Raw genomic sequence first — 144,179 nt, 5'->3', positions numbered from 1 at the left:
TAATTAACAACCCTATATTGCAGTATCAGATATTTCTCTTATAAAAATTTACGAGGGGTAGTTTATTCTTAGAGGTGACTTTTTCTCAACGATTTTCTCAGAAAAGACTCTGGTGAACTTTGTACACACTTCATAAATAAATATTTAACCTTACAACATGGTATAAGTCAATTGACCTGAAAAATATATGATTAGTAGTTTATTCTTGGAGTTGAATTTATTCCCAGTGAGTTTGTCAAACACGACCAGTTGGCAACCCTGTATCTTGACAACGAAGCTGAATTCGAAAACTGCAAGAGGACCATTTGTCTCCTTTTGATATCAGAATCATCACCCGAAGTTTGTGGACATCTTTCAGCTTCACCCTTAATGAAGCTTCTTTTCGAAAAGTTAATTATTAACTTCAGGCATTGTTTATCTTTTTTAAATCACAAACGCCGTTATTTATTTTAAGGCAGAGAACTACTTCTGAGAGAATAGATCTTAGAAAATAATTTAAAACTTAGACTTTTGTTTTCGATACATTCCAGACAAGACGAGACATTTTACAAGCTATCTCGTGTCCAAAACATTTGAATGTCTCGTCTTATCTTGGATGTCACAAAGCGCGTCTCGTCTCTTTCTCGAGACATGTCTTTTCTCGTGCGCATTCGCTAACACTTGGAAAGGATAATCATTCTACTCAAAGCATTGTTTTTATAATGGTTGCATATTTATGATAATTGCTGTCAATATAAATTACAGTCCTTTCAGCTGAATTAATTTTTATTATTATTATTGAACTTAAAATTAAATGCAATATCTAGTTTAACGTTGCACGATTATGCACCTACGCTAAGGGAGAATGATGATGAATGAAATGGCGAAATGAAGAAAGTGGGAGGAAAATGGAAAATCTGAAGCAAACACATACCCATGCACACGGTATTTGTCCACCTCAAATTTCACTTGGCGCGAAGTGGAATCGAGGAACGGTCCCCCTGGACCAAAGGTGAATACTTTATTATTATTATTATTATTATTATTATTATTATTAATAATAATAATAATAATAATAATAATAATAATAATAATAATAATAATAATAATAATAATAATAATAATAATAATAATAATAATAATAATAATAATTGAAGCGAGCTTAACGAGTTTCAACCGTCCGACTCAACCAACGTTTGGGTGCCTGTTCGTTCGTCTGCTCCATGACAATTTCTCATAAAAGACATTTCATTTTAATGAAACTAGTAAGTGCCTTCTTTTAGCTTTTCGAAGTAACTATTGCTTGGAATTTGAATATGCAAAATATAAGAGGTAAAATTAACCAAATGGTGCAAGTTTCCACTCATGTATAAAAAGTAATTTTGCAATATCAACTACGTGAATCTTGTCCCATAAAGAAGCCGAAACCCCTACACGGAAGAGCCCTCCAAGATTTGATCATTGTCCACACGGACTGAAATTGTCATTTGAAGCCAAGACTTTAATATGAAGCCAATAATTTCTTTAAAGTAGACGAAAAATTCGAAAGTTATAAGCATTTTCATATTTTTGCCTTTTCCCATAAGGGAGCTGTAGCCCTCTATACTGAAGAGACCCCTCCCCCCGCCGAGATTTGATCATTGTCCACTCGGACTGAAATTTTCATTTGGAACCAACACTTTAATACGAAGCAAAATATTTCTTTAAAATAGAGGAAAAATTCGAAAGTTATAAACATGTTAATATTTTTGCCTTTTCTCATAAGGGGACCGTATTAGCCTACACTGAAGAGCCCCACGAGATTTAATCATTGACCACTTGGACTGAATTTCGCATTTGAAACCAAAACTTTAATATGAAGCCAAAGTTAAACTTTTACATCAATTTGAACTGACTGGGTTCCGGTTCACCCCACTAATGTTTAGTTTAGTTAAGTGGTAATTTGTGACAGCTTCACATCATCAAAAGAATGTTCCACTTCCCCGCCCCTCCCCCAAGAGTTCGTTCTGGATCCGCCACTGGAATCAATAGACACTTTTGCTATTCTTTTTGTCACCCTTGATTGTGCAGGGGTCCCCTCGTACAAATAAAGATGCGGTAATATTACAATCAAGGGCGCTATATATATTAGGTATTTCTTTAGTTGCCTACCCCTAACCGCACAGGGCCATCTTTGGTAGAATAAAAAATGTTACGTGATATTCCAATCATGAAAGGGGAGAGGATGCTGTAAATATGTTTCTTATTCACTTTGTCTGCCCTGCTTATCAGAAATTACTTTCTGTTAGAAGGGTACTGAAATGAGAGGGGCAAAATAAAACGTCGTACCCCCTCCTACGTGGTTGCTCAAATAATTACTACAGAAAGCATTTTAAACTAAGATATTTAGGATTTAAACTAAGAAACTAAGATATCCTTACATTATGTAAGGATGGCATATTCAGGATTATTATTATTATTATTATTATTATTATTATTATTATTATTATTATTATTATTATTATTATTATTATTTGAATGTTTTTGGAGCACCGAAATTTTGTGAGATGAACAATGGTATGTAGAGGTTTAAGATGGGTGGTCATAGGGGAGGAAAAACCATGATTTTTCTCTGTCTGACTCTCTAACGTAAAGATTATATGCTGAAGGTAAGAAGCATCATGATTCTACAATAGGTTGCTTTTACGTAGAATATCAATTACTTGAGTTCTCTTTTTTCGGGCTACTTACCTTATGTAGTAAATTCAAAACAATTTCAATTCAATACAAATACATTGTAAAACTTTTCCGTAATTAAACATCTAGGTAAAATTAAACATTTAATAGAGACATCTGTTATCAAAATATCCAAACACGTAGATAGAAGACTATCTAGTGAGAAATATTGTGAAACTTCATAAAATTCTGCAAATTAGAATTAACATTTACTGGGAATCATTCGTTATGCGCCAGCGAACATATAGTGAGCAATGAGCACAGGGGAAATAATTACGAAACTGTTTGCAAACAAAATTAGGGACGCTAATGCAAGAACGACAACAACATTTTTTCTTTTTTTTGGTATCGTCATGAGTTTTACACATATGTTACAATTTGATTCTTTCCCACACAAAAAATAAATAAAATAACGATAGTGATAAAAATGACAACGGCACTTCCATGGGGATCGATCCCACTACCTTCGGCATACAGACACGTTGCTTTAACTAACTGAGCTATTTGCTACATATTTACGTTAATACTTAGCAAATATTCATATATTTGGAGTTTGCAGATAATGCACGTAATAAGAAATATTAGAAATATTCGTTAAAATTTTCATTTGTAGATCTAATCCACATTCTCTCAATGACCAAGATGTCGCTGCTTCGTGTTGAACTGCAGAATTCCTCGCGCACTTGAAAATTTCCCACTTTAGCAGAGTTGGTAATTCTTGAGATTTCGGTCGATTTAATGTTTTTTGCTTCTAATTTATTTATTTTAAGCTAATATCTAACACAAATATTAAAAACGGGTTTGTTATTAACCTGTCCTGCTGGGGAAACCTTCCGAAATTTCGAACATATAAAGAAAACGAAGATATTTTCAAAAAACTTCAAAATAAAGAGACGGGTCATTTATTTTGCTTATAGTGGTACAAAGAACAGACCTGCCTGCTCGAACTAAATCAAGTCTGGCAGAAGGATATATGCTGGAAATGTGAATACCAATTGAAGTGCATGACGTCATATGTTATAAAGAGCACGTTGCACTAGTGTTTCATATGTTTATCGACGCTACAGACGTTTATAGAGACGAGGTCATGTTCTGTCAAATGTTTGGGAGATGGTGTGCAATGTTCTACTAGTTAGGCACCGATTTTCCCAAGAGTATTTTCTAGTTTGATTTCACGGTGTGACATATGTGTCAATGTTGATAGCTACTGTGTGCCGAAATAGACAAAATATGGTATTTTGTTATGACATTATATATTTTTGATTGTAAGGAAGGTTTCTTGAGAAAAAGTAACGAAACTTACCCTCGAAATGTATTTTGTGTATGATACAAATGTTTTATTCAGAAAGGCAGTAGAATTTGTTTCCCATTGTCTACTTAAAAATATTACTTAAATGTTCTGACGGATGACTAATAAGTGCGAAGTGCTAAAAAAAACTGCATATTACTATAAATATTCTTGGATTTAGAACCTAATGAAGAAGTTATATTCTAGTAGTTATTCATTGCAAAATATGTTCCTTATCAAAACGATTATGTCAATTAATAATTAAGTAACTGTAAACTTGTTTATTTGGAACATTTATCAATTTGAATTTTTAAGTTCCACATATTAAATATTTTAACTTCAGTTGTTTCAATGATTATTATACTAATAAACTACTAAGCAACTGAAATAACGTCCATGGAAACGACTGTATTTTATTATTATACATATAATTATATTTAAATCTGTTTCCTTTCTGCACGTACAGGCAGAGAATAAACATTTATTGTAGCGTGAACTCTTTCCGTTTCACTATGGTTTCCTTTTATTTTACAGGAGAGTAAGTCACGAACTCACTAAACCCAGACACAAATATAAATCAGAATAAAACATGAAATGATTATTCTTCCCTTACATCTGAGTTATGCTGAAAATGAGTTTTAACTACGATTACTCTAAGATTACCTTTCTTGTAAGAGATGTCATCAAACATTTGTTTAATGTCACTGGGGAAACTAACATTCCTGGACATTGGTCCCCTGTTATAAGTTGAATCGTATTCCAATACTGATTGCAACTCATCTTTAACGAACTGTTCGTCATATTTCCAGTCAGGCTGTACCTATGTGGAACACAAAATGCAATAGAAATCACGTATTAGAAATAATTATAGTTTTCAGAGTGAATTATGTACATTATTAATACATAGTGAGATACTAGTTCATCGTATATTCAACATTCATTATATCTCTATTAAAATATGAAGATGATAATATCAAAACAGTATTTTTTCTTAGTAGTATATGTCTTGTTCAAAGTACATTATATGATCTTGTCTTTAACAAAAGAAGAAGTGTAATGTGTGACTGGCTTTATGAGTGAAACCCAATAGTCGATATATCAGTTACGGGCCTAATATTTGTTCCAGAGCTATAATGATGGTTTGCTTATTATGAAGGCAATGCAATTAGAAGGCCAATTGGAAGTTAGTTATTCTTTTCTGGGTTTATACCTAATTCCCTGTGGTAACGTTTGTTTGCAAGCATTAGAAAATCGAGACATCAAGTTATTTGTTGATTAGAAGCATCTAACGGCTTTTTAAAGATAAAATATGAGCCTTACGAAAGAGCTATTATCTCGTACAGTAGTTAAAAACATATGTACACATACGAATCAAATATTAGTTTGTTGAAGGATTGTTAAGCGGGTATATGTAAGATTTTCAGCATTGTCAACTACAGTTACTTGGAGTTTTATTTCATCCGGTATGTGTTCATGCATGAGAACAAAAATGATGCACTTAATAGGTATCACAAAATGCAACTAAAACTATGTAGCTAATGAAAAGTGTGTAAATAACTAACATTTCAAACATTGAAGGCATCGCGAATAGCCAACAGAAGACAGTATTGTCAGAAATAAGGACTTTAATCCTAGTCGTAACAGGCGCTTGTGAACCATGAGAGACTGAATTAGCACAGCACAAAAAGATGAAGTGTCAAATATAATACGTCGTCACCATATTAGACAGCATTACTATTATTTAGCGGCGTTGAAAAGGGACCACATTATGGGGTTGCATGAAGTAGTCTGGAAGTTTATGTAATTGTCAGACATGTGGTGCAATCCGATCTCATTAAGGCTGAATGTTTGAAGTAGTGCACACGTAAAAGCATCAACTCAGAACATGAAGTTTTCGATCGAACACTACAGACTACAACACAGAAAGATCATTAAATTGTGCATGAAGCATTACGTAACCTATGCATCAATCATCCGGATATAAATAGTGCACTTGCACAAGATCCAGTGCCATTCCGCACCATATCTCGACGACTGGTATCATCTGGATTACTATCATCTGGATTATCATGCACCGTCACCTACATAAGTTGTCATTAACACCAGTGCATGAATGATAGTATGTGCACTGGATCCGCATTCAGGTAGCATGGAATCCTCATGAACGACAAAAGATCATGTTCAGTAAAGAGTCTTGATTCTGTATTATGACAGATAGCCATAGTGTGCGTAGATGGTGGCGCGATATTTTGGAAGGGTATATCGGCATTACTAGTAGCATCATGGAATGAAAGTTATCCCATAACACTATCAGTCACTTCTCGTAGGAATCCATTTACGGCATCGTGATAGCTGAATTAGATTCTGCATTCTCGTATGCTACCCCTTCTACGAGAGGGTGCTGGTACAATCTTTAAACAAAGCAACAGCCAGCTATACACAATATGTGTGTCTATCGACTGTTTATTCGTATTAAGGTTCTATTCTGCCCAGCAAGAGAATTGATCGTTTCCCATTTTAGCACACTTGGGATCTACTCGGTCTCCATTACCAACCAAGCAAGATCTCGAGGCGATAGGGACTAGCTTGTCAGAGTCAACAATACGACGACTATCAGTACATTTGCAACCCGCATTAACACATGTATCCGTGGCTCAAGGTATGCTACAACATGCTTATATGCAACAGATATTACGCTCATACAATCAACCATGACGGATTGATCTTATATTGTACTTATTTCAATAAAGTGGAATGACCTTGAAACCATGAAATTGCATTTCATTGACTCCATTTCTTCTATTTCATTTTTTGTCAGTGGGTATAAAGACAGATATGTAGACACATCAATAGACAGACAGATAAATAAATAAATAAATAAAATTTAAATTCATTTGATTTGCAATTTAACATCTTTTTCAATAACGAGGCTATATGAGACTTGGACCTGCAGCTTAGCATGGAATCCGAAACACATGAGCTCCAGGAAATAAACCTGGTTGTCACATCGCAAAGACGTGTACGCTAAACGTTTTACCACGAGGGAGGCCTAGATAGTGTGTTGCTGACAAAAGTTCAATACGTATAACTTACAACCCTCTGAAGAGAAAAATAAAATACAAAGTGGGATGAGAAAATATCAGAAATCATATAGAATGTAGACTTCTCTTTCTCTCACAAGCCCCCTATCATGAGGTGAAGGACTTACTCAAAACCCACATTTGGCAAAATAAGTAATTTGATACATCGTTAAAAACATCATCAAAAAATTAATAACTTAATCTTCTCTAATAAAATATTTTTTGTGGAACACTGTTTACGAAGATTTGGTTCTCTTATTTTCTAAAGAATGATAAAGACAGGTTGTTTCAAATTTAATACGTGTATCCATTTTCTTAGGTTATTTTGGTGGTGTTATATCTCCTGTCTCAAGGTTCAAGTATTCCTTTCAAGTCAATGAATATTATTTTCGCATATGAAAATTATCAAGTAAAGGAAGACCAAAAATAAAACAGTAGATCTTAAGAGAAAATTGGCCAATTTCAAGAAATTTAAAAATTATTTTTGTACGAATATTTCCTAGTAATTTGTTTATGCAAATGCAAGGTCAATTCCGTCACTTAAAATTTCAAATTTCAACAAATTGTGATACGTGCCAAAATGTCAGAAAATACGGTAGGTAGCCTTTGCTTACTATTCTTGGTCAACAGTGTCTCTGGAATTAAAGCAATTAATTGTAATTCCAATTGCAAATTAGTATGGAAGGGTTAGGGGAAAATTACGAAGCTCATCTTTGCAATTTCCATATATATAATTTACAGTATAAAGTACGTGTGTAATAGAGACATTTGTCGGTAATGATATTTTTTGTCTCCTGTGCATTTATTGTACTATAGTATGTCCAATAATTCAGAACACAAATGCTTTAATGGACCTTTTGCTGACTTGTACTTGATTGCAGACTTGCTTCAATGGTAGTGCTTCATGTCCAATGTCAAAATCCGTCAAAATACTTTATTATTTTCTTATGGACTTTCCTCAACTACCTCAAGAGCGTGGTAGTTGATAACTGAAATTTAGAAGAATATATGTAATGAACACCTACATTATTTCGTGTATTTTTATATCTTTCTGAAACATATGAATATTAAAATATTTTAAATACAAAGTATACACAATTATCAAATCTATTTTTAGAAGATTCCTTTTAGTTTCATCTTCTATTGAGTATACTAAACCATTGTTCTTATAATAACACTGTAATTGTTCTCGTATATTTCTCGATGTAAATACTGGCTGACATTGTTTTCCTTCAGGCTGATGGTTATTTTTTTCTTATTACAAAAGCTAAACCTACAAGAGCAATTCAGAACATTTTATATCTAACAATAATCCAGAAAATTTTACCACATGCCCTTACCCCGTGAACACCGATATGTTGTAAGAAAGCTGCAAATCCTTCATTGAGCCAAGTGTCACTCCACCAATGCGTTGTGACCAAATCGCCAAACCATTGGTGTGCATCCTCATGAGCTATGTCTGCAATTGTAGTTAACTTGCGATCTATCTTATATTCTTTCGGGTTGTAGAATGGTAGTGGATCTCTACAGCGAATTGAAACAGAGAATTAAAACTGTTTGGAAAAATATTCGTTTTGGAAAATATTGACTTTTCAACCTTTTCAGAATGTATGAATGTGAGTTAATTTAATCTGCTGAATATCGCAGTGCTGCGTTTTATACATATACTTTAGAACACAATATTATAATGTTTAAGCTTTGAGATAAAAGAAATAAACATTGAAAGCGTCCAATTTATGAGAACGTGTTCCTAAGTATTTTCTTTGTAAAATAAATGTATTTGACATATTTTAGCAATGTTTATTTATGATTATATAGCTAATCATATTTTTGAAGCACGTGAGAGTAATTATGTTATTTCAATATTGTAATAGTAATTTAATTTTACTAATATCTGGATCAATTTTCACAACAGCAAATTTACCAAGCTTACTATCTTACATAACTAACTAACTAACTCTATGGCCTATGGAACCCGGAGGTTCAGTGCCGCGTTCACAAAAGCTCTCCACTGACTTTTATCCTTAGGTAATTGCATCCAGTTTCTACTTTGTATTCCTATCTCTGCGAGATCCATCTTAATATTGTCCTCCTATCTGCGCCTAGGTCTTCCTAATGGTCGTTTTCCTATGGATCTACCAGTCAAGACTTTGAAAGCGTTTCTACTTTCTTCCATTCTAGCTACATGACCTGCCCACCTAAGCCTCCTAGACTTGACGACCCTAACAATGTTGGGTAAACCGTATAAACTATGTAGTTCCTCGTTATGAAGCTTCCGCCATTCCCCATTACTATCTTACATAGGGTAATTGATTGGTGTTTAACGTCCGATATCTGAATGCAGGTTATGTAAGATGGAATATAGCTTCAAAGTGAAATCTAAGCAACTATTCGGGTTCTATCGACGATTTGTCTGTCTACTGAGTATGAATCCCTTAACTAGATACCTAACAAGCATGTGTTGTTGTCCCTTGTCCACAAAAACATTACACAGTCTACCAAATTTCCGTCTGAACAACTAACACCTATAACCACCTTTATCCGTTTCTTCACACATCGTATATGAACCTAGGGACTCCGACAATACACAAAGTAAACAAATATTTCATAAACTCGTCTTCTTGATTGCCATGTAAATCCTTTCTCAGATCACTTGAGCTCCTTCGTGGGTAAGCGGTTAGCGTACGTTCCTTTAGTGTGGGAGTCCCGGGTTCGATTCCCGGCGGGAGCTCATGTGGATCGGATTCTACGTTAATCAGTGGGTCCCGTCTCATATAGCCTCTCTGCTGAAAGGGACGTTAAACTGAAAATCAACTCAACTCCTTTCTCAGATTCCTTCTTTCTATTGTGTCATGTAATCCAGTTAGGTTTGTAGTCTTCCATTAGTAGTTCATTTTCAGTTTTTTTAATACAAATCTTTTAACTTACGTCGTATTAAGTTATTGTAAATAACAGAATTCTTATTTTCGTGTCCATGTAAACAAGTGACTTTCTATTAAATTTGTTTTGATATGAGTTTTTAAATGTCTTCGAATTTTGCCATCATAATGTAAAATTATGATAGTGCTGTAGTTTAAGATTTATCTTTATTTTGTTTTCAATATTAGATTGTGCAAAGTATAAAACTATGTTGCATGCTAGTTCTCAGAATTACAATACTAATATTACGGGCAGTGTGTTTATATATATTTTAGTAATAAAAGGTCAAACAGCAACACATTAAACGGGATTTATGTTCGCTCCTAGAAAAGGCTTCAGAAGGCTTATTAGAAAAGGCTTCATTCTAATATGAAAAACTCCAGTAAGCCGTCGAACGAAATCTTATTAATGTTCCCTGAATAGAAAGTTTGCATCTCTTTCAGAAGTGAGAGTCTATGAGGCGTGGACTTATAGCTTAATTTCGGGTCAAAATGACATGAGATCCGCCGGGAATCGAACCCTGATTTATCGCCTTGGAGACGCATATACTAATCATATATCCACGTGGGAACTCGAAACTAATGATTAGGTTCAGGTTTAAGTATTTTCAGTTTATAGTTGTCATTGATTAACGTATGTTTTAATAATAATTAGAATACCGATTACAATTAAATATTTACTATTATAGTATATTTAAAATGAAGAATGAATTAATGGTCAATGATTTTATTATCATACTTAAACTGTGCCAAATTGAATAAATAACTTTGCTCCCAAACAATTGCATTTGGCACATCACTTCAAATGTAATTAATTCATATATAATCCACATTAGAGTCATGGTATATTGACGTAATTTGGTTCAATCGTATATTCTCAACAAAGAATCATACTGAAGTTTCAAGTATGATGAAATTATTAGAATTAAATCTTTTAGTGGGAATGAATATTCCATAACCCCTTACTATTAGAAAATGAAAAGCAAAATTGCTTACCGGCAATACTGTTCCATATACAAAAATGTTGATGTGAGATATTTGTAAAGTATATTAAGACTTTTAAAGTAATGAGTTATATGGAAATTTCTATATTTAGTTATATAGAAATTATTATCGTGCAAGTTCTTCTTTATTTTATGAATATTCTCCATTTTCCATTCATTAACTCAATTTTTATAAACTATTTACGTGTACAAGCGTACTGCCTCAAGTTTAATTCGTTCATATGTAACTAATTTTAGTGATAATTTTACTAACAATTTCTAGATGCAAATGCGTAAACTTTGATTTGATAGTATTCTACATAATTAGAATTCAAATAACTCTGATAAACCACTCTATCAATAATCAATTATATTTGTGCCAACATATGCAATACACTTACTTGTAAGTCCCAAGTCCCCAGTTTTCCTCAGCGTCAGGCCAGAAGTTTGGAATGGCAATCAAATCCATTTTTGGGATAGGAAAACTTATGTTCAAATATGATTCAAAGAACTCCAATAACTTTGGAGCTACGTCTAAGGTATAACCAGCTGAATCCATCAAATCTTCATGTCCCCAAACAGAGATCCTTCCATTACTAAGATGTTGGTAGTCCGACACAACAAAAGCCACAATATATGTAGACATAGGAAGCGTTTCTTCGAAATGATCGAGATCATATCCTGGATATTCAGGCCTAAATAAGAACCACGGTATTGAGGTATTAACTGTTTAACATTCATATATATGTTTGTCTACTTACTGAATTTATTTATCAAAAGCTTTCGAAGACACTGTTGTTATTCGTAGCACATACAGAAAATGTTTAACCAGTTTGGAGACACATAATATTAAACTCGCAGCAATAGGTACATTATTCAGTCTCGTTTTCCAGTTCATGTATGATTACAAAAGTCTGTCTTTAAGTCTGTTCCAACTGAATATAACCATTTTATATTAATTTTGACATGTTCTGGATGACTGTATGAAATATTACCCTTATGCGTAACAACTCACTAGCTTAGTACATTTTAAAATATCTTTATTTTTACCCTTATCCATTCTTCTGTCATTATCCTGTAATAAACAGTAGGACCAACATTTTGATTACAACTTGTACTATGATCTGTTTCAGAATGAAAGTTTTCCTTTATCTTTTAGATTCTTTTGTACTAATTTTACTTGTGGTATTATTCTCAATGTCCCAGTTTCTCTCGTATGTATACATATTCATATTTTTTCAAAGTTATTATTTTAATTAATACAAACAACTACGATAATCTTTCGAATAATAATACTGCAAACAATTAGAACGAGGTATGAGATCTTGAATATTTCCTATTAAGAACACAAATCATTCAAAATACCCAAAGTTATATATGTTATGCAACTACATTAGGTTATATATAAAAATGGATATTATTCCTTAAGTACAATTATGTAATAAGTTAACGATATAGTCAACAACTGAATTTGACGTTCGATTAAACGTATCCACTACTACAATAGTTTCAAATTTGGCGAGTTTATTAGAGGAATCTACAGTGCATGAAGTCATGAAATATTTTCTTCACGGAAAATAATTTTGAATAAGATATTTTCAAATATTGTCTATCCTTTGACTCATTGGCGTCAAATTGTAATTATGCAATTGCAATTGCCTTCTAAATCCTTTACTCAAATGGTGTTAGATGCTACTTCTAGGAATATATAAGTAAAGTAACATGGCGTTTTATTCTTGTTTTAGTGTTCGATGTTCGTTAGTTGCAGTTTACCGCCTCTTTCCTGCATCCAAGCTATATGGAAAGTATATCCACCGTTTAAATTTGAATCCAAACAGCTGTAATTCGTTGACATTCCAGGACTCAGTATACCGAAAATTGAACCTGGGGCCGCGTGAACCCAACTTGAGCGAGGCAGCTGCTAGAGGTGACAACATCCCTCTGTTAATTTAAAATATGTCTTGGAAGCGCGCCAAACTAAGTTCTTGCTCACTGAGCTTGATCACATCGTTTAGTTATTTGCACAAGCACATGTCTTTCTAGAAAACATGGATAATTTTCCCCATGAAAATAGTGCAATGAAAATTCACTAATATCCACCAGGATAATGTAAATGTTTGAAAAACATAAGGAGAAGACACTCGGTCAGTGGCTGTCTCACCGGAACCTACATGTTTTGTTAAGAGATGGAAATTTGAACATTGGTACAAATTTAGAAACTATGGTACAAAAAGGAACAAACCCGGAAATTAAAAATATACCTCCTAAAAGGAGCAAGTTTGGGAGAATGTACAAATTTTCGGATAGTTTGGTCATTTTCGACAATGATTCAAAACCTAAAGGTATTTCTTGTAGCCACGCAAACTTGAAATTTCGAAGAAATATAGGATTTATAATAAAACGAAAGAAAAATCCGTAAATGGAAATTTTTGCCTGGAAAGAGTAATATTGGGTGACAAAGATAAATTTACATATAGGTACGTCACTTGATTTGAAAAGCTATATGGCATTTTTTGTAGACGTAGAAATATAAAATTTGGCACAAAGGTACAATTTTTAATACAAATAAAGAAAAATCCGAAAACTTGAAATTTTCCTTTCGAAGATTTAAAATTATTGGACAAAGGACAAAATTGCATATAGTTGCGTAACCTGACTGAAACTATGCAACTTTTCCTGTAGAAATGGAAACTAAAACTTGGTTCAATCGTAGGATCAAGGGTACAAGAAAAGAAAAATCTAAGAACTAAAAATCTCTTCCTCTAACGGCGGAGGGTATAAGAGGCGATGTTGAGAATTACATATTGTTATGTTACTTATGAGAACGATCAAAAACTTACAAGTATTTGATGTAGTCATGAAATTGGAAATTTCACCTAAATGAATTATATATAATACAACTTAAGGAACAATCCCTTAAACTGGAAATTTTCTCCTTAAAGGAGTACAGATAGAGAACAAAGGGTAGATTACATATTGGTAGATCACTTATGACAACGTTTCGAAACCTCTATGGTACATCTTGTAGACAGAAATTTGAAATTTGGCATAAGTATAGTACGAGTATTTGTGATACAAATCCACAAACAAATCCTAAAACCGAAGCTTTTTCAATTCAAGAAAGAAAATTAGGAGCCAAGCGCAAACTTACATATTGTTACTTCATTGGTGACAACATACAGGATAATTCGCTTGAATATAGAAGCTTGGAATTTGCCACAAATGTAAGTGTATATACAAGTAAAGGGGGAAAAAGTCAAAATCCTCGACATTTATACCTTTCTTAGAGGAACTCTAGGGGGTCAGAAACGTAAGTTACCTCTTTTCACATCATTTATGAAAACGAATGAAATCCTCTAGGGTACTTTGTCTAAACGTTCAAACTTATAATTCGGCACATGTGGGGTTAGTAATGCGAGTAAATGAAAGTAAGTTTCGAAAATTCAAAATTTATCCTTTCAGGGAACAGACTTAAGAGAAAAAAGACAGAATCAACAGATTGTCACATCACTTAAGACATCGCTTCAAAATATTTAGGTATGTTCTGTAGACATGTCATTTGGAATTTTGCTATAAATGTACGTTTTGTAAAGAACAAGTAAATAGAGGAGTAAATAGAAGAAATGCAAATTTTAATTATCTTCATGGAGTGAAACTTGGGCAAAGAGACAAAAATTACATTTTTATACTTATGAATAATGATGAGCAAATGCAAGACCAAGACCAAGACCGAGGTGGTCTTGGTCTTGGTCTTGCACATCCAGTCTTGGTCTTGGTCTTGCACTGGAACCCTTGGTCTTGGTCTTGGTCTTGCGCACCCAGTCTTTGTCTTTGTCTTGGTCTTGCATGAAAGAGTCTTGCAAGTCTTGCATTTAAGAAATCTCAAGCTTTTCATAGGTAAATTTTACTATAGATATAAATATTAATAAACTCTACAATGCGCCAATAGTAACGGAAATATAATGCATGTTTCTAAATGTAATATTGTTTAACTTTGTGTATCATGGTAGTGTACAGCATAGGTGAAGACCTTTCCTTTTTTAATGGATGCCCACGCTTCACTACTTCTAAGATATGCTTAAATCACAATGTTTCGTAATCTGTTTATATTTTTTAACAGATCCAACACTCCAGTGGTTCAGAAACTGGGGAGGCTACCCCTGAGACACATGGATGGAAATCAAGACGGCACAGATTATTGAAATACCATGAATTACAAAATTATTTTTACACTCTAAAGGCGTCAGAGTTTTCATTTGAACCACGATTTCCTAATCCTTGTATTAATCAAACTTCCAATTAAATATTGAGATTTTGGTTTACAGATTCCAATATGTACTCTATGGGTCAGAAACATTGACATTACGCAAAAGTGATAAAAAAAATGCAGGCTGTCGATACATGGGCATGGAGAAAAAATGAGAGAATTAGCTGTGTTAAACAGACAACGAATGAGAAGGTGTTAAAAATAACAGTAGGAAAAGAATTTTAGATATTGTTAAGAGGAGGAAGAGGAACTGGTTAGGATATTGGATGACGAGGAACTGTATTGTGAGGGACGCGTTGGAGGTTATTGTGGAAGGAAAGAAAGAGAGGGAGCGAAGGAGACTAGTTGAAGGAAGGTATTAAAACAGAAAATTGTTATGTCAAGACGAAGAGACTAGCTGAGGACCAACAAACGTCGAAGCTACTCAGTTGCAGCAAGTAACTGCCAATAATGGAAGAATAGCTATTGTGAAGATGATGATATATTTAGCAATATTGACCAAAAAAGAGAGAGAGAAATTAAAATAATAATTATTATAATCAAACCTCTTAAAATTTTAGAATAATTTGAGTGAAAACTGAAAACGATTCAACTGTAGGGTAAAGTAAGTTATATTCGTGGTATAAGTAATTTCGTGATAGTATTTTAAGCAACTGTAGCAAAGAAACTTATCCCAGTAAGATTTCCACTTTTTGCCACAAGATCGAGCATGGATCCAGTTTCATGTGTAGGCTGGGTCATGTACACAAATAGATTTGAAGGGAAATAAACAAGACAGATGAAGGAGTATTGTTTACATTGTGCGGAAGATTGTGTCACGTCTGTTAATTTCATGAGGTAATAACGAAAGCAAAAAGAGGCACGTAAATATTAGTGTTTGGTTTCATAACTGATATATTAATTTAATTTTCTGCGGTAGTAGTGTGTCTGTGTGTCGCTTTTTAAACATTTTAGACTCTTAAGAACACATGTGAAATTCTTAATGAACATTTGCACTTATGGACAAGTTGCGAAGTAGGTTAAAATCAGCGCTTCATTTCTGGTAAGAAGGTCAAATTTTCGTAGTTATCGTGTTACAGGATAGTAGTCTAATAAATGAGACGTGTAATTATCAGTGTGATTCTTTTGTAGAGGTTATCACGAAATTACCTTATTGTAACGAAGTTACCTGTGCTTCATGACAATAAAAATACCTCATCCGCAGTTTTCACATATGAAATTGAGTGCGCACGCAATTGAAGACTCCATCAAAGATAATTAATTGCCCAAACCGGCTATAGCCAATACGGCTATAGCCCTATCAACTCACCTCGACTGTGGTCCACTTTCCTTCCAATATGACTATAGCTTAATGTCCTGCGTATCTAGATCTTTTTTGCTCCTAGTAAAAATCCATGATCCCCGTTTTGTTAATGTTATGTTTACATTTATTCATTGTGAATAGCTAGGCCTATTTTGCCTCTTTTGATGCCACCCAAGAAAGGAAAATACCGAGTATATGAGCCGAAAGTCCTTGTGAGGGCAGCTAAAATGGTGAACGAGGTTATTCTGTGTATAGAGCCTCAAAATACATGACAATTCCGTGGAGTATCCTAAACGATTTCCTCAAGAGAGAAGAGACAAGGGCTAGCTGATATCGAAAATGAACCATATGCTGCAGTGCCGAAAATGGGAAGACCTATTGCATTGACATGTGAACTCAAATTAAACGTTTATCACTACATTATCGATAATATACAGGAAGCTGGCTTTGGACTTACGGTAAAGCAAATCAGGACTTTCGCATACAAGATTGCTAAATCAGCAGGGAGAAAAAAATCACTAAAACTGAAAGTGAATGTGCAAATAAATGGTAATGGGGTGAGCTAAAGAAAAGATAGGACTAAACCTGAGAGTTCAGTCCAAAAGACGAAAGCAGAGAGATTCATGCGCAGAATGTCTGAGCGAACTTAGTCCTCCTACTACTGACAGAAAGCAAGTTGGTCGACCGAGAAAGCTCTCGGTTTCTAACCCTACTAACGTGCAAAATAATAACTCTGCTGATCAACCTTAGACTTCACGATCTTCCTATAACAATAAAACTAGGCCTATCGGTTAGAAACAGGCAATCCGTGATGATGATTGGGAATGTGATGTGTATGGTGAAAGCTATGGAGATAATGCGCATGATAAGACAGGGGGTAAGTGGATCCAATGTTCTTTCTGTATAGTGCCATACCATGTGCATTGTCAAAAGCAGGACGACAGGTCGGATGTGTTCATGTGTTTATGTGTGATTCTTGCGCCACAAGTCTTTCAAGTTCTGGTGAGGACTGACTGTTACACGAAATTAGTTTCTTGTTTGTGATGGACCTAATGTGTGTGCTTGTTTCAATGTGTTTTGCTATTAAGAATTGATGAGGCATATTTACATACCCACATCATAGTGGATAGGCCCTAAGTAGTCCTGTCAATTAGAGTTAGCGTATTTTGTGTGTCAAATGCTTTATAACTGCAAGGCGCTTCTTTCCCGCTGATATTTCATTCCTATGTTCAATCAGGGTTATTATATTGTACTAATCACAGTGTTATCACGAATATACCTACCCACTATCACGAACTCTCCTTACCTCTCACGAAATTACCTATGCATGTATTCATTTTATAAACTAACTTAATACACAGTACAGATTGTATGCAGAATAAACAACACAGCGGAACAGTATAATGCAATGTACGCACTAAATATATGCAGCCTTACTTTTCGCTTAGATTTTAACTTGTAGTAGATTTTAACTAGTAGTAATATTAACTTTATAGTGATTTACCACGAATATACCTTACTTTACCCTATATGTGTTTTGTGTAAATTCAATCTATATAAACACTTTTGACCTCTATTTCAAATACAAAATAACGGATCAAACTCCAAGTTATTTGAAGTCTCACTTGTGAATATGGATTACTAGCATCAATTACCCACTTCGTTGGGTTAAACGTAATAATAATAATAATAATAATAATAATAATAATAATAATAATAATAATAATAATAATAATAATAATAATAATAATATATTTCGTTATTCAGTCACTTTTTACTATTAGTAAAGCGCTCTCCGATATCGGTTATTTTCGATTATTTTTATATTTCCCTCCCCTCCCCAAGTTGCGGGGCTGAATTTCAATTTAAACAGCATCAGAAGTGTCACTGTGCGTCTCAGAGACCCCAAAAACTAAGGATTTGGCACTAATATCGGTCATTTTCAATAAACTTATATCACCTTCACCCCCTGTTGCGAGGTACGACATTGTTCATGTCAATGACCTCGAAAACCATGAGTTCGACATTGATAATGGTATCTTGTTCCTCCCCCTAGTTGCGGTGCTGAATTTGCATTTAAAGGGAATCGGAAGTATCACTGTTCACCTTAGCGACGCCGGAAACTATGGATTCAACACTAATATTTGGTCATTTTTGATCATTATTATGTATCTCCGTCTCCCCTAGTTACGAGGCTGAATTTGGTCGTAAACGGTATCGGAAGTGTCAGTATTCAACTCAACAAACTGAAAAACTATGGATTCGACAATAATATTTGTCATTTTCGATCGTTTTTATATATCTTCTCTTCCCTCCGCCAAGCTACGGGGCTGAACTTGGATTTAAATAGCATCGGAAGTGTCATTGTTTATCTCAGCGAACCCTAAAACGAAAGACTCCATTTTAATATCGATCATTTTCGATCATATTTAAATAACTTTCATTCTCCCTTCCCTAAACTGCACCCTCAAAGTGATATGACAGAAACCACCTCAGGTCCGATCCTCATCTATTTTTAAAATGAGATCGAGTTCGGTCGGGTGGTTCAAGAGTTATTAGACTTTATTTATTTTTGTATATTTTCCATCCCCACCTCCTACCCTAAGTTCTACCGTCAAAGTGATTTGATAAAAAAAAACCTCAAGTCAGAATCTCATCTATGTTGAAAATTTCATTTGAAAATTGATTAAGTTTTATTTATTATATATATATATATATATATATATATATATATATATATATATATATATATATATATCCCTCCTTTCCTCCTCCCCTAGGTTCTACCATCAAAGTGAAACAAACTCTAAAAAACTTTCCAGGACCGAACCTCATACATGTTAAAAATTTGATTGAGATCGGTTCAAGAGTTAAGTCACAAACTTAGTCATTTTTATTTTTATTTATATTCATTTTTGTACATCTCCCCCTTCTCCTCCTCGCCTACATTGCTCCGTCAAAGTGAACTGACAGATAACATTCCAGACTTGAACCTTATCTATGTTAAAATTTGATTGTGATTGGTCGATTGGTTCAAGACTTATTAAGTTCTATTATTATTTTATAACTCTGCCTTCCGCTCCCTAAGTTTTACCGTCAAAGTGAAATGATGAAAACATTCCCAGTCCCAAACATCATCTATATCGAAAATTTGATCGACATCGGTCGGCTGGTTCAAGAGATAAGGAGTCACAAAAATAGTCACTTTCAATTTTATAATATAAATTTATTGTTGTAGTATAATGTTATATCGTTCAATCCTCGATGTTCCCTATACCTAAGGAGACTAAATGTTATATTAATAAACAATTATTCAATGTATAAGTATCCGCCCATGAAACCAACTTGCGGTCACATGCACTAAGTTTTTGTCAATGTCATGAAAATGTTATTTCGATGTTGGTTTTAAGAGTACACATTGAAAATTTCCAACGGATGCTTGAGTCCGGAGTCAGGGCCATACCCATTTAGTCTACACCTATGGTGTACGGTATTACCGATGTTCAATACTACATTTCTCTTTAGTTTTGGAAGAAGAACACCACTAATATGCTTTGAAATGAAATGTCGTATCTAGTTTAACGTCCCACGATTGTGCACCAAGGCTAAGGGAGACAGTGAGTATGAAAAATGACTGAAATGGTGGAATGAAGAGAGTAGGAGGAAACGAGAAATACCAAGAAAACCCACGCACACGGTGTTTGTCCACCAAAAAACTCACATGGTTTCAGATGACACCTGTGTGGTTTGAAAACGAGTAATATCTACAGAAAAGAACAACCAATTCAGAAAACGGCATACTGTTGCTATAAGCTACAGAAGCAGATCGACTCACACAGATTGCATAAACTAGTGGGAACACATTCACTCCAGCAGCATTTTTACTGAAGCCAAGAAATCCATCTCCGTCTTTTTTTATACTCTATGTAAAAAAATCAAGTACTATCGGTATTTGTGCAAGACTCTTGCGCAAGAGTCTTGGTCTTGGTCTTGGTCTTGGTCTTGCAGGTATGGTTTTGGTCTTGGTCTTGGTCTTGCACCCCTTGATCTTGGTCTTGGTCTTGCATCGGGATTCCTGGTCTTGGTCTTGGTCTTGGTCTTGGTCTTGGTCTTGCATGCAAGACTCTTGCAAAAACTGCAAGACCAAGACTTTTGCGCTCATCACTACTTATGAATACTATTCAAAACGTACATAGACTTTCCCCAACATGCAAAGATGAGAACTTGAAATTTAACATAAATGAAAGAAATAATCTCCAAGGGAATTAAAAACTGCAAATTTCCCTCTCCAAGTTAGGGAATTAGGGAAACAAGTGTAAAATCATATCTTAACATTAACTTCTGAATATCATTAGAAACATAGTATACATTGTCCTTACTTTAAGCTTGGGAAGCTTTAGTTTGGGTAACTCATAAATACTAGTTCAAACACCCGGTATGATATTTCCTCTAAACAAAAAATGAACTTCCATATCATATAGGAACTTGATATAAGTAAGAATAAGTTAATGGAAAACGATAGGGATGCAAGTACGTTAAATATGTGTATTGGGTCTTTTATTTTCTGGAAATTAATAAAAATTTATAAGGTACTTCCTATAGATGAAGAAATCAGAACTTGACAAGGAAATATAAGGATTGCTATTAATCACTATTTAAGACACAAGAAAACTAATAGTCTATCTGTCGCTTTCTGTACTAAATGTATCATCGTAATTAAATTTTAAAAGGTAGTGGTATTTTCTACCAAAAACATAAACGTGAAAAGCAGTCAATTACTCGTACTTTTGTCAATTAATTCGACCATAAGAGGAATAGGTATTTAAAAGGACAGCAAGTTCCATTAAAATCTGAAACTCGTAATATGATATTTGTTACTACTGTTCTGAGAAAACTCGTAAGCAAAATCCTCTTAAGATGATACTGTAGAGAATTTGTTCCCGGCATTGAATTGCCAAATTTATTTTCCAACTTCCTGATTTCAATATTACTTGGCATCGTTTTACAAGACACATACAGTGGTGTTCAATTCTGGAAATCCGTCTGATTGTGTCTGTATGGAATATATTTTTGTTGATTCATTGATTAGAACAAATTTTGAGATCAAAACGTCTAATACCACATTTCATTTTGTGAAATACATTTTACAAAACATTCATTATAATCTTACTTCATAAATTACTAGATTGCAGTGACTCACAAAATGTCTACAACATTCATTTCTTTCATATCGCATTTATTATTCCAATTAAACGATTAAAGTCAATCAAATCTATGACATAGATTTTACTATTTAACGATGTTAATATTTAGCATATTATTTAATTACGATTTAGAACTTGGGTGTGTTATTGCTATGCTAATATTTGCATCAGATGTAGATTTTGAACTATAGTGCAAACTATTTAAAGGGATTTTTTGTGTTGTAGAAACACTAAACTACATTTTGTTACACAGCCTGCTACTTTCTCGCTTAAATTAAACGAAACAACATGTGAGTGTGTTAGTATGATTTTGTCGTTACATTCCAATCCAACATAACAAGTAGAAAGTCTACAATATTCAAGTATTTATAGGATTTTTATATTATTATTTGTAATAAAATTAAGAAAATCAACGCTTCGTCGAATATCGAATATATTCGTCTTGTGAATATTAGTTTTAAATTAATAACGTATGTAGATGCAACGACTGATAACTTGTTACATCATCGCTAAACTATACAATGCTAAATTATATGACAATTGACCAGGTGCATTAATAAATTTCAGAACTTTGTCTTATCCCTTGAAATATTTTGAAGGAAAATAATACTTATTAATGATAAATTTAGTATAATTGTCAAGATATACAAATTCTGATAATCGGCTGATGTGTTTTTTAAAAAATAAATATACTTTATAATATAAATGATTATTAAAATGGAAAGGAATGTTGATCTCCATAACATGAACATAACAGTTTTTTCAGTAGCTATTTTCAATTATTGGCATACCCCTTAGCAAAAATTAATAGATTGATTTTCAGTGATTTTATTTCCTTAAAATTTTGATCACATAAAATCATAACACGAATGTTATTGAAACTTGTTTTAGGTTCTTTTGTGCATTTAGTTACTACAGTGTAATGCTCAAATAATCTTACGCCCAATATTCACTTATACCTACATGAGTAACACTAGTACAGTCATATATTTTACTTCGGAAAATAATAATAATAATAATAATAATAATAATAATAATAATAATAATAATAATAAATAATTACCCTATATAAAAATAGTAATCTAATTATACAATTAATTAAAAAACACAAGTCACCAGTTAATATGCAAAAAATACTCAAAATATTGTTGTTATAATATTGCTCTTTAGAGAGGTATAAAATGTAGAATTTGCCTATACACGAAATGATCTATTTAGTTCCTTTCTTAGACTAAGAAATATTGATGACTTATGAACATAGACGAGAGATTTATAATATATATTCGAAAACTGTGTTTTATTTTGCATCGTGTTCGGAAGCATTCACAGGGAAAGGAAAATTGTGCTAATGTTTTAGAATAATACCGCAACATATGTATATCAATATGAATTATGTTTAGGTTGTGTTAATACTCACAATTGTTCTGATTTCTCAAGTGGCATATTGCTAATGGTTGCGTAGTTCTGAGGCCGACCGATAGCTATTTTAAATCTAGCCTTAAAAGATGGCTCGTCAAAACAAGGAAACGCTCTTCGTGCACCAGTTGATTCAAATTGAGTTGTTGCAAGCCACCTGGAAGGAGATAATACGTCAAAGAAGTATGTTATATCAAATAAAATATTTGAAAGTTCTCGGAAAAGTTGGACATTGTTCGTTCTAGTGGAAGTTGAAAAATAAAACAACACAGAATATTTTTAAAAACTCATACTAATTATATTTCAAAATTACATCATAAAATTATTCTGTACTTTCGCAAGTCATGTTTGACACCAGTACATATAGTTGCGGAGCAGTTCCATTACTACGCTCCGAGGTTTGAATGTTCATCAGGAAGAAAAATTATAGAAATAATGACTACATTTGCAGAACACGACAGGGAGAGCGAATGGATATCACCGACGGTGTGTGTACCCAAGCGGTCTGACGCGTTAGGCTAACGATCGTGAGATGAAATCCATTAGGGGTTTCCATCCCTTTGTGGTAAAATGGGTAGCGTTTTAACTGTCGTGGATGTTTGTCTTCATATTCTTGTTGAGTTCAGTAGTCCAGAGTGCTGCTAGAAAAACAACAGTCAGGAAGTTGTTTTTAAAGAAAGGCGTGCGTGTTAGAGGTTTCCACTCGTAATCCTGGTGTAGAGCATTTGAATCTTCTTGATTTCTTATGAATGTTTGGTTAATTTATACCAGTTGTTGAGTTACCTCAGCTTCTCTTACACTACAACGTGCGTCGTTTGAAACATGAGTCGTTCACCCCGCCATTTCTTTTCTGTTCTTTCTTTGATTCATTCTTTTCGTCTTCTAAGACCACTTCGATTAACCTGAAACAAGCTTAGTCGGAACTCGGATAATCTAGACTGCTATATTACTCTCTACGATATTACAAATTCTGTCCATTATAGTGACACAGATGTTATCTAGAATTCAGAGTAAACATATATAATAAAATTAAGGTGATTTACTTTAGTCGCTCTATTAATATTGATAATTTATTGGCCATTCATTATCACACATAATGACTCTCATTTGGTGAAATGCTGTAAAATTAGATAAGCATCTAAGTATATACAACTGAAATTGATCCTCTAAGAACAAAACAAAAAAAAAACGACTGAACCGGTTGAACTGGTTTCTGAACATGGTTTGTATGAAAATCAAATTGTTATGTTTGCAATGCCACATTGATTAAAAGCACATCCCAAGGAGAATTAGAGGCTCAAAAATATATAAAAATATAGTATGTCACGTATACTCATGTTAAAGAGTTAATTGAAATAGGGGTTCTTATTAAAAAATTAGAGAACTTGCAAAGCATTTTCTAAACTCCGCTTCTAATGGAGAGGGGAGAAGAGTAAATTTTTAAAATACTATTCTCAATAAATAAAAACAATAACGATATTGTCTCTCTCACTATCACATAATAACTGTTGAACTGTTTTAGCTATATGAGAATAGCACTTGAGTGTAGCTGAGTTGCTATATTTTCATTTTAGTTGACAAACGTATCCTAAACACAGAAAAGGACGGATTCTGCCAGTCTTTCTATATTGATTTGTTTTAGAATGCACATGAGAGAGAATTAATTTTTAAAAAATTACATGTATGTCTAAAAGTATTACATTTTAATCGTAATATATTTTATCATTCATTATAAGTTTTGGTTGTATTATAAAGAATTCTATAAAGAAAAAATTATTTGAGGTAACTGAGAAATATGTCAGTAAAAATATCGTTTTAGCAGAGCAACTTCTTTGATCTCGTGATACCAAGTGGACTCTTCCCCTCACAATTGGCGTTTATTATTTTGATCGTTATGTTGCATCTTCTAAGTATCTACATTCTTTTTACATTTTTAAAGTTTAACTGTTTGCATTTTATATTTTTATTTTCTCCATTTTTTTATTTTTAGTATATGCTCTTTTATTGACGGTATGAATTTCAATGTCTTTTCAACAAAACTGTCAGTTTGTTACTCTACTAATTCGTTGTTTATCGCCACTGCGAATATGTAATATAACAATTATATTTAAAGGCACGTTTTAGAAACAGATGTTACTTGTTAGTAAAATCAAAAATAATTTTATTTCACTGAGAGTCGAACAAATTTTATGACTTTAAAGGAGAGAATTAATAGCTTTACTACTGGAAACAATAAGAGTATTATCAGTAATACTCGTTATGTGTTGGGGTGTGTAAATTAACTTTATTCGAGATTAAACTTTTGTGTAGTACGCATTGATTCTACGACGGTTCTTAGTTGTCTTGGTATAGAGTTAACTAAGCAAACAACATATCGGTGTTCATGCGAACACTTCTCCCCACCCATTTAAGACTAGTGCCCCACAGTTTATCAGCTTTCGTTGGTGAGTTGTCAGGCCAATTTTCCTGTATAGTTATAGTAAATTCTTCCCGTAGATTTTCAATATAGAATTAAATTTTCAATTAGGTGTTCTAGAAACCCAATCGACTAATTCCTTATTTTCTTCTTGTTGAAATCAGACTTGAACCAAATGCAAATCCTGAATTTACCTGTGGTCTTACTAAATTTGTAAAGTGTTTTCTTGGAATGGATCTCCTAGAAATAAGAGCAATCGATATTGTAAAATATCCAGTACTTGTAAATATACTTATCTCCCCTGTATATGGTGTACTTCAGATACTACGTTCTTACATAACTACCCCCAACAATGAACAGTGACATATTGGATACGATTTTTGATGCATGTACTGCGGATCATATAGTTTCTATGCAGGCCTATAAACGAGCCTTGGGGCATAACATACAGACTGAAATATCCTCTCGTATTTGAATATAATGCGATCCCACCTACAATGAATATTTGGCTCTGTAAATCTAGTCGGTCTGTGGATTTATTGTTTTGTATATAAACTAATGTGCGGCTAGTCTTCGCCGCAAGACCACACAGTTAGTAGCAGTACACTTCGCACTTTTCATATCCCTATCATGTCTCTATCATAAGGATTTGTGATAACTGGCGCGTTAATATAATAATTACAAATCCCGCTCTTTGCTTGCCTGCCTTTTTATTCCCTTATATGGAAAATATATTTCAAAACGCTTATACTCATCTTGATAATTTTTAGTGGAATATCAAAATAGCAAATTTTATTTATCTAACCTTAAGAAATCTTGAGAAATGGCCATTTAATTATAAAAATCCGCCCTTGTTTCTTCTTTTCAAGAGCAAATGACAAAAAAGATTAAGCACAGTCTGATTGTTTTAACTAAGACGTCCATATACCGAATTTCATGTTTCTAAACATAAGGGTTTCCAAGATATGGACATTTTTAATAATCTTTTAAATTCCTTCCCTTTTTCCTCCTCGTTCCCCTTATCTTGTTTTCTAAGTCATATATTTCAAAAACCGCCGTAAGATGTACCTAATTATTTTAAAAGTCCGTATAATAATTTCATGTCTCTAACATTTAGAGGTTCGGAGATATGGTCATTTTAAGATAATACGTGTCACTCTCGTCTCATTCTTTTCCCGTGGACTTTCTGAAAATTCAAGAATAGACAATATAGGAAGGATTTCCAGTCGCTTTCAAACATAAGTATATTTTAGAGTTATTAGCTTGAATCAAAAGAATAGGTTTGTTGAGCATTATCAAATGCATGCAGTCAAAATGTAGATAGTTGTAACTCATCAAATGGTTCATAATAGCTTTGCTCTCTTAAATAACATAAGCTAGAAATAAAATTCACTGAACAAAGCAACATTTATTAGAAATAATAATGTGTGATAGTTTTGCCAACTAATTGAAATTTATCTTCTTCAAACACTGTGACAAAGAAGAAGGAGTTTCGTCTTAATATAACATAACACTAGGAATTAGTTCTGAACCTTGATTGGCTGTCTAGGCTGGACTCAGTCAATCATAATAAAAGACAAAAAATTTCAAACTAAACAGCAGAAAAAAAGCTACACATTATGTTTTTTCAATACTTTGCCCTACTGTTCGTCAATTTTATGTCCTGTTGTTCAATTCATAACAGAGTTCTTTTTGTTCTTCAGGAGGAGAAAAGGAGAAACCCGTGAAGCCAGCCAGACGAAAAGAAGCCATGATAGGGAATGCAAAAATGGAGGAAGGCACGGAGATAATAAGAGATTACTAAAGAAAATTAGGAACGTTTCAACGTCAGGAAAGGGAGTACTGGATTTGTTACGCATGAGTAAAAAGAAGAGAGAAGAAAGCCGTGCGGAGCTTGATGGAAAGAAATGGAGTAGTTTACAGAATAAAGTTTAGTGAATGTAATAGTTATTATATAGGTGAAACGTGGGGAAAAAACTAGAGGAACGGTTAAAACAACACAAAGATAATGTAAGCTAGAAAGGGAAACAAATGCCACTTTAAGCAAGTGAGGGATACGGAACATAAGATTAATTGGTGCGAGACTGAAGCGTTAAGTCTGGAGCAAAGGACATTAAAAAGAAAGTGGAGGATGGTCAGTTTTAAATGAAAGAAAAGCTGTAGTATGAATTGGAACAGAGGATTTCAAACTCACGAACAGTGGGACAAGTTATTGGAACAACTTGATTTGTAGTTCCTTTCTCCTGGACCAGGGAGGGAAATGAATTTATAGTGTTTAGTTTCCTTTTGTTGTATTTTATTATGGTTGGATGATTTCGTCCTGACAAGCCAATCAGCGTCCAGGACTAATTTCTAGTATGATATTATATTTAGATGCAACTCTCTCTTGTTTATTAGTGTCTGAAGAAGGCAAATTTCAGTTAGTTGGCGAAATTGTCACACATTATTATTTTTAAAAACGAATATTGCCTTGTTCAGTGAATTTAGTTGTAGCTTAAAATGTAGAGCACGAACATGTAAATAGAGCTGTTAATTCTCACTATATCTTACATGGAATCGTATTATACACAAATGTTTGTAACGAAAATACATCAAATTGAATTTATGGAATTCCATGGTAATATATTGAACTCCGTAAAAAGACTAGAAATAATTAAATTCAGACATTAAGGTTTAAAAGTTGAATGTTGTATTTATCTGGACTTGTAACGTGTGCTAGAAAATAAGAGACGCATGATCGAGATAGTTTTTTTTTTTTAAAATACCTCATTTGCCGACGAAATGTTATCTAATTGTGACAGTAAAAATTAAAATTCTGAAGTTACTTTCAATGTTCATCGAGATTTATTTTATTCAACTACGAAAGGTGTTCAAAAGATGTATCTGTAGATGAAATTGATTTCTGAATTTGCTTTTAGTTATTTCAAGGGCAAGAGAGGCATTTTGAAAAAATGTGATTGGATCAAATGTTTCTTATTTTTAGGAATACTCTAAGAATCCGAAACAATATTTCTACTTTTGTTGAAACAAAAACTTTTGATTCTACTGCCAATACACTCATATAATTTTATACATTTGCGTTTCAGGTCTTTAATTAATATTAATATTAATATGATAGATAGCGTTCCTAGCTATTTTGCTTTAAACATTTAAACTGCCAATTTAATTTAATATAATTTTACTTTGAATACATAAATAAGTCAGTAGCATTAAAATTTCAAAATTCTATCTATGTAGAGACTGAAATTTGCATGCCATAATAAATTATTACTAGGGAATTCATTATTATTATTTACGTTTATAGTACTCTGATTTTAATATTAAAAATATATGTAATTGATAAAGTAAAATTCTTTTGTGAAGGTAGTTAAAATCATACAGCATATTACCTTCGTTCATCATTGATACGGTAGGAACTCCTGTAGAAACCTGTGTAATCATCATGAATCAGTGTTCCGTCAAAGCTGATGTTGATAATGTATGATTCTCCTTGTAGCAAAGATCCGTTCAAATTAATAATAAAAAATTGGTACTCAATTTGATACTCAAAACTGCGAATGGATATCTTCCCTCCATCATCCACGTGTACAATATTTACTGAATTTAAATCAATTGTTAGTTCGTCAATGTGAAGAGTAATCTTGTTCACTTCTGCTGTTGCAGTTATATGAATTGAGATATCTCCGGTGAAAGAGAAGTCATCAAACAGAGGAACTAAGGTCAGGTTATAGTAGAAGGGCAGCACATCTCTTGTGAGACGAACTTCGTCAGAGTCCTTTGGGTCTATTGTAGGAATTGGTTCTCCTGTTTGTTGTAGAGGAATTGCCACTGCATTGCTGATTGCAATAGCAAGATAAACGATGTAGATATGTATTTCTAGTTCTGGAAAGAAAGAAACATAGTAATTATTATGTTTAAAATATAACATCTGAGATAGGTGTTCACAGTATGTCGGTATTATATATGAGAATGTTAAATACAAATTACGAAAATTACTTAATAGCAATAAATAGGTTATATAGTGCATTTATTTACAGCTATTTGTCATATAGAAATTACTTCTCAACATTCATATTACAGCAAGTCATTTATGTTCTTGAAAAGTTATTCGAGGCGTAAAGAGAGGATATAAACAGAGAATCCAAAGTCGGAACGCTCGCAACAAATTCATGAACCCCAAAGGTCACGTAAGCAGACTGGAATTGTCCTTATGAAGCATGCCGCAGCAGAAAGTCTTTACATAGATTTTCAATTCAATAACTAATATATGCATTTGCAATGTGGAAGTGGTGATGCCTTGGGTCGCTCTCTCTCTCTCTCTCTCTCTCTCTCTCTCTCTCTCTCGCTCGCTCGCTCGCTCGCTTGCTTACTCTGTATTTATATATATAAAAGTGTAACTAAAATCGAAATTGCCAGTTACATTATTAGCATTATATGATTGAGGCACCCCGCCTAACATTGGTATATATTACATTTTAGTAATTTCTAGAAAGAAAGAGAAAACTTGTAGTAGAGTCGTTGTTTGGGTAGTCTGCTTTTCACTTTATGCTAGTGATCCGGAAAAGTAAGTTTGTGATGATCAATATACAGTTTGTGGATTTTCATGAGGTACTTGCTTTCCCCCCATGTTCTCATTCCGCATATTTGCCACCATTATTCATTCTAATCAAATATTAATCCAAATAGTTGTAGTCAGTGCTGTAGCTCAAAACCTTTTACACAGTATATGCTGTTTTCTCTACATCTTCGATTAACATAGAAGACATATACCTGTAGAAGGCATTTTCTTAAAACTAACAATGTGAATCTCATTTTTATAATTCCATTAAAATATGAAGGCAACGATACTGGTTTATAGTCTAGAAGCATTTTATGCTATTTTCTTAATGATATTCGTTACATAAATCACTCCATTAATGGTTGGTCCACTGACGAAACCAACCCATTGCGAGAAGGAACAGAGAAAATAACGCCCATTGTACCAGACTGAATTAGGAATGTTTAGCCAGAAGTATGGTAGATATTTTAATTTCGCAATTAAACAGAGCTTTCGTAGTGATATTAACGATCAAAATAACACGAACTTGGTCTGCGACAGTGCTCACGTACACTAATCTTTACATTTTCTTTCTTTCCCTCCGTCATATTTTGTGATTCTCGTAGATATATGGTTAGTTTATGTGTCGTCGGCCCGGGAGACTGGGATTGGATTCCGTGTGGTGCTCGTCTCTTTCAGATTCCACGTTAATTTATAGTTCCATGTCTCATGTAGCCTAGACGCCGAAAGTGACACTAAACTCTATTTTTTATTTAATCTCGTTTTTCATTGCAGGGTACTGATATACATATACATGATCAAATTACTTCAACACAGGCTAAATGTGAAAGAAAAGCGTTAATTTCTCACTCGAGCCATAACCTGATTATAACTAGCTATGATATACTATGAGCCTTGAAGCAGAAGGTATACATTAATGACTAAGATAAAACAGAAGATGTACAGTCACGAAAAAAGTATTTTTCAGTTGACAAAATTTCTTCCCTAATAACTCAACAATAAATTAACATATTAGAGTACCGATTGTGACAAGTTATCAAATTGTCAGTATTCTAAGGATAACAACAAAATGATCCAAATTAATTCACTTGCTCCTGATTTATTGGCAAAGGAAAATTAGTCAACTTTCAAATACTATCTTTTTCGTGCGTATAGCGTACACTGCTGTATACCGTCGTATGTAGCTCTGATTGTAGTATGTCCCATTACTTCATATTTGATGTACATGGCTGATTACGTCTGTCAGTGCTTAACAGTAAGTTGCTATATATTTTCTATTGACTTAATGCCTTCCACAGGCAAATGAAAATAAAATTTTGGAGTCTAGTACAAACAGAATATAATTAAAATTTTATAGTACAAAACTCTCCTTTCTAAGTGTTCGTCTTTCTTTCCCTTAGGGTAGTGACGATTGGCTGTAAGTGTCACAATCTTCATTCGGTTTACGGTTTCCAGACGACGTACATTAATTGAAAGAAATGTGGTCCTCGTTTCAGTTTGCAACGCATTTTATTTAGATTTTGTTTATATAAATTAGTGGTGCAAGTGCAGGTAATAACGCCAGGTCCAGGATACTACTACAGATCTGCAAGTAATCTTGCAATTACTTACTTTCTCTGTATTATACGTACTCAAATGTTACTACACAGAATTGCTGAAGCAAACAATAGAATAACCAAAGCACAAGACGAAGATAAAAAGATAAAATGTAAAAACGATCATCTCCAAAGTTGAAATGATGTTCCAAACTGAAAGTTTTTAGTCCATAAGAAAATAAACATACAGTGTAAAAGTACTGTCACTTAAGAAAAACTACACAGATATTACATGGAACACATGGGACAAATGAAAATATCATTGTCTTCTGTAGTCAGGTTTGCTGGCGTATTTCGCTGCGTTATGCTAGGTATTGATTTAGTAGCCATGAAATGACAAAAATTCTGAGGTTACTCAACATAAAGCGTTCCTAGACGGACATGACATAAGACGTACATTGCTGTGAACAATCGGCAATGTTCTGAGTTAGTACGGTACTAATAACGGATTTTGAACACTATTGAAATAATAATGTCCTTTAACCCTTTCACAGAGTAAGTCGACTTTTGTCGACAGAACCAAATTTCCTTAACATGCGAATATCGACGATAGTCGACGTGTTAAAGTTTGTTTGTCCGTATCTTGGCTTTGTCGAGAGTAGTCGCTAAAGTTGTACCGTTCATTTTTGTTTGTGTTCTATTGTTTTCGATAAACAATAGAAATCACACATAAAACCTTTGGCGACTACAATCGACAAACCCAAGATACAGACAAATTTTAACACGTCGACTATAATCGACATTCGCAGGTTAGGGATTTTTTTCCGTCGCCTTCCACAGTGAAAGGGTTCACGGAACCCTCCCAAAGCAAACAACAATGCATGATGTAGCGATCTCAGTGCTATCTCCCAGTGTATTCGTCAAATCGCACTTGTCCAAGCCCGTGGCACATATTCTAGCGGATTTTGTCGGAAATGCCCCAATACTGAACACTTGGCGTATTCAGCTGCACTGGCGTATATACCTGCAGTTACCTTATTATTAGTATTAATATTATTATAAGCTGTTATAGCTGGATTATAAAGGTATAATACACCAAACAAACTCCGTGACACGAGAAAGTTTCTTAATCAAATTAGAATGCAAGTTTTTCATGTTGAGTTGCGCCATTTTCTCCAGAAATGACAAGGAAAGCTCTATATCAATACGATGTAAAGTATTTGTAGCAAAAAATATTACACTGTGGTCACCTTTCAAAATTTTAGTTGATTCATGTGAAAGATTTTTCAATCAACTTATCTTCGAAGAAGTAAATATTTTGTGCGTTCATGAAATCAGTTTGCAAATGTTACTATACAAATTTGATGTACATATTTATGGTTATTTTGTTTATACAATTGGATATGTAATTGAAGGATAGTATAATACAAACTAATAAAATTGCAGTCGTTTATTACTAATTTTGTTACAAACACAAAATAAGTTTGTGGAAACCTAAATAAGAACCAATAAGAGAGGAGTGTCAACAGAAGAAAGGAAGATTTTAATATTAGCAATGTGTAGTGCTGTGTAGAAACTGTGAGAAGAGATGTATACTATTTTTTAAATAATTTAAACAATTCTCTTTTCCTTGGAACACACAGAAGGAAAAGGTGAACCGCACCTAATAGCGAGAAAGGTAATACAAGCATTGAACCATGAATTTCAAACAATTGCACTACATCACTCATTGATAACATTGTTCGTGTGGTCTAATTAACCCTGCCTGAGAAAATAGGCGCATAACTGAAGAAAAACACTAAGATCCATACAATGGAGACGACAATCTATCTTCATGATGAAGCCAAATTTCAGCCAGAGATGTATCTAAATTGTCAGGTGATCCTACACTTAAAATTCACAAAATACACAAACAATATAGGGAAACAAAACTTGTGACGAGAGCTACTGTTCTGGAAACAGCTGTAGCTTTTAGATATGATGCTGATTTTGCTAGCAGCCAGCAAGAGTGGCATAGTTCATGTCAATAAATAGACAGAACGCGAATTACAATACCTTAAAATTATGTTCACATTTTTACGAAATTTGCTGTATTATCACGAAGTTGGATAGCTTAGGGTTCTCGATATTGAAATGTTTTAATATTTGCTCTTGTTCTACCAAGCAACTTTAATTTCTGCACATATTATGACGTTGTTTTTTTAAGTTATAGCCTTCATTGTCGCAAAATTAGGTAGTTTTACCTCATACATAATATTTTGTAGTATTATTGACTATTAGTATTACTTAACAATATTCAATACTATACCTCTTCTACACTTCATTGTCAGCGAATGTAGTGAATTTTTACTTTCCTTGTATGAGATAAAGAGTGAATTTCAGTAAACAACAACAGATTTTATCAAGTAAATAATCTTGATAAAAAAATGTAATCGTTGGAACACTACATTTGAAACACACTTCATACGTAAATAGATAATTCTATTGTTTTTGATATCTTATTTTTACGTTTCCTTTGAAATGAGCAGTATCCTGTAACTTCTCAACAAGAATATAGATATGATGTTGTAACTATCTTAGATATATTAATAAATTTATAAATTTCCTAGTTTAAATTTATGTCTGCTTAATTTATAGTAATCTTCTTACTAATTTTATTATAAACTCAGTTAACCCCAAATGCCCCAAATATAAGCGATTATATTTATACTTTATACTTAGGTACGTGTAAGTGATACGTAAATATGGGGTCTAGCTAAAAGTAATGGAATACGGTTTATTGTAAAGTACGGTTCATTGTCTCAAATTTACAAATTAAAGATGATCTCCTTTAACATATTCCCCTCCCCCTCTTCATGTATGTTTGCGTAACAAGTCCCCATTGCTGGAACCAGTTGTGGAAATCTACAGGTATCACTGTCTTGTGTACTGCTTCTGTTTTCTTCTTCACCTCTTCCACAATCTGAAAATGAGTTCTCTTGAGGACGAACGACAAAAATGAGAAAGTTGCAAGATGTCCAGTCAGGTGAATAAGGTGGGTGTTCCAGCACTAGTCTTCTTAGCTGCCAGAAACTTCTTAACGGTCAAAGCAGTATGTGAAGAAGTATTGCCGTGTCCCGTGTTGCACAAGCCATGCATACTCCTTCCACAAGAATGTCCTTTTCTTTCTCACACATTTCCGCGACATTACAAAAACCTGCAGGTAGTACTGCCTATTCACTGTCTGACCTGTTGGTACCTATTCATTTAGGAGTAAACTATCGATATCGTAGAAAACAATGAGCATGATATTCATTTTCGATTTGCTCGTTTGTGCTTTTTTCTGTTCACAGTATTGTTTTTTTCAGTGAATGCATGGATTGCCCTTTTCGTTTCAGGATCATACTGAAAGATTCACAATTCTCTATGACGATTCTTGTTAACAAGTATAATTCTGCTTCGAGACGTTCAATTGTGTCATTATACAAGTGCTTCCGAAAGTCGTTTTCTTGCGTGACGTTTTTTTTTTTTTTGGGTACCTTTCTAGCGTTTGCGCATATTCAAATAGTCATGCAGAATTTCCAGATGATTGCATATTGATAAGACAGTGTGTAAGCTTTTTCTTTTATCAAAGTGGGTAAAAGCTATTTGATCATAAAATAAAAATTAAGCACCTGATGTTGCACATCAATAGAAACTAGTAAATATTACACTTCAGCTTGGATGAAATAATGATATTTAAACAGCAAGATTTTGACTTAACCCAAACCAAACCTCTGAAAAATACGTGTTTTTTGTTACATATTTAGCGTACCAGCAGATAAGATTTTTATCCCCGTCCTATCTTCTTAGCTGGCAGATTTATCAGGATGTCAAGAAATATAATGCAAGATTGTACTTAATTACCCATGTATTTACTGGTAAAGAAGTGCAACCAGATGTATCACATTTCTTTTAACATAAAATTTTTCGGCTTTCTATACCTAATCCTAACTATACCTGATTCAGTTCGGAGATTCTCAAAAGTAACCAAAGAACTTACAACTAAGTGTATATTTTGCATTTTCCCTTAATAAGTTTTACCACAGGGGATTCATTCTTAATAATTTTTCATTTCATCTTCCTAATTCCTATACCTGTTGATTGTTCATCACCATTCGGTAATACTATTGCCTTTACAACCACATGCAGAAAGAGAATATCTCCAGTATTCTTCAGTTTTGTTACAAATATCAGTCTTTTGAGTTCTGAGATATTTAATGTGTCATCTTCTGACAGGAGACTTGTATTTTATGTTCATGGTTCTTTACAACTTGTTGAAGAACGTGTTTTCGTTGGTCACAGATATCGTTTGATTTAATTTGATTCTAGTTTAATTTAGTTTAGTTTAGTTTAGCGTCACTTCCAGCAGCGAGGCTAAATGAAATGTAGACCTACAGCTTAACGTGTGACCTAACCAGAGGAGCTTCTGTCGAGAGCTGAATTCGAGTCTCCCGCATCAAATATTTGTACATTATTCACATAACCATAAGGAAACCCAGGAAATCATTCAAGCACAAACTTGTAGTTTCAATTCTTGTCTTGAAAATTTTATGATTAAAAATTAGTCGCCTATGTTTTCCATTCAGCCAATATCCAAATTGTTGTTTGTAATAAGTATGCACAAATATTCTCTGTAAATAATAGCCTGAAAATACGATGAAGGTGTATGGAAACAGCCACTTGAGTTCAGAAATATTAAAATCACTTGTTTTGAGAAACGTATGCTAGACTTCTTAAATTATTGGACGCGAAAACTATAAATTTTGAACAACTATAAACTTGAACCTTAAGCTGAAGAAAACAGATTTATTGATTAAATGAAACAACTGACCACAGAGGAATGATGATTTGACATTTTATGAGTTCACACTATCTTCCAAACACTTCTTTAAAGTTTTATTACCCTTTATTAGAATTTATCGAGCACAGAAAATTGGAAAGTGTACATAGTTTTAATATTCCATTTAGGGAGGTGAACAGGGCAAAAATAAAGGGATTTTTGTTATGTTTCTGACGCTGCATATACACAATTTTGATATATGAGTACATATACAATGACTCAATCACTATATATAGTCACATATAATGAGAAAATCTATTTATGATTGACGTTTAGGAAGTTCATTTTCGAGGAAAGAAATTACGACAAATCTTTCAACGAAGCTAGAACAATCTTCATAATTTAGTGCAAGTAACCAAACAACGTGGTACCAAAGTTGACAAATCTAATTTCAAGGTGCCTCTCCAAATTGATTTGTGAAAGATATATATGATCAAAGGCTTCGTCTAACGCTTTACATGAACTAGGATTTTTATTCAGTATTGGTATTACGTAAAAAAATGAAATGAAATCTTTGAGTTCTACGTCCCACGTTAATGCAGGTGAGGCTAATGGAGACGGTGATCATGTGTAATGAATGAAATGGTGGAATGAAGAAGGTGGGAAGAAACGGGAGAACCACGAGAAAACCCACGCACAAAGTTCACTTGGCGGGGGTTGGGATCGAACCCGGGACCCCAAGCACCAGAGGTAAACGCTCAACCACTGAGCCACCGCGGTCCAGTGACTTATCGAACATGAAACAACAGTTACAGCAATGAATATTTCCAAACCATTGTCTGGTCTCACTTACTCATCATCACCGTCTCCTTTAGCCTAACCGGCATAATCGTGGGGCGCAAAACTCAAAAATTTCACTTCCTTTTTTTCAATAATTCACTCTACTTAGAAGTAATTTATGCAATAAGATGTTAGTTAATTTTCCATAAATTATTTCATTGTCTTTGCTTTCGGTTCAGTTTCCCCCATGCTTCTGTTAGTAAAGTAAATTATAATGGTCGAAGGAATGGTATCTGAATTTTGTTTCATATTTTAATATTTGCTGTTCATGAGAGAAGTCATAAATATCCAACATGACATAAATATAATACTATGCTAGCCATTAAAATGAAGCTCCAAGAAGAAGACTAGATAATAGCCCCAAAGATAACAAACTGACGCCTGATAGTACAATTTGCACATGTTTAAACTATGGCAACACCTGAACAGAACTGGCGACGGTCTATATGTTCACCATAGATGTTTAGAAAGAATGGAACACAGCAAGGCATGTAAAGAATGAGTCGTTGAATATCACCCTGGGTAACGGGAAGTGTTGTGTTTTAACACCATCATACATCTCATCAGCTAGAGCTGATAAAGTATACAGGTGACGGAGGTATTCTGCAACCATAGACTAGATGTATTCAGTCGGAGAGAAATCGTAGAAGTACTTCTCCTGAAAAGTAGAACAATATTGTGTCCAGAAGGGAAGAGTACGACAGCTTATACAACATGAGGAGGCGCATTATTCTGCTGCAAAGTAATCCCAGTACTTTGCACTAAAATCGTGTCAGCGCCTTGTGATTTATGGTTGGCTTTTGTAATATCCATCAATGCGTAGGAAGCACAACGAGGCAGAATCCAATGGTACCTTAAAAAGTAGCAAAACAAGATTTTAATGTTGCTTTCGTAATATATGTTGCTGAGTCAACTAAAATTCTTAGCTCAATTTTAAAACTTTAGAACTTGCATTTAGCATGACTATGCTGATATCTCTTTAAAGGGTAGATTCTGAAGTACAATCCAAATTATTTAAAAGGTATTTATCATATTTTACACAAATATTGCATTGTACTACTACCATCATGTACCCACTTCTATGGGTTAAAATTTAAAAAAAAATAGAAATATCCTCCGTTATTCAGTCACTTTTTACTATTACTGAAGCACTCTCTGATATCGGTCACTTTCGATCATTTATGTATACATCTCACCCCCTTTCTGCACCAAGTTCCGTGGCTGAATTTCGATTTAAACGGCATCGGAAGTTCACTGTTTACAACAAAGACCCTGATAACTATGGATTCGGTACTAATATCGGTCATTTTCGTTCATTTTTATATATCTGCTTTTTCCCATACCCCACGTTGTGGAGATCAATTTGGATTTATCGGAAGTGTTACTGTTTCTTTCAGTGATCCGGAATACTATGGATTCGATACTAATATCAATCATATTCAATCATTTTTAAATATATTCCCCTCCCCTAAGGTGCACCGTCAAAGTGAAATGATAATCGCAGGCTCGAACTTCAATATGTTGAAAATTCGATCGTGGTGGGTCCAGTGGTTCAAGAATTATTAGGTCACTGACATAATCACTTACATTTTCTTTTATATAGATTATATCAAATACTTGAAGGATATTTCTGAATAACCTACATCTTCTCATGTTGTATACTTAAATAAATTGAAGTGAATTACCTTCTGCTCGACCCAAGTGCTAACAATATTCAGAAAAGCATTTCAGACAGTGCACCAGTTATTCTTTATGAATATTTTAAAATCCCTTCCCCTTGGATGCACACTCAATTAAAGAAACCAATAAATTCACAGGTCAAGTCTAGTACTAACTATCTTCAAATGCTTCTTCAAGTCGACCATTTTATATACACAATATTTTAAACTAAAATATTTTACGAATTTCACAATTTCGCAATTTAGATGTAAAATTTACGAAAACGTTTGAAAACGATTGAACCATTATTCACTACAAATTTTGTATATCGATTTACATCTCTTACTCACTTATTCACTCAATATCATCTCTTACTTTCTCATGTTGTTACTTATCAAATTTTGACTGTTAATCTTTGTATTTCGTACCTGAACAACTACTGTACTCTCCCCTTGTACCCTACGAATGGTATTTTGATGATACGTTCTTAAACGGCTAGACTTGATTATCCTTCAATAGAAGTCTAAATTCCTTCATAGTATCGTACGCGCCTTTGGCGTGGGAGACCTGGGTTTGGTTCCCGACAGGAGATCATTTGGTTCGGATTCTACATTGATCAGTATGTCCCGTTTCATATAGCCTAGCTGCTGAAAGGAACGTTAACTCAAACTCAACTCCTTTTATAGTACATTTTCTTAGAGTTGTCAAATTTACTCTAATGAAACAACAGGTTTGAAGAAAACAGTTTGTAATAACATGAAAGATCAGGAAATTGACAGTGCATATTTCAACATTATCATTTTATTTTATTTTGCAAATAAAGGGAAACCTGTCATAGGCTATTGTGTAGTAAATCTTTAGACAAATGTTTATTATACGAAACTGATTTACATAATTGTACTATGTATATTAAATTTGTGAAAAGAGTACTACATGCAACTGCCTTTATTTTATGTTTGATAAATATTATTATTGCTATTGACGAATGTTATTCAGTTTTTGCTTGTGTTTGGTTGCCAGACAGTTCTATCTGGAACTTGGAAGATAAAAATTCTTAATTCAGACCATTACAGAGATTCTTTTTCAAAACACAAAAATTGTCTTAACCTTTCCTGTGTTTATGTCCATTCGAAAGGACGAATCGTGTTACTTCTTAGTCCTAAAATAGAAAAATTTAGATGAGAATATTTGGTCTATTGGACACTAGTACGTATTAATACTGTATTAATACGATAACTTGCCACCTATCGATATCCTTTCTAATTCTCCTATAAACAGAAATATTCTTAATGACGAAAATAAAATAAGATTTAAAGAGATAAATCAAAAAATAAAGTAACACATCAGAAACTATGGGAATCCAGTACTCTGTTTTGTATTCTGATTATAGACTAAAAATTAGTAAGTATAATATCACAATAAAATCATATAAAAATGAAAGCATATGACACACTTGTGTTATTTTGAAGAACAAATCTATCTTCAATGCTTTCCCAGTAGAGGCGTATACATGATAGGAAAAGAGTACGTCCGGATTCGTCTTCCAAACTTGGGAGCCGTTACACAAATTTACAAGACTTTTGAAACATAAGCTTACACAGATCAATAATGAGCTTAAACGTTTCAATTTATTACCTCTTTTTATGTAAGAAAGAAAGATATGGAAGAAACGTACAAAACGTGAGCTTACATCTGTGAGTTTTTCAATTTGTGTAAAATCATATTAGCAAAATTTATGAAATCAGGGTTGTATTTACGTTTCATTGCGTTGAACTCTTAGATAGTACATGTAATCATTTGTTGTGCAACTGATGGATAACGGCAGTTCAAGTCTTGCTCAATCCTTCGTACAAAACTAAATGACACGTGATGCCACATTTTGACGTGCAATCTGAAAATTATGATATCTCAAAAAGACAGGAATTCTTATCAGTTACCTACAATGCAGATTTAGTTAATATATGTTATCAACGATTTCAACATATTGTTTGTGTTTTCTTGTTAGAAAATATAAAACATTTTTGAAAAAAATGAACAATTAGCAACATGTCTTAGTTCAGATCGTTGAAAATACATACCGTATATATTAAAAAAATAAACATGCTTTCGAATCACAATAAGGCTAATTGGGATTTTACTCTGAGAACATTATACGTATATTCAAGTTTATTCGGTTAAGTTATGCTTCAGCTCGCATTGGAAAAAAGTTAAACTCGAATCAGTGAACTAAACGTTACTCTTTTACCTTTCTCTAATGAACAAAATAATAATGTGAGGCACATATGAACGGGTCAGTCGAAGCTAATGGTAGGTAACAATTTCGGTGAAATTGAATTATTGGGTACAATGGATTGTGATCAAACCACGGAAGAGCACGTAGATAGTTTCATTTGGGAATGTACTTGCAAATGATAGGGTAACTTGTTTCATTGAAGCATATGTATCATTGTATTGAATTCCACGTGATCACATTCTTGCGAACTTCTTATTATTCCACGTACGAACGTTGTAATTTTAATTATTTTATTCTTTTTGCTTAACAGAGTTTAAATGAGACAGCACAAAACTCGGAGTTAACGACACAGAAAGTCAAAAAACTAGTGTAAAACTTTTAGATGGAAAACATTTATTTTGTTAAGTGTGGGACAGGGGACAAAGGCCACTATCATAATCGTTGCAAACATACGTTGGAAAAGATGTTATCACTAACTCAGGATCAATGGCACAAAACTACAACAAAATTTTCGCCTCGAGAAAAATTTTCATTTGTAAGGTCGGGGGCTGTAGACATTGTGGTATATCTTGAAACGAGGATAACAAAAGCTCCGAGTTTGTAGTATTAAACTAGAGAATATCTCAGGAAACTAAAAACTTTTAATTTCCAAAATAGTGGAGTTCGGGACATGAGCTCCAGTATATTTGCTAGGGACGTAAACGAGAGCAGTACAAAATTCGAGGTTAGCATTTCAAAACTGCATTTTTTTCATGTAAGGAACTTTCAATTTCTAAAGCATTTCTATACCACATGATATTTGATTAAGGTATATCTTGAATACGGGATAGTGCAAAACGCGGAATTTGCGGTACAAAACTTCGGCATGGAAGAACTTTCAATTTGTAAAGTTGGGGATGCATGTCTACATCTGCCCGCACAGAAATGTCATTTATTGTAGCTAAATACTAACTACGGCACAAAACTTTGGCAAAGAGAAAGCTTCCAATTTTCAGAGTGGAGGTTGAGGACGTGCACTCGCCGCGTCACGCACTCGCTGGACTGGTATAGAGTATCTAAAAACTTTAAGATAATAGTTCGCTGCAATGCTGTTCAGTGCAGGCGTCACATTTGCTTGAATCGATGAAACATCCTGAAAATGATATTATTTAAGTTCACATTTGCGTTTATTGTAGAGGAAGAAGTCTGTTGGGATGAAATCAGATAAATATGAGATTGTTTAAGGACTATGACCCTTTCCTTGACCAAAACTGACATCAAAAGTGACTTTTCTTAAAACCCAAACTACATTCGAAAAATTTGCTTTCACTAAGATAACCTTGATCATATTCGTTCTGCATTATTCTGTGCATTTCAGTCACAGTTTTACCACATTTAAAAGAAACCTTTGTAGCAACACGTTGCTTCATTCTCTCAACGGTAACAACGAATAAGGAAACAAATGAAGAAACACGAACGGCGGCAATGCTTAACAGCATCCCGATGGGCGATTTGTCCTAGAGCATTCGAGAGCGTCTAGCAAGTTGTAAGTCGAGGAGAGATGTATGTAGAAAGTTACCGTGGTAATAAATGCTTCTCGCTTCGTTACGTATTTTATTTTGAGATAGTTCTAGAATATATTAGACACACCGTGTATAATGGAAGATATTCGTACATCAAGAGAATTCTCCAGTTTGCTTATCCTTTCTAATTACAAAGGAAGTGTTTATGATGATGGAATAATTTATAAGATATTTATACGGTATCTGCAGGAATATCATAATGTTGGAAAATCCTGTGTAAATGGTAGACGAAAAACAGCAGGATGAAATGAAGTTCTAATATCATTGTCCTTCTGCGCAGTATCTCACAATTATGTGTGCTACTGCTTTAAAAGTGTTAAAATTAATGAGAAATATTTGGACAGTTTATTTCAATTTGTAAAAGCAAATTACACCAAGTTAATTGATATCTTCAATTCAATCGATACAGGTCATTTAATTCAAATGAACATTCAAGGACAAATTGTCTAAACTCCTATTTTCCTTTTGTCACTCGAAAGCAACCAATAAATGAAAGACCAGTTTCCTTTCTATACTCATCAAATTCTTTTCTATATTGCAACAGCTACCAGGTTGAATCAACACTAACGTCATTGTCAAATAAAAACACAGGAGACAAGTTTCTTCGAGGCAGTAGTGATTAAATTCGACTAGAATTACACATTGGAGAAATCTTCGCTCCACTCAGCTTGAGGATCATAGCATCACATACCATACAGAAAAGTGAATCCGAGAATAATTCAATTGGCGCCTACCATGAATCGTTTCTGGCAGTTCGACGTAATTTCATCTATATCGTGAGTCTCGTTTGAGCTCCTCAATTTCCAGCCAGATATTATTAAGAAGAGGAGGAGGAACTGGTTAGAACCTTGGATATAGAACGGTATCATGAGGGTCGTTTTAGAGGGTATGGTAGCAGGAAAACAGCAAGGGGAGCGAAGGAGACTACAATTAACGGACTTTATCAAAACACAAAAATCATACGTGAAAAAGATAAGGTTACCGGAAGACCGTGATACATGGAAGCTTGCCAGTTGCACAAGTAACCTGCTAATAATGGCAGAATACCTATGATGATGTACACTATTGTCCAATATGATTGCCGCATATCTATAACTGTCTTCTTGTAAGAATATAATTTAATAATGATTTTGCAGGTGTTTTTAATACTGATACTATGTATAGAATCGGAAAGTGTATATTTGTGGTAAATTACATAGGAAAAGAATTATAAATACGAAAAACATAATGAGTAAAATAAAATGTTGGTAAATGGACAAGAACATTTCATTTTCATTTTATTCTTCTTATTTACTGCTCTTTCGACATGAAATTTGCCACATACATGTCTTTGCCGGTAATAAGCATACTAACATTATAAGAAATACCAAGTGAATTCGTTACCAAATTATATTTCTACAACCACATATTTATAGACATGCGACAATAATTTTGGACATGAGTGTACATTCAGATAAAACGTCCAATGGATATAAATCATAAGGACCAGAAAAAAGGACTGCAGAAAAAAATGAAATAATATCTTTCAGTTTAACGTCCCATAATTATGCCCATTTAGGCTAAGGGAGACAGATGATTGAGACAAGTGAATAATGGAAGAATTGGTGGAATGAGAATTTAGTAGGCTACGGGAGTACCCCGAGAAATTCCACCGACACCATATTATCTACCACGAAATTCCTTGGCCGGGGATCAAACCATGAAACTCACGCAGCAAAACTAGCGCTTTATTACTGAGCCACCATGTTCTTCGTATGACACAAAAAGTAAAGTACGAAAATGTGAGATGCTTCTTTCGTGTGGAATTCTCTGGTTATCCACACCTGTCACCTCAACATTTTAATATAGTAATTTGTGTAATTTTTTGCTTCATTGAGAAAAACAGAAAAATTAAAGACACACTTTAGACATGTCACGCCATCTTTATGCCTCCAATCTCAAGATAAATTATGTTAAAGTACTATACAGAATGAATTCATTCATAGAGATACTTTTTTTTAAAAAAAAAATATTTATTACTTTTTTGTGCAAACAAAAATTCTAGTCTCAATCTTGATAAAAGAAACTTAAACAAGAGATGGGACATGTATCGCCCCCATCCGCAGCCTATCGAACAAGGTGGGAAAAAACAAATTGTTTCCTTTTTTCGTATTTCTAAAAGTAACTTTTTATACATTAAAGATTTTGTCTCCTTCTTCAACATATATGTAATTAGATACATCAATATTATTAACAATAATTCCATCTTAGACTTTATTTTATTTTTTCCTGTTGCTTGTAATGGTCACGTTACAAACTCGCCGCCCTAGAGAGAAAAATTCTTATCCCAAGAATTTATCGATATCTTCCTCTTGACTAGCTAGGGAACATAACAGTATCATCAGATACACATTTTAACAAGACATAAAAATAACAATCTTACTTTAAAATAACTTTCAAATGAATAACAATTTACCTATATATATATATTAAACAACGTTAAATATACTAAAATATATTCAATTTAATTTATATTTAATTCAAAGTTCAATCTTTCAAAAAAACTTTAAATATATAAATATATTACACTGTTTTCTACATTTTTATTCCACTATGGCGATAATAAAATTTATATTTGCAATAATATCTAATGATTTAAAATTTAATAAAACTAGCAATCTTAAATTAATAAATTTTCATAATTATTAACTTATTTAGAGAAACAGCAATTTTATTGAACAAAAAATAATTGAATTTTTAAGGATAAAGTAAGAACTTTCCAAGTACTTTGATTTTCGTCATCAACTCTATCTAGGGCTCTTCTAACTTTATAAACTTTTACTTCTGACACATGGGATCAAAAGTAAGATTCTGGTGTGTCATTTTCATCAGAAACAAGTATCGTATTTGGAGCTAGGAAACTCCTTACCACAAACGGACCATACCATTTATCTGCAAAGGACTTCGCAATTTTCTCCTTTAATGAAGACTTCACATGAGGTTTTAATAGCACTCTATCACCAATATTGAAATTTACTGAGTTTCTTCTTTTCAGCACCAACTTCCGCCTTTTAGGGCCTTTGAACAGCGTTTCTGACAAATCGTATTATTTTGGCTGTGTTTAGATTGCGTCATGTTACCGATAAAATTAGGTTCGGTTGCACAAACACTACCACTGATACTGTCACTACTAGGACTAGGTTTGGTTACCTTACCGGTAAAATCAGGTTCAGTTCTCATTCGTTTTAGTGGTGGCAAAATGTCATGTCTCCTAACATACCTGTACCTATTCTTTCAACAATGCTCACGGTACTTTGTCCTACCACGGGTTTTGTTTCTTCTGTGATTAGGTTCAGTTATATCACCGGTACACATGAATTTAACATCATCCTGCACATTGGGATCACACTTCAATCGCACATGGATACATCGAAGTTGGTCTCGATTAATATTAGTTCGATTCAAGCTAGCAATGTATTGCATCACTGATGGATTTTCAAAACTTTGCAACATCACACCTGGATGACTGAAATTAACACACTGCATTTTGGTCTCCGAAGACACCATCAGACCGTTCACCAACATCATTCTGGTCTTTTCGTTGAACACCTATAATTCAGTTGAACAATCACTACAAGCATTGGTGGGAACGCACGCTTTCTTTCTGAATTTCACAAATATTGGAATCAATTTTTTTCCTGCTACCTGAACCATAGGATTAATATCATGGTGGATATACGAGTAACGCAGACAGTTAATAGCGTTCTCAAAATGAGGATGGTCATAACTTTTCGCATACTGATACATATCAGAATCTTCATTATACACAACATCAGTAGGAAAATTAAAAACATTTGAACGAAGAGAAAAGTTTAAACAATCTGATCCAATCAGTACGACAGTATGCTTATACAAACATTCAGCAAATATCATACAAACATTCAAATCAATAATGTCATATTTCTTCGTCGATGCCAACTTTGGATCCGTCCTGTTGACTGACGTTGAGGTTTCTTCGGTAATTGTTTGTTTCAATTCTTGCCTCCGTACTGTTCGTTGATCTATACATTGGTTTAGTTTATCCAGTTGTTGATTCACTTTAGCAAACTGTTCAGTTCGGTCCTGAGGTTGGTTTTTAATCTGTCGAGATAGTTCCTCGATACTTCGAGCTTGGTCTTTGAGTTGCCGTGATATTTCTTTTAAAACTTGCAACATGCTGTCAGATGAATTTATTATTTGATTGGCTCAATCTTGATCGTTTTCTACTATACTTCGAAAACAATTAGTTTTCCTTTCCACTCTCGTGTTTTCGGCACCATATACAACTATAAAAATCAAACTTATTCTACCTTCACTTCCAGGGTTTCAGCACCATATACAACGATAAAAGATCACTCCTGGTTCCTTTGTATTATAATAAGTTCGAGCCATTATATAATACATATTCCATCCCGTAGTTTTATTTCATTTATTTATTTCTGGTTGTCCTGACAACGACGTTCCAAACCGTATTATTTTTAAACATTTGAATATCTTTATACATTGACAATCCTATTATTTTAAACGTTACCTTCTCTTCTTCTGATAGTAAAAATCAGCCAACCTAGTACATATTTGGAATAATTTATGACACAAAATTACAAATATACAATGTACTGTTGTATATTATTAACAATAATTCCATTTTAGAATTTATTTTTTATTTTATTTTTTTCCTGTTACTTCTAACGGGCACGTTACAGACAGCCGTTGTCAGCTGTGTCAGCAGATTGAACTATGCAGTCTATGTATTAAATGATCAACAAGGTTTATTTTCACGTAACTTCAATTCCGCACATATTTATAGTTTCATTGCAATAACTTAACAAAACTTAGCATAAAAACACATAGTTTTAATTTTTTTTCTTTATTTTACAGAATCATTAGCAGCAGTACGGAAGGAATTCCAATTATGTTTTGTGTAAAATAATCACTGAATGTGTGCCAAAGGATAGTGCCGTAACTATGTTCATAAAAGGAAGACTCTTAATATAAAGAAAAGTTTCATAAAAGTATTTTTTTTAGTTTAGTGAAAGAAAACCTGACGAAAAAATGAAGAGTGCAGCATTTATTGCTGAAAATATCTAGTTATTTGTGTGTTAATGGATGAATTACTTTTGTTTTAATACTTCGCAATTTATGAGATGTGAAAATGTGCTGTTGATGTTTTATGAAAGAACTTCTGAGGAAAGTGGAAATTCCCATTTAAAATGTCGGCAATTTCTATATGATATTGTGTGCCTACCTAATTTTTGAATTAATAAAGATGATGTTGATGTAATTCTATAAGTATATAAATCACAGACCAAATACCGACACATTCTGGCTACGCGCTCCGTCGTGAACAAATGGAAGGAATTTTTATTGTCTGTCAGTAAATGTGATTTAACATTTTACGGAAATGTTCTCACGTAAAACTTAATTATGGAAAATATTAGGTATACTTGCATAAGGCGTTGGATAATTTGGTCACAAGTGTAGAGAATATCTTTTATCCGCTTCGATGGAGCATATAATAATAGTGACACATATTATGTACTTAGATAATAGATCAATTTATAAATTTACATACATGCGTGTATACTTACATGCATGCATTTCAGTAAAATTACGAACGAATGCGCTGGCAATCTGTTTGCCAACACTCTACGTAAACCAGTTTACACTTTTGAAGTTGTAAAATAAATTACATGTGTCAGAGTATAAACTTTTATAATGCACGGTGTATTTTCACATCATATAGTGTAAAAATACACTTCAAGTGTAAAATAGTTTACAGCGAGTTGTGTATTCGGTTTTACAACTTTAAGAATGTAAACTAATTTGCATAGAAGCTTGGCAAAACGATTGCCACCATCTTTTTGTAAATTTACCAATGAAATTTTTTACAGTGTGGTAATCATAATTGTTATTTCCTGCAAACATTAAATTACCGTTAGAAGAATTAGAATATTCTCCAGTCACCATTACGAACAGAATACTAGAAACTTTCCTTTTTTATTTTATATATGTCTTTTTTAAACTGTTGCCTTCATTTCGGTATTGGTGCATCACTTTCTTTTCATACATCAAATTATTCATTACAAATTAAATATATATAGTCAAAAAATATGCTTCATTTGAGTTTCAGTTTATTATTATTTTGCTAAGACAGACTTTAAAAGTTATTTAAAAAGTGTTTGTTAAGTATTTACTGAGTCCAATTGGTGATTAAAAACGTTGGTTATGGTTAATTTAGGAAATCCAGATACTTCTCCCAGAAGCCTTAACCGTTGTTAACCAAATTTGACATGTTAATTTGAAAGCACGTGCTAAATATCGTACAGGGCCACATGTCCCGGTCGGACATTCCATTGATTAATAATCACTGAAAAACGGGATGCCTATAGAGTTAACATTGGAAAAGTATTTGGTGCGCAAACTTTCATTGTAAACAGTGAAAAATAGAATTCTCAGCATTAGAAGTAGGGAGAGGGCCTTTTAGTTTTGTTCTGCGAAAACCATTTTCAAACTCATTATGTTTTTCCGTGATAAGAAAAATTCAATTATTTGCATGTCATGCTCGTACACGAAAGCAAGTGATGCACTAAAAATTCTAACATATACCTAATACGTACGTGAAGACGAAGAGGTAAGCGGAAAACCGTTGAAGAAGAAAGCCACAACACAACATTTGACACACTTATTAAGCAGATCAAGGAATACCACGATGGAAAGATTGATTTCGTTCGGTTGAATGTTATTGATATTTTTCTTTCCTTTTTGTTCTCGAAAATGCGACTTAAAATTTTGCTCCTATAACTCTGGAACTGTAAGTCTATATTATATAATATGTCACATTCTTATAATGGACCAAGTTCTACTACCATTTCAAATTTCATTCCAAACAAGTAAGTTAGTTGTATTGTTTTTATAAAATTTAAAGGTTCATAGCTCCAATACTATGGTATCTACCGCAGTCGGGTCAAGATTTCACTTAGGAACTAATATGTACCTTAAACAAAAATACATGTTTCAGAAATCTAAGGTATTCATGAAGCAAATTTTATAGAGGGATTTTTGTCTACGGTTATATAATTTGAAGTCCTCTACAACTGCCTCTATAAAACTTGTTACGGAAGTACCGCAGGATTCTGAAACAAGGATTTTGAGAATTTGACTGCCAGTAACTAGGAAACCAAAACTTAGCACTGTACTATATTTCATACTTTTGTATGGTGGATCAAGATGTAGTACCATGCAAAGTTGATCCTGGCCAAATAAGCTTAGTTATATTTATTATTATTTCTCTCGAAAAGTTGATCCAATATTTAGCCATCTATAACTTAGGAACGAAGAGCCTGGACATAATATTTCGTAGCACTATCCGAAGCACGATTCCGTTTGAACAAGTTCGGTTGAACTCGTGCGGCATATACCTGGTAGCAACTTTAAATTTACACAGAAAAATCAAAAGAAAGGCAAAAGTTTTTGTTTTATAAAATTCTAATATATTACCGTAGATACTGAAAATAAGTTATTCAGGAAAATATGGCGCAATTACCTTTATTTCAAACTTTAACTGCTCATATTTCAAAACTTGCAACGAACAATCCTGTCATGCTTTATTCATTTATAGTGTTACATAGTGTCTTACAAATCAGTAGTTCACTACGCCTTATAAATCATTTCACACTTGTTAATAGTATTTAACATTATTATGTAACCAATCAGAGATTGCTTTGAATTGATCATTAAGCATTGCAATTCTTCTTGTAGCTGAAGTTATATCACCATCTAAACTATTTCCAAAAATATCCTGATTCTCTTCAATAATTGTGATTATCTGGAAAGACATAGGAAAACACATGTTAAAAATGGAAGTAATAGGTGGCATTAAAGGTATGTTAACAGTAAATTCTTTCATAACAGAAACATCTGGTACTATGCAGTGAATTCTACATACATTACTGAATATTTTACGTGTTCGTAGATTGAAACAACATTGTGCCCAACTTTCGTTTTATTTTCTCTGGAATTACTTCCTCACAAACATACTTTTCTTATAAACAAGAGCATTCTTTCTATTTCTACTTAATTGAAAGAATCTTTACAGTATTTGTATTGTCACTTGCTCTATAGAAAATTAATATGCAGTTCTGCTACAACCTAAAGTCTTATAGAAACGATAAATAAATACGTTCATTCGTCTGTCGACTGGTATCAGAACAAAAAAACTAAGAGAGAGTGAATATCGTTTTTCTTTGAAATCGATTCAGTTTTCTTGCAAGGGAAGTACTTGAAGTGGTACTCGGGGATCTGTATTGTTCTATATCGTTGGAAAGATCACGCCGAGTACACCTCATATGTGAAATATCTCGCTTAAATGTGATCTATAAGAGCCGTGGTGATTAGTTGAAGATCAGAAGAATACAAGCTTCGAAACATCAGAAAAAGTGAACAAAATATGAAGCTATGATGTTATTCTTTTGAGACATGGTATATAAAAGTTTAAAAGTTAGCTTAATACGAATCTGACATCAAATGTTTGCAAATAAAAATGGCGTATCAAAGATGGCGGACTCAAATTACAAGAAAACAGCTTCTGTATCTGAAATTGGGTACATAGACATATTCGATGTCGCTATGTATGAATCGGATACCAAAAGTGCAAAATTCAGAATGGTGAATCGAAGATGGCGGACCAAATTTAAAGCCCTGCTACGGAACTGAAAACGGGTAAGTAGATATTTTCGTGCTCGCTGAGTATGAATTCAATGTAAAAAGTGCAAAATGAAATATGACGAATCCAATGTGGCGGACGAAAATTGCAAAAAATATATACAGAAGGAAATATGTGATTTTTAAACATGTAATAAAAAATACCTATAGCACATAACGGGGCAAATAGGGGCAGGTAATATTTTACAATAAACAGGGAGCGTATTTTGCTATACAATCATGCCAAAATTGAGGCATGGAATGTAGGGCAGGTTTTGTGGTACACATGAAAATGTTATGATACGAACAGATTGCAATCATGGAGAATAATAATTTTACTACAAACTCCCTCATCCAGCCTCGAAGAGATACGCAGGGGTTGGCATATGTTGCAAAGCTCGCACCAAATACACTTTACACCTGTAACATCTCGCTTGAATGGTGCCTGTTACGTTGCAATTTTTGCAGATACCATCTCAAGATCCGGAGTAACAGTGAAAAGTGCTCGTCGAAGTTTAAAACATCTTTGTGCTTCCACAACTGTCTTTCCGATTTCACAATTATGCCCTGTACACTTATGCCCCATATGTGTGACAAATGCCCACTCTCATAAAAAGGGACGATACCCACACCGAGATTAGTCTCCATCTCGTCTCTAACTCGATGTGCTTTTCCAAATCGAGACAATCCCAGACGGTGCTCAGGCTCGTCACGATACATACATGTCAATTCTGTGCATTTGCAATTTTGATGCCATATTGGATACGCCATATCGCATTTTTCACTTTTAACATTGGATTCGTACTCCGTGACCATGAAATCCTTTACCTACCCGCTTTCAGTTCCATAGGAGTGTTTGCATTTGGTCCGCCATCTTGAAACCTCCATTTTGAATTTTACATTTTTGGTTGAATATCTCTATATATACCCAATTTCAGAGTCATAGTTTGTTTTTTTTTCTTTTGTAATTTGTGCCTTCCATTTTGATTTTTAAACATTCGGCATCAGAGTAGTATTCAGCTAGCTTTTAAACCTATATATACCAAGTCTCAAAACACTTGCATCATAACTTCCTATTTTGTACATGTTTCCTAATGTTTCGTAGCATGCCTTGTTTTGCCGGTTGTTTATAAGTAGCTTTTTGTTTTTATCGTGTTATATGTGTTATAACTGCTTCCACTTTTAAAGAAAAGTTATATTTTTCAGAAACAAAACTTAATAATTTCCGTTCTAGAGAAAAGAAGGGACAGAAATTAACAGGATGACAAAATTCATGATTTAATTCGATATATGATACTGAGAATGAGCAAGAATATATAATAATAGATTGAGATTATGTAGACAACAACAACGTAGTGGACAGTCCTAAAAGTCAAATGTCGTTTTATGGACGTAATAGACTCAAGTTTTCCTCGAATGAACCTGTACGGAAACTTATAACACCGAGTCACGATATTGTTGTCGAACATCGAGGGCTAAAGAGAAGGGCAAAACTGCTGGATTATTCTTATCCTCCATTGCAAGCTTGGTAGTGTTCATTTACTGACGATATACTTAATGAAATTGTCAAACGAGATAATGAAAACGTTGATATTTACGGAAAAGAATATGCAATTCAAGACACAAGTGAACTAAAGGACCTGATTATAGTAGGTCTGTTTGTTAGCATTGCAGAAGGGTAACGTGTAAAAAAATACTCAGTGGCGTTTGAAAGAAATGTGAAAACAAACAAATAATACTATCTACTAAACAGAAGTGTTATTTTCATTTTTATAAGTTATTTACAATTATATTCTGTTATATTGTGTTTTCTGTGCTAGCTTTATCCTGGACATCAAAACAGAGCCGTGTAGAAGAGGATAAACATAGAGGAAAAGTATTTATTGTAAAATTTATAATGTTAAATATTAAAGGAAGTATTTTAATAGCTATATACTCGAAGGTAAGACATTATAATAATCTTTCCGTAAGTTTCTAGTAAACATAAGCAAAATACTCTAAGTGAAACAGCAGTACATTACAATAATATAATTCTTTGAAATATTATCATGTTTAATTTTGTAAATTCAAAAATGTGTCATAAATGAGAAAATGTTAACGAGGTACTAAGATTAACATTTTCATTAGATATGAAATTAAATATTAAAAGCATTTATAAGACGTAAAGTTTCATTTCAAAACCTGTATAAATGTATTTAATGGTAATGACATAATAGACTTCACATCCCAGTTTATGCACAAATATGCAACAACAGGGTTTGAGGGTTTATATAGAAAACCCACTATTTGAAAACCCTTTACCCAAAAAGCTACGCAAAACATTTAGAAAAATGGACACAATCACATAAAACATAGAAGCTCTAATACTTTCACCATTATTTGAAAGTAAATTGTGTGAAATAAAAAATGAAATAAAATATATTTAAATTACAGTGTAATAAGCGGATTATTCTGGACAGTTGCTAAATTATTTACTCTTATCAAAAGCAAGAGTGGAATAAATATACAAAAGATGTTGGAACAAAACTTTATAAAAATAATGTAGCATAGATTTAAAGATGAGTATACACCATTTATTGTGTTAAGGTCATCTACGTTATCTGAGTTGAGTTGAGTTGATTTTGAGTTTAACGTCTCTTTCAGCAGCGAGGCTATATGAGACGTGGACCTACTGATTAACGTGGAATCCGAACCACATGAGCTCCCGACGAGAATCGAATCCGGTCTCCCGCTACGTTATCTGAATTAAGTTTGTAGATTTAAAAGATAAATTTGTGAGATGTAAAAGAATATCAACACATGTTATCTTATTTAAAAGTATAATACGCATTAGTGTCAGACAATTCTACATAAGAAGTAAACTAGATCTGATTATGATTTGACGAATGAAGATAGTATTAGCAAGTGTATTTGAGATACCTACATATTATATTGATGAATTTTATCCTATATCTCATTTCAAACTACCTGATCGTTTACAAAATCAGTTATCAAAATTTAAACAACAATACAATCTCACTAATTACGAATCACCACTAGATGTTTAATGTAATGATCTGATATAATGATTTTATTGAGAGTTCAATAAAAATCAATACGCCATAAAACTCCTAGAACACTTTCATTTAAACAGCTGACATATACTCCTTTATGAAATATACTTATTATATAAGAACTATTAAATGATCTCTCAAATGGTATCTGAATTATTGAAAAATAACTATACTACGAGATAAAGTTTGTACAGCGTTCTAGAAAAGATAAAATATATTCTCTGTCTCTCCAACCACACACACTCACACACACAGACACAGCCGAGCTTCTGCAAATATATTCGCCGAACTTTACTACAGATACCCACACACTAAACATACATCCGCTATTTGTACTAACAACCACATTCTGAGCAGCTTCTTGTGCATCTTCTCGGGTTAACCGTAATAAGTTCTATTCGTTATGGAATACCATATCATGATCGAGATTTCGCATATGCGCATTTTCAAAATCACTACCAACTACTAATAGCTTCGTTTTGTATACCAATTTTGGATAGGATCTGAAAATTTCTACTGGGATAAAATAATTATATTTCTTAAACGTTTACATCAGTTTATTTTATTTACTATTTTAATTGCAGAAAGTTCCGCTTCTGAGAATTATATTTAGTTCTACTTACGAAATTAATAGTAGAATTTAACGAAAAATAGTGTATCGTGTCCATTATGTATGTTTAATATTGTTTAATATGTGAACTACAATAATCTGAAACATTGAGAGAATGTACTACTCACCTCATTCAATATTTCTTGATTATTTGTTACTGGTAATATTAGTGCTATTAGAATAAAAAGGTAAGCGCTGAAAATAAAATGTAAACATTTAATTAAGTGCAAGATTTGTTAGTGATTCATATGTTTCTTGTATAATAAACCTTGTAACTTATATGACAGAACTTTCACAAATTATAAGTGGAATTCTCTTTATGATTTTAAACTCAGTAATCAACGATTATTGAATGTGCTAGACAGTATATCACACGTAATTTGCATTGTATCTTTTGCGTAGTTGTTCAGCATTTAATTTAATATACTTTTCCAGTATTTTGCTTTACCATTAAAAAGAAAAAGATTCAGTCAAGTTGTGCTGGCAAAGAGCAAATAACTTCCCTCCAGATCGTCTAAAATATATAAAACTACATTATTCAAATTAGAAGAAACATAACAGAAATAAATAAACACGTGTCGCTTTGCTATTTAACGAATTATTAAGGTTCCGTATAGGACGAACAGATCCAACTGAATCTAAATAGACTACGATACTTGATTTAACTTTCCTAGATTTTCATTTGTGGGAACCGTTAAGGAGCAATAGTCACTGGTGGAACTGCACCATGAAACTGAAATAGCTTGTAAAGCAATCCTGTACGTACTCTGAAAGATGTGATCAGGATTTTAAGACATAGTGCTCATAAGTGTTTGAAAGCTTGTGGTTTTCATTTTGGACTGGATGACTTATTGTAACTGGATGAAGAAAATGTGACTGTGTTGTAATTGTTCCCTTTGTATTGTAATAGTGACAGTAGTAGAGCAGCTATTCTCTTTTGATGTGTATATACGCTCTTTGAACAATATTTCTAGGGGTAACACTGAAATGTCTCCAAAATATCAAACATTTCTTCCTATAAATATACTATCATGGGTTTGCATACTTTTACAACCTTTTGAAACCAATTTTTATGAAGCATACATGAAATCTTCAAAATGTATTTATAGATGACACTTTATTGCTGACTTTTCAGTAGGCCTATACACAGAATTTTCGAATTTCATTCGTATGTCCAGTACATTGTTTCCACCAGGGTATATTGCAAGACTTTATGATTTAATGTTTTTACAATGAGGACGTATTTGAGTTATTTGTATTTTTGATTTATTTGGTAAATAAGTAGTTCACGTTCTGTTTCTTCAAGAAGTCACTACGTACAAGTAATACGCTTCAATGTTAAAGTTTCGATAACCCTATTGGGCCGATTGCTAGGTTCGCAAATAGTGGTCAGATAGATGCAAAATTTAATATAAAAACAGTGATCCAATTCCAGTTTCTGTTTTATTTGAATCTGTGATTTTTTGAACCTGTGTTTCAACTTAGACAAATAACGTTTAGCAAGAAGCAATACACGGAGAAAACCAGATTGTAGAGCCAAAAGGCCTACAAGTTGCCTTGTTTCTGCCAATAAAAGATGACGCATGTTATTTGTAGTTGTAATTTAAAGCTAATGACATCTTATTGACACTCGCTATGCATAAATGATACGAAACTAAGCAAGTCTGTAATTTGTCGTATTTATTTTTGTGATCTCTTTAAGAGGAAACCGTAATTTGCACCAGTATGCAAGCTACTATTAATTTTACTGTAATTTCAAGTGATAAAGGCGAACCAATGGATAGTGAGTAAAAGGTAGTTCAACGATGCGAGGTTTGTCTGAAATGCTAAAAATTTATAATATGGTATTTCTTCAAAGGAGGTTCACGGCTTCAGCAAACATTCTTGAGCAGCTGAAACAACTAGCTTGTGAATGTTCACAAACTATTATCTGTTAGCAGGAAATCCATTTTCAGTGCCAAGACCTTAATTTTATCTTCTTACACATTTTACAGAAACAAGCATATTTTGTTGGCTGGCAGGCAACAGCATCGCCCATGGTGTAACTGGGATTTTGTTTCCACCTTTTCATAGCCATCCTACTGCTTGAAATCTGAAATGTTTGGATTCTTAGTGTTCTGGCTTAATATTATTTTTGCAGTACCAAAGGTGTAATTATTTTGTTTCATCTCTCAGTAGTCGATTGTGGTGTTGCTGTCGGGTTTGCTCACAAGATTCTAAACTGGTTGCTTTGAGAGAAAATTAAGTTGCATAGTTTCGAAATGGTACTCCGATCGAGCCATAAGTTGCTTCCTGTACAGCAAAACCGTGTCAAGGAATATTAAGAAATCAGGACTATTTTTTGTCTAATAAAGGTAGAATTTTAAGATATAATCTTGAAAATGTGTTACAAAACAATTTAATGAGCATAAAGCTGAATCTTTCTTACAGATATCTCTGACAAGAAATTCTTTAAGCAGGTCTGTTTCTTAACCAACTACTAATCTAAGTCAAATCATTAATATTCTTGTCAAACTATTCTAAAAATTACAATGTTAAAAAATAATACTTTTACCTCTCACCACCGTTCTCAAAATTGTCTTTAATGTAGTTAAAAGTAGTTGTTATTCCAATTTCTGTCTGCACTGAACCTGATAAAATATACAAAACATTTTGTCCCAATGAAGGTGCCATTGATAGTGTCTTGTTCAGAAGTCTGCAAAAAAAGTATTATTAGAATCTCTTTGTCATAAAAACTATGAATTTTTGTTTTCATAATATACTAGTTGCAGTTATTTAAACGCATACTTATCTCAATTTCTTTACATTTTTTCTGTGAGCTTGATATTAGGCTCTATCGCAAGAGATTTGTCCTTTCATTTGATCTACAATCCCCAGTCAGCAAAAGCTTACTCGCTGTTAACACTAACAACAAAAGTCTCCTGAATGAGTTGACAGTTAGAACAAGAATAATCATAATTGAATATCATTGATATGGCAAGCAGCAAGGGAAATGAGTACTTGCGGATTTTTTGCCAATTGTGCATTTTGACTTTTTTCGCATTCTGCCGATAGCGGCATTCTTCACCAGTGCTGCTGTGGGTGTGATAAGATAATGAGTCACAACTAAAGGAAAGAAACGAGCTTGAGAACCTTGAGTGGACTAACCATTCATGCTATTTTATTTTACTTCACAACAACGAGTTTCCAGTTGACTTTGTGCACAATACACCTTCTATAGTATGATGTCATTCCTTAATATTTTGACCCCCTTCTGCTGAAAAACACAAAACGCGCTGTTGTGTGTTATGGTATACTGAAGAAAGTTTCAGATTTTTTATCCAGATCCATTGGAGATATTGGACAGTGAAATATTCCGAATTTATATATTTAATTTTACGATTTTTAGGCCTTTGGGAGCACTTACATGCTTTTGTGTATAGGCCTTTTGTATAAACTTATGAACCCTATACAACATGCACACACAAACACATACCTCTACTTCAGTTGTTTCGTCTTTCTAAACATTTCTTCAATGTTCAAAAATGTTGCTACTGTAGGGCCTGATTTCACCCCTTTCAAGTGGTGTTAGGCAAAAATGTTAAGAAATGAACGTTTTAGGTTTGTACACGTTAGAGACGCCCAGCAATTGTCAATTTGCTAGTACAAATACGAATATGCTGAGGTATTCGAAACAATGTAAAGGCCTGAAATCGACAAAACGCAAAATAGCGGGAGCAGCTGCGTCGCTACGAGGTGATAGAAAATCCAATGATAGTGGTTTTGAAGTACTCTGATATAATATAAATATTCATGAAAAAATTAAATTCTTTGGACATGGTCGAGGGGCACAGGCTTCATAACTTAGAACGGATTTAATCTTTCTCTCTCTCTCTCTCTCTCTCTCTCTCTCTCTCTCTCTCTCTACAGATGGTGATCAGAAAAATGGAAACACCTGAACGAAATTGCAACTTACCTGATTAATATGGTGTCGGGCCACCTTTCGCCTTCAGAACAGCCTCGATGCGACGTGGGATGGAGGCATAGAGGTCGTGAATGGTAGCAAGTGGAATTGTACACCATTCCTCGTGCAGGGCATCGGCCAATTCTGTGAGAGGGGATGGAGGTGGAAATCGTCGCCGGAGTCTTGTTTCCAAGACGGACCACAGATCTTCAATTATGTTGAGATCTAGGGATTGGGCGGGCCAGGGGAGGTGTTGAACTTCATCCCGATGTGCCTCAAACCACGCTGCAACAATGCCCCTATGTGAATGGGTGCCTTATCATCCTGGAAGATGGCGTCATTGTCTGGCGGATGGCGTACCATAGGATGCAAGTGGTCTCCTAAAATTGCGAAATAATCGTTGGCAGTGATTCGTCCGCTAAGTGTGACCACAGGACCCAATGAAAACCATGATGTGGTGGCCCACAGTATCACCGAGCCGTCGCCATGTTTCACAGTTGGGTGGAGACACTGGAGATCATAAGCTTCTTTGGGCGTTCTCCACACATAAACACGGCCCGTAGTTGGGAATAGGATGAAGGATGATTCATCCGACCATATTACAGGTTTCCAGTCCTCAACGGTCCAAATTGCATGGTCGAGGCACCATTTGTGGCGTGCGAAAGCGTTATGGTCAATGATGAGCGGTTTGGCCCGTGCAACACGACCCCGTAAGTTCATGTCATGTAATTCGCGGCGGACTGTGATTGTCGAAACAGGATGGGGGAGGTGCTGATTGTTGTGTCCGTGTGTTGTGTAGGAAGTCATCACCTTCGACACTGTCCTACGCGACACACCTAACACAGTAGCCACTGCCGTTACACTCACTCCACATAACCGCGCACCAACAATTTGCCCTCTTTGAAAATCTGAGAGGTCTCCCATTTTACACTACCTCCGTCTGCTGCAGCCACTGGACACGGCTGTTCCACTGTGCCTGACGTAGTATGCAGACCGACCTAACACACCACCACCAGCGGTCCGGCGCTGCGGGCGCCACGACAGCACTGCCAACCAATACATCTGACGTGTTTCCAACTACAGGTGTTTCCATTTTTCTGATCACCATCTATTTATGTATATATATATTACATTGGGTGGGAAGGTGAGAACTAGAAAAATTTCACTCTGTCGTTAGCTATTGATTTTAAAACAAATAGTAAAGATGATTATGAACACTCAGAAACATTTGCAGCATAGTACATTAAAATTAATTTCTTTAGCATAGTTTCCTCGGAGCATATTTTTAATCGAAAAAGAAGTATGTACTCTACATCAGGGAAGGTTAATTTACCGTTCATTCCTGTCACTTTTTAATCCTAAACACTAAGAACTGTGGCAAAGCCTCAATGAAAATATTCATATATTTTAAAAAATAAAAGGTACAAAGTTATAGTGGAAGTTAAAAAAAGTGGATTAATTTATTCTTCCCTTTTTCGTAATCGTATTTAAATAAAGAGGATGTTTCTTAAACCACAAAGAAAATATTTGGCATAGGTCAAAACCTACAGCGGTTTTAAATTAAACTTTTTATGGAACAAATTTATTAAAATTTGCGCTGGAGACGGGTGGAGGAAAGAAAAATTGTCATTTCATAATTGGCTGATTTTAACTACAAACTGTGAGGAACATTGGAATCATCTGAGATAATATACTATACGTTTTTAATCGAAATCATATAATGTTTACGTTGATTGTCCTGCAAAATTGTTTTGTATTTAAATGGTCAAAATTTGGAAAATCTGTTTAAATTTACCCAATTTGATTTCTTTATTATTTGTGGATTACAACCTCAAACAACAGGTTTATTTGCATGTTGAAGAAAGGAACTTACCAAGCTACGTTAAAATCGGGTATGATTTACGAAAGTTATCGTGAAACAGACGGACACATACAAAATTGCCAATCTAATCGAGTGGTAGAACCTTCGCCAACACTTCTTTTTGTTGCTTTACTTTCGTCTAACTGTAAGATCATATGAGTAGTTTACAGAATGTAATATTTACTAAACTAGAGGTGTTACAGAGTTACTAAACTAGAAGTGTCAAAACTTACGGGACTGGCTCTCGAGTTCAATCGATATCGAATAGGGCGTCAATTGTGGAGGACAAAGGGCGGGTGAAATTATCCTTGGTTTGAAAACCAATGTTACATTAATTAAAGCCCAAGAGTGTGACTTATCAAGTTTCTAAGTCTTTACATGCGAAGATTGTCTATAAATACATGACATACAATATTCTGCTATTTTACCTCCTCCTTAATCAGCGCTTAATTCTTATTTTCTTCTTTTTCATAGAAGACATCCAAGGACGAGAAATTAAAATGAAAACATATTAAAATATGTGCTAATGAGATTTGACATACCTAAAACTACTAAATTACACATCTTCATTGCTCAATTAACATTAACAATGAAATGTTGCAATAAATGTATTATATATTTATCTGTGACACTTTCTTTCTCAATTTGCAGTAGTTCAGGGTTAAATTGCGCATCTCACGTAATTAAAAGTTTGTCCTCCTCGAACAGAAATGTTGGTGCATGTTAGGCCAAATGAAGATATATATATATATATATATATATATATATATATATATATATATATAGATAGATAGATAGATAGATAGATAGATAGATAGATAGATAGATAGATAGATAGATAGATAGATAGATAGATGTAAAGAGTGAATATAAGTGTCATGTGTGGTTGTTTAAAGACTGTCAGTAATGTGTAAAGTGCCTTAACTATGTTTAAAAGTTGTTTTCGTCAGTATAGGGATTTGACACACGTACATTTGGGTACACTTCATACAATTTATGATATGTAAAACAATTACAAAAGATAGTTTCTAAAAAGTATTCAAAGCATGATGAAACACAGATTTATTTTTGCAGTGTAGGAAATGCAATTAAAGATGATTTATAAAGTGAGATCTCTGGACTTTAGTCTTGTCGTGCATACCTGTTTTGAAGAGAAGTATTCTGCGTATATCCCAAAGCAAGTAAAAGAGGAATTTGGTCTTGTGAATGATATTTTAGATTTTTAATACGTTCAACTATAAACTCCAATTCTTCTTGTCCTCCTTCTCTGACTGCAGTCCTAAATACTGTTGGTCTCAAATTTGGAGATATGCTGAAAAACAAACATGGAATGAAATAACTTGAGTATGTGCGAGTTCTTCTTTCCGCGTCTGATTGTCTTAACGGCAAACATCGATATTAATTAATGGTGTTCTGCTAACCAAATACTTAAATGCATATCAAAATTGTGTATTTGATTCTATAATTCAAGCTTTCCTCTAACAATAGCTCAACTCAGAATCTTTAGGAAATTAGAAACTTCGAAAATTTAAAAATATCGAAAATAATAAAACTTCGTCATTATTAAAATACATATTACTAATATATTATGAGGCACTTTCAGAAAGTAACCTTTCCTATCGCAGTAAACAAAAGAAAATATGCTGACTCTGATACATTTATCGCCACAGATACTCCGCAGATGACATTACTTTCCAACATATTCAACATCGGAATTCAGACGCTTGTCATTCCGCGGGATCAACTTTTGCATTCTGATGTCCTAACAGTCAATTGCCTTGAAGTGGAACTAGTGTATGACAACCACCTGCAATTATTCATCACTATTAAAATGCTTACCAGATGGGAGTTTCTTGAGGGATAGGAAGACAAGAAAATCACCCGGAACAAGATCTTGGCTATGATAATGGCCACCAGCATACAACCTATATCCTGTTAGCCATATAGAACTGTTACACCTCATGAAATTTCTGTCCGATAAGCATTTTGATGGTACAGACAGTTGTCAATCACTGGTCCCACTTTCTGGTGGCTGACTTTTACAACATCACAATACAAATGTTGATCAAACGGAATACAAGTGTCTGAATTTCGACTTTGAATACGTTGGAAAGTAGTGCCATCTGCGGCATATTTGTGGTAATAAGTGTTTCAGGATCTCTGTGTCTTATTGGTGTTGTTAGCTATAGGAATACTTATCTTCAGGATGTACCTTTGTCCAAAGGACACATAGATTCTCAGAATTACAAATAGAAATTAAATTTGCAATTTATATTCATTATTTTTAATGTTACTAGTATATTTATAGATATATTAAAATTTAATATTAATTTGGTGATATGAAAAGTAAGAGTTTCATTAAAATTAAATTATATTTTTTTTAACTTGAAAACATTGTTAAGTAAACTGCAATACATTTCTAAACTCAACTTTATATATAAGGTATTTTTAAAGTGAAAAAAAGATTGTGGTCACATCTAAAGAATAGTTTATTACATATGTTAGAGAATGTGTGAATTAAACACAGATAATTGCCATTGATATTGATGCATATTGATGAGTAGGATCTTAGTTGATATGAGGAGAATGGAGACGTTTACTTGGGACAAGTTGACGAAGCTAATGCAACAGTGTAATTGACACTGCGGAAAGGTTAGACCTTGATTCTAGAAGTAATGTTACTTTAAATTTATGAATAAACAGCTACAGGTAAAGTAAAGATCCTCCTATTCTAGGACCTGCAGCTTCTCATAAGGTTGAGATAAGAATTTCGGTTAACAAAAGTGAACCCGGTCAGGCTACAGTTGAAGATGACGTTTGATCTCTATTGTTTATCGACGAAATACTTGGAATTATTGTCCGAAATATTAGCACTGAAATCCATCGTCTAAAGCTAAAGTAATAAGTAATTGCATTGACTACATTAGCAATATAAAAATTTATACACTTTTGGATTGTATACATTCGGCGTTTTGATGGGTAATTAACTCCAAATGAGATGGTGAAAGAAAAAAAGAAATAACAAAAGGTGGTACTCTTGTAGAAATATAGGGTGTTAAAAAGCGCGCCAGGTTTGTCACATGAAATTAAGAACTTTATTTTTTCAAAACACACTAACAATATTCATAAACATGTTCATCACACATTCCGATTTCAGGTGTGGTGAATGACGTCGGGTATATGACCTCCTCTACTGCGCTGGCATGGAATAACTCTGTTCGTGAAATTTTCTATGACTGCCTGACAAGTTTCTACTTGGATTTCGCTGACGACTCGTCGAATTTCTTCCTTTAATTCACGGATGTAACGGGGTTTATTGACATACACCAATGATTTAAGAGTACCCCAAAGAAAAAAGTCACAAGGAGTTAAGTCGCATGATCTTGGGTGCTTTCACTAGTCAGCATTACGCGAATCCGGAACCGCTTTTGGAGCACACATTGCACTATAGTGAAAACTGCTCCATGGCTAGACACAGACTGAAGAAATGCGAAAATTCAAACTAAGGAGACAATCGGAATATTTGTGGGTAGAATAACAATACAAAACAATGCCAGCAACGGAGAAACAAAAATTTGCCAGACGATCCAAAACCGGTGCGCTTCTTTAATAACTCTATACTACATCATGTTGGGGAACAGTTTTCGTTTCCTCATTTCCTTTTGAACTGCTTACATTTTGATGACCAACTGACAAAATGTAACAGCGACAATATTGCTCTCATTTTAGAAGTTCGGGAGATAACTATATCAGAATGCAAATCACTCTAAACTCCAAACATTTATTATACTTTTGATTAACTATAACTTAGTGTTTGAGGAAACTATTCCTTTAGACAATGCTTAGGTATATGAATTTTTAAGAGTTTCTTTGGGGATAGGAAAGGCGAACGGATCAAAAGCTATGGACAATTGATTAGTCGGAAATAACATTTGACATGTCCAGGTAGTAATAACAAACTGGTCTGTTGCAGCCAATTCTTGTATATTTTGTAAATATCCATCCTCTTTGCGTTAGAAAGTACAGTTTAGACATAAATAGACAATCATTTTAACCGTTCAGATTGCTTATTTAATTATGTTATTACTTCGTTTATTCGAAGTAAATAATTCTTAAGCTCATTTTTGAAAGTGTATCTCATGAATGTGTATCTTGTACTGTATCTTTGACTATTATGACGCAGTGTATGATCCATCTCTCTCGATTTACTAGTCTAAAAGTTTCTTAATTAACTTATTTATTTATTCACGGAGTTTCATACAGCATTAAGCCAATTGACTGAAACTGAACATTATAATAACATGAAATAAAATAAATAAAAAATAAAAAATAAAAATAAAAAATAAAAATACAAACACAGAAGGTTTCGCCTCTAGATTTGGAAATGTTCTTTTTACCCCAAATCTAAATACAAATATTATATCCTGTTAGTAATATATTGTAATCATACACTAGTCTACAAAACAACGAACGTTTTACAATTGATAGTGTAGGTGTCTCGTAAGTTAGCAAATTAAAAGAACGACTTCGATGGGGAGAAACTCGAAAGTTAATCTTGAGAGTAAAACTTCAGAATCAATTCTACCATTGATAACCTTATATAGGTAACGTTGGTCTGTAGCTTGGCATCCTTTGTCTAGGGTATATAAGCTCATTAAAGACATTATTTCTTGTGTCGCGTGGTCACGTAATTTGGAAATTCTTAATGTAACTACGGCTATAAAGAAGTTTAAAACCGTTAATCAGTCATAGATTAATAGGTACTACCATATTCCATAAAGGTGGACAATTTTCAATAATCGGGGAAATATAATTCTTATAAAACATTACAAGAACAGGGAGACTTTGTATTTCGAGAAATCTATAAAGTAGACTTAGTAATTTCATAGCTCTGGATGAGATCGATGAGATATGATCCATATAGTAGAGTTTTTCATCGAAGAAAATATATAGATCTTTTTGAGGTGAGACACGTTTAACAGGTATATTGTTGACATTGTAAGTTCGAAGAAGCACACTCTTTCCTGGAGAGATTGGAAGGATAGAGCACTATTTGTTGTTTCAAGCGTAATTCCAGCTAGTACACCAGTTACTTACAAGGAACGGACATCGGAACGTGTCATCCGGACATCCGAATCAAACCTAGTCCATTCGATAAACATAACAAAGATATGTACATGGCCAAAAAGTGAGGTGCCATGGACACACGGAGGAAGTTTCTGAGGCCCATTAAAGCCTGTTAGTAGAAGGAAAATTGTAGACTAACAGTGAAATAGCTATTGCTTCAACATTGTTCATTGGAAAGTCATGGTATAATAGTTCACTCTCTTCAGCATGAAACAAGGTTTCCAGAGGTGCTATGTATTGGGACCCATAACGTACATGAACATTGAGAATTGAGAGAATGTTAAGAAAATTCCCTCCAGATACCCCTCTCATCGACTTTGGGCCCTTCTGGACTGGTCCCGGGTAAAAGCACACAATCTAAATGTGTCTGGAAAAATTCTATAGGCGATAAGAAATGAGTGTGTCAAGTTTTGTATTGATATACAGAATAGGTATGAGAGGGAAGCGTGTATTGGTGTACAAGCTTTTCCCTCATATCTATTCTGTCTATAAATACAAAACTTGGTACACGCACTTCTTATCCTCCATAGTATATTTCCAGATACATTTACGTTGTGTGTTTTTACCCGGGACAGCTACAAAAAGGATTCAAATAAGATGGGTGGAATTTCTGGAGTAAACTTTCCTGACATTCTCTCAATTTTTCATGTTTATGTATGTTGTAGGCCCCAATACATAGCACCTTTGGAAAGCTTGTTTCATGCTGAAGCGATTAAACTATAAACCATGACTTTCCAATAAAGTGTTGAAGAAATAACTATTTCACTACGAGTCTACAATTTTCTTTATACTAACAGGGTTAATTGGCCCCGGGGACTCACTCCTTTGTCCATGGCACCTAATGTTCTGTGCATGAACATATCTTTGTTATGTTTATCGAATGGCTTTGGTTTTATTCGGATGGCATGTTCGTGTCCATTCCTTGTTAGCATTATGTCAGCCTACAGTAAAGAAGCATCATCTATAGAGATAATGACTCTAAAGAGTTTACAATCATCAGTGAAAATATTTGATGAAGAGGATGAAAAGATATTAGGTAAATCGTCCATATACAGCAAGAACAAAAGTGGACAAAGCAAGCTCCTCTGACGGACTATGGATAAGACGAGACTAGGAAGATAGAGATCCAGGAAGAGTAACTCGTTGTTATCACCCTCCGAGATAACGATCTAGGAAAGAGAGGATCTGTCTATGAATATTATATTTATAGGAAAGTTTGTTAACAAGCAACTTTGTTTAGCATCAAAGGCCTTTGAAACGTCAAAGCGAACAACATCATATAAAAACTCATTGATAATATATTTGGTTTGCTTTTAATTTAAAATGAAAGTAATATAATTTACAAACTTCAAACAATAATAAACATAATATTCTGATGATCTTAAGGCGGAGATGCCTGCGTTATTGTACTTTTATTCGTAGTCTTGAAAATGAGATGTGTTCAGTAGTTACAAGGGAACATTCCGACTTGGTGAATTCAATTGCTGAAAATGATTGCTAGTACTGGATGGATTCAGTGCTAAAAGAAACAGAGAAAGAGAGAGTATTTAGTGTCAGACTGCATACAGGGTGAGAGATAAGTGAGAGCAAAATGCGAAGATATAACAGAAAATGTATATAAATGCCATGTTTATTATAATACGAGTAGAGGGATTGAGGTCAAATGTTAGATATGAGGAATGCCTGTAGAGCTGCACTGAACAGGTGCAATCTGAATTATGGGAAACATCCGAAAAACCGCCATGTTGGAATTAGCGTAAGACAATGTACGGGAAAGGGGTCATGTGACAGGTGGCTCTTGACACACAGCGTCTATTAAAATTAATAGTAACCAACACAGTTTAAGATCTCTGTAACACGTTCCACGCTGTGGCAATGTAGCAATACTGTCGTAAATGTGATGTGAATGAGGAACAATCACAAGTGTGAAGGAAGCCACTTTCCAGCCAGCAAACATCCCAATCCACCCAATATTCATTAGTATGCCGACAAAAGTGCAAATATTACCAAGGAAACCTGAAAGAGTTCATGACTGCCGTTTTCTGGCTTTGTATAGAGCAGATAAAACTGCTGTTCTTCATTCATAGAGAACCAATAAAAATGAAGAATTGGTTTAGAAACCGGACAATGTAGAATTTACCTGACTCCTTATCTCTGATGGTTGTACGTCACTCATACAACCGCTCGATGTGTTCTTTCGTTCCTATAAGAATTTCGTAAAATATATAACATACCTCGTTTCTCTGTCATCTGACTTGAACATATGACAACTGGACAACTTCATTAACTTGGAATCACTCACTCATTTCCAGTTTACAGCACCAAGGTTCCAAGCTATAATTAGATATACTTTCTACAAAACTGGTTATTTCCAAACAGCACCAGGCGCATTCATGACACCTGTCGACTACTGCTTCAATTTCAATATCGGAAACAGATTTGATGAGCCCGATTGTCCATGTTTATCGTTTTCAAATGTGATTACTGTTGTCTCCATTTTTGTATCAACCACACAATCATTCTTAAGTTATATAACAGGTGTAATTAAACAGAAGTCTCAAACTGTATTGGTAACTATTAATTTCAATAGACGGTGTCTGTCAAGAGCCATATGTCACATGACCCCTTTCCCGTATATTCTTCTTGCGCTAATTCCAACATTGCAGGATTTCAGATGTCCCAGATGATTCATTACGTCTATTTAGTGGAGCTCTACATGCATTGCTCTTGTTCAACATTTGACCTTAATCACTCTACTTGTTTCAAAATTAATATCGCATTTCTACACATTTTCTACTTCCTATTTTCGCATTTTGCCCTTATTTATCTCCCACCCTGTATGTGCTTTGCCACTAAACACCCTCTTTTACTCTGTTCCCTTTGGTGTTGAATCCAATACTAACAATCATTTTCAGTAATTGAATTCACCAAATCAGAATGTTCCCTTGTTAGACTCTATACTAGCATAATGGTAAGATATTTATTGTTAATTTAATCATAATAACAATCGTATTAAAAATAATATAAAGAATAACATTAACAATAATAATATTAATAATAGAGAAGCCAGAACACCTATTGAAACAAGTGTAGGAATATTATATATATATATATATATATATATATATATATATATATATATATATATATATATATATATATATATATATATATATATATATATATATATAGACTTGATTTCTTATACAAACAGTGATTACTCTCTAGCATGATAGCGACTATCCTCCAAGCATTGAACCTATGTGCACTTTTATGTCACTCTATAAATCGTGTGCATTTATTTTCTCTTTCCATTATTTTCAAATGTAATAAATTTTATATCTCGTTTGCTTCAAATGTATGTAACTTTTAGGTTTCAATCTATTTTAACCTTCTATTTCCTTATACATGTATCTTATTACTTTTTCCATTTTCATATATACTCATGTCCAAAATTATTATCACATGTTCATAAATATGATGTATTAATATAATTTGATAACGATTTAGCCCGGTATTTCTTATAATGTTACTAAGTGTATAATCAGCAAAGATATGTGTGTGTTAAATTTTATGTCAGAAACCATTAAACAAGAAGAATATAACGAAAATAAAATTTCCTGGTCCATTTAGCAACATTTTGTTTCACTCATTTTAATTTTCGTATTTATGTTTTTTTCTATGAAATTTACGACAAATATACCTTTCCCGATTATATACACACATAGTATCAGTATTAAAAGTACCCTACAAAATCATTATCAAATTATATTCTTACAGGAAGACTGTTATAGATATGCTACAATCATTTCGGACATGACTGTACATATTTGCTCTTATTATTATTTTGAACATTGTAAACTTTTGATACTACCCTTATTACTACTATTATTCCTGTTCATTTGTTTCTTAGTAATAAATGTAAATTGTTAGAACAGTATTAGCTTGATTTGGCCCTTTCTCCGCCATTTGTTTCGTCTCCAAAGGCTCTCTCGAACGTAAAAAGAATTGGTATGATTATGAATATTTTGTACAATCGTGGTAGATTTCGGGGACAATACTAAAAAGGGGTCAGAAGTATTCATTATCATCATCATCATAGGTATTCTGAAAAAATCAGCATGTCACGTGCCACAACTCAGAAGCTTCCATGCTCCACAATCTTCCGCTAGCCTCTTCGTCTTCCCGTACAATTTTTCTGATGCGGTAACGTCCATTGATATAAATCTCCCTCACCCAGTCTCGTTCCTGCCACCATAACGTCTAGCACGTTCTTCACGATACAGTTCCTTCTTAGCCAATGTCTCAACCAGTTTGTCTTCCTCTTCTTAATAATATCTAAAATAGTTATCTTCTCCACCATAATTTCTAACACCCTCTTATTCGTTTTCCGCTTGATTAAGTTAATTCTTACAATTACTCTCCACACTCACACTTCGAACACTTTCACTCGTTTTTCATCATTTTTGCGTAATATTCATGTTTTTTACCCACAGAGTAAAATACTCCACACGAATCATTTTATGAGTCTTTTACACAACACTTTATTCAAGGTCCCAGAAAATAGTATTTTCTACCTCATAAATGCTTCTTACGTATTTCCTATTCTTCTTTTTATTTCACTTTCGCCCTTCATATCATCACTAATAATACTACTTAGGTATCAAAAATTAGATCTGTTCTCCTTTCTCCCCTCCTACTTCAATATTGGAGGCCGACTGCTTCCTTCCAATCACTATAGCTTTTGTCTTTCTAACATTTATTTTCATCCTATATTGTTCACAGCCCTTCCTCAAGTTCTCTAACATTTTATTCATATTCTCTTTAGATTTCGGAACAAGCGCAATATTATCTGCAAACCGTATACATCTAATCATTCTACCTCCTGGCGAAAGTCCGTTTTCGTTATGTTAATTATCTATTTTAATTATCTCTTGTAGATAGATATTAAATATTGTTGGTGAGGGAGAGCATGCCTATGGAACTGATCTTCCATTTGCATTTTCTCTGTCATTTCCTCCTGTATTCTAACACTTACTTGCTGATTCATATATAAGTGTCTCATGAGTCTTTGATCTTGCCATTTCAACTCAACATTCTTCAGAACTACCAACAGTAAGACCCAATTCACGCGGTCAAAAGTCTTTTCCAGCTCAATAAATAGAAATGCGCCTTCTTTTTGTATAAACTTTTCTCCGATCACTCATAATAACACAATTGTATCTCTTGTGCCCTTACCTCTCCTCAAACCGAACTTTTCCTACTCAACTTTTTAATTCGTTCTTGCACACAATCCTCTGCTCAGAATTGCAAGAAAAATTTTTATTGTCTGAGATATGGGACTAATAGTTCTCTAGTCCTCAAATCTCTTTGTGTCTCTCTCAATTTCTCAATTTCTCTCTCAATTGAATCTCTCAATTTCTTAACCATCGGCATCATGATCATCTTCAGGAAGTGTTTTGGTTACTCTTCTGTTTTATATATGTCATCACAGAGTCGGAAGAATTTTTTCATGCTCTTGTCTCCAATGTTTCAATGTGTATATTATCTATCTTGGTTGCTCTCGGTTGATTTTCCATTCCTAACCTCTGATATTGCTTTTACAAACTCATCACGAAGAGTACTAAACTATTGCTCCTCCTCGTTTGCTTCGTGTTCTGCTTCGCATCTAAGCCATACTGTCTCTTCTCATTCTCATTTAAGTCTTCAACATATTATTTCCATCTTGCTAAGACCTCATTTCTCTCGCTGACTGCCTTCCAAGTCTTATTTTGTACTGCTACCTTAATACCCTTGTATCTTCCAAAAATTCCATAGATTTCATCTTCTTGTACATTTCCTCATATTTCTCAGCTCTTTCTAATTCTTCAATGCCTTCGTACTTTCTTTTGTAAAATTCTTCCCTTGCTCTATTTCTTACTTTCGCATTTTTCAATTTCTCAATATTCAACATCTTGTTACCAACTTTCTATCTGCTTACATGTATTAATTCAATATTCACTTCGTCCAGCCCAAGATTGTGATAAGAGAAAACGTCATCCCGGGAAAGTTTTTCGCAATTCCCAATTACTAGTGAATTCTGTCTACAAAAATTCACCACTCCGTCTTCCCTTTCATATCTTTCGCCTAAACCATATTTGCCCATGACATTACCTTGACGATCGAACCTCATTATCGGTTGCTGCATCCCTGTCTCTATTATACACCTTGTCTTCATGTGCCTCCAGCTTTAAGTTATCGTCACAATCCAGAGTATATTTTATTATGCAATCAACTGTATCGTCCTGTAAAAATGCGAAAATTTCATTGGCCACTTCATTTTCCATATTGGATATCTCCTTTGTTCTTGGCACGCGAAATATCAACTTTGGCAACTGCTGTTGCATATACCATGCAATATTAGCCCTATTAACGCTTTCCATTGCCACCTACATTTTGTGATACACGCAAACAAATCACTACACTCTTGCATTTGCCACACTCGTCACTGCCCGTTCACGTGTTTTACTGTCCGCATCTTCCACTCTATCCGACTACCTCTCGGGCGCACCCATCTACGTTTTGTCCACTACTAACACGCATTTGCCGTCAGTACCTACTGGTGCTTCGGTCGCCCTTAACAACGTTTCCCAGTCGCTCTGTCAACTTCTGCTGTGACCGGATACCATTCCTTCACTTCCTCGAATGTGAATCACTTCCGGAGCTTATTCCCCGGCCCTATCGTTGTCTAGTTTTTTTTTTTCATGTAATACGTATTCCTTATCTTTGAATTGTCTATTCATTTCCAAAAATTCACATTTCTTCCTTCTGCCTCGTGTCTATCACGTCCTCCTGAAGTTGAATCACATGCGTCTGTCTTTCATAAAGCCCCCATGGTTCCTCCTGTGGTGGCCATTAACAGCTAATATTTTGTATACAGTTATTTAATGGGAAGGAGCTTTTAATGCCTCCAACGATTTCTTGCTTTCCCGACCTCGCACTCAGAGGGGTTCCTTGTTAGAAACGAAGCCCGAAAAAGAAAGTTCCTTTTGCAAGAAGTGCAGGATACCTGTTTATGCGTGGCACAGAAAGGATACGTATGTTTCATTTGCAAAAAGATAATTAGAGGTACTGTAAATAATATAGAAATAGTCACTGTGTACTCTTATATGCTATGATGTAACTTTGTTCGCTCATAAATAGGTTCATAATTACATTTGGAAGTATTAGCTGGTTTTCTCTTACATTGATAGTACGCATTAACACTAATTGCGTGTGCATTCTATGGTTATACATAGTTGTTCAGCATAAATTAAATATTGCTAAAGGTAACGAATGTATGCAAATCTTACGGGTTTTCCTCGTCTGGATTAGGGGAGTCCATCCACTGTTTAAACACTGCTTTAGATTTTTCTACAGTGTCATTGTTCCCAAAGTCATTAAGAGCAGTTACAATTTGCACTCGGTTGAGAGCTCTTACTCCTTCTTCACCTGGTACATCATCAAATCCAATATCTTCATACACAGACTGAAGAAGATATAGGACGTAACTCTAAAGAAAAGGAAAGTATTTTTTAATTAGATAAGTGTGCATGAAAATCATTACAAATTTCGTGCATTGTGCATCACACACAATAATGTTTTACTTTTTGTTTCATAACTAGAGTAACCCACATTATGCTTTATTTTTTTGTTTAATTACGCTTTATTGTTAATTTCAATCATTGTTTACATTAATCGTGTATAATGTGTAATATTTACTGTGAATGTACATTAAGTATTCTAATTATCTTGATCCATTTATTAATATTTTATGCAAGCAATTTCTTTCATATTTAATGAACTTTCTACTTAGTGCACTGTAAAGAGGTATGCTTTACTCGAGTCAGTTTTTTCTATCACTTGTGTGCGCCTTATCGGTGCATATATACAGAAATGGAAAGTAAACGATGCCACCAAAAAGTGCAGAAAGTGCTCAAGTTCACGAGGTACACATAACAATATAGTGTGGAGCTCTTGGGTACTATTCATTGTTGGCGGAAAGTTTTATTCTTTTCTTTTCTCTTTTCTCCACATCAAAGGATTATACCGAAAAATTTACAGAAATAAAGATAAGCTTTTCATTGTTGCATTGTGATGTTCTCAATGATTTTGCATTGTAAATATTGATTTAAAAAAATATTAATACAAGTATGTTAAAGTTGCAGTTAAATATAATTGTCCAAGAATTGTGCTATATATTTTAAATTATGCTTTATTTTCTAAAATTATGCTTTACTATGCTTTTAAAATTAGATTTTTCTGGCCCCTTAGACGACCACAAGTATGTTTAAGATACCAACCATATGTCTAAATTGCTATTATGCTTTTTATGCTTTTAGGTTGATCTAGTTATAACTATTATAATACAGTTTCCACATATATATAAGAATACGTTTCTGTACTATGTCTAAGGAGACTTGTTTTGTTATAGTTAAAATGGTCGTGTTTAATTGAAGGCTCAATAACAACTAACACGATATTTTGATTATAAACTGATTTTTAAAACTGAGAACGAGCAAGAACGAAATATTAATGCCGAAGGTTTTAATTCAGTGTTTCCTATATTGTCAGATTATTACTAAAATATTAGTTTATAAAATATGACCAAAATTGTGAGTTGATTTTGAGTAAATTGTTTGAAAAATTCGTTCTCAACAATAAATTATTACATGTCGAGATTCTTCTGATAAAGTATATTTAATATGTCGTAGACGTTTTTTAACGAAACATTTATTAAATATAAACAAAATCACTTTGGTTGAGAAATTAGTCTGAACAATTAACATTGTGATTTTAAACAATATATCAAACGTCTCCATCCATTTCACTCCTGCTAAAAGTTTAGTAGCGAGTTGAAGTCAGGAAAGATTTTATTCCATTAATATTCCATAAACTATTGATCCTACTTCAAAGTTGATCATTAGAAGAATTAGTCCAGAAAATTTGCTACATGAATGGTTCCGTTTCTTTTTCTTGTAAAAGTAAGCATTTAGGAAAATTTCGTTAATAAACATGTCTTAGAGTGTATGGTATATATACTGTAAATACGGTGCGGACTGGTCAGAATATTTTACAAACTGCGTATGGGTTGGATCTGAACTACAAATGACATCAGTACTGAAGGGAGATGCGGAAGCGTTGTGACGTGATTATGATCGTCTTCCGCCAACTTGGATTCATGCTCGTTATTTCAAATGGAAATATGGTCATTCAATATTTCAAATATACCCTCTTTCAACGATAAATGGAATAGTGCAATTTAGTTTACGTATACTGTAGCAGTTTGGCACTTAAGACCAATTTTAGGATATCGTTTGTACTTTGCGAGTTGCTGTAAAGGAAATGATTACGCACCATACACTTCTTGTAACATTACAACAGTCATGTTCTTCATTAGGTAGAACATCTATAAACCGAAAAAGAGCAAGCAAATGCTATAACAGAATATGTTCCACATAGCCTCTGTTTCCATCTAACAATTGCCTATGTTTTAAATGGCATTTGCATATGTTACAATTTCTGTACGTAGATGCGAAACAATGATTTGTGAAGCATTTTCTAACACTGGAACTGATTGGCTTTTACTTTTATTTTTCTGCATTTAAGACGTCGAGATATTAACTTGTAGAGAGAACATATGAATCATACTTTTCGTTGGAGGACTAGCTGAACTGTAATATCAGCTGACTACAACGCACTACGTTCCAATCGAAACCCGTTGACAGATAATGCCATGAGAAATCTTATACGTACATTTCGTTCAATCGGACGTGTATCTATCTTGAACCGGAAGACCATGAAGTACAACTGATCTGAACACATCATCAGCTGTATTGGGTATGTTGGTTAAGAGTTTGAAAAATAATGTACGACGTATATCGAGTGAATACGATGTTAGTGTGAATAGTGAATAGTGAATACGATATCCAAAGAATCTTCAGCAGGGAGAGAGTCCTCCCTTACAAGAATCAGCCTCAAGAAAAAGTGGTCTTGGATGACTGATCGACGAATGAAGTTTTACGTGTTTGTGTTGGAGCAGATAGCACGGTTTTTTTGCCTAATAAAATTCTTTTTAGTAATGAAGTAAACTTTCATGTTACAGGCAAATGAAACTGACATAATATTCGCTACTAGACTAACAAAAATCCACACTGAATATATATAACGAAGATGCAAGGTGTAGGTAAGGTAATGTTATGGTGTAATTTAGGAGGTGAGAAATTTATTGGACCTATCTTCGTTGATGAAATCGTGGATCCTGTGACATATTGAGATATGTTGGTAACCACTCTTATACTTGTTCTTTAATGGATATATTACGCTCTCCGACTATTGCTAACATGATGACATATCACCTCATTATGATAACAATGTTGTCCGCTAGATTAATGTACTTTTTTCAGATAAATTGAAAGATTAGTCACCACTGTATTTTTATCTAATTTCTTTCAATTTTGCCTGTATGAGCAACAGAAATGTATTTTGTGTTGTTGTAAAATTAATAAAGTCGCTTATCAAAAAGTAGAATCCCTAAGAAATGTACATAAATATTTACTTGATATGCTTCGTAGGATGCTCCGTAGGATGCTTCGTACGTGGAGTAAATACTTGCGGAAGTAGGTAGAACATTGACCAACAGGAAGAATTCTATCGTTGTGTTATTTGTTTTGTGGTTCACAAATGTTATTCCTAGTAATGAATGTGATTATTGTGGTATTGTAAGATATTTATGGCACATAATCTTTCCTATAGAAATATCCCGAATTGTCCATACTCTACCCTAAAATCTGTCAGAACTATGAAAGTTTAAAACGTATGCAAACTGATCCTCACAATTCGGTTTCACGATGAAAGAGGGTTTAATTTGATATACTGCATGACAATGTCTCCGTTTGAAATAACGAACTTGAATTCAAGGTGGCAGAGGATAACAGTAAACACACCTCATATCTGCTTAATATTAATTCAACTTCTACTGGAGAACTAACCAACATTTTCTAAAATATTTCACACAGTACACACAGTATATACAAATATATTTACAATATATATATATATGCCTGATGTGTAAATATTTCAAAACGGTTATTCACACAAAAAAAGAATCATTTTTGTATCAAGTTTCCTGGGATACAAATTTCCTAATAATAAGACAAACCAGATTTTAATGGAAAACATTTTTCTTAGGACTTCAATCTAAAGACACACCCAAAAATTCAGCTTTCTTGGAATTTTTCCACAGAGAAATTGTATTTTACCTTTATTTGATTCTTCTCTTCAAATTTTCTGTGGAAACTTAATTCGTTACTTCATCAAAATTGCTGATTTTGGATTCTAAATTAATTACCTAACCTGTTCGTTGGCCCTTGATGCTATATGTCATTCTTGTTGCTTTGTGTTCTCAAGACAGTATAGCTTTGTCCTTCATTCTCCTCTATGTTTTCCGAATACATTTTTTATGTACCATGTTGTTTCATACAAAGGAACATTAAAGAAGAAATATTTTAAAAATTAGGAGAGATATACTGGAATAATACATTGAATGTATGGGAACAGCCAACGGTTATTAAAATTGATCGTAACATATATTACTAATGCAAATTATGAGTAAGCTGATTATTGTAAACGCAACAAATCCACTTTAAGCAACGCAAAATAGAACAAGTATATGCGAAATCAACCAAACAGATACACTGTAAGATATTCCGCTGCAGTTTATAAAATTAATAACATTCGTTGTGAAGTGGATATTAATATATTCATAGTTGAAATACAAATATATCTCACGAGATATTTAAGTGTAGATACGACAGGAATTTCAGAAGTAAATACATCATATTTCTCTCGAGTCATATCAAATCAAATTGAGGAAACCTGACGAACTACAAATCAAAGAATCGCCTTAAATATAATTTTACATAGTTACATGTATATGTAAAAGCTTATTTAATTATAAATTAACTTTATGAAGTTACGGAATTTTAAAGTGACTGCCTAAAGTGACTGGTGCATTTGTAAACTAATACACAATGTAACTGTTTCCATGATACGATTCATTGGATTACTTATTCTTTAAAACTCTAACAGTGTTATAATTAAATGGATTTATTGAGAATAATGTTATGCTAACCTTATATAATTCCTCCAAAGATGTATTTCTAAACTGAACTTCAAAATAATTCAGCTCCCTTAATGCTGCAACCCAAGGAACATATTCTACCTCACTCCTGAGGTAACGAGTAAACTCAAGTGCCACCGTATAATTAAGCATTCCATATTTCGCAAAATCCTGAGTGTCGTCCAAAAGTTGAGCTCTGTTTAGAACATGAATGTTCAAACCATCATCCGAATTTAGGTAGTTTGCAATCAATTCCCAATTTTGATGATCGTAGTTTACTCTGTAGTATCCTGAAAATATCACATTAAGTAGCGATATTTGTTGTTTCGTTTAAACAAAATTTAGATTCATGTAAATTTATTTAATCTCCCCAAAAATGTTACTGTTTAAAGTTCTTTCATTTCAGAATATTTTCATACAAGTTATTCTTCGCATAAGATTATTTCAGTACTTTGTGTTATTCCTATTCTTATTATTACTCATAAATGAGACTGTTAGTAGTCCATACTAAGCTGTGGAGTGTAGACGATTATATACTTTTTGAATGAAATATTGTTGTCAAAAATGTTATTCGCACAGTAACTACTTCAACCTTTAACACATTTCATAATGACAATAAAAATAGTATATTGGTACATTTATTTTGACAATATACTAGTATATTTATTTTGTTCTCGATGCAAATAATAGTTAAATATGTTAACCAAGACATATAACGGTGTTACAGCCCCTTTTGGTATTGACATACACGATAGTCTATTAACAATTCTATGTATAGTTGATTGTGGTACAACAAATGCTTTGATATTACCAATTGTTCATGCAGTCGAACCACTCCCCCAAAGGTAGTGCTGTACATTTTAAATTGATCTTAATCTAGTTAAACTCTCATATCATTTTGCCTTTTATATAATTTGTCTAATAAGGATATGTTGTAGAATAAATTGAAGACAAAATATAGAGGACCATGAACTACTATCATGTAACATTTTTGCTTCAGTTGTAATAAAATTCTAGATAATAGGCTAAAATAATACTTCACTAAGTTGCCAGTAAATCATATTTAGTACATTCTATAGAATATATAAATTGGAAAAGTGGATTTGGCTGCACTTATCTTGAAGTGTCCAAAACTTACATCGATATATTGAGGTAATTCCTAAAAATTAACTATTTGTTAAGACGTTTTAAAAGTTTTCGGGAATATCCCAACGTAATTCTAGCGACATTGACACCACAATTATCTCAAATTAATATAATCAATTGTGGACACTAGATAATAGAAATTTGAAAACTAGAAAATGTGATTTATCTATTTTCTTTTATTTATAGTTACTTGGCAACACTAAAAAGACTATCAATTTACTATGATAGCTAAAATTAACAATATTGAGGCCATATTATATGTGGGTTAAAGAAGTGAAAAAATGTTGTTCCTACACAGTTGTAGAAGTGGTAAGATAGAGCAGAATGACGAATCAACTCTATACAATTCAGTTCTGTCATTAACGAAAGATTCAATAAGGCGTGAGTAACGTAGTAAATACCAATATTAATTATTAAATTGTTTTACTGGTATCTAAATGTTCATTTACATCGCCGTTACACAGTGCAATTACGATTGAGAAACTGTTCAGTGATAGGACTATGTTTATATTATCAGTTTTCCTGAACAACCAGGCATTAAGATTACATACATATTTAATTTCTTATCTATTGTGCAGTATTAGGAAAGAAACATTTATAATCTAGAAGTGAAACTAATTCACAAAGAAAATTCTATTCAATCAATGTTACTAATAAAATTTAAGAAAGCACATCTTAAAAGAATATTATGTATAGAATTATAAGAATTGGGTTAGGGACAATTTCTACTCAAGATGTTTGCAATCACCTTACTTGCTTTTCGGTGGCAAATCTTTCTCAAATACGCAAGAAACACAATACATTTATTTACTACAAAACGCTTCTAAGATATCTGTTCATATACCTTACGTATCAAGGAAGTCTTTGTAGGTACGACCTTGTAATCATTTCTGGTATTTTCCATTATATTACTCTCTAAAGCGGAATAGGTAATTGAGAATGCCATTTCTTCTTATAGAAGTGGATGAAACAAGATCTACATAACATTTTCACTAATCTATGATCACATTTGAAGATCTGATACCGACTACCAGTAGTACTACACCTTAATGCTATTTTTTAAATATTCATTTATTTTCGTTCGAAATATGTTATAACAGTTTCTGAATATAATTCTAAACATAAAGTTGGTGTTTATCTATTATTATTATTATTATTATTATTATTATTATTATTATTATTATTATTATTATTATTATTATTATTATTATTATTATTATGTTTACTGTCATATTTATGTATGTAAATATAACACACATTACTCTAATGTTGTTAACTAGACTATGTGCTTTTTAAATAACTTTCAATAATCGATTTTCGATATTTTCAAAAAATTCAAATATATTAGCCAACCTGTTTCCTGAATATTGAAAATAACAAATTGATCGTCTCCTGGTAATCCTTCTAGTGTAACTTCTGGTTCTCTCTTTAGAATCTCCTTGGGGACAGTAGTTTCGAAATCTAGTTCCTGTTGCGTCGTAAAAGATAACGGAACGTACCAAAGTTCATCGGAAGAAGAAGTTGCTGAGTCTGGTGAGAAGAATCTCTCCTGTTAAAGAAAATTTTAATTTCAAAGAAGTAGTAGCAATATAAACATGATATCTTCAGTAATCCAAAATTTTGATAAGATTTTTTTAGTTTTGTTTGTTAAGGTATATTATTATATGAATCTAATGTCAGTAATTTAAATGCATCAAGTGTATTTCCTCTAGCACTACTTGGAGTATTGGCGATTAAAATAGATTTGAAGATATGACCTTGATTTTTAGGATATAAAAGATTCCAATTTATAAAAAGAAATGTTACAAATATTTCTTTATGGTTTTCCTTGACCAGGATAGGCATACGTTGTTGTATTTTTTAACTATTTATGCAGTAACTTAGGTTTAATAAAGCTAAATTTATCTACAGAAGTAGAAATATGTAATATTTTAATTAGAGAAAAATATTTTACTATCATGCTATTTCATGCAGTAAATTTTCTTAGCTTCTTGATACGGTGCGTCAGTGGCGCTGCACGTATAAACGTTTTAGTCAATTTCCAATATGTGAAGCTTATGTCTATCCAACTTGCGGTTTTCTGGTAGATGATGGTAAAGCAATTTGCAAGATTACTAGGTTAGAAAAGAAATGTAATATTCAGATAAACAAGGTTCCTTATTCCTGCCCGAGATCAGGACACATATGTGGAATGTCTCTCAAGATGAAAGTGAGAAGGGAATTCGTATAAAATAAAACTTATTTTTAACATGTACACAACCATCAGTTTCTTTTATTTAAAGTTACATAGCTAAAATTATTTGACAAAAACATTACTTTGAGTATAAAAGTTCTCCTAAATTACAATATTTATAATTTTGGAAACCTTGTATTCATAATTTCACCCTAATTATCAAATGTAGAAACTCGAAAAATGGGAAATTATAGCGCCAAAGATTACCAGAATATCTTAATAAAAAGTTATAGTAATGGCTTTGATTGTTACGAAATGTTCTGAACCTAATTTGTCATGATATTGTGACCCTTATATTGCAAAATCTAAGTTCTCATGTACTATATTTACTTGTACTAATTATATATATATATAATATATATATATATATATATAAACTTAAATATAATAGATCATATCGGAGTTTTTGTTTTGGGAAGTAAAGTACTTAATAAGATTACAGAAATCTTAACATCTTAACATGAGATATCAGATTACGAAGTTACTTGTTGAACTGTCGCAGATCCTGCTTCATAATCTCTGGTGACTGTGATAATAGGATAGCCTGGTTGCACAATCCAAGATTCGAAGATTTCATTTACTGTTAATCCTTCTTCTAATACGCCAGCTTCCTGAGCTTCTGCGTCTAGAGAATCATATAAAAATGGACGTGTTGTGTAATTGAATGCCCTTGAATGGAAACAAGATAAAAGAGTTATTATGTTACAGATTTATAAGCTCTTCATTTGATTGTCTATATTATTAGTTACTAAAAGTAAGAACAATATATTGTTTACAAAAAATATTTCTATTTAGCCTGTCACTCTAAGATTTTTAAAAGTAATCTACCAATAAAAATTGTGAACAGGCAATTATTTTTATGACTTTTCACCTAATATAATATTGTTTGCTTCTTGAAAGTTATTTGACATATTTCTTCTTGAATTCAAATATTTGTTTCTGAAAGTAATACGCCTAAAAATAATGAATGTATGTTAGTTTACATAGAATAAGATCTTCATTTATGACGGTGGTTCAGCATGTTTTGTCCTTGATCCCTTCGATTTATAACGAACACATAAGATCTAAGCCATAATACCATATTTTCTTTAGACTAGTGTCCACAAAGTTTAAAGAAATTTACAATGATTTTTCTTTTCTTTACAGGTAGTTGATCAGTAATAACTTCAGCCTGATTAGCCAAAATGAAAAAAGAAGGAACAAAACAGAGCGCGTAGCAGCAATAAAATATTTAATGAAGAAACATTTAATACCCAAAGACATCCGTTCTGACATGGTGGAAACGATCTAGGACTATCCTCTCATATGACCTATTGAAATAGTGGTTCCGTGAACTTAATGTAATCGTCAGATTTGTAAAAATGAGCATGATGGTGACCTATCTGCTACTGTCACCACGTCATAAATGATGACAAAAGTGAATTGCATCATTTTGACAGACCAGCAAGCGACTACCCATCACATAACAGAGACATATCGCATCTCAACTGGTAAGGTGTATTCAATTAACCATAAATATTTATTAATAAATCTGTTTCTCGTATTGAACATGGAAAGACAATCAAAAGTGTTTATTTTGTAACCATAATTGCCCAAATACGTACTGCCTTCGAGGAGAAACGCCCGTGGAATTTCGGTCCGTGATATGCTGTTCCTTTGTGATAATAAACCCGCCCATATCTCTCAAGTAGCTATGGCTGCAATTCATGAATCAAAGTTTGAACTTGTACTCTATGCCCCTTATTTCCTAGATCTGACCCTAATAACTTCATCCTGATACCTAACTTGATGAAATAATTTTGTAGCATATATTTGCCTAGCTACTTTGAGGTTATGGACGTGGTAGATGCTTGGTTGCAGAATAAATCATTTTTTTAGTAGCACTAGAAGGCCGATAGATAAGTGAGTTGATGCTACAGGGTGCTAAGTAACGCTACTTTTATTGTTTCTTAAAGCGTCCTGAACATCAATTGAACTTCATATTATTTCAATCATTGTTTGACTGGAATTCATTGGCTTCCTGATATGGGTAATGCAAACAACATGAGTCACAGTTGTTTTACAATTTTAGGGAATAAATAATGACTAACAATCAAGTGATAATACTTATTATGTTGTCTGAATGTTCATTCTTAACAAATAATGTTATAGTTGAGAGATAGTTGCTCTATGATATTCAATAAATACATTATAGAGAAATGTATAAATATGTAATGTTAAAGTACAAATAAGTCTAAAATGAGGAGAGTTGAGAAGTTTAAAATAAACGTGTCAATTAGGAAGTAGATAAATCAGACACCCTGGAGCATACGTTATTTTTTCAGAAGAATATCAAAGTTTAAAACAGGATTGAGATTTATTCCCTCTTTTTTTTACAAAAAAAGAAAGACATTTTCAGAACGGTATGCACTTTGTCGGAATGCAATATTGTGGAATATCTCTCAGTAACATGGAAATCGTATCTATGCAATTTATGTGTATTATTTAGACCGTCAACCAGAGTAATACGTGCTCCTCTAGTTATGTGAACTATTAAATATATAACACAGAACGATTACAAGATTAAATAAACTTAGATTTACCTGCTTTTTATATATCTTGAAAGACCTCTTCTAAAGATATCTGGAGTTAAAATGTGTTGCATCATTCGTATCACAGAAGGACCTACAACACAGAGAAAAAAGAATAACTCCTTACTCTCTAAGTTCTTGTATGGTTAAAATATCTAATTCTAGTAATATATATAGTATATATATAATTCTAGTAATATATAATAGTATATATATACACGGGAGGCTTGTTAATTTTTTCAGGGAAATATCTCGAAAACGGTTGAACATAAACGAACTGAACAAAAACTCAAATAGGAAATACCATGAGGCAACTCGAATGGTGATGTCGTGGTGCCCCCAGGGCAGCTCTTCAAGGGGGCCGGGCCCCACTTTAAAATTTTAATGGAAACATGGGGCAAGTGACACGTCGTTCGATAGATTTTTAAAAACTAAAAAGCGATGTGGCAAAAGATTTTTCATATTGGTCACCGTATTCAAAATGGCAGCCAAGATATGTTACCAGTATCAGATAAATGTCTAGTAGAACTAATGTGAAAACAGATGACATAAATGAACCAAACAAAAACTCTAATAGGAAAGCCTTGGAGCATATCGAATGATGTCGCTGTGCCCCCAGGGTTGCCTTGCATGAAGACCCGGGCCCAATTTAGAAATGTTAAGCAAAAATATGAGTCAAGTGATACCTCGTTCGATAGATCTTCGTACACTAAACAGCGTTGTGGCAAAATATTGTTTTGTATGGGTCACCGCTTTCAAAATGGCCGCCAAGACATGGCACCTATATAAGATAAAACGTTCAGTACCACTAATATGAAAACGGTTGAAGATAATAACGGATGAACAGAATAAAACTCCTATAGGAAATCATTGAGGGTATTTATCATTCCAGGGCTCGAAAATGTTGCAACAGAGAAGAAGATAATTAGAGTAAAAATGTCATAATGCAAAGAAGGAAATCTAGTTCCTAGAAAATCATCGTTCCAACGTCCTCCGTTAGTGGGTGAAGCGAAACGGGAAGGAACGGTGAAATTTCAAATGAAAACCTTAGGTTTTGCAAATTGTATCTACACTTCAAAATTATCTGAAATGTGTTTTTATAACAGATAAATGTCTGTAATGGAAAAAAGTGGGTAATATTCTTGTTAAATGGTACCTTCCATTTTGATTGCAGGCAATGATTTGTGCAAAAGTGAATCAACTGAAATGCGAAACCAATTTGTCGAACAATGCAATTTTAGAACAACCTGTACAAACATTGGTTTTGCTCAAAAGTCGTCTGCACAATATTGGTTCATTACAGTACCAGTCACTTGTACACCCAAGTGTTTCAGACAAACCATACCTATTGCAAGTAAAAGTGGGGTTCTCATTTGAGATTTTACCATTCATTTCCGCTTCACCCACTTACCCAATGATCATTTTCCCATCCTTTTGGACGTCTGTAACTCAGTTAGGAGGTTGAGATGGACATTGTGTTACATAGACATTTTTACTTGTTTTCATCTGTAGAATCGTAAACAACCTTTCTTTACACCCTGTATATGCACTTGGCTTTCGCAGAGAACAGGTAGTAAGGATGCAGCTGAAGCATTGAGGCTCTAGTAAGACCACTTCCCCATGAGTTGCTGTGGAACGGGTGGCGCTTGTATGACACTAGATAGTGTTCACAGTAATGACGTACACACATAGAAGCAAATATTTGCGCAGTGAAAGACAAGTGAGTACTACAGAAGTAAGTGTAGGTTTGCCAGTGTGTTGAGTGGTGGAACCAGTTGTATGGACATTGTAATGGGCAAAGGAAAAGAGCTTTCGACAGAAAAGCTGGCTGCAACAGTTAGCTTATACAGAGCAGGTAACAGTATTCGTGAAATAGCAAAAACAAGAACACGTTTCCTTAGGAAGTGTACATCACACTCTGAAACGATATATGTCTGTTCAGAGGAATAACGATCAGCATCGCAAGGGAAGGCCGAAGATTATGTTATAAAGAGAGGATAAATATTTAGTAGTGCCCAGCAAACGTAATCGTTTTAAAACAGCGCCCATGCTGACCGCAGAACTGAATATGTGAAGGAATGAACCTATGAAGCGCGTCAATAGTAAAGAGACGACTTCAGGATGCAAAGCTTAAAGTATGTGTTGCAGCAAAGAAATCTCTACTGCTGGCTACCAGTAAGAAGAAACGACTACAGTTGGCTAAACACCATGCACATTTGACTGTAGATCAGTGGAAAAGTCTTATTTACGAGTGAGTGGAAGTTTGAAGTATTTGGGACAAAACACCGGAAATTTGTGCGTCGTGTAAAAGGTACACGTATGGCAGCTCAATGCCTTACCGCGACTGTTAAGAACGGAGGATGCACATGTAATGGTGTGAAGTTGCTTTGGAGGTAATCGTACAGATGATCTTATAAAAGATAGAGGGAACTCTGAAGAAAAAACGGTATCATGACATTCTCCAACGTTATACAAAACCATGTTGTATACGTTTAAATGGCAAAGGTATGTCTTGCAAGAGGATAATGATCCGAAACATTCGTCTGTTTTATACAGAAGGTATCATGAACGTTTAGAGACACGCAGAGAATTGAAAACCATGATATGTCCTTATCAAAATCTAGACTGCACTTTTCTTATTAGCTCCACACCCATAAGTTCAGCCATTTCGATCCACTCTCACACTATGAGACAAGTGAAACAGGTACTGAGGTGGTTCAAAAAATTTGTAGATTAATCTCAGCTAGTTGAGGTTATACCCAACTTTATGCATACAAAAAGTGAGAAATCACAGTTTGATTAAGAAGTTTCGAGTATTTACTCAGGTACCTGAGGTTAAACACAAATGACTTCACGTTGTCTCTCTTTTTATGCATTCAACTTTGAGATTAATCTCAAAATTTTGAGCAAAGAGTAAGATCTTGCTTTTATACATATCACTCAATGCTGCAACTGTGCTCAGCGTAGAAGATGTTCGAAGTGATGTCCATCTTCCACCAGACCTCGACACCCGATCCGATGTCCACGAACTGCTGCATCCAACCATAGTCGAACATTGACAGTCAAGTACCGAGGCGCGCCGTCGTGTTGGCACTAAAAGTGCTGGCAGTTTGCGAAACGCAAGTTGTCCAAATAAGGTTCCAGTATTGCTTGTAGCAGGTTTTGATAGGTGTAACCTCTTAATCTTCTCTCTAGGAATACCGGACTCATCAGAACACTACTGTGAACTGCACACCACACATTTATACGAGGATTAACTTGATTATGGGATACTTCGGCAACATTAGGGTTGCTGTCTGCCCAAGACACGTAGTTATGTCTGTTAACAGTTGCATTAAGATGAAATGTGGCCTCGTATAAAAACAAAATGTTAGCTGCAAAGTTGAATTGTTTATGTTGTGTGCATGTAACCATTCACAGAATTCACAATTAAACTGCTCCGCAGCCGCATGTATACTCAAACCGGAAGCGTGAAGGACCATTTCCTCTTTGTTTGCAGGTGAATACGTAGTCATTATTCTTCATACACACTTTGAGACGTACGAACGCCAATCCAACAAACCACTTGAGTGCAACTCACACTTCAACACCAATTCAATACTCAACGGTACAAACAGAACTAAACGGAAAGTGAAAGATGAGTGGCGTGTTCCTCGTGCTTGAGTACATGAGACGCTGTCACTCGGGCAAAATAAACGTATCATGGCACTATGTCCATTTAACAAAATCGCTCAGCGGCGCTTTCTACAATATTTGACGGTTTCCTCCCCTCCTGCTTCTGTCTATCTTCAACGGAATTTCCCATCAAATAAGGCACACTCGAACAGTAACTGTGTCCCATTTCAGGCATTTCCTTTTCCTTTTTTCATTTATTTCATTTCGACTATTTCCCAGTTCCTGTACAGCTAACCGTAGCTCAGTCGGTAACGCGTCTGACTAAGATACAGGCTATTCATGCGGTCATGATTCAAACCTACGTTAGGACTTTGGTTCATTTTTTCGTGTTTGGTGAACTGAGATGAATTTACGTAACAGTGTTAAATTACGTAACAGTATTTTTTGAACCAGTACCCTTTTTTAGTTTTTGGATGAAAAGATTCAATATATTTCAATCAAATTTTTTTGTACGCCTTATATCTGGAGAACTACATATATTGTAACCAAACCCAGACAATTAGTTAACTCAGTATGATTTACTTGTAGAAACTACGAGAGCTCGATTTAGGGGCCTTTCAAAAAATTTGTGGCCCCTGATATAAAATCTAATTATTGGCCAAGATCGCAATCGTTTGATCCTTTTTTGGATAATTTTCCTAAAATTCTTGTTTCATTTATTGGGAATGGAGAAGGTAGCGGCTTTGACCTGAGAGAGGGAACCATCCCGGCATGCACCCAGAGGAACAGAAAAATCAGAAAAAGAAATTAGTCACGATGTCCTGTTGAAGCTGGATTCGTTCCTACGTTTGGCCTACCTAAATGTTGTGTGGCAGGCAGGCACGCTACTCCTACACCAGCGGCTAGGTACGAGATAATTAATCTGTCTCGTTTGAACTCCTCTGGAAACGGGTGCTTCTGTTTCTAGACGAGAGAACAAGGGAATAATGAGATATGATATATGTGCCGCAATAAGTAGATTTGAATTGTATCTTCAAAGTTGTCTCTGTACGAAGCAAAATACCTTTACAAGGAGTTCATAGCTTAAAAGTTGTTGCTTCTGTTTTAAGCTCTTACATGGTCGCAGTACTCGTTTAACTTGTATTGCGATAACTCATGTTTATCGACATTTCTCTGTTTTTTTTAATTTTGGCACTTAGACCCTTTCTAATTTTATTCAATTGTCCTCTTGTGTCATCTCGTTGACATCACCAAGTAATTAATACGAGTTTGCTGTGAATAAATTCAATTCAATTTCTTTTTCGTTCCTATCCCCCCCTCGCTTCTGATGGTGATGCCACTGCCTTGCATTGACATTGCGTGTGATCCTCCTTCATATCCTTCATTGTGGCCGTCCCTTCTATTCTCCTTGGTCCAGGATATTTTAAACCACACGCACTTTACCTAATTGTTGTCCAACAAAGATGTGGCAACGCCGCATTTTTCTTTACCATTGGGCGCTATACCAGTGTAGAGCCCAAACGGTTGGTACAATTCCAAAAATTCCAATATGTTAGATTGAAAACAGACATTCTCCAAACACGTTGCTCTCTTATCATTTTTTCGTATCTTCAATAGTTACCGAGATGGCCTATGTAAACGGACTTATGGGACACCCTGTATATATATATATATATATATATATATATATATATATATATATATATATATATATATATATATATATATATATATATGAGATCATCTAACTTAAAACGCTCAAGTGACTTTTAAACTAATAAATAGAAAAATTTTCAAGTAATTCCGTATGATCTAAGTTTTGATAGAAAAAAATCGTTTTACATGCTTCCGAAGGCCACAAGATTAACACCGTTATCAGCTCAGCGTAAACTAATATTTATTTTGAATTGCAGAACGTTAGATAATTACATATTTTACTTATACATTTTAAATAATAACTAACAAACTATATTCATTATATACAGTGTTACAAACTAATGTCGCCTCACTATTGTAAACATTTGAAATTTGGAGGCCTATACAACAGAAATAATGCAAGTGACACGAATTAAGTAATGTACATGCAAAATATTTTAGTATCAAATACTATTATCACAATATGGCGGATTTCAAATGAATAGGGAGAAAGATAAAAGAGATTGAAAATTCCATTTTTTTTAAAGTTTTACTTCGGAAACCTCCTTAGATGACTTCTATATAATAGAATGCAGATGGTTCTCAGTAGACTTAAAAATCATACTTCAATTTACATCGAACTGCTATCTGAAACTTGTGTTTAGGGAAGATACTTAAGCTTCGCTATTTACACACTTCTTTCTTTGTCAAGGTTACATTCCACATTAAAAAAATAATAATGTTTTTTTTTTTAATTTCTGATTCCTTACATAAATACTTTGTTCAAGTAACGGCACAACTTGACATTCTTCCAATAGCCAAACGATGGCGTTATGTTCTTGTGACTTGCGTACTTAACAGAAATCGTGCCAGATTGTAATATTATTACCTTGCAACATAGAACAGCATAAGATCCTATCAGTTAAATATATTCATATTAATCAGAATTTAGCACCATTTTTAAGTTAAAATTGCTGTGGATTTTCGTGTATTTTGGATGACATTAATATTAGTAGCTTCTTAAATTTGTTATTAATTTATTATAGTATTTACTTGATAATTTCGTTAAATTGTATATTGTAGTTCTGCTTTATTTAATGTGCTTTATTAATTTCTCCAAGAGTAGGGAGTTTTATATTTTTTCGATAACTGATAGAACATATACCAGAAAGCGTAAGAACAAGGTTCAGCATTTAGAAAATGGATTATTTTAATTAAATCCTATATAGGATCCCATGTATAATTCCGGTCTGCTAGACTACTGAAGTCCTTCAAAACTAAACATTTATTTTAAAAACATAAAAAGAATTACCTGATTCATTGTAGAAAGAACGATCAAGATGAACTCATTTACAGAACAAAATTACTAATTTCATTTTTTTTTTAATTTGAAAACCGACATCCCATATCATAGTGTTCCGTAGTATTTATGAAGTATGAAAAATTCATCTAACACGGGAAAGTCTCACAAGTTGTCGCTCAAATCTGATTGCCGCATAGCACATCTGATAGAGCATTATGAGAAATGAAAATGAGCAAAATTTAATGCACCATTGACCAGAAGGATAAAATGCTACGGGGCTTCAAAATTTAAAGATAAAAAAATTATATCATGGAGTTATGTACGTTTAAAGTAAATATCTTGAAAACCATTGAAGCAGTAAAAACAAAAGTTGCGCAAATTAATGAATACTAAGTATCCTATCGAAAACTACAAACACTGTTACCACAGGTAAAGTAGTGTTGCCAACTCAACATAAAAATATTTTGTTTGAAATTGCACCATATATAAGTGTGGACATATTTAAAATGCGCTACTATCACCTAACATAACAGTGAAGTGTAGTGGTACAGTTTTGCACACTGTTGGAGTACGTGTGCTGAAAATGTTCAATGGAGAAGTCTGACACGTGGCAACAGATGGTAATAAAGGAATCTAGGTCTAATATTATGAATTTAGTTCAAATGTATATCACCAATAGTATGACATAGCAAAATGTCAGCAGTGTCACAAAATGTTGATGCATTTACAAAACGAAATTGAATGATGCCATTTTTACGTCCTGTGTCAGCTATATACGACGGGACCTATAATGTAAAGTGAGTTCCGAACCACTATGAAAGAGAAAGATAACAATGAAATGTAAGGTGAAAAGCACAACAAAAACAGTCCTAGGCGGGATTGGAACCGGCGATCCCTAATATCTTATGTTTAGCGAGTGCATTTTAAATCCATGTACACTTGTATTTGGTGTTGTTTAAAACAACATATTTTATGCTGAGTTGACAACACTGCTTCCCCTATGGCAACACTGTTTGTGGTTTTCGATAGGAGATTTCGTTCTCATTGATTTGTGCAACTTTTGTTTTTACTGCTTTAACTGTTTTCAATATATTTACTTTAAACTTACATAATTCCGTGATATAATTTTTTGGGGTATTCAAAGTTTGAAGCCCTGTTGCTCCTACCATTCTAGTACTTAAATATTGCACCTTAAATTTTGCTCGTTTTCTTTCCCCATGATGCTCTATAAGATGTGCTATGCGTCAATCAGATTTGAGTGACAACTTGTGGGACTTTCTCTTGTAAGTAGTTTTTGAGAAAATTTTGTGAAAGATCCTCTCACAAAGAGTAAATAATCCTTATTTTGTTTTCAGGAGAAAATATGTTCCATACCATATTTCAGGACTCTTGGCGAAAATGTTACTTATGTAATATAAAAACTTCCTTAATCGATTATAAGAAATTCTAAGTTCGAAGAGTAAACCGCGTCTGGATATTTGCCAGCAAATTAACTTTGCTATGGCCGTTAGTTAATTTCTGTGTTCTGGAATATAAATTATTTTTCGAAAGAGAAAGCACAATTAAAGAAAAACCAAGAACAAAATTCTTCAGTTCACTTCCTTGTTTTCTGGGGAAGGTAGGAAGAAAATTCAAAAGCATACGTTGGAAAACCTTATAGAAACTTGAGTTTAAAATTTGTTTGAGACATGATGACATACATCTGGAGAAACATACATATAAAAATCACTTTTCCGGTAGGTGTCTGCCATGAAATGTGTAAATCGTTCAAATATCTAAGTAGATTTATTTCTTGAACATCATACTTTCTTCTTTTCTACTGTAAGTCAAAAATACAAAAGAAACTATCAAAGGAGTCAGGTCAGGACGATAAATTAAATGGTTTCTAAAAAATGATACATGAATTTCTTGAAATAAGGAATGTCTAAACTCAACCTTCTTCAACAGTATGTAGAATACAATTGCCAATAAGGACACAAACACCCATCTTAACACTGTTAAAGCTTAATAAAAAATACTACGTCCTCTTCTTTATGAGAATCGATAGGACTGAAGTACTATAATTTTAATTTTGGTTCTCTATTCCAAGCACAATCAAGTTGGAATATTTTTCCATGTAATAAATTTGAATATGTGAGTCTCTTGACTATGGCTTTTTAAAGAAAAAAGTAACATTTATCTAAGCAAATAATTTTAAAAAATGTTGCATGGGTATCTTGCCCTTGGCCACCGTAACTACATGGCCGACGTAGCCATACGTTTAGGTAACGTGATACAATTAAGACTACTATAGTTTACCTACAAATGTACTGTAAATTATAAGTATGATACGTCTTATTAGTTTCATTTACAGTTAATTGCTAATAATTTATTTACACTTAAATTATTAATATAAAATATTATTACCTTTAGAGTACGTAATTCTATCAAACATTATACCTAGCTCCTCAGGATAACTAACATTCATTGATACTGGTCTTGTAGAGTCGGTAGAATCTTCTTCGAACACGGTTTGAAGTTCTTCAACTACGAATTGCTCCCCATACTTCCACTCGGGTAGTACCTACAATAAATATTCATTTGGGTAGCTCATTTACAATGACAAAGTGCAGGAGCCATAGTACTGACGACAGTTGCACGAAGGTGTATAGAGAATTTCTCTTCATAACTTGTTTGCTATCTGTCTAAGAATCGTTTTTATCTGGGGTACTCATTTCTGATATGGGGAGGTTTCTTCCAATACGGCCGCCAATATGGCCGACCAGCCAAAGTGCTACGTTGATGGAAAATAACATATACTTCCGAAACTATTTATCACAAAATTTCAAAGGACCAAAATTGATCAGCACATAATTTTAAATTAGATACTCCATTTTTATATGAATTACACCAAGTTTTATATTGGCAATGAATATAATTTGAATTTGAAACCAATAATTAAACCTGGTAAGGAAAATCTAAGAACGGAGACGTATTACTTAATTTGTTTTATGTTTTATGATTTTAGAAAACTACATCTGTAAAAATACAAATAACGATCATAAAAAAGGTACAACTTACTCCAGCACCAAAGCGACAGAAGAAAACTAGCAGTTTTGAAATATGTGTTATATGTAAGATCCCATTTCATGACTACTGCATAGGCAATTAATGGAACATGCAAATCTAAAATTTTAATAACATCTTTGAACCACATTGTTTATGCAGTAGCTGTACCACTGTTCCGAAAAGTTAATCATTCTTTTGTTGCAAGAGCTGTGGAACTATCTAGCTCACCATGTCAATTGTCCGTACACTTAGCCAGAGGTGGCCAATTCGAGCAGCTATGGATAACTTTGACCATCAGCTATTGGTAGCTCGCATGGCACAGTTCTAGTACTGTTTCAGAATGTAGAACATCATAATACAGTAATTCAAATCTTAGATTGAATAGTTCTACATTTGGTAAACACAACAAAAATTGAATGATGTTTTGAGCTGACGTAAGCTCTCGCCATTTAAAACCCTAAAGTAAGATATAACATTGATCAGAATTTATGTCCAGTAATTACTCCAGACACTCAAACATCAGTTTAAACATCAAAAATAAATTTTACATAGTCAATGGAACAACTTTTATCAATTTAGGCTTATCTACTAGAAATTTCCGAGATAATTGCTCTGACTTCGTGGAGCGCTTTTAATTACTTATTACTGAAAAGAAGTTTCTAAAAACTATTCAAACATGATGAAACACATTAAAAACAACATCTTTCTACTCGAACGAAACCTCGTCTGAAAAAAAAATCACTCCCAAAAGTAAATTACCCTTTTGACTTTCAATCAGAAATAGCTTATCTCATTACGAGGGTTGTTAATGAATATTAATTTATGAAATATAATTAAAATCGCCTGAGTAGTTTTTCTTAGAAAATCAATTAGAAAGTACTACTTAAACAGGGTAAATTATATCCTGGAGAACATAGAGAATGATACGGAAACATTAACTTTAAAATTTGTCTATATATGATAAATGATACGAGCTCTAGAGAGTGAATATATTTATATTGGCATAAGCTGATGAACAGACAAAGAGGCATCCAAAAATCTGTTTTTCGGCATGTAGTGTTGCCTACAAGAAAAGAAGAACATTTTCAGATTCGAGACAAGAAGAAACGAGAAATTTCTCAAGTCAAGTTGCGAACACTAGTTCACCCAAGTTTTAGATCTCTAACACAGTTTTAGATTTTCATGATTCCCAGTATAACATTTATCAACTTATCAATTGATTAGATTATTATGTAAGCATATGAAGAACACTCATCAATAAACGTAAACTCGTTACACAATCCACTTCAATAATTAAATATGGTTTAAATTTCGTTAAATCTCATCCTTCGTCGCCCTTTCGTGACTCGGTAAATTCTGACGATTGCCAGGTGAAATTAACAAAAAAATTGATTCATAAAATTTGTACACTTACAACACGAGGAAAAACATTCAAGACAATAACTTTTCTAACAGTCGACACGAGACGAGAAAAACTTATTTAAACATCCAGATGATATGAGATTCCTACAATATTTTCGAGACGGAGACGAGATAGCCTTATTTTTGTTGTTGTTTTTTGACTTGCCTCGTCTCTTGGACAACGCTATCTGTATATGCAGGTCTCATGAAACGTGTAAGTTCGTAGAAAACTTAAATTAGTTTTTTTTTTTTGTTCACGATCATCATACTCTCTTCTCCTATCGTTGCTCGAAAGTAAAAAAACAAAATATGTAGGAATGTGTTAATAGGTGGACAGCAACCATAACTCGGAACAAGCTATTAAAGACCTTAGGGTTTAGTGCATGAAAGACTTTACACAAGCTACACATTCACATATGCAACACATGATCTATGTAGAAAACACTACAGCTGCATTTATCTCAAAGGCATAGTATTTTCTGTCATCCATTTCAGAGAGACTATGACAACTTTTGAGTTGCAAAATACGAGGTTAGAAAGAAAAAGAAAACTCGACTGGAAATTGAACACGGGACATCAAGTTAGCAGGTAAATTCTTTGACTATTATTATACCTCAGCTATAAGTAAAGAAAGTGCATTTGGAAGTTAACAATTCGCTTTTTTGTATTCTTCCCTTTCACTTCATTTTGTTCTTAACCACCTGAATTCATTAACAGTCTGTTTCAATTTGCAGAACGATACTGTAGAGGACAGAGCTTAAGATTTCAATTCATTACCAATGAGTTATCTCAAATGATTACAATACTTATATTTTATCACATCAGTATAGTTGTTCATACTTACTGCATTAACGCAAAAATATTGGAAGAAGGCGGCAAATCCCTCATTAAGCCACGTGTCACTCCACCAATGAAGCGTCGCCAAATCACCAAACCATTGATGAGCTTCTTCATGGGCTATAACGTACGCTGATTCCAGTTTAAAATTTACAGGATTCTCCTTTTCATTATAAAATGGTAAAGGGTCTCTGAAATTACATGCCTTAACTTAATATATGAAGTTATATTAAGATAAGTTTCTTATCCTTTTACTTATTTTGACTACTTGTAAATAAGGTATGATAAACAAGGTTAAATGCACTCAATTGAGACCCAACTAATGATAGACGGAAAAGTCATGATACAAACAAAATGCAATTAATACTAATTTAACTTGCAATGGTTGAAATGAAACATTGTAAGTTTATGCGGATATTGACCAGAGGAGAAAACAGATAATTCAAGATGCAGTATAGGTAAGAAACTGTAAACAATAGAACAAGCCTCGTCATCCATACATAGTTATCAAATGTCTAGAGGCAAAGAAAATGAAGGCCCCATACTTATCCCGATATAATTTGTGTTCCTTTATTTAGCATTTTCAAGGAAGGCCTCTAACTTTACAGATATATGACATTGATTTTTTTAGGAGCTTGGTCATTAAAAATTCCTGTATATTTTTACCCTGCCCGTGTGTCGGTTTATTCTATAAACAAGATATCAAGAATTACTTGACGAATTAATACCAAATTTGGCCCGGATGGTATTTGCTCAGCAGTTTTTATGATGATAATTCATTTAGGCAAAAATCCTAAAAATGGTGGCAGACCCATTAAGGATAAAAGACTGGTCAAAAGTTAAGAATCGAGTTACTTGATGAGGACAGCATTCAAATTGAAATGCCAGAAATTAAAAGTGTTTGGGTTTTTCATGGCTCAATATGTATTAAAGACGGTAATAGCGAGAAGCAGTTTTTTGCAATCGATTAAGTGTCCCAGGAATACATTTCATTTCCACGCTTATGGAATATCCAGAGGGTGTCATAAGGGCGTGTATGCTGTACGAGTTCAAACTGGGGTCAAATGCCACTACAGGGGAGCGGAAGATATGAAACGCCTTTGGTGAGAGTGTCGTGACTACGCGGACAGTGCGGCGATAATTTAGCAAGTTTAAGAACGGTGACGAAACACTCGAAGACGCATCACGTACCGGAATAGCAACAAAATTAATATCTTCAGGCCACAATTGAGGCGAACAGTGGCCAGACATGTGAGGAACTGGGACTATAATTTAGTGTGAGTGGAGAAACCGTTTAGCAGCTCCGCCATAAGCATGGGATGCACTACAAGTTGAGTCGATGGGTCCCACATGATTTGACTACAGGCCAGAAGACAACGTGAGCATATACCTGTGATTATTTACTGTCTCGTCTGAGAAGGAGCCATTTCCGGACAGGGTGTTGATATGTTAAGAGAAGTGGGTCTTGTACGAAGTTCCGCAGTGCCGGTATCATTGGGTAGCATCCCATGAACGGGTTCCAAACAACCGAGAGCAGCTCTGTACCAGAAGAAGGACCTACTGTGTGTTTGGTGGACTGCTCGCGCCATCGTGCATCGGGAACTGCTACCAGTGGGTCGGAGCATCAATGCAGCTGTGTACTGTAAGCAGTGTTCATGAAAAACTCAAAACTCTGGAGGCAGCACTTCAGCATCGCAAAGGGGTTATCCTGTTACAGGACAACGCTGAGCCCCATGTGGCTGAGATGGCCCGGGACACAATTCTACGCCTTGAATGGAAACACTATTGCACCCGTCATATTCCCTGGACATTGCACCATTCGATTATTACATGGTCCATTCTTTGGACAATCACCTTAGAATACGCCAGTTCAAATTCTAGTAGAGGTGTAAAATGCACTTGATACCTTCTTTGCTTCACTGCCCACCAAGTTCTACGCCAATGTAGTCCGTGGTCTTCCGAATCGTTGGCAGAAGGTCGTCGATGTTGATGGGGACTATTTTTGACCTTCCAGGTACGTCTTAGGTGACATGTAGATGTCCGAAGGTGTAGAGTGAAAAAGCGGTAGAAGTTTCTTGGTCACCTTTATAGTACCATATTCTGTCTCATGCTTCTGTTTAAACAGAAATTGACAGAAAAAAGTATTTTAAATTTTAACGTTGATCGTCATGGAATAAAAGTCTAATAGATTGCCCGAAGCGGTATCTGTAATCGATTAAGAGCCCAACAATATTCATCTATACTCTAATCTATCTCTAATGAAACAAGATGTGGCAAAAATCAATCACTTCGAGTTTTAACATTGATCATTAAAGAGTAAAAACGATCAAAAGTAGAGGCAAATGTTTTTCTACTGTCAATTAAGTTTCCTAACAGTATACTTCATCTCCACTCTAATCTTTTCGCAAAACCAGAAGTAGTAGAAAATAAACCACTACTAGTTTTAACGACGATCTAAAATCAATAATAGGTAGAATAAAATCAATAATAGGTAGATAGTGAAAACTAGTTTTCTACAATCGATGCAGGGTCACAAGAATGCTTTTTTCCATTCTAATATCTCTAATAAGATCGGAATTGGTTTAGTTCTACTACAAATATTGATCTACATGGAGAAATAGAATCGAATTAGCATTTAAAAGATATGTGCTTTTCATATATTCTCTCTTAACCCCAATTCAATTATTTGATATCAATGCCATTTGTTCCAATTATACCAGTGCTTGTTATTCTGAAATCTTAAGTTATTATCACTACGCACTCGTAATATTTTTCCGGGAAATTTTAAGTAAGTTCAGTAAATACTGCATTGTAAGAAGTTTGCGCAGAAGTCAGATTAGAAACGGAAGAGGATTATGAGTTGTAACGAACAAAGAATTCACAATGTTTCTAATAGAGCCGTCAGTTAAATGCATGTGTAAATAGAAGCGGTTTGGTGAAAAATATTTTCCATATTTTGCATGAATGGTAGATTGTAAATGTATATTTTCACAAACGTTCGTTATAAATTAATAGGAAGTTTGTGGTGTCAAATAATCTAAAAGTCATGAGGATCTGAGTTAGTTCATTGCCAAAGCTAGCGTAGTATGTAGATTATCAAGCATGAAATGGGAATGATCGCGCAGATATACATTAAACGTAATAACATGATAGACTGCGCATGCAGGGTGAGTAACACATTACTCGCGAACCTCATATTACAGAGAGTAATGAGAAAATATGGGATGAGATCTAATTCTTTCTGTAGGTACTTCGGGATTGTAGATAGAAGCCGGCTATGGGTTAATCTAGTAGAACCACCTTCAACTCCCTGAAATGTTCAGTTATGTGTTAGTATATAGTATCTAGTAATCACGGGTAAACTCAAGTCACCCCCGCAAAAAATTATATCGGTTCTTCTCTTACTGTTTGGCTGCGGGCCTGAGGTAAATATTTGTTTCAAAGAGATTTTATAAGTTACCAAATGTAATGTATCTTATACTAATACGCAAATGTTCGACTTAATTGTCATTTTTAAAATACACACTCTATATTTTCTTCATCATTCCCTTTGTCGCTGTTGTATCACCATCGCGCGTGAGTAATCTACCCATATGCGCGATACTCCTGATCCTGAACGAGAGGTCGCGAGAAATAGAGATTTTGAGAAACTAACATCACTAATAGCTCAATTACTTTTCACAATGATTGTGGATTTGGTATTATACGCTAGGCATCCAACAACATACTATATCTTCTTAGCAATGTAGCTTTAACATTGACTATTTTGAGCAAGTTTTCGAATATATGCGCGAGTAGCATTGTTTATGTTTTTCAGTATTCTTGACATAATTGATAGTGCGGAAGGTTCATTCAGCATAATAATAATAATAATAATAATAATAATAATAATAATAATAATAATAATAATAATAATAATAATAATAATAATAATAATACCTGAGAAACACTATGGATTTAAAAGGATTTAAATCGGTAGCACCTCTTCCCGTTGTGTACAGAGCTGGATTTCGGAGAACAAATGGACAACTTTGTCGAAGTCAAAGCAAAAACGGGCGAATTTTAGGATATAGAAATTATTTTAAAATACTACATTTGTTGAAATATTAACCTAGAAATAAATTTGTAAAATTTGCAAATAAATTATATTTAGAGATGAGTAATTCTAATATGAGGGTAAACATAATTTAGTTATTATAAAATTTCTAAAGGTGTCAATTATCAGTTACTAAAGCTGAATAGGAGGCAAATCATAAAAGTTTTTCTGAGGTCCGTGTAACTCTAGTTACGCCCCTGCCAAAGTCACCGAATATTAATGAGTTATAAGATATATATATATATATATATATATATATATATATATATATATATATATATATATATATATATATATATATCACGGTATATTTTGTACCTCTGCTATCATTGACACATTTATTTTATCCATTATTGTCCATTCATTTATCTATCCATTCCATCCATTTATTTATCCATTCATTTATTCTGCAAATAGTACTTGTCATTCCATATCGTGTATAGATAGCATATATTATGCGTATAGAATGTCTATAAGATACAGATAATTGTTTTAACATAATATAATACATAACATAATATAGGCAATTCTTGGACCGCGCCGTGATCAGTTTCGCACACAACTGAATAAAGTCGCTTATAACTTACGCACTATTAGTCCTACACTAATATAAGAATGCATTTTTTGAAAGAGCATAAAATGATGAAAACTTTTAGACGAAACATTTTTCGGAATTCGATTTTGTAAAGAATCTGTGGCTTAAAAAAACTGACGTCACGCGTAACCAATACTGAGTAAAAATGAAAATAAAAAGAATCATATCTAGCTCAAAAATGCACCAGAATTAAATTGTAGACGACAATTAGACAAACAACATGAAAAAAGTTTGGATGCTCTAGTTCCAATGGTTACGGAGATATGGTGAATAATAGAAACGGTAATTTCGGCTTCCTCACCTTACCCTCCCCTCCCATGAGGTGTTTTTTTTCTGGCATCCGGCATTTTTGTGATCAGTGATGGGTATATATTAAAAAAATATCGGATGCCGAATTGTTACATAATTTGCCTTTAAAGTCGAAACGGAGAGCACGTTTGACAAGTTGATGCCTAGATTTTAACCGAATCAAAAATTTTTTACTTACAGAATGGTTTTGATATAATGTAGACCATTATGATGACTTTGTCAGTCGAACAATTTGACTATGCTGAAAGATACAGACTATAACGCCGCTCTGATTTACCTGAAACTCTGACCAATCTGTCACCATTGACGTTTCTGACCCTTTATCTTTTGATTATATTATATATATTTTCTGGCTTGGCATTTCATCTGTATCAGTTCCTTGTTTTTATCTTTATTTTGAGATTGTCACTTTTATTTTTCTGATTTCACTTCCTTCAAAGTGAACTACTTGTTTTGTAGAAACTCATCCTGCCGCTTTTGTTTTCAATACTTAAATTTCAAAAATATACATAGATGTATCTTTTTAGAATTACATTACAATATTACGTACATGTAGAGGAAGAATTAAAGATAATATGGGATAATGTAGAGTATTAGAAGTCATTTTACCATTTTTAGATCTCACTTTCTTCTTAAACTTAACAATTAAATCATACCTTAATGTTATGACGCGCCAATATATTCTAATGGTTTCTCATTTATATTAGATATCTAAGAGAGCTAGAGTGTATGACCAGCCTATAAATTTGATTCCCATTGAAGCAAATAGTTAAAATGCAGATTCGTACCTTGTATGTTTTAGCTAAATAAATTGATAAATTTAATAAATTAATTAAATAGAGTAGATTGTTTTAACATAAGTTCAAACAAAATACTCTTTTAGTAATATATTTGAAGATAAAATTTTATTATTATTCTATCAGCTGCAAAGTTTTAGTTAAAACATATTCTCATATTCATAAATAATTCACAATCGTAAATAAAACATTTCTATCTAGGAATTGAAACCACTCTTACCTATAAGTAACAAGACCCCAGTTTTCCATAGCTCCAGCTGAGAAGTCCGGGATAGCAGCTATATCCATTTTTGGTAGTGTGTAGCTAACATTTAAATAATTTTCATAAAATTCAATAAATTTTGGAGCTACTTCTAAACCAAAATCTCCGTACTCAACTATGTCCTCTCGGGCCCAAAGTCTGTAGTTTCCGTTTTTCACGCTCTTGAAATCTGATACCACAAATGCAACAAGGTAGGTTGACATTATTGGTGTTTCTTCAAAGTGGTCTAGCTCATACCCATCATATGAAGGCCTGCAAACATATATTAGCTGTTAAGAACAATGAGACGATAAAAATTTGACAATTTCAAATACATGTACTATCATAGTGTAGAAGTAATATTGGGATAACACACGATGGTAGGCAAATCAAAAAATTATGTTGTATTCAAAATTCTTGCGTATTGTTGGACTTTTTCTTGTGTCTATTTAAGTTCTCGATTTAGGGTTTAGCTGTTTAATATAAATAAATCGATAATCGCGAGAAAGATGAATCAATTTTGTTTTCTTTGAGATATTAAAGAAAACTATTTAAGTTCATCAGTACAGATATTTCTTGCACTCAATGCACTATTATTGTTACGTTCATACTGTTGTAACACTTTCTACCCAAGCTTTTATCATATGTAAAATTATGTATACAACGTTCAACGAACGATGAGAAAAGTTCAAACAACGAACTTTAGAAAAACATATGAGTTGGTACTTCCTACAATAATCGATTTAAATGTACTGTATAGATATTTCCTTCCTCGTCACAGGAAGACAGATCTAAAAGGATTGCTTAAAATGATAGTTGTCTTAAATTTAGCTGTGGGCTCAAATGCGATTATGTTTTTAGTTTTTGTGCTTTCGGCTGATAAATTTGCGAACACTTGTCAAAATACAGTAATTTTCGTACATTATTCTTGTAAATGCTAAGACTTGTCTCCTTTATACTTCGATTAAGCTTTTTTCTATCTGAACACTATGATAAATATGATGTACAAATGTGAATTCATGCGACCTCAGTTCAGATGATTCATTTCCTGAAAGACTTTCTTAGTATCTATATTTCATGTTTCCATTGTGAACAAAGTGCTCATTTATTATGAGTAATGATGTAAAAAATTGTAATTTGCTCTTTAGTTAATTCATGGATAAAATCTTATTTAATAACAATTTATTTCTGGAAATCTACATATGAATATTCAAATGTGGTTATGAACCACCATAAGCATCACTTCTCATGTTCCAAATTAGATGTTAAGCTGCATATTCCATTGTTTTGGACAGTCCCATATCCCCAACTATGCACTTGTTCCCTGAGTTTATACGAGCGTTTGTCTTATATTCATGTGAGTATATATAGTTTGTTGGTATTGTTCATTTACAATCTTTCCCTATATATACACTTTATATTAAATATGGGAATTTACAACTGTAACAAATGAAAGATAGTTTATTAGCTTCAAAGTTGACCCAGTCTTCTTATTTCAAGACCCTATATACAATATGAACCAAGTAAAACAGAGATAGGAAATAAAGATTCACAACAACTGGAAATTTAGTCGATGCTGATAATTGTATTATATACAAATCAAAGATAAGATTGAATACTAATTTGAATACTGAATAAAGGAAATAACACGAAATCGTATTTAAGTTTCTTTTCTAGTTTGAGGAATAGTTCCTAATCAAATATTACTTACAGAGATTCTGTGTATTCCAGTGGCATATTTGATATTGCTGTGTAGTTAGCCGGCCGACCCATAGCAATTTTGAATTTCGCTTTAAAAGAAGGTTCATCAAAGCAAGGAAAGGCTCTGCGTGCTCCTGTTGTCTCAAATTGAGTTGTTGCTAGATATCTTTGAGAAAATGGTACAAGAAGAAACATTGATGAAATTGAGAAAAGAAAATTAGTTCTTATTTTGCATTTTGACACCATAACACATTGAAATCTGCAACATCACTAATTTGTTTGTACAATTAAGTAAGTCTTTAATGTGGTATAAACATTAATATAACACAAGTTAGATGTATCCAATGTACTAAGTGATAAGCAAAGTTGGATTTGTAAAGTTAACATTCGATAGAAAAATGTGGCATCTTTATTCTCTTTTAGACTTATCTGGAGAGAAAGTTTGAGTTATGTGGTTAGCATCCGCTAAGAAATGATCACCTTCATTTTCTAATGTTCCTTCTAGACTTATCTAATGTTTAAGATTAGTGTTATATAGTTAATATAGCTGGGAAAGATTACTGCGTCCAATCATATTGCAAACTTGTCTTCAAAAAATGGATTTATTTAGTTATAGCTCGCTATGACAATATGGTATTTCAATATGCAGTTCTCAGTAGTTTCATACCATACTTCTTTCATTTAAATTGATTTTTAAACAACTCTGCCCCTGTTGAAAATGTTAAGTAGATCTATTTTTTGTTGTTGTTAGCAGTATACATATATAAAAATAAAAATATGTCTATCAGAACACAATTCAAGATAATTTTAAAACTATTTTCCGGTATTAGATTCTAATTATATTTATCTTCAGGACCACCCTAGGGTTCGAGACCCCAGGTTGAGAAACCCTGTTCTAGAGATTACCTAAGATTGTGTCTAGTTTCGATCGCATTCACATGAAACTTTTATTAAGTTCCGAATGCCGCCAGGAACTGGGAATTGGTATTACGCAACCTACCTAGTAATTTTTATGTAAAAAACGGCAACCACAAGGGTTAATTTCCTTACTTATATTCTAGCCAAATTATGCCCAGTTCTAGTTTATTTTTGTAGTTTCTAAGAGTTGTAAAGATACTCCACCTTTTATCGCGATATCAGTGAAAGAGAAGAGGACGTAGGCCTATAAAAGATTATTTCTCCCCGACGTTATGAAATTAATAAAGAAGATATGTCATTTATAATATCCTTGCCCTAGAGCTGGAAACAACTTACGGGTTGAGAGTACTGCTTAAATCCTATCTTCTCGCTAGTTATGTAATTTCAGAAAAGTAATCTCAGGTTTTGCATTTAACACTTACATATATATATTTTACACTTACATATATATATTTCAGAACCAAAGAGTCACTTAAAGGAAAACATCGGTATTTCGAGACAAGATATTCTAAACTATATGAGATTAAACGATAACTCTTCTATCAATAAAAAAAAAAACTATATTATGGTGTTTTCTTCTAAAAATAACTCACTTCGATATAATATATTATCATGGATGAATCGCAAATTTCAAAGCAGTTTTTCGTTTGCTTAGGAACTCTATGATTTTGTGTTGCAAACTGCAATCCAATGGCGTTTAAGAAACGTTGATATCTGTGTGTGTGTGTGTATACATTAGTCTTCTGTACCTGAGGGCGTCGGCTCCAAACACTGCGAATATGCTCGACCTGCGGCTTCGTATTGGTCATATCCTAAATACCTCTCTAATTTTAAGGGAGGCATCCGAATATGCTCATTTTACTTTTATTATTGCAGCCCCATTTTTTTGTTCCTACCTTATATTTTCCCCTTGTACAGGAAATGCGAAGAAAACTTTGAAATGTGTCTTTAATTATTTTAAATGAAAAGTCAAATTACCAATTTCATGTATCTAACCTAAAAGAATTTCAACACATGGTCATCCTGTTATATCGACATTATAACCCTAGCATATTTTCCACGTCTTTCTTCTTCCGTTTTAGGGAATATGTGAAAAGTGGTGAAACTTGTGTCTAATTATTTTTAATCGGAAGTCCATAAACCAAATAATTTGTTTCTACCCTTCAGAGATTAAGAGATATGAAACATTTACTCCAATGATTGCCACCTGTATATATCTTCCTTCCTCGTGGAATTTACGAAAACCCTTCATTCGTGGTAGCTTACTTCACAAATCCTATACATTGTCAAAATTTCAAGCTTCTAGCTTAGGCAATTCGGCCTTGGCGTTGCTCAATCAGTCAATCAGGTCTTGTCATGTATATATACATATATACAACATGTTCAAGACAACACCGACAACGTTTGAGAGGTGATTTCTGACACCAAGATAAGACAAAAAGTATAGACCAACCTGGGTGCACAAATGCTTCCTTTCGGAGTTATAGGCTGAAGAAAACATGAAAAAATCAACATTAAAGGACCATAGCTCCAATGCTATGGGACCTATCCTAGTCGGGTCAAGACTTCGCTTAAGAACTAGTATGTACCCTATCCAAATGTCCATGTTTCAGAATCCTGTGGTACTTCTGCAACAGTTTCTACAGAGATAGTTGGTGAGTACTTCAAATCATATGTCCTTAACCAAACTTCCTCTATAAACACCCTGCATATATATATATATATATATATATATATATATATATATATATATATATATATATATATATTAGAAGAGATGTTGCGAAAGTAAGTTTCGTCATCTTTTCACACGGAAAATGTACTGTCAAACACAAATACACCATGCATGATGAATGATATACCTTGCAGGGACCACGCTGACTCAATGGTAGAGTGTTCACCTCTGGTGCGTTGGGTCTGTGGTTCGATCCCATTCCGCGTCAAATGGACATTGTGGAGGACAAACACTGTGTACGTGGATTTTCTCGGGGTTTCCTCCCACTATTTTCATTCCACTATACCACTGATTTCTCACCATCACCGCGTCCTTTAGCCTAGCCGACATAACTGTGGGACGAACTACTGAAATATTTCATTACATATACACCTTGCACTCTTTTTTGACATGGTCGCCATTGACATTGAGTCATTAGTCGTGGCATAAAATCAATTTGAAGAGACTACTCTGGTACTACTCGGCGCGCTGTAATGCAAGTAATTCACGCAAACCTGCTCTACCTCAGCATTTTTTTTTTTTTTTTTTTGGAAGTGACGTCCCGAGATTGCGGTTTTCAATGCAAGGAACAGGCGAAAGTCCGATGGAACAAGATCAATTCTGCAGGCAGGGCAACACAATCTCTCAGATTCAAAGTGACGAATCTGATCTTGTGTGAGCCTTTCTGACTGTGGTTTTGAGTTGTCGTCCAGAAGCACAACATCTTCACTCAAGAGCCCTAGTCTCTTTCATCGAATGGAGGACCTGAGTTTGGTGACGATATCGCCGTAGGGTGCCGCACTGATGGTTCCTTCATGGAGGAATTCAAGGAGAGTCACTTTTCGGAACAAGAACTAATTTCCCTCTTCACATACCGCATCGTGATGTAGGCTGATTCCCATCCTTGCACTCTTGTGGTTGAGGTCAAGTTACTCTGTACCCATCTTGAAGACTCTTTTCGGTAACCCAACACATCATGGAGAATGTGATAGGCCTGAGCAAGCCCAATAAGTAGTGTGGACTCCACATCTGACACCGTTATGCGCCTGTCCGCTAACACCATGTCCTGTACTCTAGCAAGGTTATTTTCATTTTTGGATGTGGAGGGACGCCCACTTCTAGCTTTATTTTCCACACTCTGCACTCTTTCACTGAACATATAACACCAGCGACCAACCCTTTCAGGAGACATGACCTCTATACAACACAAGGTATGTAGGCGTTCATGGATGACGGACACAATAGTCCCGCGTGGCCATTTGTACCGGGTAACAGCATGCACTTCCATTGGCGACCACAGTGTCAGCCCACGTCTGTCTGCCATCGTGATTTGTACTTGAGTAACCTTAAGCATGTCGGTCTGCCGTTACTCTCTTCTTTAGCGCTCTTAGTATGTATCATTTCACCTTCGCTGACACTCTACTGTCATTCAACCAGCAACGTGTGTGGTTTCTTATTCCAATTGTTTGTTTCACCTGGCGTACCATCTTCTGGTTTGAAGCCAATGACAAAGCTTATTTCCGGAAGGCCCTCGTATATACAGCTATGTGTACAGTAATTTCCCGCTATGTGTACAATTATGTGTGCAGTAATATTATATATACCTAATCTAAGGGGACATCTACTAGATTTTATAATTACTATATGTGCACTCTTGTTCAAAATATCTTGGCCACTCTCCTTGCTTACAGAGGCCGTATTCTGGCAATTGTGCGTAACAAATGCTAACACTTTTTCCCGAAATAAATCTCAATTGGTCAAGAAAGAAGATTCTTATTTGATTAGATTCCGACCCTGGATAAGAGTACAGAGTTTATCAAAGGAAGATGAGAGCTTTTTTGAAAACACTGTACGTTATTCAGTTACTACGAAAGGAGTGAAAGTTCATACCTTCGTAAAACCTATTTTGTATTAATATTTCTACTTCTATATATATATATATCCTTTAAACATTTAAAGGGATTATTTCTGTAAGATATGCCATAAGAATATCAATATTGTTTCTAAAATAACATAATCGTTTAAACTTAACTTTAGATATCATTGAGCATAAAATAACGAATAACAGTATTCTATAGAACGGCTAAATTATTTAAATTTCTTTTCTGAGGAACAAGAAATACATTGGAAATATTTTTTAAATAATATATTACCTCTTTTCTCCGTTGATCAGGTAGCTGCTTAAGTAAAAACCATTAAGATCAGAGTGAACCAATGTTCCTTCAAAATTTATGTTGATTACATAGTTTTGCTCTTGAGTCAGTGCACTTCCTAAATGAATGATAAAGAATTGAAACTCTTCCTTATACTCAAAGCTTTCAATACTTATCTCGGATCCATCTTCTACGCTAAGTACATTCACCGAACTTTCGTTAATTATTAAGTCATCAATGTGAAGAGTTATGTTGTTTACTCCTTCTTCTGTCGGTGTTACATAAATCGAGACGTCACCAGCAAATGAAAAGTCGTCAAAGAAAGGAACCAGCGTTAGATTGTAGTAATACGGTAGTAATTCTTTTGTTAAACGAACGCCTGTAGGATCCTTGAGGGTCTTCGGCAATTTCCCAACTCCATTGTACTGCCGAGGTCTTATCAGAGCATTACATGATGCACCAAGAATAAGAAATAAGAAAAGGAAATTCGAATCTGGAAAGTAGAAAAGAGTTTTCATTAGCAACAAGTTCCAAGAGAACAATATATATAAACACATAGACGGACAATGAATTAGACGGGCATAAGGAGCCGCGGTGGCTTAATGGTTCCTGTTACCTGGTGTCTTTGGTTCGATCCCTGCTAGCGCCAAGTGAATTTTGTGGTGGAGAAACACCGTGTGCCTGGGTTTTTCCGGGCTTCTCCCGTTTACTCTCACTTTCTTCATTCCAGTTTTTAATTCATTTCTCATCATCATTGTTTCGTTTAGCCTAACCGGCATAACCTTGGGACGCAAAATTCAAAGACTTCGTTTCATTCCAGACGGACATAATGGTAAGTGCCACTCTCGATGAAATTGAGTTATTAGGTAGAATGGTTTGTAATCGAACCACAGAAGAGTATGTAGGTAGTTTGATTTCGGAAAGGTTCCTGCATATGGGAGGGAAAGCTTGTTGGTGTGTATCATTGTATTAAATAGTATGCCAATGGTCAAACTTCTTTTCCAGTTTGCTCGAAAATTGGAAAATATGATTGACCATTACTTTTGACCTGCCATTCATGTATTGAGCACTACTTTCAGACACGTGGTTTTGATTAAGAGATGGATTTAATATTTTAGAGCAAATAGAGTCCAGTGAACTATATAACTCTATTTAACAACTCTTGAGTCGAAATTAAATATTTCTTGACAAAAATATAGGATATATTATTTCTAGAAATATAAGAATAATATCCAGTAGTAAAAACACATTTTGTGCAAATATTACACTCACTGTCTTAGAAATTAGACCAAAAGAACATTTGCTGTTGAATATACTCTTTATAAATCTCGAGCCTGTCGAGAGCAATTTTTTAAACTCTAGTGGTGACTATAAATATGTTCAAATTCAAAAGAAATAAATAAAATAATTTCGTTCATCTGCGAGAACACAATAGCATATGGCACTAAAATTCCTTATGTTGCAGTTTCGGAAGACTAGGTATAACCGAGGGACGATTGATAGGCTAGTCATCAATTCACTCATGTTTATTCTTCAATGCTGAATGTAAATAGTTATTAGATAATAGATTAACAAGGTTATTGGTGGATGATGCTGGGTCATAAGTGATGCAGCCTATAAATTTGTAAATCCGTCATTAAAAGGAATATCTTGGAAAGTTCAAAATAATAGCATATACAAATAAAATAATAAAAATAGATCTTGTGGTGATTGCGTAACATCGGATCAAAAGATGAAAAATTAATTTTCTTAACTACAAAGAAAAAATTCAAAAGCGAAAAAATCAGCGAGTGTAAAAAAAGTATAGTTAAAAATAATGTAATGTAATAAAGTTATAGATATTTATAATATGTCCCTTCTTTTTTCATTGAGAAACAGTTTTTTTTTAGAAAAAGTAGAAAGATAAAAGAAAATTAAATTCTTTTGTTTGTTAGTCAAGTCAAGGTCATTTATGTGCAATGCGAGATGTAATAACACGCAAAGTCAGCTGGCAAACAGCAAGCTGTCTTCCTCTTGACTTGGTCAAGTAACTTCCGAGACGTGAGGAACAGCTGGTTTTCGTGACGTGAGGAACACCTAGAAGAATGGAGGAATTTTCGAAACTTTGCTTCTGTCTTTCACCGATTGAATTAGGATTTCCTGTAGTTGGATGGAATATTCGTGATTTGGTTATTTGAAATTAAAAATAAGAATAAGCGAGGTGACAGTGAGGAATATGGTGAATGTATTTGAATTAGTATCCTTATTTCTGAAAGAATTGATATCCTTGCGGCTTTTTTTATTTATATACTAGCTGAACCTGCGCTCTCTATACAGCGCATCATTCACATATCGCACCTTCTCGTGAAAAGTGACACAAGTACAAAAAAACCAAAGGTCCAAGTTCGTATCCCTCGCGAGAAAAGTGACATAACACAAAATTGTCATTTTTGTTCCAATACACTCTGATTTTGGGATAATTTTAAAGCTATATTTACAACACTTTTACACAGAAAAGAAAAAACATTGTGATTATAAAATAACTTTAAAACAAGTTACAAGTTATGTCATTTTTCTCGCGACGGATACGAACTTGGACCTTTATTCTTTCACTTATGTAACTTTTCTCGGGAAGGTGCGATATGAGCATGAATCTCTTTGCTATTCTTCACATCTGTACACGTCCCTTTACAGACACAAGTGAAAGATGTCTTGATAAAAATCGGCAAGACATACCGTAGAGGGGAATTTTTTTCGATTAGTTTTTCAATATCTTTCACCGTTTGCAAGATTTGAGCCTACTTCCGGTTATAATGACCACTAAATGTGTGATCATAAAGAATATACCAGTTTATAACAAGCCTAACTTAAATGAAGAAAGAAGTTTGTATCATGACATTGTTAGCAGAAACACAATTTCGGATATGACATAATAGTCAGATTTGCAGAAACGGGCTGTCTGGGAATTTCAGTCATGGTGTGACAATGGAGAAACGAGAATTTGGCCAACAGTTGGGGCAACAAGCGGCGTTCCAGATATTAGAGGGCAGATTCCATCGTCTGGAAGATCACCATAAAAAGCAAATCCAAGATGGATCGGGAGGAATCGACGATTAGTCAGAGAGAGAGAGAGAGTCGAAGAGTTGAGCATCCGTCGAGAAGAGAAGTAGTGTTCTAGCTTCGACGCTAGAAGCTTTAGTTCGTGATCGAATAAACTGAATTATCATAGTCTATTATCCTCCTTGTACAAATTGTTAAACCAAGGAGAAGTAACACCTACCGATGATTATCGTCTTACTACGAACGCAGTAGCGGTAAAGGATACTCTATCATACACTTCCGGAGAAGATTCCAGAGGGTGGTAAGCTCAGACAACAGCATCAATGACCCAGAACATAAGCAGATATGTGTTCCTCAGCTGTATGGTTGTCTGTGGCTGGATTGTCAGACAAGTTGGTATTGTGATCTGAAGGCTTATGTCATATCCACTTATACACACACGTTACATTACACATCTTTTAAATAATGAACATACACAGATCTCATAGAATAGTTGGAGTTCTTAATTATTCTCTCGCAAAGTAATAATTAATACCAGGTAAAAAAATCCCGTTCATTCCGGATAATGAGCGGAAGGGAATTCCTTGTGTTATAACGCACTCGTCCTCGATTCTAATGGGGCGTTTATACTTAGTCGATTTGCGTTCGATTCAGTTGAATTGACGTCACTTTCAACTTAATCGACCGTGTAAACGGGAATTCAACTTAATCGCTTGTTGATCGAAAGCGACTAATCGACTGGCAACTGAATTGAAAGACGTTCTATTTTCTGTGGTTGAAATAATTGAACACATCCATCGATCTAATTCGGCCTAGTTGCTTCGATTTAGTGGCAAATGCAGCGAGTCGATTTAGTCGTGCGACTAAATCGACCAAGTGTAAACGCCCCATAAGGCACGACGCAAGAAGGTTGTCAATATATATATATATATATATATATATATATTACTGGGTTATCAATCGTTCGTTTCTCTTTTTGTTCCGGAAGTGACTCACTTTCGCAGTTTCTTTTGCAGCTTGCATGGATTTTATCTTTTACCTAGGCCAGTAGTGGATGAGAGCGCTACAACCTTCATTATACTTCTTGTCACTGCTTGCACACCAACTACAAACTAGCGTATGGCTAGGATCATCAATTTGAATATTGATAGAATATGAAGCTAAACGCAGTTGGTAGAAACAACGAAATATGTCAATATAGAAGATAAATAATGATAATTTGTTAAGTTGTGGTAAAACGACGACAATCTTGGAATTATGCAGCTTCTATAGTTAAACTATATTTTCTTATATGTAAAGTACTAATGCTATTATACTAATAGAGGTATTTCCCTCGGAGAGATATATTTTCTTTTCTGAAGAAGTTAGTAACTTTTATATTTATTTTTACTTTTTAAATATAAGTAAGTATTTTTTCAATTATGTTAAGTAATTATAGAATTAAAATGTTTACACATGTACAGAGAGCACCGAACGTCCCATGAAAAAATATATTTAATTTGCTGATCGCTAAAATAAGAAAAACTTTCAAAATCTAATAATTTGGTAAAATAAATAAAAGACATTTGACAAAAGAAGTAAAAATGTAACGGTCTTTACTCGGACTTGCGATATGGGGAGTTGGATATTGAAATTTAATATAAATAAAATATTAAAAGTTGATCGATACATTGAAATATTGAGATTTCGATATATGGATGAGTAATTGTATGATATTGGTTGTTTTACATATTTCAAACAACTATCAATGGATAATTATATATAAAGATCATATAGTTCTAGTCACAACTTAACAATAGCAGACAAAAAGTAAACAAGAAAGCATTGAAACGTCATTCCTTGTCTTATTAGGAATACGCAGTGGGACTTAAAAAAGATGAAATTGGTAGTACGTTAGAGGAATTCTCTCAGTCGATTTTGTTAACGGAGTAAATAAATTAATATCATTCAGGGCAATTTTAATTTAGTACATCCATTTAAAATCTATTATATTTCCTAGCTTCAATGCAACCCACACAATAGATAAAAATAACTGTTGCTTATGATAATGCAGATGTAGCTTTTCTTAATGCAAATTGTTACTGTAAATATACCATACATGGTATGGCATAACAATGTTTACTAACTTTAGCAAAGATGATATTTTTAGTTCAATGGACAATCATGAGTATCATAACAAATATCACTTCCAAAGAAAGCAAAAAATGTGGAATAAGTACATTCATGAGCACACCTTTTAATTTTTCTGTTTTTTTCTTCTTGGCTTTCTTCAAACAATCCAGAGGATCTTTTGTGTACACTGACGGCTAGATTTGTATTCGGATCTGTGTCAATACATAATATTAAAAGCGGTAATAGAAGATCAAGAAATGGACATAGTTCTTTTCTCTGTACTTTAATTTTTTTAGAAAACTAATTATCTTCATAATTTGCTGCTTTCGTTCCTTGAAAATATAACAGTGAAACTAAAATTAGTAGATCCTTCACTTCCGGTTTCAATAATGAAACAAGGTCAGAGAAGAAATTTGGTTTTTGGACATTAAATCTACATACACTGGTTGTCATTACAAATGAAAAATAAAGAAGATATCATACGAAGTACAAATTTGTAAAATTTGTAAATTATGGATGGATAAACAATTGATTAGCATGGCAGCGATGTGAATCAGTGGAGGTGTCGGGTGTCATCTAGTGACAGCAAGTGGAGGCCGTCAACAGAGCCACAAATCAGTCTTAGATGAAGGTTGGTATTACTTGAGTGTGCAAATGGTGAAAAGATGCTTCATCGTTGAATATCTCAGTTGTTGAAGTGGGTTTCGGCCTTTGATCTCCGATGAATGGTGGCGTATCACGAGTATGTTTTATACGCCCCTGAGCTTGGTACCAGTATTACACGGAATGAGGCCACAACGCAGCACATTCGACTCAAAGGATCACGAAGTTGATATGCAGCTAAACGCCAGATCTAAACGACCCTACATACCACAGATTGCGAGTGCAGACGGTAAGTAACATAGGTGACTAAAATTACTTATATGTGACTTGTGTTTTGTAACACTATAAGGCAGTTTCAAAGTAAATAAAAATAAGCTCTGTGTCATTTGCATTCGTACGTAGAGGGTAAAGTCTACAAAAAATTGATACACCGTGATCTCACGAAGTGCTTAGACTAAAAAGTGAAATATGATTCCAGAACGAGAAAGCCTGTGAAGTATCAAACATTTTAGTACCTGGAGAAGTTACTTCCGTTTATCTGTCATCATAATAAAGAAATAAGAGAAATAAGAATATTGTGGCAAAGTTTGGCATGATTTAATCTTAATAAACTCAAAGCAGTGTATATCCTAATCATATCAGTATGAATACATTATCAAAGTTTGACTCGAAGCACTTAAGCGGATGTCTTACATCAATCTTGTACTATCATACAAAACAGTATACTTAAACTTTAAAAGTTCATAAATGCAAACAGAAAGAAAAAACAGTAAAATACAAGTAAAATAAACGGTATTTTCGTTATCTTGCTTCGATATATATGATCTTCTCTGTTTCTGTAACTGATAGATTTATGTCTATTTTAGCAGCATCATGTAATAGTAAATTTATTTCACTTTATACAAATATACTACTTAAGTTCTCTAATGTCGTAGAAACTTTCTTGACGACTATGCAAGTATATTCTAAGCTACTATAACATATTCCGAAAGAAAGGACAACCTAATACATCCAAACTGCCCCTTAAAGTTATACAGAAATCTGTGCCAGTGGGTACTAATATGGAAATACACCGTCAATATGTTTGTTCAATTGCTTGCTTGAACTCTAAATTTGAAAGGAAAGTAATAGTGTTGGGACCAGGCCGGTTTTGCCTAGGCACAAGTGATGTGATATCTGTTAAGGAGTTAAATGCGCTCACACGCTCACTACAGAAATCAACATAACATACAAGTAAAACAAAAGTTAGTGGAACAAACGCAAGTTTATTTTGCTCAGAGCAAAATAGAAATCTTTGACAATAGAAATAATAATGTTACACATATTGAGTGAGGACGATCTAGACAGAAAATTTTATTTCTGTTAACGGGTTCTTGCGAACATGGGCGAAACTTAAGTGGATGTAGAGGGTGTAACACCCCATTCAAAATAAATTAGTCTCATTCAAGTTTCTGAGGATTTCAAGTTGAAAGTTTGAAATTTGGAATGCAAACAATATTTGTTTTAAAAAATCAGAATTATGTTGATATTAATCAATAATAATTTAAGTAATCGTCTTAACAGCTGTAAAGCAGTGTTATTCGCCTAATTTATTTCCAACTCAGCAAATATATATTGTAGTTTATGAATAGTTTCATTTCGTTAATACACTGCGAAACAGTACTGCACAAATTCACAGATTTGGCGATATTTATTAGGACTATTTAAGATAATTATTACTGTTGTCAAATGTTGATAGTAACAACTGGATTATTCTTTTCATCACATTTTGCGAATCCACACGATTGTTTTAGCAACGAAAAGTAGGTGGAGAATTTATTCTAACTTGTGGTTGTGAAAGTACACACTTTAAGGGATTATGGCAGCTAACGAGCCATGTCTCAAACGAACTCAAAAAAGTATTAAAATAGAATGCCGCGATTGTAAAGCAGCATTTGATAACGAAAGCATGAATTTTTCAGTTCATAACGTTGAAAGAATAAATTTACAACACGTTGGGGATCTAGTAAATATTTTCGAATTCCCTTGAAAATCTGAAGTGAACATGCATAATGATGAAAGGACAATGAGTACAAATTACGTACCTTATGTCCATAACATTAGTACTGTCGAAGGAGAGGAAATGTCTTCTTTTCTTTGTGATGATATACGAGTATCCAATTTGTAACAACAATTAATTACAAATTGTCTCCTAGAATTTAGTTACAAATCATAAGAACCATAGATAGCTCTTCAAATTCGCAATACTATTTCGTAAATTCTTTATTTAGCAATCTCTTCAATTGTGAATTTTCTAGCGTAAAGGCATACATTCTTGTAAATTCATCTCTGCATTATTATAATTATAACCTTTGCTTTTCAGAAGCATTTTTTTAATCCAAATATAAATCGATTATTATTTCTTGTGTTAAGAATCATCCTTGTAGAATGGTATATTTTTAAAAATATGTTGCCGTTGTGGCTCAGTGGTAGACATTTCATAAGTGACGTAAAGGATCCCTAATTCGATACCAATTCGCTCCAAATGGATTTTACAGTTAACGAATAGTGTGTGTGGAGTTTTACGGGATTTTCTCGTTTTCCATTACTTCCTTCATTCTACGATTGTACTCTTTCTTATTATCACTAACTCCTTTAACCAACACGGCATAGCCGTGAGAAGTAAAAACATATAAAGAAGTGTTCCTCCTCTCTCAACTCCTCCTTGACTGCTAAACCGATTTTAATGATTTATGGTGCATGAAATGACCATTGTGTAACCTAGATTGTTTTCCATCATGTTACTTTGATTAAAATGTGTACGCTATTGCAGGAACGAGAGGGAGACTAAATGTATTCCAAAATTGAGCATCTCTCGATCCTCTCAGCTTAGGAAGATCACGTTTGATATATAAATTCTTCATTGAAATAATGAAACATATGATGTCGTGTTTCTGAAACCTTGTCGTTTTAACTGTATCATATATCTATAATGTAATAATATTTCTTCCTCAAATCAAACTAGACCGCTGAAGGGACCAACAATTTTTAGTATCTGACTGCACAATAGATTAGCATGTGTTTTTATTAGGTCACCTTGGTTAAAATTATTAGGTTACCTGTGGTTTTATTAGGTTTCGTTGGTCATTTTGGTAATTCACTATACATTAAATATTTAGTACGAAGATGAAAATTATTATATAAATTCCTTGCTTAAAATGAACATAATGATGTTTGCTCGCAAAGTCCTCGTTGACCCCTGCAATGATTTTGATGTAATTTAATACACAACTAGACTATGACTTAATTTAGGCTTTTATTATGTTATTTTAATTAAGATACGTATTCGAAGGGGGAGGGGAAGGTTCAAAATATATGAAAAACTCAGTATAGTACGATCTAATCAATATAAGTGGCACGGTGGCTCAGTGATAGAGTGCTTAATTGTAATGGGTTTATGGTGGATAATATCGTGTCCGTGGCTTTTATCGGGTACTCTCCTTTCCTCCAACCATCATCATTCATTTTCGATAGTCATTCATTTCTCTTAGCCTAAAGGGCATAGTCTTCGGACGTTATACCCAACAATTTCATTTGCAACCAATTTAGGAGGATGAAGCTTAGTGTATATCTATGTAAATTCTTATTTAAAGTAAGCGAACTTATGTTCCAATTCCTTCAAAAATTTCCATTTTAACGAGCCCATCATATATATTTAGATATAAGAAGGCATGACTGACTGAGTGATTGATCGACACGCAGACCAAACCGCTTCAGCTAAAAACTTGAATTTGAACAGATCATGGGATGTGTGTTATAAGATTCCACTAAGGAAAGATTCTTAGAAATTCGACGATGCAGAAAGAGAAAAAGAGGTGGTAATTATTTTCTTAAAATAGCCATATTTTGAAATCTGTGAAGGTTAAGGACATCAAATTTGATATATTTACATTTAAATTAAAATAATTAGATGCGTGTTTATGCTTTTTAACGGTGTTTGATCTAGAAGTGAAGGGTTGAGGAGAAAGATGTAAGAATTACAATTATTATAATAGAATGTCGATATCTCGGAATCTCTTAAGGTTAAAGACATGAAATTCAATATTTGGAATCTGATTTAAAATAATTAGACACGTATTTCACCGTTCTTGATATTTGTCCAAGAAGGTAAGGTAAAACGGCAATAGGTAAAAATGGTTGTAATTGGAAGCTTACATCTCGAAATTTGTTACAGTTAGAGACATGAAATTTGGTATTTACATCTTAAAAAATAATCAAACACTTGTTTCAGTGTTTTAAACGTTTCAACAAGAAGGAAAAATATTGGATAAGAGTAGATACATCCTAATTAAAGACATGTTTCAGTATTTTGTTTTGATATTTCAGGTTAAAACGATAGAAAAAGGAATTGGTTATTGCAATTATTATAATAATATAACCATATCCAGAAATCCCTTAATATTAGAGACAGGTTAGGAATATAAGAAGTACAAGGCCGTAGGGAGAGCAAATGCAGGGTCTGACTGTGAGAGTGAAATTCCCTTTCGATTAATTGTTTGATGGATAAGAAAATCGGCTAAACCGCTTAAGATATAAACTTAAAATTTGAAGAGTTCATAGGATTTTAAATGCAAGGTCAAACTAAGGAAAACATTCTTTTAATTGATCAGAGAAGAGATGAAAGAAGTTTGGTTGTTATTATCTTAAAATGTCTATACTTCGGTTTATCTGCTTATTAGAGATAGGAAACTGGGTATACGAACTTCTAATTTGAAGTAATTAAATGCGTGTTTCAAGATGTCTCATATTGGGTCAACAAGGTAGGAAAAAGAATGATAAAAGAAAAAGAATTTAGGATTTAGATTTATGGACTTTCGGTATCTATGGCTATGCCTGTCAGTCAAGTATGAGGGATGACGTTTCTGGCCAAGCATAGTATCCGGGGAAAGAGAGGAAGGAACGACTAGGGAAGGAAGCGGCCAGGGACCCAAATGTACAGTGCGCGGCTTACAAATTGTTACAGAAATTCTAAGTCCAAATTAATAACAAACTCTTGCCCCGTTTTCTTATGCAATCCGGAAACCCATGTCTCGATCGATTATTTATTTCTTGTCTTCAATCCAACTCCCTCCCTCCTCCACACCACCTTGTCTAAAGCAGTGTGAGTGACGAAGTACTCTCTTTCCATTCAGACGAAAAACAACAGGAATCAAGTTTATAATGTTATAGCTCTTAAATAGTATTTTTCATTTGTTTGTTCTGAAATATATTTAAAGAGCCTATTTTTGCTTTGTGCTTTCTATAGTCTGTAATGCACGCACAGAGCTCGAGAATATCTACTGACAGAAATGAGTGTTATTCAATAATTCATTTTATTTCTTTTCAGTAATTGCAAGCAAATGTTCCAAGAGCGTCATTTGGGCAGGACAGAAGGGTGTAATTTCCCCTCCCTTGAGCTTCATAAATACATATTGCTTGAGCAAATATATAGTAATGCACTAATAAAAAAGTGAAAAATTTTTGTCGGCGGAGACTCTAAATCCCCCGAATAAAACCTAAAATACTGCTTTTAGCAACAAACCTATAGAGTTACTATAGCACATTGCTGGAGAGCTTACATTTGGTTTCAAGAGTCGAAGGTTTGATCTCAAGGCATATGAGTTCCTGGGCGCCATTGAGAGAGACAGACAGAGACAGAGAGATTGAAATATGGAGACAGAGAGGAATGATTAATATACACAGATTTAGAACCGGGGAAAAATGATCGGACAGCATTCGTATTATGACGAAAATTGTGATTTTGTGATACAAAAGAAGGGAAGGATCACATTAGGCAGTTCCGAGACGGGTTTAGAACATCAAACCTTGTAGTTATCGAACAATGATTTATCCACTCTGCTACGGAAAACTCTGCACTTATGCACAAACGTTTCCTTTAGCTACGTTGAAAGCTAACTTAATGGAATATTCCAAAAGTTGACTTTGTGGATGCGGCGTTCTGATAGGATATAAACCCCTTGTAACTTAGTTACAATGTGCATAATGAACTTCTCCTTGTTCAGAACACTTTTTAGGGCAGTAAAATTTGTCACTGTTGTGTTAATTAGGTTACGTTTAATAGAACCATCTGATAAAGTAGTGCCAAACCCTGTGCGTCATTGTCTGTTAGGTGAATGGTTAATTTAAGTTACTCCTACGTATATGGTCCGAGCTTCGAATCAAGACCATCCTTATTTATTATTTTCTTTGAGCTACGCTCATACTGTGCATTCCACAAATTCAATTTTGAAGTAATGTAGTCACGGCTAGTTTAATTCGAAATTATTTTTAAATATGATATTTGTTATTAGTGCGTTTCTTTAACTTGGGATGTTTCAAACTTGATACTAAATCTTACAACCTTAATACAACTCATTTCCCTACGGCATACCATCATGAATGTTTGCTCAACGACGGAAGGCAGGCGTTAATGCAAAATTCAGTTCTTACTGGAATGTATGTATATATATGTAGAGAGTTTGACTCAAAAAAAAGTGCAGTGCAACATTGACTCTTGGAGAAATTTCAAACGAATTTACTATACGTATAAATTACCATCACAACAATCTACTGTCGTGGCTACGACACTGAAACCATTCCAAAGAGTACAAGGGGTAATAAGTAAAAAAAAAAGTAATAGAATACGAAAACTATTAGTGTCAAATCCATAGTTTTCTGATTTGAAAATATGAATAGTGGCTACCAGATGGCACTTCTCACTTGTTTGTAGCCTTGCATAAATGGAAAATTGTTTTAAAAGTATATTTTACATTCAAGTATGATTGTTCAAAAAAAGCTTGTCCTTCACCATTATGTTTTATAATTATTTTCTACTGTATTTGTTATTTATAATAACATATTTTCTATATATATTGTATTCTATGTTATACGTTTCTTAATTACATTTTACGTCTTACATTTGAAGAGGAGCTTATGACAATTCAGAGCAGCAGGGACATACACAGAACGCAGGCCTTTGAAATCCAGAGCTCCTGCCCCACGAAATCACAACTTTTCTGTAAATTATATCTAATTTTAGAGATGATGATAGACATTTTAATAAAACATGCCCTCAAAAAGCCTTGTCTGCTCCCCTGCGAAGCACTGAAAATTTTTGAATGCGTGCAGTTAGTAATGTTTCCCCAGAAGTTATATCTCCGATAATTCCGAGTGTGATATCAGTATCTGTGCATTATCAGTTTTCACCCGCAGTGTATTGAAACTTACTAAAAGGGAAAAGTTCTGAATTCTTCACTGGTTCCCACTATGACATCTTGCCAATAGAGTCAACCTTGGACATATCCACATCTGAAATACCACGTTCTATTTCAGTGATTCCGGAAACTATCCATTCAACACAAATATCGGATATTTTCGATTCTTTTTGCCTGTCACTCTCCCATTGTCAACTCCATGCCAACCAAGGCTTGATTTGGACTTATACAGCATCCACAGTGTCACTATTCGTCTTTGCACATGAATTCGACACTAATATCGTTCGTATTTGACGTCTTTTACATGTTATCTTCACCTCTTGGTAGGGGTGGTTTCACTGTCTCGCCCCCATAACTATGGAGAAATTTCAACCAACGTAAGTATAATTATAAATTACCATTTGAGAAATAAGTGTATAGGTGATCTTTGTCGGAAAGGAATTCGTTAACTACTTTTTCGATATCAATGTATTGCCTTTTTTTGCTTTACATGGTAAAAATTTGCCAAAGGTCTCAACTTCATCTGCACAATTGTGCTATGAATATAGATTTTAGTGATTTAATTCACTGAATGTTCGCTTAGATGTTGCTCTCGTCACAGCAAAAGTGAGATACAGTTATAAAAGAAAAATGAAATGAAATGTTTAAGTTTTACGACCACCTGTATACCGATTACGCTAATGGTAACATTGATGCTGAGAAACGAATGCAATCGTGGAATGAAGAAGCGGGATAAAACTCATGCGTTCAGTGTTTGTCCATAATAAAGTTCATTCGGCGCTAACGGGTATCGAACCAAAGACCCCATGCACCATAGATAAAGTTATAAAAGAATAGGCGTCTAAACAAATACGGCAGATTACTATCAATGGGATTTATATAAGATTAGATCTTTTGCTATTTCATCCTAAGTTAAACTTTCAATCAATCTTGTTCTTCATTACTGTTCGAAAACGTAAAGTTGTTGCTGCAAGGACGTGATAAATCTTTTCAGTAGACTTCACAGTCTATAGCTCCTTCACAACTTCTTTTCATCTAAGGCTAAAGTAGTTGCATTTTAGACATTGAGGAAAAAGTGTGAAATTATATAAATCCCTCCAAAGTGGAATTATGAAACTTCAGTGGGCCCCTTTTCGTTGTAGGTCTCTCACCACACCCCCGTTAGTTACGCCGGGTGCATGATACCGTTTCGCTCCATTAGGAATATTTTTAAAGGCAGTACGAGATTTTTTCTCCTGTGTGAATTGAGTTGTATTTGTTAGAACACTTTTTTAAAGGACACGAAAGATCCTATACTCAGACACAAAGCATGTCTTTCAAAGCTCCAATGGAAAACGAAACGAATCGTCGTATACATGTTACGTTTTCGAAGAGATAAAGAGCAAAACATTGATTGCACAAACGTATAATGGTATCATTTGCATGCAAATATATAGCTTATAAAAGGTGTTGGCTTGTTAGATGAGGGGTTACTAAACGGGATTCTTCTGCTGGTGGTCCTACCTTCGAATCTCGTTCATTCTTGTTGCGTATTTCTTTTAGCTACACTGAGTTTGTGCATTCCAGATCTTCCAGCTTGAATCAAATCTAATACCAGTTAGTGAATTAAATGTAGATGACATTATTTTCAAATACGAGACGTTATTACATGCTTTTCATTAGTTTACAGTACTCAACTTTGATATCAAGTCTTCCATCCTTCATTTAACTCGTTTCTTGACGTGTTTCATTACAAAATTAATAAATCTTGAAGGAAAAAATGCTTTACCACTTAATGATGACTGCTTTGAAAGCAAGTGCAAAATATTATAATTAAATGTCATATCTGTAGTTTCGTGTGGAGAAGAAACAAACTTGTGAACCAAAGGCTTAAGAACAACTTAAGTTATTAATATAAACTTTCCCGAAGATTATTCACTTATATCATCATAAAAAGAAATACGAAAGACGTTCTGAAACGAAGAAATACAACATACAACTTTGCAAACGGAGGCAAAGAAAACTAACGTAACAAGACTAAAGACGATTTATTTACGGCGTGGTGATCGTGGTTGAAAGGTCAAGGGACTCGATTAGTAATCTTGAAGTTCGTGGTTCGAATCCGCTTTGGGTACTTTATACATAGAAGTTTTAATGGCGATTGATCGACGATGACACACGATTTATTAAATTCAGATATTTCAATACTCGGATGTTTGAATACTTGAACTACCAAATCTTCAGGGGTAATAATAGTAATAATAATACTTATTATTATCTCGTAGAAGATTAAAACTAGGAGCTAATTATCGCTCTGGTGATACCGTTACAAGCAGAAACGTGATATTTTGCAATTATATTTCTGTTTTGTTTAATGTTGCCCACGAGAAGAGAAATTTCTCATCTTGTTTCTAAAGCAAACAAAATAACATGAGAATTAACATTTTACATTCGAGACGGGATAAGGCTAACTCAAATTATCATGCCGCTTTAGAGATGAGAATCGAGACGAGACGAAAAGTATCTTAAACATTTCTCGTCTTGTTACGATTCTCGAAATAGTGAATGTCCATTGTTTAAGTAACAATTGCTCTGTAGACGGATTCTTATAAGCTTTTTGTTACTTTATATCCGTAACTCTATAGTTACGGATATACTTTCGGTCCCTTTTTAAAATTTAAACTTCAATTCTTTGGACTATAATATTTTATCATGACCGAAATCAGTGTTTTATCGTTAATAAAATATTACAATCGTAAACGTTTGCAATTTATATAGACGATTGTTTCTTGACTCTTACTTAAAATAGCAGTCTTAGGATAGTGGCTTGAGCAGTCGTTTCGTGAGTCAGGGGTCCGCGGTTCGAGTCCCTCCAATGAAATTCAGAAATATTTTATAATTTACAAAGTTGATATTTCTGATGTATAATAACATAAAACATACTCAATTTCTCTCCTTCTTATAAGTTAAAGTTGAAACTACTTTCTTCACAGGGGGATAACTAACATGACGTCACAGTCTACAGTCACAATTACTACACTCTGAAAACTTGGCGTGTTTCGCAAACAATTCATGAATACAAAACAGTCATCCTTAAGGTCTAGTATAGGTCATAAATTTGTCTGAAACGACTTTGTGGAATTGTTTCTACGTTCTTCCACTCTTACTAAAAATAATAATATTTCCGTTCGTCATTTTCAACACGTTTCATATATTCGTTCAACCAAACTTGGTAAATACGAACTATTTTTTTGTATATATATTTTGTTAAAATATCAATATATAATTCAAACATAATCCAATGTCTATTACCCAAAGAAAGGACGTTACTACCTATCGTGATGAAGACAAATCCTACTTAGTTTGTGATAAGGCAATTGAAGGTTCGATTTTCATATTATCCAGTAGCTGCCACCTTCTTTTCCATCTCTTTTCCTTCCAAAGTATCTCTTATAAGGTAATTCATCCTTATACAGTGTTCAAAAAACTTCTTTTAATTTTTCTTAACTTCAGTATGATTATTTGCATTAGAATAGGACGTAATATTTAGGTCTCAAATATTCAGTAATAATAATAATAATAATAATAATAATAATAATAATAATAATAATAATAATAATAATAATAATAATAATAATAATAATAATAATAATAATAATGGTATTAAAAGTTTTAAAGTAGGTCTAAAATTTGGAAAACTTACTTAAACGTACGGATTTCGGAGAAGGGTTTCCATACCTTCAAGATACACCTCTGCAACTACCCACATTTTAAACAAAAGCTTTCCACTAACGTTTCATGTAGAAAGTGTTCTACTGTATGTTTTAAGAAAAATAACTGTAATAGAAATAATTTAACATCACTCAACAGTAAGACATATAATATACTAATTTTTAGGATATGCAGACGTAAGTATAAAAGTTTTGCTAAAAAAATACCTACACAGACCATAATTCAGTGAGCTGCAAAATACAAAGTAAAAAAAGGCTTATAAGATTCCGTCTACAGAGCAATTGTTACTTAAACAATGGACATGCACTATTTCGAGAATCGTAACAAGACGAGAAATGTTTAAGATACTTTTCACCTCGTCTCGATTCTCATCTCTAAAGCGACATGATAATTTGAGTTAGCCTTATCCCGTCTCGAATGTAAAATGTTAATTCTCATGTTATTTTGTTTGTTTTAGAAACAAGATGAGAAATTTCTCTTCTTGTGGGCAACATTAAACAAAACAGAAATATTCTTGCAAAATATCACGTTTCTGCTTGTAACGGTATCACCAGAGCGATAATTAGCTCCTAGTTTTAATCTTCTACGAGATAATAATAAGTATTATTATTACTATTATTACCCCTGAAGATTTGGTAGTTCAAGTATTCAAACATCCGAGTATTGAAATATCTGAATATAATAAAACGTGTGTCATCGTCGATCAATTGCCATTAAAAATTTTAAAGTATAAAGCACCCGACGCGGATTTGAACCACGAACTTCAAGATTACTAATCGAGTCCCTTGACCTTTCAACCACGATCACCACGCCGTAAATAAATCGTCTTTAGTCTTGTTACGTTAGTTTTCTTTGCCTCCGTTTGCAAAGTTGTATGTTGTACTTCTTCGTTTCAGAACGTCTTTCGTATTTCTTTTTATGATGATATAAGTGAATAATCTTCGGGAAAGTTTATATTAATAACTTAAGTTGTTCTGAAGCCTTTGGTTCACAAGTTTGTTTTTTCTCCACACGAAACTACAGATATGACATTTAATTATAATATTTTGCACTTGCTTTCAAAGCAGTCACCATTAAGTGGTAAAGCAATTTCTCCTTCAAGATTTATTAATTTTGTAATAAAACACGTCAAGAAACGAGTTAAATGAAGGATGGAAGAGTTGATATCAAAGTTGAGTACTGTAAGCTCATGAAAAGCATGTAATAACACCTCATATTTGAAAATAATGTCAGCTACTTTTAATTCATTAACTGGTATTAAATTTGGTTCAAGCTTGAAGATCTGGAATGCACAAACTCAGTGTAGCTAAAAGAAATACGCAACAAGAATGGACGAGATTCGAAGGTACTACCACCAGCAGAAGAATCCCGTTTACTAACCCCTCATCTAACAAGCCAACACTTTTATAAGTTATAAATTTGCATGCAAATGATACCAATATACGTTTGTGCAATCAATGTTTTGCTCTATTTCTCTTCGAAAACGTAACATGTATACGACGATTCGTTTCATTTTCCATTAGAGCTTTAAAAGACAGGATTTTACTTAAAAAAGGCAATACATTGATATCGAAAAAGTAGTTAACGAATTCCTCTCCGAAAAAGATCACCTGTACACTTATATTTCAAATGGTCGTTTATAATTATACTTACGTTGGTTGAAATTTCTCCATAGTTATGGGGGCGAGACACTGAAACAACCCATACCAAGAGGTGAAGATGACACATATAGAAGTCAAATACGAACGATATTAGTGTCGAATTCATGTGCAAAGATGAATAGTGACACTGTGGATGCTGCGTAAGTCCAAACTAAGTCCTGTTTGGCATGGAGTTGACAATGGGAGAGTGACAGGCAAAAAAAATCGGAAATATCCTATATTTGTGTCGAATGGATAGTTTTCGTGATCTCTCACATAAAAGGTGATATTTTAGATGTGGATATGTCCAAGGTTGACCCTATTGGCAAGATGTCATAGGGGGAACCAGTGAAGAATTCAGAACTGTTCCTTTTTAGCACGTTTCAATACACTGCGGGTGAAAACTGATAATGCACAGATACTGATTTCACACTCGGAAAAATCGGTGATATAACTTCTGGGAAAACATTAATAACTGCTAAATTTTCACTCTGCTAACCTAAAAATTTTCACTGATTTGCAGCGGCGTAGAAAAGGCTTTTTTTGAGGGCATGTTTTATTTAAATGTCTATCATTATCTCTAAAATTAGATATAATTTACGGAAAAGTAGTGATTTCGTGGGGCAGGAGCTCTGGATTTCCAAGGCCTGCATTCTGTGTATGTCCCTGCTGCTCTGAATTGTCATAAGTTCCTCTTCAAATGTAAGACGTAAAATGTAATTAAAAAACGTATAACATAGAATACAACATATATAGGAAATATGTTATTATAAATAACAAATACAGAAGAAAATAATTATAAAACATAATGGTGAAGGACAAGCTTCTTTAAACAATCATACTTGAATGAAATATTTACTTTTAAAACAATTTTCCATTTATGGAAGGCTACAAACAAGTGAGAATTGCCATCTGGTAGCCACTATTCATCTCTTGGAATCAGAAAACTATGAATTTGACACCAATAGTTTTCGTATTCTATTACTTTTTTTTTACTTATAACCTTTTTCACTCCCTGCAATGGTTTCAGGGTCTTAGTCTCTACAGTAGATTGTTGAGATTGTAATTTATACGTATAGTAAATTCGTTTGAAATTTCTCCAAGAGTCAATGTTGCACTGTACGTTTTTTTCTGAGTCAAACTTTCTAAATATATATGCATACATTCCAGTAAGAACTGAATTTTGTATTAACGCCTGCCTTCCGTCGTTGTGCAAACATTCATGATAGTATGCCGTAGGGAAATGAGTTACATTAAGGTTGTAAGATTTAATATCAAGTTTGAATTATCGCAGGTTAAAGAAACGCATGTAATAGCAAATATCATGTTTGAAAATAATTTCGAATTAAACTAGCTGTGACTACATTACTTCAAAATTGAATTTGTGGAATGCACAGTGTGAGTGCAGCTCAAAGAAAATAATAAGAATGGTCTTGATTCGAAGCTCGGACCATACACGTAGGAGTAACTTAAATTAACCATTCACCTAACAGACAATGACGCAAAGGGTTTGGCACTACTTTATCAGATGGTTCTACTAAATGTAACCTAATTAACACAATAGGGACAAACTTTACTGCCCTAAAAAGTGTTCTGAAGAAGGAGAAGTTCATTATGCACATTGTAACTAAGTTGCAAGATGTTTATATCCTATCAGAACGCCCCATCCACAAAGTCAACTTTTGGAATATTCCATTAAGTTAGCTTTCAACGAAGCTAAAGGAAACATATGTGCATTAGTAGAGAATTCTGCGTAGCAGAGTTGATAAAGTCACGGTTTGATAACTACGAGGTTCGCGGTTCTAAACCCGTCTCGGAAGCTTCAGATTTTTTAAATTCTTAATTCCTCAGTTCTCAAGATCTTTCTCTCCATTCGTAATCATCTGATGCTCTCAAAAGTGTTCTCCACCTTAATTCGACAACTGCCTAATGTGATCCTTTCCTTCTTCTGTATCACAAAACCACAATTTTCGTCATAATACGAATGCTGTCCGATCATTTTTCCCCGGTTCTAAATCTGTGTATATAAATCATTTCTCTCTGTCTCCATATTTCAATCTCTCTGTCTCTGTCTGTCTCTCTCAATGGCGCCCAGGAACTCATATGCCTTGAGATCAAACCTTCGACTCTTGAAACCAAATGTAAGCTCTCTAGCAATGTGCTATAGTAACTCTGTAGATTTGTTGCTAAAAGCAGTGTTATTTTAGATTTTATTCGGGGGATTTAGTCTCCGCCGACAAACAATTTTCACTTTTTTATTAGTGCATTACTATATATTTGCTCAAGCAATATGTATTTATGAAGCTCAAGGGAGGGGAAATTACACCCTTCTGTCCTGCCCAAATGACGCTCTTGGAACATTTGCTTGCAATTACTGAAAAGAAATAAAATGAATCATTGAATAACACTCATTTCTGCCAGTATATATTCTCGAGCTCTGTGCGTGCATTACAGACTTTAGGAAGCACAAAACTTACTGCCGTAATTGGCAATTTCCATAGATTTCTTAGCGAGCATCTTACTAGCTTTCAGTTTTTAAAGATGGGAAAGAATGAAACTAAAGGTATTAATGAAGCTGTGGGAAGATTGTGTGACTTTTTTTAAAAATAGGCTTTTAAAAGATATTTCAGAACAAACGCAAGAAAAAGACTGTTTTAGAGCTATAACATTGTAAACTTGATTCCTGATTTTTTTTGTCTGAATGGAAAGAGTGTATTACGTCGCTCGCGCTGCTTTAGACAAGGAGAGGTGGAGGAGGGAGGGAGTTGGATTGAAGACAAGAAATAACTAATCGATCGAGACATGTATTTCTGGATTGCATAAGAAAACGGGGCTTGAATTTGTTATTAATTTGGATTTAGGATGTTTGTAACAATTTCTAAGCCGCGGACTGTACCACAACGGCATTTGCCTGGTTTGAATGAGGAAAACCCGGGAAAATCTCTTTCAAGATAGCTTGCCTGAGAAAGCTTTTAACACTTTTTCGACCGAATGCCCCAACGTTAATCTAAGCCGGGAAGGAAGAAAAGAGGGGATTACAATTATTATAATAAAATGTCCATATATCAGTATCTTTAAAGATTAGTGATATGAAATTCGGTATATTGACTTCTCATATTAATTAATTGGATGTGTAAATATCGTTTTTTGATATTTGTCTCAAAAAAACAAGGAAATAAGCTCTGAAAAGATAGTATTGTTACTATTGTTATAATTGGATGTCCATATCACAAAATTTGTTACGGTTTGAGACATGAAACTTGGTATTTAGAATTTGTATTTAAAATAATTAAGGATATGTTTCATTGTTTTTGATATTTCCATAACAAGGGAAGAAAAAAGGATTGGAGTTTGCAATTATTAAAATACGATGACCATATATAGAAATCCCTTATAGTTAGAGGAATAAAATTTGTGTTTAGGTTTTTAATTTTAAATAATTAGAGTTGTATATTAGCGTTTTCTACGTTTCTTTCAGAAAGAAGATAGGAAGATACAAAGGTAAGAGTTGTAATTGTCTGGTGGGTATGTAAAGTGCGTTGAGTCAAAAATTAGTGTTTTAGAGAAATCGCATTTGAAAGTTCAGGTATAAATCCAAAATCCGGTTTTGGGAAAATGATTACCTATTGAGCTTCATGTTAATATGACTGTTTTTATTTATTTATTTATTTATTTATTTTTTTATTTATATCTGAAACCCAAAACCGGATTTTTGGATTTATATTTGAACTGAACTTAACTGAACTCGTACTTAACGCACTTTACATACCCACCTGTCAATTGTTAAAACAATATGACAATATCTCGAAATCTTTTAACAGTGGACAAACATTACTTAAAAAGGTGTTTCAGCGTTTTTTGATAGATGTCGGTTGCAATTGTTATAATAAGATGGCCAAATCTCGAAATACCTTAAGATTAGAAATATGCATGGGATATGAAAAGTATAAAATTTGTGATGTAAGATACCTCTAAGTGTTAGTTAGTGTTCCTTTCTGTAGTAATCGGATTATGGTTTCTTTCTCTCGTACGGTTTTTAACATGTTTCAGAACGTTCACGTATATCAACGAAACAAACACAATTATTGAACAGTTAAATAAGTAACTATATGTAACATTACCTGGTCTCATGCTTTAAGATGCTTCAGGAGAAGAAACTGTGAACAATCTGCCAAATGAGTTTATTGCTAAGTAAATAAATAGAATCGACGGACGACTCAAGTGGTACATTTAGAGATAGGATTATCTAATGTGGACTATTGAAGGGTTATTTGTTTTCTTACTGGGTGGAAAAAATTTTAATTAGTACATCCAATCAGTTAACATTATTGCTTGTAGAAAGTAAACTGAGTTTTTGTAATAAATAGTAAAAAAAAAGAAAGAAAAAGACAAGAAAAAATAAAAAATATAGAATTATCAACATTGTGCGTCATGTAAAAAGGATTTTCTTTTTCCAACATAACATGCACAGACAAAGGATTTTCATTATTTTATTTCTTTATCTTTCTTCGTTGAAAAGAATTTTTGAATTATAAGAAACTATCAGAAACATTTATTATTTTGCTGGTGGAGGACAAAAGTACTGGAGAATATTTAAAACTAGAAACATCTTACATGCGCCTGAAAGTGTCACAAACGCAAGTTATAATTTAGTTTAGAAACTCTGAAACTCATTCTCAAGAGTCATCCCTCAATCCGTCGGTATGTAGAACTTCAAACAAAGTACAGAGACGTAGCTTTTAGTCCTTGGACATTCATGTGATAATATCTCATTTTCTCATCTTTCGTACGTCCTTCCGTATCTCTGAACTTTATCCGTCTTATTCAGATTCCTTTTGACGTATGATTTGCGTCATACTAAAGGCATGACTACTGCAGGAAACATATGTTAGTAGAACACTTTAGTATGACACTAATCGATCGTCAGAACGACTCTGCATAACGCCCTATATGGCTAATAATATTCCAAGAGCGGTTATTTCAGTGAGCCATTTCGAAGCTCCTTCTAGGAAATAAGTAGACGATATATTTACATCCAGACAATGTCCAGTCACACGACATTAAAATCGAAAGGAAATCCCTTTGATATTGTCATCAATGTTTCTTCTGCAAGTTGGAAACAAGTATAGGATTTGTTTGACTTCGAATGTATCACGTGAGAACAGTGTTGCCCAGGAGACAAGGCGAGACTAGAAATGAGGTTTTATTTTTTCATCTTCCAAATTTTGTAGAGATCTCGTGTCATTTCGTTTCTCCGAAAATTTTACTCTTGCTTCGTCTTTTAAATTTTTCTTTTCCTGCTTTGTAAATGTGTGTTCAAAATGTATGCCCTGCGTTTTCCTCATTTCATTAGTAGTCAGAATCCTTTCGTGCGTGAAAGAACTGGGCTCTATTCTCAGCTGGAGCTCATGTGTTTCCGATTTCATGTTAATCAATATTTGCACGTCAGAAATAGCCTCGCTGCTGAAAGGGACGCTAAATTCAAATCCAAACCAATCAAGCATTTTACACAAATATTTGCTATCTCATACTTTAATTTTAATGAAGACTCGCATCTATGAAGACTTAAGAGTCCCATATCGCTTTTTTATACCTACAAAAAATCCTTTCAGGACATATCAAAGTTCACAATCACTTGGAGTTCAGGTTTTATTAGTTCACAATAGCTTTTGTTGTTGATAGCAGTATGTCATGATCCATCGAAAATGAAATGAAATATTTCAGTTTAACCTCCCACGTTTATGCTCTTTAGACTAAGGGAAACGATGATTAAGGCAAGTGAACGATGATACTAGAATTGGTGGAATAATAATGTGGGAGTAGGAGTACCCGTCAAAATCAACCGACATGATGTTGTCCACCACAAATTTACTTGGTAAATGATCGAAGCAGGAACCCCACGCATACAGACAAACCACTGATCCACCATGCCCCTACCAGTAACATGTGATATAACAACTTTTAGATTACATCAATTATTTGAATACATTGCCTTCTGACTTACATGTCTTTAAACGTTAATAAATGCAAATGATTGTGTTCGTAGAATCATTTTATCAATTTATAATTTTTATAGTATTAATAATGTAACACTAAAACAATATTTCAGCCAATCGCTATTTGGCTGATTTAGCGATGCCAACGAGACTCTAGAAAATTTATTGTCTCGTCTCGAATTTAAAAATGTATTGAATTTTTTAAAGAAAAATTTTAACGTCTTGACTCTCACTCATTTTCACGGCTAGTCCAGAAAGTCCTCGTCTCGTACTCTAAACCATCTTAGGTCCTTTTTTCCATCCATGTTGAACTCGAATGCATTAATAATATATTTAGCACAGGAATATTAGACAAAAAAAACTGGGGCAAACTTTAAAATGGATTTTGGAGGAAACTTTTATTTTGATGCCATAATCATATCCTGAAAGATACCCTTGATTCGAGCATCGCTTTTTGTTTTCACGAAGGGAATTCTAGTTTTCCCAATTATCTTGAAAATATAAGCTTTTAGAAGAAACTTGTTACATGGAAAATTGTAGTGTATAAAATTTTGCACGAAAGCTTTCTTAGGCGTTTCCCCTAGTATCACTCGTTTCAAAGATATAGACTGAATTATGACAGAATAGAAATATGATGAGGTTTTGAATATGCTACTGCAAAATTAATGCAAAAATAAGCATCGGACGAGTAAAAATGTTCGAAGTAAAAAGTTAATATTTTTGAGGGCAAAATTCACCCGTAATGAAACAATCTTGTTCTTGTTCTCCTTTGAAAGTAGGATGGGCAGAGCTCCAAAAACTTCAATGGCGACGAGAAAGAATAAAGAAACTTTATTTGAAACAGTTTTCTCAATTCGTGATAGATAGTACTGTAATCACGGAAAAGTAATTTCGTTACGGTTCTTTTTCAGTTGGAGCTTCCTAGCCCAGGGAAATTAGAAAACAAAGCCGACACTTGAAACAAATAATACTGAGCAAGCTGTATTTTTGCGGCGGCCTTTATTTTGAGTTCCTCAGCATATACTGAAAAGTACCCATTATTTGCTGTGAGATTCGTATTTCGTAGGTGAAAGGATTCGCAGATAGGGTAATTGTAGTTTGATTGCAATTATATCGAATATTATCAACCTTTTGTGGAAATTATTATGAAAAATTTGTTGATTTTAAAATATTACATATGAATGATCTTTGACCTGTTTACGTAGAATCAACCGTTTTTAAGTATAATATGTTGTAGAGCTGCAATATATGTTTTTCTAATACATACTCTTCCAAATCATCTGTGGTAGAGTACTAGGGGCGTGTTTTAAATGTGTGTCCCCTTTATTCCTAATCTACACCGAAATCTATATAGCCTACAGTGTGCAATATTTACCTTAATATACTATTGTAGTTTTAAACTAATGGACAAAACACGCTGACATTTTCAGGGAGAAATTATTTGGCAAACCCTGTAATACCACAAGGTTAATATTGTTGCAGACTCAACATAAAGTTGTAATTTTTCAAAAGGCACTACTTCAGATTAATACACAATTCAAATCCAAAGTTGGATAAAAACTTACAATTCTTATTCAGTCTTAAAACTAAGGACGCTACGGTATCACAAGCATCCAATTTTAGCAGCCACTTCAGCAGTAATTACGGACGTGGGACGGACAGGGCAATGTATATAGATCCAAAGTACTTCGGGGACTAATACTATGACCATAATACGATGGATTGAACAAAGTTACAATGGATTGAAAATTTGACTTTTTACAAAAGCTTTTATTTCGTAAAACTGCTTAGAGAAGTATCTCATACAATTACATAAATGGTTTTTAATAGATGTGAAGATCACATTGCTGTTTAAAGCAATTGAATATCTCACATCTGAATATTTCTATTCTGGAAATATTGAAAAAATGTTAAGGCTTTCAACACTGTTTAAATTATGAAATTCCAAGAACTTGTAATTCACCTACCAAAAGGCGTTGCTGTAATGTTATAGAAACAAAATAAATGAATTATTTTGAAAATTACCTATAAATTCTTCATTTTAAGCAGTACGAGTTTATCACATTTTACATTTTTTTTTAATATCTTCCGATATGGTGGATCTAGAAAGTAAGAATTCGAGCGGCAGCCATACCCAGAATATGATAGTTTTATCATGAGTTTACTATAAACTTTGAACAATATATAAATAACAGCTTAAATTATTTTGTCTCTCAAAAAGCTGGGTGACCTAGGCCACCCGGCCCCGGGCCAGATCCGTCATTATCTCCCAAATCATACGAGACAGCAATTTGCTGTAAAGGCTAGTATGATCTTTATATCTATAGAAACGGTGTACGTAATTGAATGTGATACAGATCTTAAAAATTTGATCGATCGAGATAAATATCTTTGACAAGAGTCAAGTTTTCAGTTGCTCGTAACTTTTGTCTCTACCTGCTAGAAATATGTCAAATGATAATCATTGTGATCTGGATGTCTTTTACCTCATCCTTCTCACTCGTGTTACTACATTTGTAGAACCCTCCTAAAATTGATTGTTTTTTTTATGTTTGTAATGTAGTAGCGTTCTTAATTTGGAATGTCGTATGAGAAGTGTGGTATTGTAATTTTTCGTTTTACGTGTAAATTTTAAATAGGCTATGACCTAATCTAGTGTTATATGAAATATATAGTTTTGTGTTGGGTAGGCAATACTAAAGTAGAATCGAGGACTATGCCAAACAATGTCTTCCTGCTGATATTTTGATGGTGAAAAATTTCAGCATTTACTGTTCATTAGTTTGAAAAGATACTATGGTAAATCAAGAGAAATGACCCATCGTATGTATACAACAGAGTAGAGTATTTGGGGAGGAAGTGACCATAGAGGTGGAGTGAATAGAGTTAAGGTTAATGACAAGTTGCAACAAAGAATGATCGGTGCTGACCTTGCAAAGCCTCTCTATTTGCAGTATTGAGTTTGGGACTGACGGAGAAGGTAGTGTACAGAGGAAAGAAGCGAAGTACCGAATGCAGCGAGTACGGAAAACAGGGAAGGTAAGTAGATTTGTAGCCATTTTGTTGCTATTGTAATATAGAACAGTAAGAAACTAGGGCAATTCTTTCTTGAAGTAATCGTGTTGTACCCAATACTTCCATAGCAGCATGAGGCGATTATTAGGTACGCATATATATAGATAAGCCTTAATATATTTCGAATATAAAGATACAAAACATGTTTTGAAAAAAGACGACGAGATGGGGTGAAGTGACCAACATATTTTGGGGTGATGTGAATAGTCCTGTTAATCATTCCGTATTATATATTCCTGTTAATTATTCCGTGTTTTGTGTGTGTGTGTGTGTGTGTATGTGTGTGTGTGTGTGTGTGTGTGTGTGCATGTGTATGTAATGTTCTGCCAGAAGGCAGGTCTTGGATCCCTGGTCTACTTGAACCCATGGTGGTTTGTTATTGCCTTCCATGGGAGGATTATGACGTCCTAAGAACGTGACCTCCCTTTTAACGAGGAATCTGAACCACTTGTACCCTATTGGAAATCGAACCCAGTTCCCCTTGATTATAAGACGACGAGCGTAACCACTCACTCACCGGGGAACAAAAGAGATCTGTGTCTAATGCCGAGCATTTATACGCCGATATATTACCGTTTGAATCTGTTGTATGTTTGTATGTAATGGTTACTGCAAAACGCGTGAGTCTGAGGTCCGCCACTGCCTAAGCTCATTTAATTAGTCAGTGACTATATTTGACTAGTGACGATATATTCATTTTGTAGATTGCATTAGTTTTGTTTTTCTTTATTTTCAGATGCTCCGAAGCTAAAAACAAGGAAAGTCGTCTCTTCAGGTAGGAGAAAGTGAATATGGAATTTCCGAAAATATTTTACATGAATTTGATGTATCATTTTGCACATATTTCCACTTCAAAACCCGAAAGTTGAATCCAATATGTCAGATACAAGATGGCGGCTGGGGTGGCTAGAATGTGTCACAGAAGCAGTACTTCACCCAATTTGTTTTTCATATGCCCACATTCGTGTCCTGCTAAATCAAAAAAAACTAAAAGTAATTTTGTGTTCGTGTGTTATAGCAGAGTACAATTAATTTTCGGATATATGAAGGTCCATAAATATGCAAATTATCGGCATGGGCCGCTAAAATTAGTACAATACACATTGGGCTACGGGGAACTTTGCACTTGGATGAATTTTACACGAATCTTGCTGTGACACTTCGCTAATGTACCGTACTTTGTCAGGAGAAAGCAATTATATTTTATCCATCGTTCTTTCGTGCTGTATAATCTGACTTTTTCTTTCTTTTTGTCTAAGAAAAGTATGCTAGTGTAGCCACTTTGATATATGCCTATGCCGAAGATAATCTAAAAAAGAAAACAAATAGGCGTTCCTATTTTGTAGCTATTGTTTGCAAAAAATGCTATCATTTACACTTTTTGTTATTTTTAAAGATCTTTACGTTTATAAAAATTCTCTTTGTGGGTTATGTAAATGGAAACTAAGTTTCTTATATAAACAAAGTTAAGCAAAAAGTAAGACTTCCTGTTAATTGTATAGAGAGATAAATATATTTTTAAATGGTTAAATATGTTATATTACATTCTTTGATACCAATTGTATTCTTAAATTTTTTTATATTTTTAAATGTTTCAAAAGGATATAAAAACCAATGTCTGAGAAATCTATTATGGATAGAAATAGTACATTTTTTCATTCTGTAGAAATATCATTATTATGTAACTCTAAGTAGGTGGTGACACGTAATAGAATAGTATAGCACTTTCGTATAGAAGAGGTTAGTCATTTTTTACTTCTTTCTTCGAGAAGATAAGCATTTAATATTTCGATTTTTTAACCAGAAAAGTACCATTATGTTTGGAAATACGAGGAAAAGTCAAAAAGTAAAAGGACTTGCAATTTCTCGCACTAAAGTTTGTTAACACTGCTAGCATCCAGCGCTAAATTGGTACGTCTCCAACACTTCTATGTAACGTGTCACTCTTATTCCCGCGTTAGTCGTTGGAGTGTAGCAAACCGTTAAACCTTGCAGCTCCATTGACGATCTGCACCAAGGAGGAAATGAGGACCGTCAATCGCTTTTTGTTTGCGAAAGGTGTTAAATCGCTTGCTGTTTGCGAAAGGTGTTAAATTTCCTTTTTGTTTACGAAAGGTGTTAAATCGCTTTCTGTTTGCGAAAGGTGTTAAACGAAGGGCTAAATTTTCTGAAAGTGTGTGCAAGGTGGGTTCCGAAAGAATTGTCAGCTCAACATAAGACACAAAGGTTGGACATCTCTCGTAAACATTTGACCAGTTATCGTCGAGAGGGAGATATATTTTTACAGCGAATTTTTACTGTAGGTGAAACTTGGGTACATCATCACAAACCGGAAAGTAAGGCTGCAAGCATAGTTTAGAAACGCCTATCTTTACCAGAAGTTAAGGAATTTAAACGTCAACCATCAGCTAGTCATTGATGCGGTGCAAAATTGGTTACAAGTGCAACCGAAAAACTCTTGTTTCCGACTTAATGAAAAAATTGTAAAACGTGTGAGATTATGTAGAAAGTTGGGAGATTATGTAGAAAAACATAATGTTTCACTTTTCTATCATTAGAATAAATGCATCTGTACTCAAAAGTTCCTTTACTTTTTGACTTCTCGTGGTATTTTGAAATTAAAATAAGGTGAGAAAACATATAAAAGCTTTAAAATATAGTATATTTCTGTTCTTAGTTTGATGTAGTTCTTAGTTTATGGAATTATGAACACACTGACGCAAAACTTAATAGTACAATCACAAATCCCTTTTCTCGGAATGTAGGTATAGATTATGATTAGTCCAAATTCTTTATAACTGTAAAGTTTTAAAATTTCAGAATTCGAACTCTGTCTTTTCACTCCTTCAGTCGAAATCAAAATATAAAGGCTACTTACTGCATGTGTTCGAGCTTATTACATATACAATATTTTTAAAAAGCATATAATCTTTTTTAAACTCTGCATGTTCATTATGAACGTACTTTATGCATTAGAATCATTTTCGGTACGGTGACAAATCTCACTTGGAACTGGATTCTACGGCTTTGAGTTTTTGTACACCAAAAGAAATGGAATGCATCAATATCACTGTATTTCGTTTGAAGTGTTGGGAGTTTCAAACTTTAGTACATCGAGATGTTTTGATAAATAAAATAAACATCTCTGACCCACTGGTAAACATTCATTGTGGAATACTGGCGCAGAAGGCTAGGCCAAAAATGTTGAGAGAATGTGATATTATGAATTCAACGGTCAATGGATGCACCAATCTACCCACTAAGGTTAAATTTTAACTAATATTGTTCCCCTAATATCAATGAAACATAATCTTTTATATCTACTCTGCAAGTCTAACCGACAATATCCATATAGGCAGGGCGGAATCCAGGATTCTCTAAGGGGGGTGCACCAATAACTACCAGTACAATTGAAATAAATTTTAGTTTTAGTTGCCTTTAGGCATCTGTGATGGCCGTGGAGCGACGGCCACTTGGTCGTGAGTGTGATTTGGTGAGCCGTGAAGCGAAGAAGGTATCAAGTGCATTTTGTACCTCTACCAGGGGTTTGAACTAACATCAACTAAGGTACTGTCCAAGGAATGGAACAGGTAATAATCGAACGGTGCAATGTCAAGAGAGTATGGAGGGTTTAATAGTGTTTCCCATCCAAGGCGTAGAATGGTGTTCCAGGTCATCCTAGCCACGTGGGGCTTAGCGTTCTCTTGTAACAGGAGGACCCCTTTGTAAGTCAGAAATGCTGGCTCCAGAGTTTTGAGTTTTTCATGAACATGGCTCAACTGTTGGCAGTACAAAATTGTATTGATGCTCTGACCAGCTGGTAGCAGATCCCGATGCACGATGGCGCGATTAGTCCACCAAACACAAAGGAGGACCTTCTGCTGGTGCAGTGCTGGTTTCGGATGTTTTAGAACTGATTCATGGGATGCTAACCAACGACAACGGCACCGTGGAACTTTGTACAGGACCCAACTTATAGTGCTTCCCAAGTTGATAGAGATGCTGCCGAATGGGTTTTCTACTCACACTGAATTGTAGTTCCAGTTCCTCACAAGCCTGGCCACTGTTAGCATCAATTGCTCCCTGAAGATCTTCATTTAGTACATCGTTGGTCTTCCGAAACGTGGTACGTCTTTGAGTGTTTCATCACCGTCCTTGAAGTTGCTAAACCACCGCTGCACTGTACCCGTACCAACGACACCCTCACAAAGGGCCTGGCACACTTTCCGCCCCGCTGTAGTGGCGGCTGACAACAGTTTGAACTCATACAGTATACAAAGCCTTACGACGTTCTATGGGAGTCCCATGTTTACTCTGTCCTTACGCGAGTTCACTCTGTGACTGATCCCTCAGAACCTTATATTATGCTAGATATACAACAAAAATTGGCGGCCTTTTCTATGTTCTCATTTAACTCAAAGTGGGAAAGCCAATTGAACACAGACCTCCACAAAAATCATCAGAACTTTCTTGGGTACCTTTATAGTTCTGTAGAAACATAAATAAATAATAATCTGACGGTATAAGGCACCGACTATAGACTGGATGTGTTGGAAACTTATAGAAGTTTTTCTGACGTGTAGTAAACTATGTATGTTACCCATTTGGTCAGCAGGTATATCATGACCATTTCTGTTGAACAGTTGCATCCGTTTCTTTTAAATTATTAGGTGCATTTCCGCTAGTTGTCAATAGTGAAAATATGAGACTATCGTTCGGTCCAGCAGCAGCAGCTTGTAAAGCATGAGAAACAGTGCGGGCCTTAACTCAGACTGTAGAGTTTCTTCTCGACTCGAGCACGTTCTTTTTTGTTGATTGTTGCCGTAGGTTTCTATCACTTGCTCCAGAAATGGATCGATTCCATTACGTTTTTATCGAACATAACACACGACGTCCCAAGGACGACTCATTTTGTTCTCAATTATCCCATACAGTTCCCGGGATGATCGGGGCAATAAGTAGACGTCTTGCATGAAACGTCATAATTGATTCCCAAGTAGGATGTCCACAGCACGTCCCGGATGGGACAGGAGATCCAAGGGAAATCCCACACCTGACATACATAAAACCACATTATTTCACGATTTACCAGTGGACATCCTTTTGAGTTCCCGTTGTATATCTTGTTTTCCGGGATATCAGCGGACTTCTGCATATACCATGGATGGCCTATGGATGTCTCGGGATCAAATTCGGATGATCCCGGTATGTTCCGTTGTTTATTGCTTATCGGTTTCGGACGTTCTTAATACGAAGTTGTTGTTCATTTTAAACAGAAATATAACGTTATTAACGAAGTTGGTAATTTTTCAAAGTGCTCTTTCGAGCCTTTGGAACACGCTTCCTGTGGTCCTCAACAACCTGAATTAGGTTCTGCATTTCACTTTCTTTCTTTGTAATTGACTCATTGAAATTTGACATAAGAGCCACTGAACGTTCAGTAGCATCGTTCACAACCTTAAGTGACTCGACGATTGGTTTGTCCTTTCGGAATTTGTCCGAGTTACTCCAGTGCTCGGGATCACTTTGGAACATGAAATCGATGTCAACTCTAAGAGAACGTAAGGCACAAAGAGAGGATGAATTAATCAAATCATGAAGATTCTTAGTTTCTAAGCCGTGGCAAACTGTGAGTTTTATGCCTCTTGAACTCCAATTTTCTTCACAAGCCTTAAGACGATTTATAGTTTTCCGCTTGTCCTCGAAAGATAACTTCTCAGAGAACACTGAGAGTGGAACTATCTCTGCTCCAAGATACCACAAGTGAGTTTGAAACTTGTTCATTGCAGATTCAAACACAGATTTATTCACTTTGGCGTATTGTTTGATCTGCTTGAAGAGAAGTACGTCGTTGAAGGGAGCATCGCATGTCTTGGGATACTTTCACGTATATGAGACTTGCAAACAAACACATTTCCCGCAGATTTTTTCGTTTTTGATTGTAAGCTTAAACACTTCGCGGAAAAAGTATATCTTGAAGCAGCATATTACCTTCCCCATCCAGCAAGCTATACGTTAACCACCAGATGACTTGAAACGGTACTCCTTCTTTGGAAATTCACCAAGTATCATTTCTTTGTAGTCATCACGGGGAACATAGTTATTATCTTCCTTATGTACAAGACAATTTTGTAGAAACATGACAACTTCATATTTCAGTGTTCGTACATAGGGCATAGTAAGGCGTTCGTTTCCAGCGCCTTAAAATTATAATGCGTAAGGTTTGGTCAAAACTCCTGGAAACGTTGAAACATTGGAATATTTGGACGTCTAGCAGTCTCAAACAACGTGTTAAATAGTGTGGAAATGATCAGTTCGTGGATATGGTGCCTGCAAGCTAAATACAACAAATTTCTTCCAATACGTTGTTCAAACAGAATGCAGGCACCTCTCATCTTGCCTGTATTAGCCTCTGTTGTATCGAAACTCATGGCCCCAATGTCATCCAGTACTTCCCAAAGAACAATAAGTGAGTGTATCGCTTTTGTTTGTGCCTCTCCTGTTCCAGATGGTAGTTTGGCAACACCTAGTATTCGTTAACGCCATAACCTGTCACAAGTACTGCCAGCCTATCCACAGTTACTTTGGATTCATTTTATTTGTTCCATCTTTCATCGCCTTACTATCCCAGTGCAAGACTAAGGGAGATTTTTCACTGTTAAGAAATTCCTCGCACACAGCTTTATCAATGGTTTCCCGATGAGAATCTTGCTTTCGCTTCAACGTAGAACATGACAGTGTTTTATCGTAGAGATTTCTGCCATCAGCTTTGACAATTGCTGCCGCAAGTATAGTAAATTTTCTGTCCGAAAGGTTGATACGATCTAAGGCTAAAGCAACATCTGAAGAGTTGAGCATAGTTTGAAGGATGCATGATTTTTAGGTGCGTCATCGTCATCACTTAGATCTAGTTCTCCAGATGCTGATAGATTTTCCTGGAGCTGCTTTCTGTAGTAGGTAGGAATTTCAATCTCCTAAACGTTATCATCGTAATCTTCATATTCTTCCCTACCATAAATATCGCTTGCAATTACGGGTGACGTACTTGCTACAACTTTCACTCTTTGTTCTTCTTGCCTTGCACGCTCTAATTCTTTTTCTTCCCTTTGTCTCGCGCGTTCTTGACTCCGAGTTACATCAACATCAACCCCTGTTATCTTCATTTTCCTACAACTTCTCTGATCTCTCAGGAATACTTTGTCCTCTTCAATTCTTGTCATACATTTCGCATCTTTGTGAGCAATATGGAAGAGATAATTAAGCTTTTCCGTGAATGCCTTTTCTTTGGACTTCTGAGTTTTAGAATTTCGACCTTTGTTTTTCTCAGAAACTTGTACTCTTCGAACAAAGACTTCATCTTGGATACAATGTTCTGTTAGAAAGCTGTTGAGATACGGGCCTTGTTCCAAAGACCAATTAATTCATCGGTGGCTGCCTTCAGACTCCCAGGAACTGTCATTTTTAAAGTATTATGGTAATGATATTTATTTATTTATTTATTTATTATTTAAAATGGCGGAGTTAAGGGATAACCTTTTCTTCCACTGAACCATTTACATTTCTCTTGTACAGTCGGATCTCATAATAGAGTTTTTTTACGACGAGAATAGAAAGGATATACACTTAGGTACGTTAAAGAGTTACCGACATACAAAAATATACAGAAAATAAAACATGAAAAGTGAAAACGAAACTTATTACATATAAACACTAAAATAAACAAGCGACACTGCTGAAGACATGTTAAACTATAGGAGAAACAAAGAAATCAATCTTGATTTTATATAACATATAAAATACATTCCTATGATTGACTATATATAGATAAAATGGTGCACATACTTAAGTGATTGTGTAAAATGTATACGTTCATAGGCATATATCAGAAGGGAATAGAAAAGAAAATAAGAAGAAATAGAAAGAGAGAGAGAAAAAAGAAAAACGAACAACTGCATGATAACGCAAGGAATAGTTTCGTGTGTAACTTTTTTTTACTGAAGACCTTCATTAGAAAGATATTCTTTAAGCCGACGTTTAAAAGTCAACACTGAATCAGAGTTTCTGATGCTTTCAGGGGTGTCATTCCATGCTTTGGTGGCAAATCGTGTGAAAGATTTGGAAAAGAAATTAGGTTTGTGCGTTTGAATGCGAGTGTTATGTTTCCTTTAGAACGGGTATTTAGTGGTTGAGTATCGCCGAGAAATTTAAATTTAGAGGATACATAAGTAGGTTTTTTACAATTAATTATTTT

At 34.0% G+C, this 144,179-nt stretch overlaps 2 protein-coding genes across 2 annotated transcripts in view; both read right to left on the bottom strand.

Annotated features, from left to right (window-relative positions):
* The window catches only part of LOC145678643 (aminopeptidase N-like), a 102,949-nt gene extending 68,935 nt beyond the window's left edge, over window positions 1-34,014 (bottom strand). The window contains exons 1-6 of the mRNA XM_081749009.1: window positions 33,971-34,014; window positions 28,959-29,451; window positions 23,155-23,310; window positions 11,365-11,658; window positions 8,403-8,586; window positions 4,646-4,802 (exon numbers count right to left, since the gene is read on the bottom strand). Coding sequence (XP_081605135.1) covers window positions 4,646-4,802; window positions 8,403-8,586; window positions 11,365-11,658; window positions 23,155-23,310; window positions 28,959-29,451; window positions 33,971-33,986 — 1,300 coding nt within the window. The 5' untranslated portion in view covers window positions 33,987-34,014. The remainder of the gene's footprint in view (window positions 1-4,645; window positions 4,803-8,402; window positions 8,587-11,364; window positions 11,659-23,154; window positions 23,311-28,958; window positions 29,452-33,970) is intronic.
* A 39,382-nt stretch (window positions 34,015-73,396) lies between these two features.
* On the bottom strand, window positions 73,397-143,091 carry LOC145679496 (membrane alanyl aminopeptidase-like). The gene is made up of 13 exons (XM_081750075.1): window positions 142,974-143,091; window positions 142,512-142,770; window positions 141,223-141,479; window positions 108,521-109,013; window positions 103,746-103,901; window positions 102,014-102,307; window positions 96,004-96,187; window positions 93,117-93,273; window positions 84,170-84,251; window positions 82,073-82,256; window positions 80,708-80,903; window positions 78,221-78,498; window positions 73,397-73,600 (listed from the first exon to the last, which is right to left on the bottom strand). Exons 1-13 carry the CDS (start codon window positions 143,089-143,091, stop codon window positions 73,397-73,399), a joined length of 2,862 nt encoding a protein of 953 aa, XP_081606201.1.
* Between the last annotated feature and the right edge of the window lie 1,088 nt (window positions 143,092-144,179).

This window comes from Thermobia domestica, chromosome 2 (assembly GCF_964235325.1).
Source record: "Thermobia domestica chromosome 2, izTheDome1.hap1.1, whole genome shotgun sequence".
NCBI classification, from domain to species: Eukaryota; Metazoa; Arthropoda; class Insecta; order Zygentoma; family Lepismatidae; genus Thermobia; species Thermobia domestica.
The sequence above is the reverse complement of the archived record's forward strand: the minus strand, read 5'-3'. Positions and strand labels throughout refer to the sequence as shown.

Bases quoted from the DNA above. Each gene is read 5' to 3' on its own strand.
- LOC145679496 (XM_081750075.1), bottom strand. From the start codon at position 143,091: ATGAAGATAACAGGGGTTGATGTTGATGTAACTCGGAGTCAAGAACGC. The intron at 102,308-103,745 runs GTAAGTAATATT...ATATGTTTGCAG, and splicing joins CTGGAATACACAGAATCTCT to GCCTTCATATGATGGGTATG. The intron at 84,252-93,116 runs GTAATAATATTT...TCTGTGTTGTAG, and splicing joins TAGAATTACGTACTCTAAAG to GTCCTTCTGTGATACGAATG.